Genomic DNA, 144,179 nt, shown 5'->3' on the forward strand with positions numbered 1-144,179 from the left:
CTTTGTCATCCACAATAATTTCCCTTATAAAGGAAAGTTTAATAAGAGCCTCTGGGCAAAAAAAAAAAGTGGATATAAAAGACCTTACATTACTAATTGAAATAGCTTTTTTGACCCACAGGGCATCCTAATGTGAGCTGTTATTACAGTTTGCCTATTCTACTCAGGGCGCTCTCTATGATCAATTAAGATTAACACATTTTATTGCTCCTCAGGCTAGGCCTACTTGTAAACAGTGCTGGACGTGTCTTGTCTTTTGAGGACCACTAGAAAAAGAAAAACAGTACCCCAATAGCTGAAAGTTTGCAGTATATGAAACAATGTGTTTTTAAAGAGAGCTAATCATCTGTCATGGAAAAAAGATACAGTACCATTGAATTATTTGGTGCCGGTATGATTTTTAAATTTTAAATAGAAATCTTTTGTAAGATTATAAATGTGTTTCCTGTCACTCTTGATCAATTTAATCCATCTTGATTTTTTTTTTAAATACTAACCCCAAACTTTTGAATTATATACAGTTTCAAAATGTACATTTACAATATAAAAATATTAAAACATAAAAGTACTGATCTAGCTTTATGAGTATATTCACAAAATTATATATAAAAGCATTTCCTAATAATATTAGATTAGATGTTATAATTGAGGCTGTAATAGTTGCAAAAAATGTAAAAAGGGTGATCTGTTTAGTGTGGACACCTGTTAAGAAGATGAATGCTAGAATTAATGATAAAAGTGATTATAAAACGTAGATGAACTCCATCATCAGACCCTTCAGCTGAGGCTTCAGGCTTCATCATCACACTAGTCATAAGTACAGTTTGTGACATATTGGGTGCTACACATGGAATAATGCCGAGGGAAAATGACGAATGGACTATAGTGTAAAATCACAGTGAAATTTACTGCACGAAGAGGTCGAAAAAATGATGAATGGACATAATCAATGCAACGACATTACAAATCACAGCAGCTTTAACCAATGGAGTCAAGAAGTGGTACAGTCAGACATTATTCTCATTCACTTGTGATGGGGGGGATCTAATACATTTAATTGCCACAAATGCACAACAAACAGAATGTTTGTAGAAATATGTGGCATTGATTTTAAGAAACAAATGTTTCTAAGGTACAAATGAAAATGTAAGTGGAGGAGAGCAATGCATCACATAGTATATCCCTCCACATACATCATAGTGCAAGTCATTGGGAGTGTCGGACATTAGTTTTGCAGTGTGGCAGGAAAGGAAATGAGCTTTCTCAGGGACAAACAACAGCTAGTATTTCCCTACTCATTAGTCGCAAACCACATCTAAATAAAGAATCCATAGCTTAAGTGTTTGATCTCCCAGTTGTCTTCTTAAATGCATGAGCAATGCTCAAATCAATATGCAAGGCCCACTAGGAGAAATATGATACGTTAATTCATCATTAACCCAAAGAGATTGAGGTAGGGTGAGATTGGGTTAATACGTGCCCTTGAATGGCTCTAAAATGCATTTTCGTTCTTTTTTTCTTCACTAGAGAAATCTGTCAAGCTCAATCTGTAAGACGTGAATTGCCTGATAATTCACTTCTAGACATGAAAAATAGATCACAATAATCTTTTAGTTTTCCTCATGCCACCGCTTGTAATGAACACATCTGTTCAACTCAGTCACCATTTGTTATCATACACAATAATCTTGGATTCTTGAAGAATATTTCAGTCAGTTAAGAAATTAGTTGGGGTGTATATTGTATTGGTTGAGAGATTAAAACATTATATTGAGTTCTATTTAGTAAAATACTAAAATAGTTCACTCTTTACAATAAAATGACAGGATTAATCTATAGTGTAGACATTTTTAATCAAATCCAAATAATACTACAAGGGTAAATCAGGAGATGTGACTCACACACAGACACAGGCATATATTTATATATGATATAGGAAAATGTCCAGCTACATACAATGAAACATTACCTGTTTAAAAATCAGATGAAAACACAATATTTCCTGCTGGACTAGATTTAACAGAAAAGACATCTGATATTTCCACTGTTCTTAACACAAACAGTTATCATTGTTTTAATCACATGGATATTTTTAAAATGCCTGATCTCTGGGTTATCTCCTGCCTCATTGCAGTATGATAACAATTTAAAAGTTTGTCCTTTCCAACTTATGTGCTTGTCTACAACAATGATGGTGTGCGTGTGCCAAATAGAAACTCATGAATGAACAGTATTAAATAGATAAATAATTTACACCAGCCCTTTAATGAATGTCTCAGACCAGTCTTGGCCTTTGTACACAATATTATATAACACAACAGGACAGTAAAAGACAAGCAGATAACGTTAAATCTGCTTGGTCATCCGAAGAACAGATAATACAAAAGACTTGCAGCCAACGAAGACCCGAACAGTGAGTATTCATTTCATGTTTAAAAGTTAGTCAGTAAAAAATATTTGACAGCGCCGCACAATTACTTCAGATTAGCCAATGGCCTATTTGCAAGGAAACTGCCCAGAACCGGTCTATTATATAACGATGAAGCGACAGCCTGCATTTATTTCGTCTATGTTTTAAAGACAACGACTGTTTAACTAACAGCCGTGTTTAACTGTTGCGCTCGCGCATGACACGGCGTTCTAGCAGCGCTCACGTTGACCGCGCTTCGAGACCTTGGCAGTTTCTCAATACCAAGTAGCCTACGCAAACTTCGGACATGCGTCCTTGGTAGTTCAGACTTGCCAAGTTCGACTCAGGAGAACGAACTCCCGAGGACGAGAGGACGCAAATCCGATTTTTCTGCAGATGGAACAGCTGCGTTCCTGAAAAACAAAAAAGAAGCAGGGTTGGTGTTTTATGCATACTAACCTTAGTTAAAAGTTGTACAGGAGGTTGTATATGATGAACAAGCAGTTACTCTTCAGTTGCTTTGAGGCTAAGTGCAAAGGTAGAAACTAGCTCACTACTCACTAAATAAGGAGTGAAACTATCTAAATCAAAACATTCATTTGGCATTTGATTTAAAAATAGTATAAACCAGGTGAGTTTGCAAGTTTACCTAGCATGATGGCTAATTAGTGATTAGCTTTCCTAGCGATTAGCAAGCTAATAATATAATACACATTCATTCATGAATATGAGTGCTTTTTTGTAATGTTTAATCTTCAGTGATGCTGAACTTGCTCAGCCAGCTACCCATCAAGTTGTGTGTGTCATCATCTGGCCAATATGAACGTGGCCCCGCCCATGACACAATTTTCACAGCGAAAGCAAAATCCTGGCACGAGAGCAAGAAATTGCATCGAGAGCAAAGAAAAGCGTTTTGAGAGAAACACTTTTTTTTTGAGAAAATGTTTTCACACTGATAGCAAAAAATATATATTTGAGATTTTTTTTCAAAATATTTTGAGAGATTTTTTCTCAGAAATAATTCTAAAAATGTCAAATTATATTGTTTTATGTTCTATGAGAAAATACTTTCTCTCAAAACTTTTTTTAGTCTCAAATATTAATTTTTTTTGCTATTGGTATGAAAACTTTTTTTCTCAAATATTCTTTTTCCTCTCATGAAATGCTTTTTTGCTATCAGTGTGATAACTTTTTCTCTTTTTTCTCTTTTTTTCTCTCTCAGATCATTTATTCTCTTCCCTATAGGCCTAATAAAGACACAATTCTAGCTCCATATAATGGGGAGCTCGTTGAGACAATATGCGACAACAAAAGTGAAAATCAGCGAAGAAATGGCTAGAGTTGCCTAATTCTGCCTAATTCCCCAGGCTAGGCTAGACCTACAGAAAGTGAAACATTGGTCGGTTGCTCAACGTCACCGCAGTGCTAGGACAGAGCCTTTGAAAAAGAGAGTTGTGACCATTACACTTTATAAAAAATTTTTTTTTAAATAAAAAAGGGCGTATAGTGTATGTGAAGTCACCTGTAGGTTTCTCAAGAGCATTTTTGGAGCTCAAAGGGGGCGGAGCCGGCAGGATAGACATCAGTTTCACAACATTGGGGGGTGACCAAAGTTTCTTAATTTTATTATTATTATTTTTTTTTTCAAAAGGGTTTAAATTGATTTAAGGGAATAAAGAAAAAGAAATGAGAACATAGTTATTAAGTAATCAATTTAAACTATTTACAAATAATATTTTTTTTAAAAATGTTAATACATTTACTCTTATTCGTATGTCTTATATGTAAATATGTAATATTGTCTCTTCACATTCAGTTATTAATTATGCACTAAATTTGCTGACCAGAGCAGAGCCAGTTGTGATTTTGCGCTATTAATAAAAAATAATATTAGAAGAATTAATATTTTCTTCAGAGTGTTGTAACTGTTTTCCTGCGGCTCTGGGCTAGGCAAGGACAACAACAAATAACACGCATAACAAAAATCACACATCAATATTTTATCTTGTAAGTGATTTTATTTTCGTTATTTTACCAGTATTTACCGCCCGAATGGTAAACGCCACTAAAAAATGTTTAATTTTTTTAATGAGTTAACTTTTTTTACAGTGTGCTTCTATTATAATAGGTGAAAATGTAATGTGATTAAAAATATATACCAAGCATTCAGAATCTTTATGCATTTTTCCATTCTTTTTTGATGACAGTGATGGTTGCCATAGCTTTAAGAGTGGCATTTTAATGGTGTTCATTTTAGTCATGTCGTGCTTTTGGTTAGTAGAACATATGAAAGTTGTTTCAGGTAAACCAAATGGAATTGCTCCTTTCATCTCACTGAGCCCTCACTTTAATAGAGCTTGAGTAAACATGACAGGAGCCTGAGAACCTGGTTCCTGTAAACAACCCCAGACACCCTTCTCATGGAGATGAGCTGTGAAAGTTGCATTTACCCACTCTGTCAGTGTTCATCTGAATAAATTACACAGCTCAGTAAAGTTCAAGGGCAATATATTAAAATGTTGGCTCTCAGTAATATCCTCTCTCCTGACACTACACACGTTTGTTTCCTTTGGGCTAGAGGAAGACCGAGGATGAAGACTGTGATTGTGGTGCATGGTGGCGCGTGGGCCATCCCGGATGAGTTAGCCGAAGCATCCATGGCTGGAGTCAAGAATGCTGTGCGGGCAGGGGATACTGTTCTGAAGAATGGGGGGAGTGCACTTGATGCTGTAGAAAAAGCTGTGAGGTCTTTGGAAGATGACCCAACGTTTGATGCAGGTATACACATACACACACTGTCCGGCCCAAAAAAAGTCACTGTTTTGATTTAAAGTCTATGACTGAATCATTATTGCAGTGATTATTATGTTTCTAGCATGTTATATGTGTGGCAACAGTCCTTCTGACCCTAACTGATGGAGTCTTTAGCTTTTCATTTCTTAAACAACCATGTAGGAAGACACATCACAGCCATATTCCAGGATGACAATATCAAGATTCAGCAGGCTCAAATTGTGAAAGAATGGTTGGAAGGGAATAATTTTAATAATAATAATGTGAATAATTTTCACACGTGAATATACCTCTGGGTCCAGACCTTAAATTAATTGAAAGTCTTTGGGATGTGCTGGAGTAGACTTTACAGAGAGCTGGACTCTTGGATGGTCAATACAAATTCTTGACAAAAAATTCATGCACCTCTTTATGGAAATAATATCACAACATTTATTTCCATCAAATGGTGCATCCATTTTTGGTCACATACCCAAACATTTGTAATACTAAGATCTTTTTTTTTATGTTGTTGAAAGAAGTCTCTTCTGCTCACCACCAATGCTGCATTTATTGGATAAAAAATACAGTAAAACAGTAATATAGTGAAATATTATTACAATTTAAAATGTGTTTTCTATTTTATTCAAATGTAATTATTCCTTCGATGGCAAAGCTGAATCTTCAGTATCATTACTCAAGTCTTAGTGCCACATGATCCTTCAGAAATCATTCTATATACTCATTTGGTGATATTCATATGTGTGGGATAAGTAAGATTTTAAAAAGATATTCAAAATAAATAGATAGGAAATTAATACTTTTATTCAGCAAGGATGCATTAAATTGATCAAAAGTGACATTAAAGACATTTGTAATGTTACAAAAGATTTTTCTATTTCATATAAAAGCTGTTCTTTTTCATTTTCAATTTATCAAAAAAAATCCTAAATAATGTATCTTAATACATTTAAATTGGAAAATATTAAGTGGCACAACTGTTTTCAGCATTGATAATAATAAGAAATGTTTCTTGAGCATCAAATCAGCATATTGATGCTAAAAATTCAGCTTTGATTCCACAGGAGTAAATTACAGATAGAACACCGTTTGAAATAAAAATAAAAATATTTCACAATATTTTTTACTGTATTTGTAATCAAATAAATGCAGTATTTGTGAAAATAAGAGACTTCTTTCAAAAACATTATTCCAAACTTTTGACTGGTAGTGTTTTTGATTTCTTTTTTACCTTGACTGACTTTTTCTATTGAAGACTTCGAGCAAAGGAAGTACAGATTCAGTAGTTTGTGAGAGACTTCATCCAGGCTCTGAATGGGACAGTATTTCAGCACATACCCTTGACACTTTGTTAATGATCATCTCGAGAGTAAGGTGAGAGGTTCTCCAATAATTATCAGATTACAAGGAGGAAAGCGGGGTAAAACAAGACACTTCATTAACACACCCAGCCTGTCGGTGCCAATCTCATTTGTGATGGCTAACTGCCACAATGAGTGAAATGGCTAATCCTCCTCATATCAGAGCTGCACATTCAGCGGCTCATCAGGATCATTTTATACACTGGGGTAGCCAGAGGCACAGTCTGATCAATAGATGACTAATGCAATCCTGTTTAGAGAACTGAGAGCTAGACATAAGAGTGGATAACTGTCTGGAGTATGTCAGGGTGCCATGACAGAGATATGAATGAGATATGTGTGTGAGAATGAGATCATGTTGTATTAAACAGGGGTATCCAATCCTGCTCTTGGAGGGCCACTGTCCTGCAGAGTTCAGCTCCAACCCCAATGAAACATACATAAAACAGGTAATCAAGCTCTTCCTGGGCATACTAGAATCTTCTAGGAAGTTGTATTGAAGCAAGTTGGAGCTAAACTCTGCAGGACAATGGGAAAAAACATTCACAAAGTCAAAAGGTTATTTTTTATAAAGATCATACTAAATCGATATTTTCTTTAGACATATATCCATTTTTTTAGACCAAAATGTTTTTTAATGTAGGTCAATATAATATTTTGGCTGTTAAAAAAATATTTTCACCATAAACAAATACTAAATCACCTTAAAGGGAACATATCATGAAAATCAGACTTTTTCCATGTTTAAGTGCTATAATTGGGTCCACTGTGCATCTTACCAACCCAGAAAACGTGAAAAGTGACAACCCACTGAACCCAGTAACTTTGTTTTGGTAAGCCAATCTCTGCACGCATGTCAAAAAATAAGCCGATCAGATTTTCCATTTGGTTTTTGCAAGCGACAACAGTGTAACCAGTTCTAAAGCAATGGCAAAAGTTCGAGCAAAGCATGCAAACTGTTCTGTTGTTGGCTTCACAGACAAGCACAGAACACTATTTAGAGTCGCAGACTCAGATAAGACGAGAGCAGTGGATTCATTTTATTTTCAATGGAAATCCCACAGAAACAGATGACTCAATGTAACTCTTACTCCACAACAACTACATAAATGCATCCATTAACCATTCAGAAACATCCAGGTGCGTCTAAATATTGCAACCTCTTCCTGAGTCTCCCCGTAAGGCTGCGCTCTGCTACTGGTTATTTCTGAGATTTTGGATAAGTGAGATTTGCATGTTTTGTTTTTGCCGGAGTATCCGAAACTCGTGTAAAGGCGGCCGTCTTCTGAACAGGGAGGGGAGCAGCCACTCATTTGCATTTAAAGGGACACACACAAAAACGGCGCGTTTTTGCTCACAGCCAAAAAGGAGCAAATTTGACAAGCTATAATAAATGATCTGGGGATATTTTGAGCTGAAATTTGATCTATCTATCTATCTATCTATCTATCTATCTATCTATCTATCTATCTATCTATCTATCTATCTATCTATCTATCTATCTAGGTCTATCTATCACTCTTTACGGGAAATGTGGTCTTTTCAGACACGTGGACTTCCTAATGGGTCTGTAAAATTCTTCATGTGCAGGTCATGGTGCAGTGCTGAATATTAATGGAGAGGTGGAGTTAGACAGTATCATCATGGATGGGGAAACACTTGCCGCTGGAGCTGTGGTCTGTGTTAGAAACATTGCTAATCCTGTTAGTCTTGCTCGTGCTGTGATGGAAAAGGTATGTTTTCTTCTCAAAATGCTTCGCTTCACAATTTGTCATTAACTATTACAGCAAATCTCAAATTCGAATATCACTTAATTTGATTACAATGTTCTCTCTGGTGAATATTTCTCCTCCAACCCATTTAATTCAAGCCATTTTTCTATATACAAAAGGGAATATTTTAATGAAGTGTTTATGTGTACTAAAAAGTGTAGGGGATGTGATACAAAAACTGAATTTCACACACATTTAGATACATTCAATACATTTCTATATACAGCACTGCAATACATAAATTCAAATTCAACAACCATTTCTCCATAAAGGCTTGTTTCATTTAATTTTTTCTGTCATAAAGACTTGTCCAATTCACTAATTTTCCAGTGTAAGAGAATATCAAATAATTACTATAAAATATGTCCGGTATACATCTGAAATTGGTATTCAAAATTATTAAGGTTAAGGAAATGATCTGAGAGCTAAGGAGGTCTATATGTGGATCACTTTGAAGACTGTTGTAAAACCCAGAATTGGGCGATTTGAATTGGACTCAATTTTGTATATTCTTGTGAAAGGATTTAAATGACCCAAAAAATTTTAGCCATGGTGTTGACTTCAAAGGTGAAATTATATGACACCGTAAATTCAGGATTTTCCAATGACTGCAAAGCTTTAATTTGTCATTTCATTAGCAGCTTTGTAATGACATGTAAGCTCAAAGGGAAATAAATGCTAGCTGATTTTCAGATTGATTTCAATCAGTGCTCTTTGTAATGACATAGCAGTCTTATACAATGATTTATCTCCACATGTCTAAAAGACAAAAGTCTAGCCAGTATTTTCTACTTATTTCTCAGGTTTAGAAGGTAGGTTTATTTTTAAACCTTAAAATCTTAGCTAAAAACATATATAAATATATATCCTATATTAAACATTGAACAACTATTGCCCAAATAAGGTATAGGTTATTTAACATTAGCCTACTATATGGGGCAATTTATTACATTGAAATCAACAACGATCCAACAATCCAATAAATTTCTGATGGACAAAATCAGGTCCCGTCTGCATTTTTTCTTGTTTGAGAAGCTGTTTTACACGTATCGAAATAGACGATCACAACTTCCGCCCAATGCCGAATTTAGTCCTGACCACATCAATAGGCAAACTTTACCGGCCAAAAGTCAACTACAACCTTAATACAGATATGAGCAGGATACATTTATTCACTCTGTTTTAAGATCAGCTTAAGAGAGAAAGCAAACTGCAGTAAAAAATAAATGGCGATTAGCAATGTTAGCTATTTTAGAGTTCCACCAGATTTAGCTGAATTAAGGACTATTCACATTGATAACTATAAAGATGGTGGTATATAATGATAACTATATTAGTATGCACACCAACAGATGTTAATGTTCAGTTTATTATAAGCGCACACTGATTGGATCCTGATTGGCTGTCAATATTTTTATCCTTCATCAACTAGAAAAAATTAAAATTCTGAAAGTGATTCCAACAATACCGTTCCACTGTGTGGAACTTGCTATAGCTGTATAGCTGTTAGAACATTTATTAAAACTTTATAGTAAAAAATTATTGTTAGTTATCACTCTTGGTGTTAAAGTAGGTCTTACCTATGTAACGTATTTCCGAGTAAGACGGCTTTTCCAACAAGAAAAAACGTAGGGCAGACTTGATTTTGTCCATCGGGAATTGCTTTGATCATTGGATGGTTGTGGTTTGTTATTGCTATGATCTCTTGTGAGTGACAGGTTGTTCCGGCCTTACACCAGTAAACACATCATCAGAAAAAAAGATGACTTTGCAAGAGTGGGGAAGTTATTTTGATTAAGACTACGAGGGCCTTCAGACACCCCGACTGTATGGGATCATGCAAAGGATTATTACTTGTGCCACCAAGTGGAGCAAAAGCTGCAGTAAAACTCGCTGTGAACACAAAATGTTAAGTAGAAATTGCCCCAAAAGGCCTCTGATTGGCTAAACAATAACAACAACAAAAAAATCTTTATTTAACTTAACATAGAATGAGGCTGTCACTGAGATCGGCCTGATATCTCAGGTCAGTTATTTCAGAGATATCCAGGAGATACTGTAGGATTGTTTTCTGCATACCATTACATAAAGAAATCTCTTACAGCATATTTAACTGACAGCATCAGATTTAAATAATGATCCACACAACAAAAAAAATATTAATAAACACATAGCCTTTGTCAACAAACAAATGATGGCAGAAGATATGCTATATCAAATAATTATTATGTCCAAGAGTTCCCTTTCGTAGTCACTCCGAGTTACGTCGGATGACGACGAATGGGGTTTCGCTTAGAACACCTATCGACTTCGAATATTACAAAACGAGCCAATGGCAAGGAAATGCCATGGGTCTGCGGAATTTGCATGGCGTAACTCCGCCCCACCTCGTGGGTATAAAAGGAGGACGCCGGCAACAGGCAGATATGTTTTCGCTTCGGAGCCAAGAGCATTTCTTCACTCCACAGTCATCTCTGACTTCGCTCTACAAGACGAGCTTCTCTCTCCGGTGTTGGTGTGACGGCGATCTGCAGCGAGCTCACAGTGCCTGCTGATCTGTGCAGTAATCTGCCAGTGTGTGTGTGTCTCCCTGTGCGCTTCAACATCGCGGAGTTTTTTCTCTCCTCTCATAAAAGAGCTCGCACGCGGCACGTCTTTTTAAAGACGGCTCGCCCGTGCATTTCTGGTTGCAGCGGACTGGTATCGGACTCTGATGGGCACGAGCGCTGTCTAGTGTGTTTGATCATGCTTGAACAGCGCTCGTGGGTTACTCATGTTCTCGCAAGGGAACGTGATCATCGCGTCATAAATAGGTCGAGACTCGGTGAACTCGCAAGAGTGAGAGTCCCCTCATCCACCCCCCGATCTTCGGCGGGTGGCCAGGGTGACCTGGTCTGGAACAAGGCGCCGACTATGTGTCCGTGACCCCAGCCCCCCTCTTCAATGACGGTGCCCGCTAGTGAACTGCTGATTCCCGCGAGTCTGCCCTCTGGTGGCCCGCGTGTTTCAGTTGAAGCTACAGAGGAAGATGCCATGTCTGTTGCAGCATCACTAGGTGGGCTTGAGTCTTCTGGAAGTGAGGGCTCGTCACAGCTGCCACCTTCCGGTGTGCATACGGCTGTGCCTGAGTCTGATCCGGAGATGACGGCCATGCTTTCCTGGGACGATTGGTTTTGGGTAAGGCCGCCGACTCTCGTCCGTGGCAAACCCCAATACCTCTCTTCCCGGACGTGCATGATGAGATCTCGAAGTCCTAGAAGACCCCCTTGTCTTCTCAGGACCGCTCGCTGATCTCATCCGCCTTTCCTCCCCTCGATGGGGCCGCTGCCCTTGGGTACACTGGGGTGCCCCCGGCTGAACGCTCTGTTGCGATGCTATGTGTCCTCAGAGTGCTTCTTCTCGGCGCAATCCTAAGGACCCGCCCGTGGCCTGTAGTTTTTCGTCTACGCTTGTGGCGAGATCCTATAGCGCCACGGGACTGGCAGCCGCCTCACTGCATGCCATGGTCATTCTGCTGGTCCACCTGACCCAGATGCTCATGGACCTGCACGAGGGCGGGACTGAACCAGGGCTCTTCACTGAGCTGCGCGCCGCCACTGACCTTGCTCTCTGAGCGACGAAAGTGGCCGTACGCTCCCTGGGTCAGGTGATGCTCACCAGTCTGTGGCTGAACCTGTCTGATGTGCTGGATGTCGCGCGGACCCGTCTGTCCGACATTCCCATATCCCAGGTCGGCCTCTTCGGCGGTGCGGTTGAGGGCTTGCCCAACAGCTCTCAGCCGCCCATGAGCAGAGTGAGGTTGATTCTGTTCTGACGGCCCCGCCGTCCGCTCAGATCCCTCGTCTGCCCACCGCCGAAGGCGCCCTCCCGCGGCTCCCACCCCGCCCGTTCACGGGCCGGCTCTGGGGGCCGCGGGCGGACGCCACTGCCCTCTCCAGCCCCGCCCCCCGCTATACGCCGGGTTAAGCGGCGCTCGTGAGACGGGCACCTCGGCGATGGAGCAGACTGAGGTTGATTCTGTCCCGACGGCCCCGCCGTCCGCTCAGATCCCTCGGTCTGCCCACCGCCGAAGGCGCCCTCCCGCGGCTCCCACCCCGCCCGTTCACCCGGGTCGGCTCTGGAGGCCGCGGTCGGACGCCACAGTCCTCTCCAGCCCCGCACCCCGCTACACGCCGGGTTAAGCGGCGCGCTTGAGTTGGGCTCCTCAGAGATGGGACTCAGTTCTTTCCAGGAGTTGGTAGCAGGACCACTCCTTTCCCCGGGGAGGGCCGGGGAAGAATCCTTATTCTCCAAAGAGCTGATTCTCCCGTCTCTGAGCACAGAGTTCTCGGACGTCACAGAGCGCCGCCCACAAGCCGTGCTCTCCTTGTCCCCCTCTGTCCCAGAGGTGGTTGACATGGCGTGCCGTCCACGGACCGCTTCGCCCCTGTTCCCCTCTGTCGCCAGACCCCTGGCAGAGCAGGCCCCCGCGGGACGACCAGCCTGGTCCTCCCCTGGCCCCTCTGCCAGGGCGCGGTTGCTAACTGTGCCCCCACATCGGGCCGCTATGCCGTCCACGTCTGGGCCAGTTACTCCGCTTCGCTGCCCCTCCGGGGGGACGCCTGTGGTCGCATGATCCCGCTGGTTCAGTTCCTGGGAGCCTGGTTAGAGCTTCCCCGTCTGTCCCGCTGGGTCGCGCGGACCATCAGGCTCGGCTATGCGATTCAGTTCGCACGGTCTCCTCCCCACTTGGGGAGTCCGCTCCACTTTTGTCGGTGGCTATGCCCCCATCAGGAGAGCAGAGATTGCCACCCTGCTGGCGAAGGGCGCAATCGAGACTGTCCCTCCAGCCGAGATGAGGTCCAGCCGGCTTCTCAGCCCCTACTTCATTGTCCCCAATAAAACCGGTGGGTTACGGCCAATCCTGGACTTGCGCGTGCTGAACCGCTCCCTTCACAGGATGCCGTTCAAGATGCTCAAACGCGTTTTCGAATGCATACGGCCCAGGATTGGTTTGCAGCGATCGACCTGAAGGACGCCTACTTCATGTCTCTATTCTCCTTGACACAGACCGTTCCTTCGGTTTTCTTTCAGGGGCAGGCATCCAGTACGCGGTTTTCCCTTTCGGGCTAGCCCTGTCTCCTCACATCTTCACGAAGGTCGTCGAGGCTGCCCTTGTTCCCCTTCGGGAACACGGGGTTCGCATCCTGAATTATATCGACGACTGGCTGATCATAGCTCACTCTCGAGTTCAGGTTGCGAACACAGGGACCTAGTGCTTCGGCACCTAGCTCGTCTGGGCCTTCGGGTCAACTGGGAGAAGAGCAAACTTTGCCCCGTGCAGAGGATCTCTTTTCTCATGGATATCGACTCGGTCCCCATGTCCGTGCAGCGTACGAGCTAGCGCGCGCGCAGTCACTGCTGACTTGCCTGAGACAGTTCGAGGGCAAGAGTGCGGTTCCACTGAAACAGGCTCCTGGGCATATGGCTTCTGCAGCCGCGGCAACGCCGCTCGGATTGCTTCATATGAGACCGCTTCAGCTTTGGCTTCGCGACCGAGTCCCGAGGTGGGCATGGCAACACGGCACCCTCCGAGTAACAGTTACTCCGACCTGCCGTCAGACCTTCACCCCGTGGTCGAACCTCAGTTTTCTACGGGCCGGAGTGCCCCTGGAACGAGCTTCGCAGCATGTTGTTGTAACGACAGATGCCTCCTCCACGGGCTGGGGTGCCATGTGCAATGGACGTGCTGCCGCGGGCTCCTGGACAGGACCCCGTCGCCTCTGGCATGTCAATTGCCTCGAGTTGCTGGCCGTACGTCTTGCTTTGCGCCGCTTCCGGGCCGTGCTCAAGAACCAACACGTACTAGTCCGCTCAGACAATACCGCCACTGTAGCGTACATCAACCATCAAGGTGGTCTACGCTCCCGCCGTTTGTCGCAACTCGCTCGCCACCTCCCCATATGGAGTCAGAAGCATCTGAGGTCGCTTCATGCCATTTATTTCCACCGGAGCCCTGAACTTTGCAGCCTACGAGCTCTCACGGCTTCAGCCACTCCCTGGAGAATGGCGACTCCATCCCCAGTCGGTCCAGCTGATTTGGGACCAGTTCGGGGACGCACAGATAGATCTGTTTGCCTCCCACGACTCGACCCATCGCGCCCAGTCTTATTCCCTGACCGAGGGCACGCTCGGCACGGATGCTCTGGCGCACAGCTGGCCGCAGGGCCGCAAGTATGCGTTTCCCCCAGTGAGCCTTCTTGCGCAGACCTTGCGCTAGGTCAGGGAGGACGAGGAGCAGGTCATTCTGGTCGCGCCGTACTGGCCCGCCCGGACCTGGTTCTCCGAACTAGTACTCCTCGCGACAGTACCTCCTTGGCCGATTCCCCTGACGAAGGCCTCCTTTCTCAGGGACGGGGCACCCTATGGCACCCTCGTCCCGAACTTTGGAACCTCCACGTGTGGCTCCTGGACGGGACGAAGCAGGTTTGAGTACCCTTCCACCTACGGTGGCGGCTACCATCACTTCCGCTAGAGCGTCGTCCACGAGACACGTCTACGCGTTGAAGTGGAACCTCTTCGTCAACTGGTGCTCTTCTCACCGAGAAGACCCCCGGAGATGTTCGATTAGTGTCGTGCTTTCCTTCCTTCAAGATAGGCTGGAGCGAAGGCTGTCTCCCTCCACCCTGAAAGTCTATGTTGCCGCTATTGCCGCACACCATGACCCAGTCGAAGGTAAGTCTGTTGGAAGGTACGACCTGATCATCAGGTTCCTGAGAGGAGCGAGGAGACTGAATCCTCCTCGCCCTCCTCTCGTTCCCTCTTGGGACCTCTCAGTGGTTCTAACTGCCCTGCGGAGTGCTCCCTTTGAGCCTTTGCAATCAGTGGAGCTTAAGTTCCTGTCTATGAAGACAGCGCTCCTGGTTGCATTGGCCTCCATCAAGAGGGTGGGGGACTTGCATGCATTCTCCGTTGACGAAGCGTGCCTGGAATTTGGGCCGGCTTACTCTCACGTGATCCTGAGACCCCGGCCTGGATATGTGCCCAAGGTTCCTACCACTCCCTTCCGGGACCAGGTGGTGAACCTGCAAGCGCTGCCCCCGGAGGAGGCAGACCCAGCCTTGGCACTGCTCTGTCCAGTACGCGCCCTCCGCGCCTATGTAGACAGGACGCAGTGTTTCAGGACCTCAGACCAGCTCTTTGTCTGTTATGGTGGGAAGCTGAAGGGAAAGGCTCTCTCCAAGCAAAGGTTGTCTCACTGGATAGTGGACGCCATTGCCTTGGCATACCAGCAGCAAGGTCGACCGTGCCCCCTTGGTGTGACTGCCCACTCCACCCGGAGTGTGGCATCCTCTTGGGCTCTAGCGCGTGGCGCCTCGCTAACAGACATCTGCAGAGCTGCAGGCTGGGCGACACCTAACACATTCGCCAGATTCTACAATCTCCGAGTGGAGCCAGTGTCCTCTCATGTACTCGCTTCAACCAGCTAGTACTGGACCCGCTCAGGTGTCTTCGCTTGCTCGCCATTCCACTCCACGGACTGGATACGTGCGATATTCTCCTCAGGTGAGCTTCCCCGAAAAGCCCTGAGTTCCTCCAGCACTCCTGACGTTGGAGCCAGTGTCTATTGCCTGTGTGTCGGCTAGGTGCCTCCCGTGTGCATGGTCCCTCCCCTGAGCGACCCCCACATGTGTATTCCACTGTAAGCCTCCCGAGCATGTGTCTTTCCCTTGGCAAGCCACCTTGCCACCCCTGGGGTTGAAATATTCCACCTGCGGCTGGACACCCCAGTGTTCTCCATGTCTCCTTCGGGTCACATGTGTATTCTCTAAGTCCCCCCCCTCTGGGTTGGCAGTAATTGCATATTTCCCCTGAACTTGGGATATGCTCCCCAGTGTACCTTGGTATTCCTGTGCTAAACAGGAGTCCTTCGTCCGTGCCAGTCTCACGACAGGGATCTCAGATTTACGCAGGGCACTGTAAGACAGCTGAGAAGGTGGCGTGATTAGACTGGTAACCCCATTCGTCGTCATCCGACGTAACTCGGAGTGACTACGAAAGGGAACGTCTCGGTTACGTATGTAACCCTCGTTCCCTGAGTAGGGAACGGAGACGTTACGTCTGCCTGCCACTTTCCGCTGTACCGCGGGGATCGCCTGAGCTCAGTCTTGGCTCCTCAGCGAAGAAACATATCTGCCTGTTGCCGGCGTCCTCCTTTTATACCCACGAGGTGGGGCGGAGTTACGCCATGCAAATTCCGCAGACCCATGGCATTTCCTTGCCATTGGCTCGTTTTGTAATATTCGAAGTCGATAGGTGTTCTAAGCGAAACCCCATTCGTCGTCATCCGACGTAACGTCTCCGTTCCCTACTCAGGGAACGAGGGTTACATACGTAACCGAGACGATTTTCCCTTTCACTGAGCTCACCTTGCAAGGCGTCGGACATGGAGGAAACAAAACAAAAAAGAGAATACATGATAATCGATTAGCTGTAGCACCTGTCTTAGCTGCCCCAAAAGACCTTGGCCTTACAGTGGATTGGCAGATCTCCTTAATAGCCAGTATTAAAAATTCATCAGGTCTTGATCAATGCTGCGATCAAGCTTCACTGACCTCATGCTCTTGCTTTGCAATCTAAAATGCACAGTATTTGACAAAGAAAAATTACATTAATAACGTGATAATATTTAAAAGTTTCCTAAGTCAAAGCTATGATTTAATCCATTGTGATGTTGTACAGAAAGTTACAAAAAGAAATAAAATTGTATTATTAGAGACAGCAGGGTATTGTCTCAATATATTATAGCAGTTCCACATGGAGATGTGCACAGTAAATATGGAAATAATGCAAAAGTGTACAGGTTGTAGTGTAATTGTTTTATGCTGTAAACATATCATCATATTTATCATTTTTGTTGTGGGAGATTAACACATGATGGCACACCCAAGGAAATCAGAATAAAACAGAAAGACTAGTACTGATTTAGTCAGCACAGAGAACTATGAGAAACATGTCACACCATGTCAAACAAGGCTAAACTCAATTTGTATCGTGCATTAAGGCACTGCTTGACACTTGCGATAGAGATGTTTTGTAGGTCAACCCTAAGGGTAATTTGCCTTGGGTTTCCTCTGGAATAATGAATGGATTTTTAGACTCAATTATGCCTTCTAAACATGATTTATGAGTCAAAATAAAGTGCGTGATTACATTATATGATGATAAGATTTTGACATGAAAGTTGTATTATTTGACAATGTTACTTCTTATGACTAGAAGCCCTGTTCTACAACATAAGTCATACCTCAAACATGATTTTTTTATAGAGAACCCATTAATTGAAAAAGTGAGTATGTAAGCAGGTTTCTAAGTCATGACTTATTGAATACTCTTTCGAGGTCCAAGTCGTTCTCAACTCTGGCCCTCGAGGTCCACTTTCCTGCAGAGTTTATCTCTAACCCTAATCAAACAGACATGAACAAGCTAATCAAGGTCTTCAGGATTACTAGATAGCTACAGGCAGATGAGTTCAGTCAAGGTTTGATCTAAACTCAGCAGGAAGGTGTATCTCAAGAACCCCTGCTCTACTCTCTACTCTAATAACCCAGCAGCTGTTTATGAGCAGAAGCTTTTAAAAACTGGCTTCCCCGACACCAAGATTTAAACTATTAATAAAAAATGAATCACTGTCTGAATGTCTGTCCAACTGAGATTTAAGTAAGGAGATAAAGGTTAGGATCATGATTCTTCAGTAATACAGCACATTGTGAGTGCATACAGTATTAGCACCATTTGTGTTATGCTTTTGGCATCTGATGCAGCGTTTGGACCATAAATGGTGCTGTGATGTCAGACTGAACTGGATTGGTTAAAGTACACATTTAGACTACTAATTATCTTTTTTAAACCTTTTTTGTGCTTTTTATCCAGACAGATCATGTCATGTTGACAGACAGAGGCGCGAGCATGTTTGCAGAGCGCATTGGTACTCCAGTAGCTCATGATTTGGTGACTGAGCCAGAACGTAAAGAGTGGGAACACAGCAAAAGCTATAACGACGGAGTCAAAATGCTCTTCAACAAACAATGGTGCGTAATTTCATGTTTGTTGCCAAATTGAGTCGTTTTTCCGACTCTTAATGCGCCAAAATGTTTTTAATTTCCTGATTTCTTGACATACTTGATTTCAGAGATTTTGATGACCATATAGTTAAAGAGTGGTCACATTAGTGCAATTTCAGTGAGATTGCACTGGCAATAAAAGGTCTGTTTTCAATGGTCAGTAATGTATCGATGAATGAAGCACTGCTCACACAGCAGTCACTTTCAAACCAAAGCAGCTTTCTGTTGGTAATAATGTTTAAATCTATAACATTTTTATCTCACAATTCTGACTTTTATTTCCACACAATTGCTAGTTTATATTACAAATATGAGAAAAAGTCAGAATTGCAGGATAATTTGCATAACACTTCATCACTATTTCCAAACACCAAAATGGTCTATTGATAACAGCATCTTTGGAAATAAGTGTTTTGTGTGCTTGAAGAGAAAGATAAAATGACTGTTTCTCTTGAATGATTCATCTCTTGAAAACACTGAAGTCGGCATGAAATGAAACTACTTCTCAAACAAGAAAACGTGTAGCTTGGGACTTGATTTTGTCTAACAGGAGTTGATTGGATCGTTGAGTGACAGGTTGTCCCGCCCTCGCGCCAGTAAACACATCATTGCAGAAGAGATGAGATGTTGTTGCAGGAAGGAGGGGAAGTTATTAGGATTACAAGGGCATATGAATTAAAAAAAAAGTAATGATGTGCATAGATACATAATGTATAATAAATTCTGCAATATTCCATGAAAAAAAGAATAGTAGATTTTGATTTCATGGTGATTTTCAATGATGATTCACGAGTTGACTGCCCATCCAGTCTTAATAGTTAATGGTAAACGAACTTGACTTGCTGTCCAATTTACCTAATTTTGTGACCATTTTGCATGAATATATTGTGGAATGTATACTGTGATAAATCATTATCTACCCCCTTTATTTTATTATACTGATTCTAATGATGTCTTGATATAATGTTCTTATCCGTTTAGTTTTAAAGGGACAGTGGTCCTCCTTGGCATTGAGGCCATGAGTTGATAATGGCAGCATATTCTCATGCTGGCCTGCACAGAGCTCAGGTCATTCGCTGAGACCTTCAGGCAGTGCAGATAGAGCTGTGTGGGCTCCAGCAAAGCAGCCTTACCTGCCACCTCCACTTCCCCAGGCTGTGTGTTGAGTAGTAGTGGAGTCAGGGCCATGGCGGGTGTAACCTCAGCCCCCGAGGGAGTCTGTAAAAATAGTGCTGTGGAGGTGCTAAGTGACAGTTGGCTGAGCTACTGCCTTTCATCCCACCCCGCTGTGGCTTCATTATTGATAGCCTCCCTCTGCTCACCCTGTACCACCATCACTGGGCTTTTTAACACACAGGCCCTAGAATTCAATTACCCTGGCCTCCACCTTTATTTAGGATTACATGGCATACCTCTGCCCTGCTGGTTTGACCAGGCTTTTATAAAACCACAGATGTGCCAATACTTCCCATTCACACCACGGTGATCACATGGTGGTTAAAAATGTAAAAAAAGGTGCAAATTTCTACACTTAAAGGTAGAGTAGGCACTTTCGGAGAGGCTAGTAATAGCAAGCTAGCTTTGAAAACATAAGATCCCGCCCTCCCTTCAGAGCGTTCTCCAAAGCAACACCTCCTTCAAAAAACATTAACGCAGAATTAATGGTTAACGCAGTAGGATTTACCCTTACGTTTTTGGATTATCGCTAAAAACAAGCTTTGTGATCAACAAAAGTTTATGATACTTGCCCGTTTTGTCCGTCAAGATAATGATCACAGATGAACACAACTTTTATTAATTTTGAAGCCTATGTGCAGTGGCCAGAAGTAAAAAGCTAAAGGTAGGCTATAAACGAACTACACCACGGTCCCACAACTTCAACGTCACCATCACTAAGCTTCTAATAACTCTTTCAGTTTGTATCTAAAAATATTTTCCCTGAACTTTTGAGTTAGAGTAGTTTGTAAGAGCACAATTATAAGTATAATTATATACTTTTTAAGCATAACGATGCTGTAAAAGCGGACTGAGCTTACCTTTCGGTGTGATGACCTTTTAATATCCTCTGTAGCCCCATTTAGCCACTTGTTAGCAACCACCTTTTTCAAGACACGAAACAGCTTCAAAAAAACACGAGTGGGGTAACATTGATGTATTTTATATCGTAGAATGAAACGTGAAAGTGTCTTGAGCTTGTGTTCACTACAGACCTTATTTCAGCCATTTAGACAAAACCCCGTTCAAAAAACCCTTTGACTTCAGGTCGATGGAATGGCCCTATTGTATCTCAAAAAACAATTTCAACTTGCGAATTTGTTTCTTACAATTTTATGTTTATATTTCCCAATGTGATTTTATGTTTTGCAATATATGACTTCTCGAATCTTGAAATTGTGATTTTATAACTCACAATATGACTTTTTATATCACATTGTGAATATTTTTCAACAGCGTGAAACAACTATGTCTCACGGTGTGACTTTCTTATTTCAAACATCTAACAATTACCTTTATTTTTTACACTCGGACAGAAACTAGCTTCAATATACAAATGTATTCTGTCATTTAGTTTTAGTGATAAGTAGAAAATACATTTGCAACAAAAAGTTAAGACAACCACTTTTTCTTCATAATTAGAACTCTATTGGAACTTTTGTTCCAATATCTGCACACTTCATTAAGCTGTTTATGGATGTGTGAAGATTTACTGCAAAACTCTGTGATCACTTTGAAGTGTGAAATACAGTCCACCGTCAAGCTGCTTTTAAAAGCCATTTTCACCTGAACCGATGAGCAAGATCCAGCCATTGCCGGTGATTTAAAAGAGCAATCAAGCGCCTGCCAAAAATGATTGATGCCTCAAATCTGGAGCCTGACAAGTGATTCTTTGCCAGCTGCTTCAGACAAATATTCTCCACGACGACCATGTTTGCTCTCCCATTTCTGGGGAGAACGAGATGGAGGCTGTTTTCTTTCATTTCACCTTGAAGCAAGTCCTCCATGTGACTTCAAACTCATAACACACGCTTGTTTTCCACAGCCCTGTTGCCTTAATCAGAGTTTCATGGGATATGAAGCCTGTGAAATACAAGGGTCTCTCCTCATCCCACTTTCTGCATGCTCTCTATTCTATTTCTTTTAAAGTGATCTAGCAGGAAAGACTGATGTGCACATCATAAGAATTGTGTTTTGTTTGTTTTCTTTTGTTTTGTTTTTTGAAGAAGAATGCATACTTTCTCATGTGTCTACAGAAATATCACGACTGATATAACACTTTCCCAGCAATCTCTCTGAGTGTACTTTGCTAGACTAGCGGCTGTGATTCAGAGTGGCGAAGGGCACTTATTCTCACTCTCTTCCTTTGTTGACAGGCAGATGATGATGAGTCATTTTCAGGTGTGCTGGCACTCTTAAAAGCATGTGAGAGATTGTCATTAGCACGCTCCCTTTCAGGCATCTCTCACATCACCAGAACAGAACTACATTCAGTTTTTTTTCGGGACTGAAGTTCACATAGGAAACAATAGTAATTGCACAGAGGCTAAATTTAAAAGGGAGGGAGGCTTATAAATGTGGTGTATTAAGTTGAATTCCGGGACAAAAGTCTGTCTGATGAAGAGGAGCTAATAGAGGCACATCTCTGAGTGTGATGAATAATAATGCCCTCTCTTCAAAGCACCTTTTGAAAACACTATGTCTGAAACCATAAAATTAAAGATCTGAGAAAAGAAAATCTCAGTGCTAATCTTTATTATTTAAGGTTATAGAACTTTTTTTGTATAATTGTAGGGGCCATGATACTGTTGGAGCGGTGGCTCTGGATTCTTTCGGTAATGTGGCGTGCGCTACATCCACTGGAGGAATCAGAAACAAAATGGTGGGAAGAGTTGGAGATTCTCCTATTATAGGTGAGTCCGATCAGAGATAGAGGACAGAGATAATTTCAGTGTCACACCAACATTCATTTTGAAGCAGGGCCTGGATTGAATGACCCATTTCGGTTTGAAGGTGTCAGCTCTGATCAATACTCAATTGTCAGAGTGTTTTCTCCTGAGGTAACACACATTAACGCTCTCTGCGCTGCTGTCTTTTCCTGTGCGATAAGGATCTGGTGGATATGCAGACAATAGAAATGGCGCGGTCTCCTGTACTGGTCATGGAGAGTCTATTCTCAAAGTCACCTTAGCCAGATTAATCCTCTTTCATATGGAGCAAGGTATGAGACTTTTACACTAATCCTGATGAGTGTGTGAGTGTGCATGCGTGCTCGTTTACCTTTAAGGGCTACAAAAGTGTCCATATTTGCTTAATTAATTTTGTGCCTAATCCATTTTGCAAAAGAGAAAATTCAATATGCACTACCTTTCAGAAGCTTGAGGTCAAGTGTGATTTTTTTTAAAAACAAAATTAGAACTTTAATTCAGAAAGGATGAATTACGTATAATGAAAAGTGACAAGAAGGATATGTATAATGATACAAAAAAATTATTTCCAATTAAAGAATCCTGAAAAAATTTACCACGGTTTCCAAAAACAAGAAAAGTTCTCAACATTGATAAGATACTTTTTTTTTTTGAGCACTTAATTAGCGTATTAGGATCATTTCTGAAGGATCATGTGACACTGAAGACTGGAGTAATGATGCTGAAAATGTAGCTTTGCCATCACAAGAATAAATTACATTTGTAGACAACAGTTATTTCAAATTGTAATATTACAGTATTACTGTATTTTTGGTCAAATAAAGGAAGTTTTGGTGTCCAAAAGAGACTTCAACAAATCTTACAGGCCTCAAGCTTTTGAACAGTACATTACTTTTTTTTTATATGGGTGCTAACATGTCTTTCTACCAATTTTAGGTTAATATTTTATATGAATGTATAAGGGACCGTGTATATTTTAGGTCTTAACTAATCACTGTTTCTTTACAAGTACAGTGTGTCAGTATTTGTAATCTTCACTTTTTGTCTTCACTATTTATATTTTAATTAATCCTATTTACAGTATAATCATACATCAAGAGAGAAGTCACAGAAGCTGTGTGCAAAACAATTGTAAAATAATTATAGCTATTAAAATCAAAGTAGGTGCATTTGTATTGTCACACTGATGTCCATTATAATATTTGAATACTCCAAGTCAGATGCCAGGTTAATCAATATAACTTTAATTATTACATAAAATGACATACAAATAATTATCCAACGATGGCTAAATACGGTTTAATTTTCAATATATTTTTTACTTGTATATTTTGAATGAAAAATCTTGTTTTGCCCCAGCTATATGTCATTCTCTTTTTTGTTTTTTTCTATAATGCAATTTGTTCATATTGTTTTGTCTTGCAAGGTCTCGATCATCTCTACTCCGTAACCTCACCCACATGTTGCTATTATTATCAGATTTTTGTATAACCAAGCAGAATGAATGTCAAAACACACAAAAACTGGATGCTGCTGTTGCCAGTCATTTTAATTGGTGTGTGTATGTATGTGTTTGTGAGAGCGAGACAGGAAGGATCGGATGCGCTGCCACAGTAGGCAGATGATAATGAGGTGTGTGTTTGTGTGTGGAAAGAGTGTGAAGGGGTCAGCAGGCTATTGTTCGCTTCAGCATTCTGCGTTAATGATACTGCAAGAACAGCCACTCTGTTAATATTATATCCATTATTTTATCAATTATTAGGCTTACCATTAGGGTCTTGACTTGTTGTCCAACATTTCTGTAGTTGTTTACTGAGGTTGACAAAATTATTTAGATTTTTTTTTTCATATAAAAAATATTTTTTTAATATCAATGCGTTAGAATAAATTATTGGTACATTTGGCACTCATTACTTCATTATTAATCAATATAGTGAGTATAAAAGCTTTGATATGTGGCTACAAGCCCATGAGTCCCCAGTTAAAGCAAGACATGAATTCACTGCTCTGAATTTTACATTGTAGCTAACAGTTATTTCTAGTCCATATAGTAAAAGTAACGTGCTAAATAATAATGCTAGTAAAAATGATATAATATGTTAAGACTGTTGCAGTGCTGTTGCAGTCTGGTTGCTAGACTGACATTTTCTATGTTAGACTTTTTTTACCGCATAGTTGCAACACTAAGACTGATGGAATGAGCAAACCATGAGAGAAACATATATTGTTCACTGTGTGACCCGCACAGGGTCACCAAGGACACAAACACTGTGGGTGCAGTGTTTCATTATACGGCACACAGAGATCAAGCGCTCTTGATTTTTTTTCTTTTTCTGTTCTGCTGGAAAATACCAGGAAAATAAGAGCACAATGGAAAATGTTGTATGGAAAAAGTATCTTTTGCTCATCAATGCTACATTTATTAGATTTTTTTAGTAATATTATGAAATATTATTACCATTTGAGACAACATTATTCTGTTTTAATATATTTTAAAATATAGTTTATTCCTGTAAAAAATTATAGTTGGTTTAACTTACCAAAAAAGTAAGTAATACTTTTAAGTTAATAAACAGAAACTCAAAATATTATGATATCTGAACCACATTAATGATCTAAGTTTATTTGACAAATGCAAAAAAAAATTTTTTACAGTGATGCAAAGCTGAATTTCCAGCAGCCATTATTCAAAAATCATTCTAATGTGCTGATTTGATGCTCAGAAACATTTATTTTTATTATCAATATTGAAAACAGTTAATATTGCTTAATATATTTTTGTGGAAATCACAATATATTTTATTTTTGGATTCTTTGATGAATAGAAAGTTCAAATGAACAGCGTTTATTTGAAATATAATTTATTGTAACCATGTGAAAGTCTTTACTGTGTTTTTTGAGCAATTTAATGGGCTATCAATCCTTTTTCCCCCAAAACATATTTTACTTACCCCAAACTTTAGAACAGTACTGTAAGTGTCATAGAATATAGTTCAAACATTACAAGGATGGAAAATAATACATTGTGTATGATGATAGCAGGTGTTAGATTAATAGATGTTCACAGACTTGGGTAATCTTGAAGATTTTACAGTTCATCCTATTAATGCAATTCAGATTGTACAACAACATTGACAGAATTAGCTTCTGATGAAGTACAGCAAAAATAAATGTTCAGCTGATGCCGGCTAGTTAAACTTGTTCTGCTTACTTTGCTGAAACTGCCTCATACTTGCTGTCTTTGTGTGATGCAGGGAAATCCTCCACCGCGGCCGTCACCGCCTCACTCCAGTACATGTGTGAGAGAGTGAGGGGATGTGGAGGTGCCATTGTTCTGTCCTCCACCGGGGACTGGGCCGCCAGCTTCACCACACCACGCATGGCTTGGGCCTCCATTAAAGAGGACGTCATGCACTATGGGTTGAATCCGAAAGAAGAGTTTACAGAGATGCTGCAATAATAACGCGTTTTCTTTTCTTTTTTTTCATATTCTAATTATATTTTTAATTGAATTGACATTCAGCTAGTTCATTAGTTTGTCTTGTTAGCTTTGATCAGTTAGTCCGGTTTAATTTCATTTATCCTTTATATAAACCTCAAAGTTATTTTACCTCAGTAGTAACTGTGACTATTGACGTATGAAAATATTTTACATTTTAGTACCATTTAACTCTTACTCCAAAAAATGAAAATTCTGTCATCCTTTACTCCCCCTCAAGTTCCAAGCCTGTATAAATGTCTTTGTTCTGCTGAGAATATTTGTAACCTAGCGGATCTCTGGCCCCATTGACTACTATAGTATTTTCTTCCTAATATGGAAGTCAATGGCGCCCGAGATCTTTTTGGTTACCAACATTCTTCAAAATATCTTTATTTGTGTACAGCAGACAACAATATATTTATACAGGTTTGGAACAACTTGAGGGGGTGTAAAGGATGACAGAATTTTCATTTTTGGGTGAACTATCCCTTTAATAACATTTATACAAGTCGTCGCCTACTGTTATGACAGTATGAACAAACAATAGAAATATAATATAGTGTTGAAATATTTATAGTGTAAGTGACTATTATGTAGAAATTATCTAAGTGTTCTGATAAGCTTAACCCACAATAAATGAATAATGATAAGAATGATCTAATATGTATGTATGTTTCCACAAACTAGTGCATAGACATCAGATATATCATGAAAAAAATTAACAGACAGATGTATTACAGCCAGTGTTGGGGAAAGTTACTTTTAAAAAGTAATGTGTTACAATATTGCATTACTTGAAAAGTAACTAATTGCATTTCTTAGTTACATTTTATGGAAAGTAATGCATTTACTTTTGGCTAATATAAAAGGCCATTTCCCTCCAAAAGTGAAATGAATAAGCCTCAGGCTTAAGGAAACGCACGTCTGAACAGTTAGAGGATGCAGATCAAACCAACCTTTCAGCTGTGCTCCCATTCTGGATCTCAACAGGAGAAGAAAGTTCAACACTGTTATTTCAGTAATAATATATATATATATATATATATATATATATATATATATATATATATATATATATATATATTTATAAAACACAAATGTGCATGATTGAATTGGATCATCAAATGCCAGCAGCAAAGACATTGGTTAATAAAGTAAGAATAAATACATGGCTATTTGTATTATTTGACATAATTGATTATTGCAGGTTTTCCTAATATTCTGAGTTTGCATTCACTGTTTTTATTCATTTTAAGGAATACTGAATCTGTTTTTGTGCAAGTGAGATAAGTAAGTGCATGCTCACATTACTGTAGTCTACATTAAGCACCATGTTTACACAGTGCACACAAGTAATCTGATTACATAACTCGCATTACTTGTAATGCATACCCCCAACATAGCTGTGTTTGGTTAATTTAATGTTGATTGTGCTGTTTTTACTTTATTAAAGATGAATATTAGCTACCCCTTCATGTCTTCAGTCGCTTTATTTCAGATTTTTATGTGAAGGGTAATTGGTGGATCTTGAAGATGAAAGAGGATTAATCTGGCTAAGGTGACTTTGAGAATACTCTCCATGACCAGTACAGGAGACCGCTCCATTTCTATTGTCTGCATATCCACCATTTTGTATCTTTTAAAATGTACTCCCACTGATTTGTGAATAATTTGCTTGAATTTTTGTTTGCTTCTCTGTTGTTTGTGAATAAAGTAGTGGAGATATTATGAAATGGAAATGAGGTGGAAGTTGTTAAATTACTCCATAGATACAGTATATACACCTATGAAGTTACTCCAGCCATGAGAATTGATTCATGGGTAATAAAATTAGAACAGTTTTTGCAACTGCTCCTAGTTAGTGTCTCCTTAGTTGTCATCCTTGCCTTTATACACTTATTTATTAGTACATTTTGTTTCAAATTAAGGTCTGGCTGTCTAGTCTAGTCATTATTCATACAGTATAAAGACAAAAAATATACAGATGGTATCCACCTTATTTTTCAACACGGAAGTAAGGTGTTTATTGAGAATGTGAGAGACTATTAGACGCCATGGGAACGAGAAGAATATATCAAAGTGCAGTAAACTGTTAAAACTGTTTACACTACAAAACAATGAGTTTATTATTAAGGCAATAGGCTACATTCAAATAATATTGTAGGAAATTCCAGTTCGCAATATCAAGCAGCATAAATAGCTGTTTTGTACAGCTAAAAAGAGGCGAATGAAACCGGAAGCCATTAAAGTTAAATGGTCGCGCCCGCTCTTACCTGATGAATAAGGTCAATAAGTAGAAATTTGCACACTTAACAATTTATTTTAAACACTTCCAAGATTGATGTATCCTCAAATATAATAAATTAGCCTACTGTAGTTCTTCTGGATTATAAAACAGAAAAAACCCATTGTAACAAAGCAAAGGTATGGAGGAATCTCAGGGACAGAGTTTTCTGCTTCTCCAAAAAAGTTTCTCTCCTCTTTTTATCGTAGAGGGATCTGGTTATTCCACAGTGATTCCCGAACCCCCCGCTGAGTGCAGCACCTCTACAGCAATTAACATTTTGACATGTTTGATCAATCATTCAGACTACAAAAGAAAATAATAAATAATGAAGTAAAGATTATTAGCCTGGATGCATTCTCTGTATTTGATCAGCGCAGTGCTGTTAGATCAAAGCATTGCACAAAGTGTGGAGAGACATTGCACCATAACACAAAAGTGTGCTTCCTCAACTGAAAAAGATAAACATTATGCAGAGAGCAACCCCTCTGAGGTTTAAATGAACATTTCTGACTTCAGCAGAAGTGAAGTAGGTCAGTATTTGGGATTCCTTGTTAAAACTTGACAAGTGAACATTTTTCCAAGATGCTGAGACGTAGCCTAGGCTAGGATTAACCATGTGGGCAATTGGGCAAGTGTCCAGGGGGACCACGTCCAGGAGGGCACCCCACAAATGTATTTCATGTATTTCTCGTTTAAAACAAGCGATTCATTCTCAAACGTATTTCTATCCTACAACTATATATACCCTTTCATGCAGAACGTTCTAAATTCCCTGAATGTTTTGTTGAAAGTTTATTATTTTCATTATTTTATTCGTTTTTTTTTTTTTGTGGACACGCAATATACTGCCAGATTCACACTACTGTGTGAGCATTTCATTTCCACTGGCACGGAGCAGAGCGAGTGTTTTCAATTAATTCTAATGAAAGTTGAGCTTTCGTACGTGAACGTGAAGCTAAACTTCTGAACTGAAAACGCTCGCTCTGCTCCGCGCTAAGCTAGTGGAAACGCACCATACAGATTCTGGGAGTGTGCTGTGGGGTTTTGCTTCCTTTCAATCGAAAAGAAACTATACCACACTTACTGAGTGTAAACGAGTGAGTTTTTACATTTTATTTTCAGTTCAAAACCTCACAAAACCATGTAGCAAGAGATGTTATTGAGAGATCGGTCTAAAACCTTGGCATATTTGCATTTCATTTTTCAATTGTCTAGTTCCGTTTTTGGGTTGACGTCAGAACCCAATGTCAGAGTCAGTCAACATCTAATGTCAGATTGACATCAACATCCGAAGTCAGACAGACGTTGGATTTTGGTTGGAAAAGAAAGTTAGGTTGTCAGAACCCAACGTCAGATTGACGTCAATGTACGACATTGGACAGATTTTGGATTTTGGTTGAAAATGAAAGTTGGGTTGCCCACCTTGGGTGTGTTTCTAGGTGTCAGGGCCCAGGGGGAGTCTTTGCCCACCAAAGAGTCTTAAATCGCCACTGGGATAGCCTATTCTGTAATAGGGGACCTATTATGCAAAATTCACTGTTATAAGGTGTTTGAACACAGCCCAGAGGAACGTCGGCCCAGATCCGGCCCACATCTGGTCCATGTGGATTCTACTCGGCTTTATTGCTGTCCGGGAGATATGTATAGCTATATTACACAGTGTGTGTAAATAACCAGCCTATAATGGTAAAAATCCACCCAATACTTTTTTTATAATCCCCATATATCATTATCAATCCCTCACAACAAGCTGTTTCAAATTTCCCCCTACTCCTACTTAAGAGTAGGGAAACCCCACCCACAACTGATGACGATCTGCACTAGATCCCACCCTAAGAAGAAGCAGCAGTCCGACATTATAACTGTAAACTACGATATCTGCTCTATCTCCATGCATGCAGTATATATTTTCTGGCTCTGTGTGCATCCCAATACAGTTCACACACAAGCACCTATACAGCAGTTTATAGATTAACATGATGAGATGAATAAACGTAACTCCACAACAACTACAGTGGCTAGCATAAGTGAACACACCCATTCTAAAGTTGACTAAAAAGAGGAATAAAAAATCATCTTTTGGAAATTGATCTTAATGCATTAATTTAAAAAATGAGGAAAAATCCAACCTATAAGGACACCAATTTTCTTTGTGAATGAATAATGTATCGTAAATAAATAAATGTTCTTCCTTAAAATACAGGTTGCATAAGTCAAGACACCCCTATGTTAAATTCCCATAGAGGCAGGCAGATTTTTATTTTTAAAGGCCAGTTGTTTTATGGATCCAAGATACATTATTCATTCACATACAATACATTATTCGTTCACAAAGAAAATTGGTGTCCTTAAAGGTTGGATTTTTCCTCATTTTTTAAATTATGGCATTAAGATCAAATTCCAAAAGATGATTTTTTATTCCTCTTTTTAGTCAACTTTAGCATGGGTGTGTTCACTTATGCTAGGCACTGTAAGTTACATAAATGTATCCACTAACCATTCAGAAACGTCCATGTACAGTCTAACAGTTTCAGCCTCTTCCTGAGTCTCTCCATCTATGTCTGACTCTAGTTCAAACATGTAAGGCCGCACTACGCTACAGGGTAAGTTTTTCAAAAATCGAAAAACCCAAAGATCTGTATGTTGCAAATTGCCGGACAAGCAGAAAATTATTATTTTTGAAACATATTTTGAAACCGGCATAGATAAGAGCGCGGGGGAAAAAAAGCTGTGCATAGCAGCCTCCTACAGTTCTGCAGCTGGAGACGCTGTTAGTCCAGCGCGGCGGCTACACATTTCCATGTTGTAAAATTTAAATAAGAAAGCTTGAAAATTGTACACAACTGTATATACAGTTGTATATACAGCTCTATTGCAAATGCAAACCCCTCCATAAACGCAACGTCATTGCCATATCTGAACAGTTGCGATACACAGTGGGGACATCATTTTAGATCAGATTCCAATCGGATACAAAGATAATCGGATTTGGACTGACAATGTGAATGTATTTCAATTTCAAGAAGAAAGCCAATCAAAAACAGAATATTACATGTGAAGTGTCTCGCAAAATCCTTCCAGCCAGCCTCAGCGTTTGCTGTTCACTTATAACAGAAAGATCTCTAGGGAGTCCAATAATTTTTAAGCAGACTTTAACCGAGCGCTCCAGACTATTTCTATTTTGGAGGCTTACAGAATGAAACCAGCAGACAATGGCGAATGTAATGACACTTTCAATAGGAGTAGTAGAACATAGTTAGAAAGTTCTTACTAACTCCAAAGGAATTGAGCTTCCTTAAAAAGAACTGCCGCTGCTGGCATTTCCTCAATATCTCCTCTGTATTAGAAGTAAATTATAACAGATTGTCAAAAATTGTCCCAAGGTACTTGTACTCTTTGACAATTTCTATAGGCTTTCCGTGAATAAAAGTAGGTACTGCCATGGCCACCTGCCTCTGCTTATTAAAAAAGGCCATCTCTTTAGTCTTATTCAAGTTAAGTTCCAAACAGGAGATGTCACACCACTCAACAAATCCCTGAAGGGCTGGGCCATGATGCTGTGAAGGGCCTGTAAGCTGAGACAGTAAAACGGGATCATCGGCAAACTTAATCAGATGACAATTAGGTTGAGTGGATCTACAATCGTCAGTATACAGAATGAAGAGCAGAGGTGACAGGACACATCCCTGGGGAGAGGCAGTTGAAGTATATACTGTAGGAGGTCAGAAAAAATATTGTTGACCAGCACTCTCTGAGACCTATTGGTCAAAAAATCAATTATCCAGAAAATCATTTGGTCCTCCAGATGAAAACGACTGAAAAGTTTCTCAGCAAGAATATGTGGCTGTAGGGTATTGCATGCCGAAGTAAAATCGGCAAACAAAAATCTGGCTGTGGTATTAGGAGACTCAAGATGCTTATGAACAAGGTCTGTGATAAACACCTTTGCATCATCGAACCCTCTACCTGTGCGATAGGCAAACTGAAGTGGATCCAACTGTGAGTCAGTTACTTTAGTGATATAGTTTTTAATAATCCTCTCCATTGCCTTTATCACAAGAGAGGTGAGTTCAAGGCCTCAGATCATTTAAGGATTTTATGGAACTCTTTTTAGGTATCGGAATAACTGTGGAATGTTTCCATAGTTGAGGGACTGCACCACTGGCCATGGAGTTCTGAAACAAAGTCTGAAACACCATATAGATATATGCAGAGGGAACAAAATACCACTCAAATAATCTTGTCTTTTTAACGAGTGTGTTAAATGTAGAATTGCAAAAAAGAAGAGAAAAGTCGCCTAATATGACTGATAGTTCAGTAGCTACAGTAACAGTTCGCTAGTTTATAACTAACATACAGGTTGCCTCCTACTGTTTCGACAGAATCATTCGTTAACAAACAATAGAAACACAACTGGAGTTAAATGGCTAAATTAAACTAACAGAATTTACCTCCTGTGGTTTGGGGAAATTAGTTGCTAGTGTTTCAGTGTCACATAATCTGCGTCATACTGAGTGTTTTTCCCCTCATCTCAATTTACTTTTTTCTAATTGCAAACATCTAAGACTCAGGTGATTTACAGTAGGCTATAGGCCTACTATAGCACTTCACTCGTGTCGTGTTATGGTTTATTTGGATTGATTTGCAACTTATTGTGTTATTGGTAGCCTAATGCATTATTGTTTTTTGATAGTGTTTCTATTATGTTGTAATTTTCATTAGAATGGTTTCGCTAGACCCCTAATATGACAGGTAGTCACATGAGGTTGTTTTTGCACTGCTGTGCATTTTAACTAAGGATAAAGGATTTTCCCTTACCTGTGCTGCCCCTTAGTGGTACTACGTGGTATTGCAATAAATGCATAAAATTAGGTGGCGAGTGGAGCAAGTTAGTCTGTATGTGGGCTTTGCATATTTATTCATTTTGAGAAATCTATATTGATTTAAAACCTGCGATTCAAACCTATTTAAGCTGTATACTTATTTGGGAAAAACGTTCACATACATTATAAGAAACTTTGTGACAGTGACCCGGTTAAAGTCAAAGATTTGCGTTTTTATTCCTTCCATTAATTAGATATTGTGGCAACACTTTACAATAAGATTCCATTTGTTAACAAACTAACAGTAAAAAATATTTCTAAAGCATTTATGAATCTTAGTTAATGTTAATTTCAACTTTTGTCAACTAGTACTTTATTAAAATCAAAAGTTGTATCAGTTAATATTATTAAGTGGACTTGAGCTAACATTGAACTAACAATGAACAGTTGTACTTTTATTAACTAACATTAATAAAGATGAAGTACTGTAACAAATGTATTGATCGTTCTTAGAAAATTATTGTGAAGTGTTTTGTTGTGAACTGATGAGAAGATAGGGTTAGGTAGGCCTATAACTGAAATATTAGACTATTATTTCATTAATAAATAACAGTGTCCACATGAAATTATCACGGATGGCATTTGCACAGGCAGCACATCATGACAATAAACAAACAGGGTCAGTCAAAAGCTGTAATATTGTTTATTAAATATTGCATAATGAGGCAATCACAGCAGTAAATAGTGTTTTAAATTAATTGTAATTGTAACAGCACTGCAAATAAACAAAAACAAACCAAGAAAATTGCAAAATTCGCCTCTGCATACATGAAGTAATAATTAAACATCACACATCTCAGGTGTCATCTCACACGCTTCAATCAATCATGTGATTGCAGTATAGAATTCAGTAATTGTCTTGTGTGACACACTTGGGCCAAAGTGGTACTCTTTAAACGTTCTTAAAAAGTAACATGTTTACCTCAAGTCAAAATAATAATAATAATAATAATAATAATAATAAATGAGGCACAGTTCAATGAAGCCATGAGACAGAAAGGCATTTCAATCCCAACACAGTGTCAGAATCACTCGTTCATTCATATGAGACGGCCTGTTACGCAAGTCTCTGTGCTTTCCTAATATTCTTCATTTAATATAAACTGTAATATTTATAGAGGTTGCTGTAACTTCAATCACTTTCATTCATTTATACTTTACATATTTACAACTTAGAATAGGAAAACTGTGTGAATTTCAACTTTGTTCACATCCAAGTTAAAAGTTTCTCAGAGCACTACATTCAGATATGCTACGCTATTATATAACGGTTCGAAAGGTCAAAACATATTAAAGTTCATATTCCATATAGAGATCGCATCTATTTTAATTCCTCATCGATCTTCTATGTGATTACTTCTTGACAAAAGTTTTAGCAACAGCCACTGGTTTAAAAAATGAAAAATATGTAATCTAGCTATTTTCAATTACTCATTTCTGTCCAAATGATATTTTCCTAATTCTGGTTTTGACGGAAGGCTGGTAAAGCGAGTCGCAGATGAGATGACCCTCATGCTCTCTAGCAGCACGTTCTCTGGCATTATATGGAATGGACCGTATAAAAACTAAAGGGGAGATTCAAAAAGACAATTTTCATCAGAAGAAGAAATTCAAACATATATCTTCAAATTTGCCGTTCTACTTCTCAAACGGAAGCAGTCTACAACCTTGAGTAGATGTGAACTACATTCAGTTAAGGAAGACCACAAGCTAATGAAATGAACACAACGGTCCACATGTAACGTAGCATCCTCTACTGTGAATGGCACTTTGAAAATGAGGTACAGCAATCTTATATATGGATCATCCATTCCCAACATGCAACCATTTTACCTGTCATAAATGTCACTGTCAAATGGTAGCCTACCTGGGTTAAGATGTTATCGAGGCTCATGTTAATGGAGGTAAATACTGCGCCTCAGACTCATAATACACTCTTCAGAACAACCCATTCAAAAATGGATGACTGAAAGAGAAAAATATGCATCACTCAAGCAAATAAATAGTACATTTTGAGTCACAGCATCAAAATAAGTTCTGATCCGTTTAGTGGGGTTTAGCTGTAGCCCTTCACCTCACTACGAAGCGTTCAAACAAAGCTTGTTTCTTTTTTGCTACTACCAATTAAAAAGCTTGTTAGAGCTTTATTACCATTTATTACCAATTAACAATGTTATTACCAGAAATGTTGGTAAAACACTTTACAATAAGGTATCATTTGTTAACAAATGATATGATAAACAATACTTCAGCGGAATTGATTAACCCTAGTTAATGTTCATTTCTACATTTACTAATGCATTATTAAAATCAAAAGTTGTATCTGTTAACATTAGTTAATGCAATGTGAATTAACACAAACAAACAAAGAACATTAATAAATACTGAAAAAATATATTGCTCAGTTAGTTCATGTTAAGTAATGCATTAACTGATGTTAACAAAATTAGAGCTTATTGTAAAATGTAAAAAATCTGAGAGTACAGTAAGTGCTGTAAAAGAGCCGAACACGACTAACACTAACCTTAACATTTACATCATGTTGATGTCTACAAATGGCTTTGCAAATATTAATGTTGCCGTCTCATCGTTTAAGCCCTCATTGAAATAGAAACTGAAATCATACTCTTTATAAGAGTGCTCCATAAATCAGCATTTCTTTTTAAACTTTACGGGAGTGTAAATGCTAATAGAAAATGGCTAAACCTAACTTTTAGGATCCTTTCACAGTTTCTCTGACCTGTAACCCTTAAAACAGACACCTTCGGGTGCTTTCGATAAACTGTCGTCTCTTACTGCCACACTGAAAATCCATCAAACATTTATAGCAAAAATAAATTGTAGAATCTCATGTTTTTCAGTAATGTCAGGTATGTGATGAAGTTGAAGTATTATGCGCTGTACTTCAGTACAATTCGCAGCTGTAAACTTAAACACCTTTTCCCAGTCTGATAATATATATTAATGGCTTTTAGCATTTTCAAAAACAATGTGACAAAAAAAAAATGGTAAAGAATTTAATTCTTCCTTTAAATCCTTCAGTGATTCAACAAATGCTGCCAATGTAGCACAGCTTCACTGACATGCCGCACACCTTACTGATCACATACCTGGACATTCATCTGGGAAAGACCCAATTTCGCAGGGGAGGAAAAATCTTAGTTTGACATTAACAAGTACAGTGTCCCAAACTGATCAGGCTGCTTAAGCATAGTGCTAGAATCTCTTCATATAAACCATCCTTCCTTTAACTGTATCACGTCACAAATTAACAGCTTTCACATAATTTCCTGGGAACGTGCCGAACTGTTTCGTCCTCTTAGATGTACCTGCACACAGAAACCAATACATGCATAAGAGTCTGGATACAAATAAAAGGAAAACTCCAGAACAACAGAGCTCTGTAACACCAGCTGAGAATAGACTGATTTAGTAGCGCTGTAGTTTTGTATATATGGATTTAGTATGAGAGAGATTACTTTATGGAGAATCAACAGATTGATCAATAACGCATACCCACAAACCAGCCATCATCGCATTTCTCCATGACATTGACCAGGTCTCCTTCCTGTAGCTCCAGCTCATCTTCATTCTGAGGCATATAATTGTACAGAGCCTGAAATCTACACAAGAACACAAAACATCATTACACATGGAAGAGGAAGCGACTGCACAAATCACATTGTATTGACTGAATGTAAAAAACGTATTTCAGTTCAGTTTAAATGGAAATAGAGTTAATGGCCTTAAATTAAAAGCACTACACACAATTTTGTCTGTCATAATTCTATAAGTCACACTGCACATCTGACAGAGCACCATAGTTAGGGTTCAGTGTGAGTCAGACACCCTCCACAGTAACATGAAATACAGTTATTGTGTGAACTGTATGAAAGCTTCAATTTTCAAGCTTTCTATTCCTCAAAGAATCCTGAAAAAAAATGACTACACAACTGTTTTCAACATTATTAATAATAAATGTTTCTTGAGCAGCAAATCAGTATATTAGGATGATTTCTAAAGGATCATCTGACACTGAAGACTATAAAGTAATGATGCTGAAAATTCAGCTTTGCCATCACAGGAATGAATTTGATTTAAAAAATATTTCGCAATATTATTGAAACATTTATTATTATTATTTTGCCATATTTTACATCAAAGAAATGCAGCCTTGGTGAGCAGAAGAGACTTCTTTTAAAAGCATTTTAAAAAATCGTATCGATCCAAAAATTTGAACGGTAGTATATATATATATTAAGCAAAAGTGACAGTAAATAATGCTACCGAAGACTGGAGTAATGACTGCTGCAAAAATTCAGCTTTGCCATCACAGGAATAAATGACATATAAAATATATTAAAATAGAAAACTCAGTGTTATCCATCTGTAAATATGATTTCATAGTGCAGTCATGTAAGGGATGTCCTGCCACCTGAAAAGCACAGGTGCATCCACACAGAAATACACCAAGGTACTGTAGACCATACTTACATCCCACAGCTCATGCGTCCAGGCTCAGGACTGCTGCTCTGGGACAGGGGTTGCTGGGAAATGATGAGAGAGTGTTTACTGGGAGGAGGCAGGAGTCGGTGGGCGGAGTCTATAGGGCGTGACAAAGTGCTGCAGTACCTCACTGAGGTCTCTGCAATATTCATGATCTCATTACACACTGCCTCCTATTGGTGGAAGTGGGTCGACACAAGATGTGGCCACAAACCAGGAAGTAGGGTCAGTCATTCAGATGGAAAATTGAGTTTGAGGAAGGGGCAGTGTGGTTAGAGAAGATAGTAACAGGACAGAAAGGAGGGAATGTCCATTAATACCAGGAAAGCCGGAAGGGATGGTAGTGTCCAGAGGATAAGCATGGAAGAGTGAGACAACAGAGTGAGTGCATGTGGAAGGAGTGAAACATACGCCACAATCATATAGGACAGGTTCACTCGCATGGGCACAGAGATGTCATGCATTATGTGGGTGATTTTCAGGATTAGATATCACATAAAATAAAACATTGAGGTCAGCCTAATGATTGACTGTGATGCGTCTCATAAGGGTCTGATAATCAGAATATGAAACTGCTCATATTCGCCATTCATAATCAATACAAATGACAATAAAAAAAAGTATGGAGCAGTATGTGCATCTAAGAGTAATTATAATGTCACGAAAATTAACTTACCGTAAATGAATTGGCATTCATGTTGTTGTCTTGGATGTCAAACAGCATGACAGGACTTCTTGAAGATCGACCGTAATATTCTACATCATTTCTTAATGGCTGTGGAGGAAAAGAGAACATGAATGAAATAATCTGGCTCTTTTTAAAACATGTCAGTGCACAACGCTTCATGTTCATCCCTGCGGTCTGGGTTCAAGTTTGCAATAAGTATGCACAAACAACAGTAGCCTACAGTTGGCATTTTATCAGTCCATTTCTATTTTCCTCTGTGCAGAGGACGGCAGTACAACCTTACAGTACAACAAACACATAATGAACGGGAAGGGGACTGAGTTAGTAGCAGTCACCACATTTCCTATAAAACATCAAACAATCATTAAAACAGTGTCACTTCATGCTGGGATGCTCCTTTTATAATTCTAAACATGTAACTTATACACTGGCATTCAAAAGTTTGGGGAAGTTGTAAGATTTTGTAATGTTTTTGAAAGAAGTCTCTTTTGCTACATTTATTTATTTTAAATTGTAATATATTTATATATTTTGTCACTGTAGTGATCTTTTATATATACAGTATAAATATATTACAATTTAAAATAAATATTTAAAAATGTAATTTATTCCTGGGATAACAAAGCTGAATGTTCAGCATCTTTGCTCCAGTCTTCAGTGTCACATGATTCTTCAGAAATCATTCTAATATGCTGATTTGGTGCTCAAGAAAATTTCATTATTATTATTATCAATGTTAAAAACAGCTGTGCTGATCATAATACAATCCTTGACACCTTTTTTCAGGATTTGTTGAATAGAGAATAAAATAACTGAATTTATATGAAATAGAAATCTTTCTATTGACCTTCGATCAATTTAATGTGTCCTTGCTCAATAAAAGTGTTCATTTCTTTAAAAAAAACAAAAATAAAATCTCCCCAAAATTTTGAATGGTACTTTAAACATAACTTTTTATAAGCTAACACATATTTTCACTTAAACATAGATAAAAAACTGGAATTCTTCAAGCAGTTACATAGAATTAACCAAATACTATTAATATAAATTAGGGCTGTCAATCAAAAGTTTTTTTATTTGTCTCATTAATTACATACGTTTAATCAAATAGAATCGCAATTAATCACATATATCAATATTTGCTAAGAAAAAACCTCCAAATAAATTACCAAATAGATATTATAGAAAGTGGCTTTAGAAGTTAAAGTATTATTTATTTTATTATCAATGAATATAACACTTTCACTGGCTATAGTCCACAGCAATGCATTGCATTACACTTAGAAGAGTGTAGGGAGGCACGATTAAATTCAAATTCTATTTTACTAAATTAACAAAGTTACATTGACTGTCTTAATAAATCTGTTATTTTTACATTTCTCTCTTAAATTTTAATTAATTTCAACGTGCCGTTTGGGTTTGACAGGGTGATATATTCGGTATACACACTGTTATCTCTAGTTTTGTGTCAGACATGCATCATTTGAAACAAAAAAAATATCAACAACCAAGCTTCATGCTAATCATGTTAGAGGTTCATGCGGCAGTTTCTTTTTTAACTGTGTTTCTCTCAACAGTGTAAAAGCCTCAGAAGTATAACTTGATAGAATAATCAGATGGGTCAGATATTGTCCCCGATTGCAGCCTGCTAGATCTATAACTCGTGCCAATGGAAACGGAACTTAGTCATCTTATGATGGGCACCTTGAACAAACACACCACACCATGCAGAAGATACCTCTGCTGGGCTATAGTTCCTGCTGTAAGGAGCCTTGCGGAGGCTGCCAGCCCTGTCTATTTCAGAACCATCCCCTTCCTGAAACTCCTGATCCAGCCTGTTGCCCCTAGCAAGCCAACCCTCAAGCCCAGCCCCCCCACAGGGACTCAGGCTGCGGGAGAGGCGGGGAGATGGTGGAGAAAGGAGGAAGTCCTCGCCTTGAGGTGGAGTGAAGGTGAGGAACGGGGTGGCCGAGCAGGGCCGGGGTGGATGGGGCGGGGGTAAAGGAGACGAGGAAGGAGAGGCCATGGGGGAGATGCAGTAGGGGCTGCCGCTGAAGGGAGGCACAGGACTGGCTGACATGGAAGGGGGCAGGTATTCGCCCAAGCGGTAGGAAGTGCTTGGCAGAGGGGGGAGGGGTGGAGTGGGGGCAGCTGGGGGGCTGCTGCTGGCTCCGCCCACAGTGAGAGAAATCCACTCGTTGGAGATGGCATGGACCTCGGGGGAGATCGAGCGGCGGGGAGACCGGGGGAGAGGGAGAGGGGAGGTGGTGAGCCGATTACGAATGGGCTTTTTGGAGGACAAGGCCGGGTGTCAGGAGGAATAATAGGAAACAATAAAGAGGAAGGAGGAAAGGGAGAGGTGAGATGATGAAAACAACTGTATGAGATAATCAATAAATAAAAAACAAATGGGAAAATGAAAGCGATTCACATAAGTTGGAAATAAATGATCTAAGGGACATTTTGTCAGGTCTTTACCTGTGGGGAGGCATTTGTGCTCCGATGAGGTGACTGGCTGATAGGGGGATCAGGGTAGTCCACTCCATTTTTCACTCGGGGTCTTTTGTGCACCTCTATGTAGGTGACCGGGAAGATGCCCTGCCGGTTAGTGCCAGAAACTTTGCCTTCATACCAGTTCTCATCTACTCTGCGAATTAGTGTTATTCGCTCCCCCTACAGGCAGACAAAAGATTTTGAATTAGCTCCTGCTAATTAGACAACAAACACACACACTTATTTATTTATTAAAAAATACGTTTTTTTTTCTGACAATCACTTTCATAATCTCTATTATTAATTTACATGTAATAAAATCAGCAAAGCAAAGTCTGATGCAGACATGCACATGTGAGTCCACCTGCATCTATAATAATTTTGTTGATTAATTCATTATATTCACTGCAGTTTTATCATATTTTATTCTACTGGCTGATGAATTATTTTTTTTTTATTTTCAGTGTTTAAAAACCTTTTCGGCAAACATTTCCTTAAACATTCTTTTTTCTGTTTTATTTTTATTTTCTTCTTCTGAAAGCTTTCTACTTGGCTTGTTTCATCACACTTTTAAGAGCGTTTGGCTTCACATTCAGCTCATAAGTACATAAAACAGGCTGCTGGACAATGAATGATTATTCCATATTTCTAAAATAAAAAGCTAAATAAAACATTTACTGTAAAACTAATCTCTCTATCTCTTGTCGTTTGCATATCAACAGTGTTGACTGCTGGACTTCGTAAGCGTAATCTTCATTAAATTGCTGAAACAGTGTGAATCACCTTTCTGAAAGACATTTCAACAACAGTGTCACCAGTGAAATTAAATCGAGCCATAGCCTCTCCATATTCCAACACCTGGACCGGGGCACTTTTTTGGGGCTGAGCCTTTTCTGTTGGCGGCAAGAGCTGGAAAAACAGCATCACAGAAGTATGACATGTTACTTCACACCTGAAAATCTTTTAGATACAAAATTTTTTTTTATACTAAATGATAAAAAGAATGTACCTCAACGTAGCTGCGTGGAAAAATCCCAACTCTTCCATGATGTTCTCCCTCAAACCAGTTCTGATCAACTTGCCGGTAGATGTATACAATATCTCCCTTTTGAAATGGTAGTTCCCTGATTAAAGGGAAACAGAATGTGGTTAGACTTGTATAATGTAGAACTCTACATGTCAAGAGACATGCTGATATTTACAAACACATGATGATCTCATTAGCATCTTAGAACTGAATTGTGAGACACTTACTTTAAACTTTCTGCTCTGAAGTCAAATCGCGCCAAAGCAGGAGTTCTCTGCAGACAATAAGAGGCCATTAGCATCAATTCTACAGTAATGAATCTTTTATATCACAGCAACTCTCTTTGTCACATAAAAAGACAGTCAGCATCAAACAAGATCATTTAAAGTATAACGAGAGAAAATATGTCACCTCTATGGTTTTTCTCTTCTCTTTCTCATTAATAACCAGCAGGTCGCCGAAGCGGTCATTAGTAATGAACTGCTGATGAGTCACAACCAGCCCAGCGTGTCTCCGAGCGGCTGTATCTGCCTCTTCCTGCTCTCGCTTTAACCGTCTCTGCTCTTCCAGAATTTTCTTTAAAAAGAAACAGGCTTTTAATTCACTCATTATGCCTATTACAAATTCACCACATTGTACAACAGCAAAAGAAGTCTCTAAAAAAAACATGCTTTAAAATCCACCATATGTCTGTTAAATTACTCATGACCAGAGGACCCATAGATCAGCACTTGTATGTATATTCAGAAGATTATGTTATTTTACATTATATTATTTAAATATACAAATGAATAAATATGTATCTATTTTGATAATGTTAATACATTAGGGATATACACACTTTTATTTTTTCTCTTATTCTCCAGTAAAAATATCTAAACCAAAATTGTGTAAAATAATAAGACTTGTTTTATAATGAAATATTTTGAAAAAAATTTTTTATTGTGTTATTAACAAACCTCAATAATTTAGTGTTAGACATATGCTTAAAAAACTATGTGCGCAGGGCAGAAAATGTAACTCATTTTAGATATACTCTCAGAAAACAAGTCATTTTATAATTTTTCCTTCTCAAGTAAATGTATCTTGTTTTAAGGATGTTTATATGTTGTTCCTGGAAAACAACATAAACATAGCAATTAAGAAAATGATTTGTTTGCAGTGTGAAGAAAATGTCAAAACAGATATGGCACCTCTTTATCTCCATAGCGTTTCCGGACAGTCTCGTCTGGGTTCTCTCCATGATCCCCGTGGCCTAATGGATGTGAGGAATCGGAGTCTGTTTGAAAAAACATAGGATTCACTTTCTGTTGCCAAAATTACATAAAGTAAGAGTAAGTGCAATGATTCAAGTCAGTCTTGGTTCAAGCATTCCACAACGGTTCATATCTCTGAAATTTCCATTTATAGAGCATGTCAATGGGGATGATATAGACATTCTGGAAACAACACAAATATAACAAAAGATGTTATATAAAATATATAAATAAAATTACATGAACATAAAATGGCTTACACATCTTACAGTTTGACATTAGAATAGTTTATGCATAAAGCAAGTATTTTGAGATCTGCAGGATAAGCATAAGCCATGGTCTGTCAAAGTAAAAAGTTGCATGCATCAAAACTTAACATCATGAAAAAGTATGGTAAAAATACACATTTTGACATTCCTTTCAAAAATGTCTATGTATAATGCCGATTTAAAAAAATAGAAAGTTAAGTGACAACCACATAATAATAAACAAAACAAAAAACATAATAGCCATTTGAATGCACTGGTCCTGATCCTTAGAGTAAAAACCGACTCATGTTTTCACTATTCTATGAAATTTGTCTTTTAATTTCAGATCAAATCTGTGAAAGGCTTTACAGTATGGTGAAAGTTGTACAGTATGTACATGGAACAATTTTAAATGTCTGTTTAATGTACAAGATGCATCTGTTCAATAACATTTGAGGCCTGAAATATTTTCTAAAGCTGACAAGAAGCTAAATGACAAGTCGGTGAATCCAGCGCCAAAATTCCTCTCAGTTTCCAACTCTTATCATTATTCTATGGTAGGATGAAAACAGAACTTCTGGTATGTAGATATACTTGATAATGGATTAATGGAATCTGGCTTTTACAAAAGTAACATTATAGAGAACATAAAGGGATAGTCACCCCAAAATCAAAGTTCTGTCATATTTCCTCACCCTCGTGTCATTCCAAACCTGTTTGACTTTCTTTCTTAAGTGGAACACAAAAGACACTATTTTGAAAAGTGGTAACCGTTGACTTGTATGGACAAAAAAAAGAAAAAAATTCTTCTTTTATGCTCCAAAGAAGAAATTTTAATGAGTGACATGAGGGTTTGGAAATTAATGGGTGTAGGAAGCCGGGCAGGTGCCTTTACACTTGCTTTGTTTGGTGTGGAAGGGGAAGTGATCATTTTTGGGTGAACTGAAATTTTTGAATAAACTTGTTTATACTGTATATATAAACGTGTTTTTATTTATGTCTGGTCATAGTTATCTGGACAATGTATTACAAAGGCAATAAAAGTTGATAAAAGGCTGAAGTGAAAGTGTGAGGATAAAAAAAAAAGTGAAATAACACACTTAAACACAACAGAAATATGCCAATCTGGTTACAAACCACACAAAGTTGGCCACACAGTGCACACGGAAGAAATGGAAAAAATAAAGTCACTCAGTAATGACAGAAGAGCAGACAAGAGAGAGAAAGGCTGGAGGAAGATGAGTGATCACAGACATTGTCATGCCCGGACATGAGTGTGGACAATCTGACACTCATGACACTCTCAATATAGCCACCTTCAGAGTGATCTTTACTGGCTTCTGAGCCCTCCAAATCCATGAGGTCATCCGAGTTGCACCCCTCACAGGGAGAGCTCTCTCCGTTACTGAGCCTCTCCAGCACCTCCAAAGAGGACAGGCGTTGGGGAATCACAGGCTTCGGCCTGGCCGAGAAGAGGTCTCCGGCCACCGGCTTCATGGCGGAGAGAGCACAAGTCTTTTTGGCCTGTTGACTGTGTAAGGACTTCCGTAAGGAGAAAGGGGCTGGTCCCATCAGAAGCAAGTTTCTTGGGGGAGCACATTTCTTCTCCTGCAGGGTGTTGGCCTGTTGCCGCTCGTGCCTGAGGATTGTGGTGAAACGTGTGTAGGAAGCCGGGCAGGTGCCTTTACACTTGCTTTGTTTGGTGTGGAAGGGGAAGTGATCATGGTGATGGTTACCTGTGGGTTCTGAGGTACAGCTGGAGGGCGTCTCTTTGGCAGCATCATGAATGCAACTGTTTTTTTCCTCCGATTTGCCCTCATTTTCCAAAGGTAAGTAAATTCTTGAGATGTTCAGGCACTCGTCTGACACATAAGCTTCCTCTTTGGGTGTTTGGGCCTCTGTATTTATGGTTGGACAGTCCTCAGTATGTGCAGGCTCTGGCATGACTAGAGTCTCAGCTGACAGAGCGGACTGGAGAAAGCAAGCCGGCGCAGGGCTGTGGGAGGGGCTTGGGTTACTAGGGAGTATGGGCATCGAGGCGGAGCGAGTGGGCGCACAGTTCGAACGCTGAATGATACGCTCAAACTCCATCACCCGAAAAGTGACGGCATCCCGGGGGATGAACTCAGTCCTATCCAGGGTATCGTCACCCCCCGGCTTCTCGAAAAAGGAAGCCAGGCAGCGGACACTACCGTTGGGGCTAGAGCCCAAGGAGCTCGGCCTCTGAATGTTATGCATGTTTCGATAGAGGGCAGAGAACTCAGCAGTGCTCCTCACAGATCCCACAACAGGTCCATTTTTATGAAGGTTCCTGCTCTCAGGTGAACCATTGCCCTTCCAAGCTGAATTTAACCTGTGATCGGCATTCTGCGTATCTCCATTCTGTGAGCCACAGGCCTCCGGATGCAGATTCTCGCAGCTGTGCGCTTTGGGCCGCTGTTGTGTCTGCTGGGTCCGTCTTTCCAGGCTCTCATCGGTAGAGGGCGATAACTTGGGCTTAAACTTGGAAGGAAGGATTTGAGGGATGCAGGCTTTGGTGGCTGACAAGGACTTTTTAGTCTTGTATTGAGAAGCTAGTGCATTAGTGGCAAGAACTGAGTGAGTATTTACAGAAGAGCAGGGTGAAATCATACAGCCATTCCCACCTTTATAATCCACTGGCAGGCATGCAGGGTAACAGAACAAAGAGTGCATTAGATTACACTTGCAACAAGCATGAACACAACAGTATCACAACTGGCAAATAATGTAAGAAATGTTAGATTAATTACTAAATAAATACCCCAACTTAAGTCTATTTTGTCAGTCAATTTTATCTAGAGCATTCAAGCAAGTTCAACTCTGAGTTTAACTAATCTTGAAGGCAATACATTACCTTATTTTACCCCCCAAACCAGTTAAGTGCAAACCTCACCCCGCAGCCGATTCTATATATTTCAATGGTCATGTCAATCACTGTGCAGATTGCCTTCACAACTTTGTATCAAATCACCTCTAAACACTCCACCCTAATCTTAACCTTAGAATTGATAGCACATTCTGGTAAATAGCAGCATTACTGTTTGTCATGTATCTAAAGGTACATGGTATCTATCCATGACTTTTCTGAACTCTGAACCTAATCCACAAAGTCTGAACTTGACTGCATGATGGAGTTGGCCAATGAAATTCAATCGGCCAATAAAAAAAGGTTAACCGGGGGGGGGGGGGGGGGGGGGGGATTAATCACGGCAGTACATCAAGTACTTATAAAACATCACCATTACAATGAAGCATGAAACAAAATATTTACATTAATTAGCTAGTTTCATAATTTAACAGCTAATATTGAAACTATAAAAACCAAAAATACTAAATATATCAAATATATATATATATATATATATATATATATAAATAATCAAATGAAAAATAAAAACTAAATTTAATTACTTGTACTAAAAAGAACAGCATATAAAAAAATATTATGTTTGGAATATTATATTTTGGTAATTCAGATTCAAATCTATCAGTATTAAATGGTGCAATTTTTAAACAAGTCTAGGAGACTTCAAATTAAATTCATTAATAAATCATATAACAACTAAGAGATTTTACTCCTGGCAAACTGCAAAACAAAACAAAAATATTCAATGAGTCCTGTGTGAGTAGAGTTGCAAATCCATAAATGCTAGTATAGGCCAAGTTAAAAACAAAAGGAAGAAAATGAATTATTTCTTCTTTAACTTACAACTGACAATGAATCAAAATACAGTAGCACTAAACTGCCAATTGGAACAACTCATCCAACATGCATGTGACTCCCATGGTAATTCATGTGACCTGCTCAGTAACACTTTTATGTTTAAAAACTGTTTTAAAGAGTCATATGCACTGAAAGACAATGCATCTAAAATGTAGCATTTACTTTACTTGTGTTCTGACTTCCAGTAAGTTTTTTGGTCTAACCAAATGCACCATTTGTTTCATATTGTGAAGATTTTCCAAATGTGCCGATATGCTTTTCTTTTTGACATATCGCAGACTCCCCCAAACCGCTCCAAGACTGGCACTTACTCCTGTTGTGGTCATTAACTTATGTAAGCACTACAAGTCTTGGGAATTCTCACCAAAGAAACCTCTTGTGTGCTGTGAAGTTACCAGCTGCTATCCATAGGAATTACAGGCAGAATGTTAATAGATATTTACAGTATATTGCCAAAAATGTAGCAGGAACATGGTATAGATAGTAATGACTACTTAAAAGCAGGGGGGAAATAGGGAAACTCACATAATTTGGATTAAACAAAATTTTGCAATGTGCTTTAATTCACATTTTTGTCTTTAATGATTTCTTTATACTCAATTATGCATTTAGAAACATAACTTTATGAAGGCACAACAAGATACACTGCATTGTATATTCTGTATGCAAAACATGTTGTCTTGGAAAGTCAAAGCAGACAGAAACAAGAGTTAAAAAAAGATCTACACACAATGGTCAACAAAGCCTCCGTCTAAACATGTGGGTCATATTAACTATTAACGGATACAGTCATCATCCTCAACCCTTGTGTGTTCCGCTTTCCACCCCCTGCCGACCCGGGCGGCCTATCCTCCGGGTCAAATGTGCTAGCATTCCATTCATGACCTCACTCTGACAGCTGACCCCCTCATACCTGACCACCCCTGAATGCTGCATGTTTATCTCAGTGTCCACCATCAGATCCCCCTATTAATCTCGAAGTCCACCCCCTTTCCTCACTGTCCACACCATGGCCCACTTCTAAAGCAGTTTGACACCCAACTGAGCCAAACCTCATGTGCCCATTCTGTCTAACAGGCCGGCGTCGAGTTGAATGACTAAAGGTCAAACCGGACATCTGTTATGTGTCAGTTGTGAAAAATGGCCAGCTTTAACGAAACACAGAAAGACAAATGAGCTGTGTTATTTGTGTAATATTGTGAAGGAAGGAATGTAGAAAATGCTGATGAAGAGGGCTCAAGGGGCAACAAATGGGCCAGCTTTACAATAATGTAGTATGATTTTAATCATATTTTGATTATAAATCCTTAAACCAAAATCATTTCAAACCTGAATTAAACATATAAAAACAGAGTGGAAGCCTACCTTTAGAAGAAGTGCTGGGGTGGCGCTTGTTAAGCGCTCTCAGGCCCTGCAGTGGGATGTCGCCGCCCTCCAGGACACTCTTGTAAGTGTGTCGATCACATTCTGGAGCTGCCTGCCCGCTGGCAGACAAGCTGTCCTTCTCTGCTTCACTGTCGCCTGCTTTACAGGTCGAGCTGGGCACAAATAGAAATATGAGGCTGTGACTTACATAAATCAGCATATTCACGCGACATGTCTGAGCAGAATTCTAGTGTCGTGTTTTTATGTAAATAAATGTATCTTTATTACAAGCAGATATAGAAAACATAATACTATGGAAAAACAGTACTATAGAAATAAAAATACTATAGACTTTAGAAAATACTCTGCTATGGATTACTTTTAAACACTGTAAATTGAAGATTTATTGAGCACACTAACCTGCACATACTTTTGAAATATTTGGGATTTTTTTTGTTTTCTTATTATTTTTATATGCTTTAAAGTGATATATATTTACATTATTTTACTAATGTAAAAAAAAGAAAAGAATAAATACATGATTGAAAAAAAAAGATTAAATATAATTTTAATGCTGCCAAACAATTTAAAACTTGGACATTTTCAGTCAGCCTGTGCTGACTGCTCTTTGATATAGATGGGACAGCGCCAGCTGCTCTGGCCCTTATCAGAAAATTCCTCAGAGGCCTGTGTGGCATCCTTTAAAAAAACATGCTTGAAGATTTCCACATGTAGCAGTTAGTCATATAAACCTAAAGTATATGCTTACATGAATGTAAGAAGTTTTTTAGGGATGCACACCTTTAATAAGTTGTCTTTTGGACTTACCATGGAATGAGCTGTAGTCTATGTTGGTATAGGGAAAACGAAAGTATATCATGCTTACTTATCATTATGACTCTTTGCTGTATGCAATAAAGAAATAATATTGAGTCCAGTAAGGGCCTGCTATGTTTTTAGCAGACAATTCTCTGCTGAAAAACAAAAACGCATGATGGTCTTAGTTGTTTTAAATTGGTCTTGCTGGTCTGACCAGCTTACAAGTGCCCAAAACCACATGGCCTACATGCTAAGTGATTTGAGAGGGAATTTATCCATGACAAGGATTTTAAATGCACAGACAATGGTCCTATACATCTGCAGTTCTTTTTCCGAGGGAATCATATTAACAGTTACAGTTATGAGCCGTAACAGCCAATACCCCAATAAAATCTTAAGGGCCTTAGCATACTTTCCTACGTTTTTATAGTTGGAAACAATAAAATAACCATTATTCAACAAAAATGATGTGTGCGTACAAGACACTGTTCTTGTGACTCCAGTTTTATGAATTATTCCATTGTACTGTACACTTAATAAAGTCCCCAAGAATGACATGACCCTTGGGATGCATGGGATGCTTTCCGCTGGAGAAGTGAGAAGAAGTGAGCAAACGTCATTCCAGACGCCACTGGCTCCAAACTCAGGAACCTGAGCAGCTGCCTGACAAGTGCTGGAGCGGAGATGGTCTTACCAGATTTATCTGACCATCAGTAAAGCTGAAGTATTTTCATGCTGTTCAGCTCCTTTTCAAGGATCTGTTAGCCATCATAAGGCAAAACTATGTTTCTCTCAGGATTACACTTACACAGGGTTTGTCTCTCAGACATTCCTCAAGTCATGAGAGCATATTTTTGGTTTAGTGTTTTGGCTGAACACTAGTTGGCCTCCTGGTTTATCACTAAACCATGTGGCTTTTGATAAAATAATAAACACCACATCCAAACATCACAAAGAACCTCACACCAAAGCGAAGACCGCTAGGCTGAAAGATGCCACAGATTCTTAAGAGAGATGTAAATACCTCAAAAGACTCATTCATTTGTATGTTTTATTGTTACATTTTTGGCAAAGGAAGCATGGACATTTTTTTAAACTGGTTTAACTAACTAAATAAGTTTATTTGCTGTTTAAAAAACGAGTTATGTTAAAGAATGCTTTTAAAGAAAGCTTACATGACATTAAATTGATTCTATTTTTGTTGAGCATGCTTTAGACAATACTTCAGATGTATTTCTGAATCAAAATAATACAAAATAAAATAGTGTGTGTTTTTTTTATTCTTCCCATCCTTTTACTATATCATATATTTCTCCCTGTTCTAGCTTGTACTATTCTGGACAGTGTTTGAAACTTTGTATCAGATTGGTTCCTTAAGAAGAATCGCTTGTTGTATTCATTAATATTTGCTTTGGATAAAAGTATCTGCTAAATCAATAAATGTAAGTTAATAAATGTTTTCTTTGTAAATTATATACATATTTTTAAATCATATAATTTTAAAAAAATTATCAAGTTAATAAATGAAAAAATATTTTGTCCAAATGTAAATATCTTCAAATTTAAAGACATAATATGACTGTTATGTCAGTATTGTGAAGGCATTATTACGTAAATGCCACAGTGAAAGCTGTCAGTAAAAAATGGACACTTTACAGTGTGCTTCACAAACAGCACATTCAAATTTGGGGGATTTCTGCTAACAGAATGGGTGGAAGTTCGAGGTCTCTTATCTCTCTTAGAAAGACATCCAGGCTTTATTTTCAGACACTAGTTTCAGAATGGAACAAATCATCACACCATCCGTGGTCTCTCCTCCACGAACGCACGCACACATGCTTACAAACATACATCACACGAACGCCTACACTGGACAGTCTGCATTGCAAATGGTCGTTCAGGAAACAGAAAAAGGAAACGAGGGAAATCTCCAGAGCCCCGTGACAGCTCTGCCTGAGAATAGATGGCTGGAGAGCAAGACAGGCACACAAACACACCCACATACAACAAGGCATACACCATCAGAAAATGGTGGAAAGGAACATTTGTGAGGGGAAAAAGAAGCATGGACTTACTATTGCTGGAGGTCGGAAGATGTTTCCAATGGGCTGAAAGAGGGGGCACTCTGCAACAAACCAAACAAAGAAGTCATTGATAGCTCCAAAGGCTTGACTCTCTGGCAGCTGGAAAGGGAGAAGGCGCATTAGTCAGTCAGGCTTGCGAACGTCTGCCGTGTCCAAAGCTCTGAAACTCTTAAGTCCTCTTGACGAAGCGTAGCGTGGAGAAGTAAGCAAGTGTTTTGGCCTGCATGCAAGTTAGGGGGGAAAACAAGCGACTGGGAGCGAGGGGTGGGATTAGCAGGGGCTGTGAGGGGCGCCCATTTTGGGAGGGGGCTGTCAGTGCTTCCACCAATCAGCTGCTGTCTCTCACCGAGGCTCTCTTTTGTCTTCTATTGAGTCACTCTCATTACTGGCCGGCCAGACAGGGAGACAATTAACCAGCTGGTGCGGGAAGTGGGCCAAATTACATGGGCAGACACAGACACACATACAAACACACACACACACACACACAAACGGATTTACACACATATATTAAGAATATCATGAGCGTCGGATCGGACATGCTGTACAAAATCACAGGACTGATATTATTAGTATGTCAAAGGAAGTTCACATAACGTGCGTCCAGTGCTGGGTAGTAACTGATTACATGTAATCTGGATTATGTAATCAGATTCCAAAAAGGAAGTCTTTGTAATTATAGTACATTTTAAAATGCTTTTAATCACATTAAAGTCAGCTTTTAATTAATTATATGATTAAATATTATTCACATATTATTTGAAAAATAAAATATTGAAGTCTCCCCAAGATTTTAAGGTATTATTTCATTTTAACAACACCTTCACATGTTCTCACTATGCAGGAAAACAAATGAAGTTTCTAGTGTTCAGGTATTGTTTTTTTTTTTGTAATTATTTTTTCATTAAGCTTACATTTTATTATTTAATTAATTAGATTTCCACTCAACTCGCATATCCACTGCAGTTCCTTCACAACCCCAGTTTGGGAAACCCTGACATTTAATGCACTTAATGTTTTTGATAATAAAGAATAGAATACATTTTCTTTCTTTTTGTATTTTTTTATATCAATGCGGTGCACAATAATCTAATTAAAATTGATGTGATTAATGATTTCGGTCAAAAGTAACCTAAAAGTAATAAAAAGTACTCAGATTAGATTACATAAAATGTGCAATCCAATAGATTTCGTAACTAATTACCAATTTTCATCATGTAATTTGTAATCAGTAACAGACTACAATTTGTAAGTAAATACCCAGCGCTGCATGCATTGAGTCAATAAGGAGCTGTTATTGCCAGGCAGCAACTCCCGACGGCAGATCAGAAAGAGCCATTCACTGCGACGGCTTGTACCCCCCTTGCATTTGGAATGGTTTAGAGAAGTTTAATTTTAGGCTGCTGTTTCTGTTGCTTTTCCCAAAGTGCATGTCACAGATGGTAAAAATAGCATGACAGCACACCTCCAAAGAAAAAAAAAAAGCACAAGTGGTGTTTGCAAATACGATTGCACAATCTGCCCAGCCTGCTGCTGTCCCTTTAGAGGTATGCCACATGCATGCCAGCACCCCACGGCCCCCTCTTCTGACCAACAGAAGAAAAGTTCAGCTCCTGACCGCAACATGCTCATCCCATTGGTTGCTGGGTAAAGATGATCACGAATAACCTTCGCAAATGAATACAGGCTTTGTGTGAGAATATCGCTCTATTTATACAGCGTCATGTTCTAGAAGTTTTGTTTCCTGAGGAACACCCAGTGACATAAGCTGCTATTACGTTTGCAAAGCGACCTCTAGTATTTTTGTCCCTTTTTTCCATTCATACCATTTTTTTTCTCTCAAGAAAACAGCCGGCACAGCATCCCAAGAGGCTTTCGTACGAGACTTGGCTCAAATGCGGAGAATAAGCAAACAGGAAGCATGCATGAAAGCCTTATCTGAAGTGCCACGCATCTTAATCTAAATACTTGTGACAGTCAGTACAATACCTTAGTGTGATGCAGCTGTTTAAATGAGGAGATAAGAAAGTGAAATAATGCAATGAATTTAGAACACTGTTGCTGGCATTATAAAGTACAGGAAGCTTCATGTAAAAAAATTGTGTAAACAGACTAAAAAGATGATTTTGTTGGAAATACACTTACAAAAGCCACCGCAGTAAAGTCAGGACTGTTGTAAGTGAGATTTAAGCTGGGTATTTGAGATTCTTGACATGAACCATGGAGACGGTGGGTGAAAGTGACGTGCACAGTATGTCACAGAGGATACCGTTTCAAAGCCTTACGTTATATGAAATGCCAACCAAAATAGAATTTCTCATATAAGGTGATTAACTTTAAAGGAAATGACATCTCAGTCTTAAAAGTAATAATGCTGAGAGAGTATTCCTTGAAAATTACCCATCGTCTCATCTGGTACACATCCATTTGTCACATCAGGGTATACAGGGTCTAATTTCAGCATATAGGCCTATAAATATTATGAACAATTAAAATACAAGACTAAATTTGTTGAATTTAGACTGAATCCATCCTTAAAAGGCACAGTTTTCCCGAAAATTACTATTATGTCATTAAAATGTGACTTTCTTTTATTTCTGAAACAAAAATGAAGATATGAAGAATGTTGAGGTAATAAAATAAAATAAAGTAAAATAAAAGAATCATCCAGGTTTGGAATAAGGCTGAGTAAATGATCATTTTTGGGTGAACTGTCCCTAAGATAAGTCACAATGTGCTAAAAGCTCTTCCTAAAGATGCCACAATAAAGATCAAGAGATGTTTACCTCAGTATTTCCTAGGATGTAAATTCCTTTCCCCTGATTGTTAAGGCTAGTCAGAGGAACAGTGTGTTAATAATGTTTGCTCATTTTCATGTGCTAGTTTCCAAACAGGTGCAGGAGATGACTCAAGAAAATTTACAACTTTTCTATTATATAAATAGCATACAATGTGAGTGAGGGTGCTGTGCAACACAACCACATGAGCAAATGGGGCTTATGTGCTCATTTACGAAAGTCTTATGAAAGTACTTTATATGCAGCCTTTTTCTTCTGTTCTTTGATAAACTGCTATAATCAAAGCACAGTTTCTACTGTACACAGGAACATTGTTGTGTCTAATTGAAACTAATACATAATGGATTTGGACTGCTAGGCCAGTACATATGTCTCATTCCATACACAGGATATAGGAGATGGGCTGATTGTGTTTGTCACGGTCATAGAGTTTGGCGTGTTAATCACGGAGGAAGCCATGTCACATGCAGCCTCCAATAACCTTCGGCCCACTTAGACACAGACACAGACGCAGCTTCATACTTAAAGTTGCTCCCAGATAGGAGTCAACAAGCACAACAAATCTATTACTATTAACTTTTTTGTGACCTCAGTCTCATAACTTAAGATGGTGTATATGATGGATACTGTTGTTAATATTTCTAACACTAACAAAATATCTCAACCCTTTTTGCAAGAGTGTTTACATAGCTTTAGAAATGTGTTTAATTTTACTTTTTGCATCTGACTTTTTATGGGAATCTTATTAAGCCAATGAGAATTTCACACTGGCTCCTGAAACTAGAACTCCATGAGTATTTTATCATTGCCTCATCAACACTGCGAGACGGGGCCGCATCAGCTGACTCAAGACACCCGCTTTCAAGACACTCCTCACTTTCATCTCTGAACAAGGAAATCTGGAAAGAGTCAGGAACCTTCTATTAACTTGTGCCATGACGTTGGTGTTCAGATTTATGCGTATACCCATCAGGAATGCAGCCTGTGACTCAGTGACTCATACTCAAGGGTTTGGTTTCACTGTCAGAAGAACTAATTCTAAAGACTTGTCATACACAAAAGCCATGCGTGGGCAGTAAGAGTAGGACTGGGTCATATATTGAATATTGACCATAGATTTGTGATGATTTTTCTGGTGATAATTTTATTGTGTTTTTTTTTTCCTCTAGAGAGCATGTCATGTCTATAATTGACTAGTTTTGAGAAACTTTCTTGTCCTGCAACAATGTCTTACGAGAAATTGCAATATAGTATCATAACCTCTGATATTTTACACTATATTATATATATTACACAACCTCTGATATTATACTATATATAGACTACCAGATTTTTTAATTCTTTGATGGCAAAGCTCACTCCAGTGTCACAAACCATTCTAATATGCTGATTTGCTACTCAAGAAATATTTGTTGTTATTATTATCAATGTTGAAAAGAGTTTAATATTTATGTGGAAACCATGATACAGTTTTTTCAGGATTAAAAGTAGCATTTATTTAAACATTTGTTTGTAACAATGTCTACTTTCACTTTTGATTAATTTATACCTTGCTAAACAAAAGTTTTAATTTAACAATTTTACTACTGTCACCCATGGAAGCAATCACTGTGAGTTTTGAAAAAGAAAGGGGAAACAACCCGATCACCTTTGGGTGTATCATGGTACGTGTCTCTAAGAAAATAAGTGTGAACGCATGTGCTATTTACTCACAGGTGTTGAGTTGATGACAACACTGCACAGGCTCTGTGCAACTGATAACATGACGGCCTTCCTATCCCTCACTGAACCTATTGACGGGAGGCCAGTGGTACTTTACAATGCTTTACTTGGTTAATGTGTCATGGTCAGACAAAAAAAAGTTTACACTGCAAAAATGTAATCTCTATGACTGGATAGATACCAGCAGTATGTTATGCACTTTCGCATTAGTTAAGGTGGATGTACTGTAGCAAATCTGACAACCAAGAACCGGATTATGAAAAGGTCAATTTTTCAGTCAATGTTGCCAGGCAATGCAGATTCTCAAAAAAAGACTCAAAAAAGATGAGTGCTTTCTCAAGGCACAGACTGAGTACCTGTAGTAGTTTTCTACCTCAAAGTAGTTTTTTTGTCAGACGAACCCCAACTACAAATCAGATGGTAATTCATTGTTCAATCACAGTGCAAAAGATAATATATTGAGATTCAAATTGAATTACAGTCCGAAAAAAACAAATATGAGATGGAAAAGTTGGTGAAAAAGGGCTTCAGAAGATGATCATCTTGGAAATTGAGAGGTGGTGCTTGCACCTTTTTATCTCTATGATGTGGCTTCTGAAGCACATTTAGAAGAATTCTTCCACTCACTGTAATGTTACTTTCTGTATTGCTTTTGTATTGCTATGGACTGAGCTAAAATGGCATGGATAAGGAACATACATTTGAAAGGTAAGTGCAGAAAGGAAGTTACATAACAATGGTTCTAACAGACAGACATAAAAAAAAATTAGGATGACATGCATTTTTTTAATATACTGCCAACTTACCGCTTTGCCAAAATCCATCTCAGAAAAGAACCTATACCAAGGCTCATTCACTAAATCTACATCTTCTGGACTTACGTCCTGAGTCTACAGAAATATGGCAACAAGGATCCGACAAAGAGAGAGAGAGAAAGAGAAAGAGGAAGTTTCAGAATACAAAGACAATGAGACTGAATGATGATGTTACATGAACTCTCTCATGTCATGATCTCAGACAGTAAAAAAGGCTCCAGGCTGAGACAGGAGAGGAAACATGAATTGGATTTGTTTCAAACTTGATGACTTATTACAAGAGTGTCTGGTTGATCTCAGCAAAGGAACAGGAATTAGAAAATAAAGATATCCTAAAGACAAAGTAATCATGATGGAAAGGGATTCATAGATCATAGGTCTTATACGTTAATGTATATAACAAGTGAAAAAGGAAAATAAACGCATATTCATACTCAAAATCCATAATTTCACACTTCTGATATGAATATCAATATTTTTGCATTATTGTTTGAATATAAAATCCTGCCAAATATTTTCTACATTGTTTTAAAAATCCATAACAATAATTATGCTATATTTCACACGATATTACAATATTATTCAAAAGTTGGGGTCGGTAAGAAAAAAGAAAAAAAAAGAATACTATTATTGATAAATAAATAATTTTATTCCACAAGAATTTACTAAATTGATCAAAAGTGACAATAAAGACATGTATGGTATTACAAAAGATTTCTAATAAAATCTTTTTTTCTTTTTAACCTTCGATTCTTTAAAGAATCCTGAAAAATGTATCTCCAACTGTTTTCAAAATTGATAATAAAAAGAAATGTTTCTAGAGCATCAAATCAGCATATTAGAATGATTTCTGAAGGATCATGTGACACTGAAGACTGGAGTAATGTTGTTGAAAATTCAGCTTTGCCATCACAGGAATAAATTACATTTGAAATTATATTTAATTAAAAAAACATTTAAATGGAAATAATATTTTACAATATTACTGTTTTTAACTGTATATTTGATCAAATAAATGCAGTCTTCGTAAGAAACTAAGAAACTTTTTTTTTTTAAACATTAAAAAATCTTTCCGCCCCCAAACTTTTGAACAGTAGTGTACATATCATTTAAAAAATATTTAAATATTCCACGACACAAAAGAAAGGGACAGTTACTGCAGAGCTAAATCAACGAAGAGACACAGGCAGCACATTATCTTCTGCCCTAGATAGGACCTGACCGTGAGCCATTTTAATTACTTTCCCAAACAATTAGCAGAAAATGAGAGAACCAATGCAGCTCGCACTTTTTCTGCTTCAGTTCATTCACTGACGAGGATCCAATGCTTTGCTTGGCTTCTACAATAAACCTATTTCAGCGGTATGTCATCAGAAAGACATTATGTAATACCAGCAGCTCCCAAAATGAGTCATGCTAAAAAGATTGAATCACTGAATGTCATGGTAACAAACCTCCCATGAAAATGACCAGACTGCAGACACACTCAAGCCCCAGCAGGAGTCTCTATTCTTAACTGGGTCTGGACACTGCATGTGTCACTTATTGATGATCTTTTTATAGCTGAGTAAAAGGTCCTCCTACTTTCTATATTCTATCCTTAACGTTACTGTAGTGTGTGCACTGCTATGAACACACGCTATGATCATGTCATATATGCTATGTACAGTACAGTATATCACAACATTACTAGCACAAGTCACCTACTGAGGACACTTAAGACTACCAAGCTGTGAGTGTGTTGTGTCCTATTAAGTGAAACACACAGAAACCAGCTCTTGCAGCATCAAACGGCATGCACAGCAACAGCACTCAGAAAACATGCGTGAATAAGGAGCATCATACCTTTCTCTCCTGCTTCAGCACTGAAGACTTTCCTGGCTCGTACTCAAATATGCTCTTGGGCTCAGCACGGTACTTCCTGGTGTCTACTTTCTTGTCAGGGGGCTCCCAGTCATTCCTGCAGGGATGCATGGGGGGAGAGATGGAGTGATACAGGAAGGGAGGTGGAGAGTCACCATGGCAACCAACAAGGGCAAGTTTTAGTTAAGCGTTCCCATACATACAGCTTGTGTATATATAAAATCTCATATAAAAGCACTTTAATCATCTAAGAACAATGATGTATTGGAGAAATATTCTGCAGTGTTATACATATATATTCAGTAACCTATTTTGCATAATTTTGATTTAATACATTTTTTTCATTACAAATTATTGTAACACTTTACAACTAGGCTCAAACCTTTGACTGTAATTATCCAATAAATAATACCAACGATTTTAAAACATTTTTTAATCTCCGTAAAACTATTATAATGATATTGTTATTATAATATACTATTGTTCATACTATTAATTCATGTTCATAATAAACGAATTACCTGCATTAGAGGAAATAAAAATTCACCTGGATAAATAAAACTTGTAAGTACAGAAACTTGTTAGTTCAAGATTTCTAAGTCATTGACTAATATTAATTTAAAAATGTACATTAACTTCAGTATTTCTTTATTTGTGCAGTTCCTAATATTATCTACAGAATCCTAAATATTTCTTATCATAATCGTTCTAAAACAATTTTTATCTCCAGATTAAATTTACATTTTAAATCCCTTATTTTTAGTGTGATCTCAGTCTTTTGGGCTGTATATGTAAATGTATCTTTAAAACCTAAAATGATCTACAAGGATACAAAGTAAAGGCACTAAATTGGTGAACACTGATGGCTGAAAAAAAAACAGGTCTCCATTATGATTTCTAGCAGCAAACAGCAACATCTCGAAGCCAACACATGCTTGTTAAGCAGAATGACAAATGCTAAAATACAGGGTGTCACATATTGAGCTCTTGTGAAGAAATGTCATAATCTCTATGTTGAGCAACACTAGCAATGTAAAAGAATTCACACTCTAATATGAAAGTTTCAGAATTGAGTCAATAAATGTGCTAGAATCTCCTCCATAAATCATAATTTTTGTTTCATAGTGTAATGGCTCACCTCTGAGGTTTTAGGGAAGATGTGCGTGTTGGCACAGGCAGCTGTCCTCTTGAGCTCCCCATGTCTACTGCACTCTTGGAGCGAGGGACTGGCCGCACTTCAGAATAAATGCAAATAACAGACACTAACAGAACTGAAACACAGCTTTCCTTTAAATATGAATGCATAATGTAGTTTTTATCCCTTAGCTAAATTAAAGGGATTGTTCACCCAAAAAAGAAAATTCGGTCATCATTTATTCACCCTCAAGTTGTTCCAAACCTGTATGAATTTCTTTCTTCTGCTTAACACAAAAGATGATATTTTAAAGAATGTCAGTAACCAGACAGTTGATGGGTCCCATTGACTTCCATGGTAATTTTTTTTTCAATACCATTCTTATTCTTATTCTCTTTACTGTCATACATTGCATACGCAAGTGTATCGACGGTGAAATTCTTAGGTGCAAGTCTCTGGACATGGCAGTATAACAACACAATGTATGTACAATTCACAATATATATAAATAACAATATACATATTTTAATAAAGTGTAGTGCAAGGGTAAGTGAGGTGTGTTTAATGTGATTAAACACACACTAGTGTGTTTAGTGATTAATCCTCAGATTAATCTAACCAGTACTATGGAAGTCAATGGGGCCCTGGGCCTGTTTGGTTACCCATATTCTTCAAAATATCTTCTTTTTTGTTCAGCAGACCGGTTTAGAACAACTTGAGGGTGAGTAAATGACAGAATTGTAATTTTTTTTAACGCACAAACACTTACCATCCTCACCACCATGTGCCGGCCTGTCATCTGAAATAGTCAGAAAATACTTATTAGATGCAAATAGTTCATAATAATCAGTGATGAAGCAATACAGCAGACATATTTTTGTGAAACTGTTAGAAAACAGTGGAACTAACAAAATATTGCATTTATTTCACATATCAAATGTATTCCTACGGTAGTTTGTAACCTGTTTTCTTAATGTGCCTGTGCACTAAAGCATCAACTCCACGGGGGATTCTAAACATCTAATGTGTAGAAGGTGAAAATTAAAGGGATTCGATTAGTGTGACATAGCAGTTAAGATCAACTAAATAGCAGCTCCAAGATAACTAACCAGTAGATGGCGCTATAACAACAGCAGTGTGTTCTTCTGATGCTGGAATATTCTACTAGCTGCTAAATTACAGTAGAAGTAAGACATTTTCACCACAATCTACAGAAATTAGGCATTTCGGTGGTTATAAAACAAATATAAGACGAAATAAATACTTCAGAGTCAGACCAGCCCATGGCATTGCTAACTTTGCATTCTTAAGAATCCAATGGATACACAAAAGCCCATTAGTTGTGTTGTGACTGCTTTAATAATTCAGCAGAATCGTTCTCTAAAAGCACAGCCATGAAACACATCACAGAGGTATGAAAGCTCTTAAAATGGAGGTAATCAATCTATGAGTTTTAAATACATGGTGGTGTGGTCTTGGAAATAGATCCATTGTCACAGCTCACCTTGAGTGTTATAATTTCCTCTTTAGGACAATCAATGTGTTGACACTGTGTGCATCTAAAGCAGCATCTACTGCACATTAGGATTTGTGAAAGAATTGACTGTAGATGGAGCGAACTACCCCGCATATTTAACACCTTATATTATATACACTGCGGTTATACACCCGTTAAAAGTTTGGGGTCAGTAAAATCAGATTTTCTTAAAATAAATGAATACTTTTATTCAGCAAGGATGCATTAAAATGATAAAAAGTGACAGCAAAGACATTTGTATTCTTACAAAAGATGTTATTTTGAACATTCATCAAAGAATCCTGAAAAAGCACCAGTTTCCACAAAAATATTAAGCAGCACAACTGTTTTCAACATTGATAATAATAAGAAATATTTATTGAGCAGCAAATCATCATATTAGAATGGTCATGTGATGCTGAAAACTGGAGTAATGATGCTGAAAATTCAGCTTTGCATCACATTAAAAAATTACATTTTAAAATAGAACAGTTATTTTGATCAAATAAATGCATTCTCATTGTAAAATATATTAAAATAGAACAGTTATTTTGATCAAATAAATCCTTCTCATTGGTAGTGCATATCCATTTCATTTGGTTTTCATGGACTGGATATAAAATTACCTAACACGTACAAAAGGTTAAAAGGTGTTGCTGAATGGCATAGACAGAAAAGAGTGGCATGGAGGAATGTTTAATTAAAGATCTGATTATAACTATAACCATGGTACCTCTGGCTCTCAGTGGCCTGTCATTGCTCTCTGGAAATATGTAGGTGGGACGATATGGATTTTCTTCGACAGTCTCTGAGTATAAGGTGGGTGAAAGACAAAACACACTGACAAAGATGAATACACATATATACTGTACAGAGATGTGATCTGGACATATTCAGATTTGGAATCGATACACAATAAGATGGCATGGAAAAGTGTTGAATGCATGTAATTCTCAAGCAGCCTCTTTACCTGGGATTTTGTGAATCTGTTTGAACATGTTTCTGTACCAGTCCTTAGATAGCTCTGTGTTCTAGAAAAGAAAAATATGCAGATGGTCTTTTATTTATATACGTTTTGGATTTGATTTTAGTCAAAGTAAACACAGGTGAATCTTGAGAACAACCCATTTCTTTACCCGTACTGGGACTCTGGGTACCGGGACAGCTGAATATTCAGACAGTCTCATTGTCTTTCCTTCCATGTCTGCTGGACTCTCAGAGAAAGATCTATTCTGGCTGACAACAGGGCTCCGATTAGAGCCACTGCCCTGCTCCGCAACAGCTTCTGAAACACACGACCACAAAGTCAGATCATAGAACACAAGACGAAAAACAGCTGACACTTATCTAGGACAATACCTTCAAATGGATCACTGAACGATCAAATGTTTAATGTTGCTAATCTTTGTGGTAGCAGTTGTGCTGGTTCATATTTTTGTAGAAACCGCGATACATTTTTTCAGGATTCTTTGATGAATAGAATATACTGTCACTTTTGATCAATTTATTGTGTCTTGCTGAATAAAAGTATTTATTTCTTTTAAAAATAAAATCATACTGAGGTCAAACTTTTGAATGGTAGTGTCCTTTTTATATAATTAATATACACAATGCCCATAACTATACAACAGACACTCCCACCTTAAAGTGGCCCTATAATGCAATTTTAAAGGTTCTTAATTTTGTTTTGTAGGTCTCCTACAATAGGTTTACATGCATCCAAGAGCAAAAAACACTTTAATTTTCTCATAATATACACTGCTGCCTCTTCACCTCTTTTCTCACAGTGTTTGAAACGGTTCGATAAAGTTTAATTTTTCTTGCTTTAATTTTGTGATTATTTTAATTCCTTTCTGTAAATCACTTTGAATTGCCATATTGTATGAAATGTGCTATATGAGAAAAAATTGCCTAAAAAAAGGTTTCAGTCTCTCCAAACAAAGCTAAAGCAAAGTTTTGCTCTCTAAAGTAAATTTGTATCAAACCTACATAGGTTTGTTCATGAAATAAGACTGGAATAACTGACAAATCGATTCTGGCAGTTCGGAATCGAATCTTTCTTTTTGTGGGACAATAAATGAATGTATTGTACACTATGATCTTTGAAACTTTGCAGACCTTTCACATTCCCAAACAGCTATATTACACACTACCTGAAAGGTAATACCCAAAAAAAACATAACAAGGGCACTCTAAAAATGTCTACTGAGATTCAGTCCAAATCAGTACATGAAATCATAAACGACTAATATTAATTGGAACTCAAACATAACTTTGGAAACTAATCATATGTGAAAGTAGAATACAGTTTTTCTTTCTATATCATGAAAGCTTTTTGCTTTTTAATTTAACTTGATACTCGATTCTACTTTTGATGCCACCTGAAATATTGAGAGGCTGGTATTTACCTCTGCTGTGCTGCAGCAAGACAATTGTTGGGTTCACACTGCTGGTCGGGGGATATGAAGAGGACACTTTGGCTGATGAGGTAATAGCACTCGGTTGATCAAGGCAGGATGTGAGCTGAGACTGACTCTCACTTACAGGCGAGTCCACCTGAGGAGGATACACAAAAGCACTGACACTGGTGTCACATATTGGTTGTGAAATACAGACAACTTTGAATTTCTCAGAAATTTGCATTCACTTAACATCTCTCTCAAGCAAATGATTATTGCAAAGATACTTCTAATTACTGTGTGTCTTCTGTCTTGAAGAGGCCATCTAAACCAGGAGTATTCAACCCATACTTTATAATGACTTTTATTAAGAATATTTATACAATGCTTGCAGTGTTTTAGTATTTTTATGTTTGGAATTAAATACAGTTTAAGTGTTATAATAATAATAATACTTTGTGCAATAGTTTAGTTTAGTTTTATTTAGAGTTTGACAAGGCAGGATATTGAAGAACAAAACCCTGAAATGTATCAAACATAACACATACTCAAGACAACCGTATCTACCTAATTTAAAAAAATAAAAAATAAAAATAAAACAAACAAACAGGTGGAATAAAACAGATGCACGGGAACAACCTGAAATACATCAGGCTTCATACAATAAAACCTGTGAGTTATTTATAAAACTATTTAAGGACGTATTCACACGACGTATAAACAATAAAAGAAAGTTCATGTCTTTTAGATTTACTCCTGGACACAACAAATTCCCTACACTGCCGTAGTAGATAAGTAGGTGTCTGAGCCACAGACAGGAAACAATGCAGTGGTGATGAACTCTCCTTGAGTAGTTTAGTAAAATTACGTATAGTGGCCTCGTCGTGCCTCTCACTCTGTGATGGGAGGGTAAAAGTTGGAACACCTATTACCCAACAGCAACATTTTTGGACCCTCTCTAACTCATCATAGAGACCTTTAGGTAGTCCACCTCATACTGGGCTAGCGTACTCAAGAACTGGCCGTATAAATGTCAAATATACTTTCATTAGAACATCACCGAATTTTATAGGTGGAAACTCTGCTATTTACATTTCCTGGTATTACAGGAGAGGAAGGGCAGGGAATGTTTTCGTCTTTCCTGGCGCAAATGACCATGTCCACTGTCTTACCTCCATTCATTGCCAATGAAAATTCCTGTCCCCATTCCGCCACTGAATCCAAGGCCTTCTGAGTTAACCCTGGTAAGGATCCCATTAAAAGTTCAGTGATTGTTAAATCATCTGCATATTTCACCGGAATTACTGAAGGAGGCAGACTAGAATCCAAGCTGTTTATGGAGATGACAAAAAGCAGAGGGGATAGAAGTCCCCCCAGAGGAACACCAGCTGAAATTGTATAGGAGTTAGACACACAGGATCCCCACTTCACCTTTTGCTCTCCGTTACTCAGATAGCTCCTTACACTGAGCCAAAGCGGTCGTCTGAAATTCATGTCAGCTAAAGCATAAAGCAGTTGACAATGATCAATTGTGTCAAAAGCTCAAGTAAAATCAACAAAAACAGCATGGATGTCCAATTTAGGATTGCTGTTGAGTGCTTCATGCAAGTATTGCAAAATTTGAATCAGTGCAGTGTCAGTTGATCTTTTCGCCATAAAGCCATGTTGTGATGGTTGAATTTTAGCAACTGTATCCTCCAGAATGGCATCTCTGAGGATTCCTTCATACACTTTTCCAACACAGCTGAGTAATGAAATCTGCCGATAATCTGCTGAAAAACTGGGCTTTGTTTTTTTAGGAACAGCCTTGACCATAGCCTCCTTCCATTGTTTGGGAAAATAGTCTAACCTTAACTTGTCCAATACTCAAAAGAGGTATACTACAACTGGATAACTTGCAGGTAACCTCTTCCTCAGACGGTGAAATGTGACTCGCATAATCCCACACAGAAACAAAGTGCTTTGCCAAATTGTCACACTCATATTGCCATTTTTCGGTTTATTAGCTTAAAATGATTTTATTTTATTTATTTTATTTCAGTTTCAGTAACTTTAGTACTTCAGCTTAAACTTTTTTTTAAGTTTAAGTTTTTCATCTAATATTTGTATTTTAACTTAAAAACATTTTTAATAGTTTTAGTTACCAATACAAAACTGGCTCAACAAATTACTAGTTAAAAATTAGTTAATAGTAAAAATGTCATACATTTTTACATTATCTTCTCCACTGACACCCTAGAGTACCTTTATGAATCCCTAGTTGAATACCTTGGATCTATACCATTGCAGAAGCTAATGTAAATGTAAAACAGATCGACAAATGTCATCTTGCTTGTGAAATACTGACAACATTTCAGTCGTTATTGCACAAATTTTCCTCACTGTTGTCTCCAGAGATCTTGGGATCGAGCTGTTTAATTAACACTGATATAAATCTCTAAATGATATTTTCGCAAGAAAGCAAAGCATTGCTAAAAAGTAATGAGCTTCAGGCATGGTGACTCACCTTTGTTGGTATCTCATTGACTTGAGTTGAATTTAAATCAGCTCCGGTGTTGTTTAAACTTCTCTCAGGCAGACTTGTTTCTGTGGCATCTCCATTGACCGCACCAAGCCATCCACCTGTAACAAATCCAAACAGTTTAGATTCTCAAAGGATCAGGGAATCTCCAAGGAACTTTTTGAAACCTAAAAAGGCATAAACAATGCTGCAACCAATTGGCAGCAGACCTGTTTGCTTCCAGCGCTAACCACAATTTATGCCACAACAGATTCCTTAATCCTCCATTAAACGAATCACAGCCAGAATCTGTCAGAACTGAACCCCACAGAAAGTCTTCATCCACAGAGATGGTAATTTATAACTGGAAAAAAACCATTCTCTGAACTTTGTCATGAGCACAAGGAAACCATTGAACCCACTGTAAGAAGTGTTTGTTCCAATGGCCTTTTTATTCAGGCACAACAACAATTAAGGCATCTCTCCCAAGTGTTGGCAGTTAGCCAGGATAGTTCCAACATGGAGATGGTGAAAACGTCCACGCTGAAGGTCTCCGTTTCCAGAGCTCAAAGTGGGTGTGAACAAAAGACGTCTTTGATTTCCCCCTGTAAGTATGAGCATTCACTGCTGCAAGTTATTTGAGCAATCAAGTTGACTGTCAGACAATACTGTATAAGTTCCTCACCGAAACACACTTTTTTTCTTATGATTTACTAGCAATAACCACATCATGTACATTGACGGTCTAAATAACATGTGAAGATGAAACTCAAGAACGCATTCCTGTAAACAGAGATCTTTCCAGGTAATGATCGCTCAGAAAAAGCAAGAACACTTTTTAGAGCACATTAGCAACATATATCATTAGTAACATTATTTCAGCACACAACAATTAATCTGGCACTCTGCTTGGTGCAATATATTCAGAGCACACTCCTATTGACACATCCTCCATTTCCAACTCACTTTTGGCAGAGTTCACGGATAGCTCTTGGCCTGTGCCGTCCTCATCATCGATGTGCACTAGCGTGGCCCTCAAAGTAACAGCACCCTTGCCCTTGCAAACGCGGGTAGGGTCCAACTCTGAAAAAATACAAAGAAACTAAATTGATTATCTTTTCAAAGCACTAAATAAAGTGTACATGATGCCAACAACCATATTCGTTTTACATTATTCAAACGTTAGACCCTCAAATCCTAAAAATATTGGTCTTACCAGTAGGCATGAGATCAGGTGAACTTTTCATGATCCTCAAAGGTGTTACTCGCACAGCAGATACAGTGCGCCGACAGGGTGGACGTGCTTCAAGACACATACAACCATAAGTGAGATGGGAGAACAGTCAAAAAAAACCCATTATAAATGCGTATTTGCAGTGTTTCACATCATCTGTGACATTTTGGGTTGTGACTTACCCGGTGAGAACAACTGCATACATTTTACGGAGTTATTGTTAGAAATTGAGAACAACAGCACTAATAATGGTCACATAGAGACTCGAGGGCTTTTTAAGTTCTAGGAAGATTATAAATCACAGTGTTCTCAGTTGGCTGGCACAAATATCAAGGAAAGATGGATGAACGGAAGGAAATAGGGGGCCTGGCAGTAAGAATACTGATTCAACAATGACTCAAGCCAGAGAGGAAGACAGAGGGAGTCTGTTTGTGATTGCTTACTCATGAGCCTCCTGCATCAAGACATTAGACTGCTATTATTCCTTACTACTGCCTTTTATGTAGTCCTTACTACAGTGTTTTGATTAGGCTAGGTAATTTGACAGGCTTAAACAATATCATATAGTTGTACGTTACATGAGGCTGTAAGCACAGATTTAAAACTGGCATGCTGAGAAAATGTCTTTTGCGGTTTTATCTTAATTGATGTTGTTGTCCATATCTGTGTTGCAATTGTTTTGTAATTTCCATTCATACCCATGTAACTGTAAATAAAGGCTAGCCAGGGCAGTTTAACCTCAAAAAACTTGATGGCGATAGGAGACACTGAAAGTGTGGCATGCTTACCAGGGCCTGCATCAAGTTTCCCTGTGCCCTCTGCTGGAGAGCCCTGCCAATGAGAATGGGTGAAAGGAGAGATAAACGGAGATGCTAAGACATAATGTTGCTCAGCATGTCATTAGGAAAGAGAACAAAGAATAGGCAAATGGTTGGCAATCAACACAACTCAACAACACATCCTATTCACATCTATTATATGTTCCATAGCATGTTTACAACTGGTCTTTAAAGGGGACCTATTATGCCCCTTTTCACAAGATGTAAAATAAGTCTATGATGTCCCCAGAGTGTGTATGTGAAGTTTTAGCTCAAAGGACCCAACAGATAATTTTCAACAGCATGTTTAAATTGTCACTTTTTGAGGCTCAGAAAAACACACCGTTTTAGTGTGTATCCCTTTAAATGCAAATGAGCAGCTGCTGCCGGCCCAGAGGGCTGAGCCTCACGAGCTCGCAGGAAGTATGTCAGGACAATCGAGTAGTATGAACTGAAGCCAAGGGGGTAATCCATCAGCCGGAAGTTGAAGCCTCGCGGGAGCCGCCATTGTAGCAGAACTTCACCTGCTGTTAGCATTCCATTGACTCCCATTCATTTTGGCGTCACTTTGACAGCGAATAACTTTACATCTGAGACGTCCAAAGACTTCATTTGTCCATTATTTATTTCTAAGTAAACACGACAATGTATAAAAGGCTCCATTACTTTGTATTTTACGTTATGGCCCCGTAGAAGCCGTTTTTGTTTGTTAAAAACAGGCTAACGATTGCGTCATAACCACGCGACTTTATGTCGCGCAATAGAGACATTACCGTATAGACAGGAGGAGAAGCTCGCAGGCAATCTTTTACTGTCTATGAGGCAATCGGGGGGACATAGAGGCATAAAGTCAAGGGAGAAGCCCATAGACAGAGAGTCCATAAAAACAACAGGACAAAATATTCAACAACGTTTTTGAGGAATTAGATGATTCAGATTTGTTTTGCCACAGCTACTAGAAGATGTACAACTGTCAGACTGTCGTCACGCTCAGTTTGAGCCTGCGCAGTCGCTCAGCCATCAGACAGGAAGTGCAATAATCAGGCTTCAATCTTCTCCGTTGAAATCAAATAGGGTCGCTGTGTCCATTTCTTTTAATGTCTATGTATGAAGCTGCAGACTCGGAGCCTGCAGCTACAGTCCCCCACCCAGAGTCCCGCATTCTCAGACCCCTCGTTTTTCGAGACAGCGCCTCCTTTCAAATTGGATCAGATAAACATGAAGAACTTAAAGGTGCTCAAAGCGATGTCACACGTTTTTTAGGCCAAAACATTTTTTGTCACATACAACAAACATCTCCTCACTATCCGCTAGCTGCCTGTCCCCTGAACACACCGTAAAAAAAAAAACACGGTCTCTGCAGACACCCCAGGCTGCACAAACGGCAACAAAAACAAACTGGGCTTACCCGCACCACGAAACATAACAAACTGTTCCTGCCAATAACCGATAAGAAGGGTTTGGGGGTGGGATTTGGGAGGTTAGTGCGCGGATGAGGAGGAGGGAGGGTCTAGCTAGCCTTCGTTTTGTTTGACAATACTTTAAACGTCAACAAGAAGTGATGTCACCCGACATCGCTTGGAGCACCTTTAAGCCAAAACGTGAGTATCGTCAATTTTAAGTTCTAAACATGTGACGAACTTAAGCCAAAACGTGAGTATTGTCAATTTTTGAAATCAAACTACTTTATAGCTCATCGCTACACCAACATATGAATAGTCCATTTAATATTTGTAAAGATAGTTTGTAACAAAATTTGAGCCGTTAATGTATGTTTTTTCGCCTTTTTCCCCCGAAAATATTTTGATAGCTAATGTTAGCCTTTAACCTTAGACTTTTTGTAGACAAGCCATTGTAAAAATTTGATTAAAATTAGTTGACAGTAAAGTAGACCAATTAAATACATTAAGTGTGTTAATATCAAAGAATGTCATCATTAATTATTTAATCAGATTTACGTTTGACCTTTTTTAATTACCGGACCTTTTCTCCTAAAACTATAAATACACAATATTTTTGACAATGGCATTCATCTTTTATTTTAGTGACGTTGAGGAATTTGACAGAGCGATTGCAAAAAGAAGGAAAAAAGAAGGAACATTCGCCTACCAGAAAGTAATTATTTTACCTTATGCAAGGTATTTACATTACATTTTACATTTATTCATTTAGCAGACGCTTTTATCCAAAGCGACTTATAAATGAGGAGGTTTTTTTAATGCAATTGAAGACGAAAAGTAAAGTCAATAACACAATTCTTTCTTCCTTTTTTCTTCGCTTAGTCCTGTTTACAGCAAGATGATGTGAAGGTGATCGTTAAATAAAATACAGAATTATTTATTATTGGTGTTTTGTCTATTCTTATTTGATTTTTGCTTCGCATTCAAAATATAAAAAAAAATGATTCTGTAATGTTAGCATGGTATAATGTTAATTAGACCATTATAGGTTGAACTGAAAGAAAAATTGGAATTTCAATAAAAAAAAACATTGTAGCAATATAATATCACATAATATTTTTCAGAAGATAGTTCTATCTGTAATTGTATCCCTTCCATCAGTAATTTTCTTTCAATTACACCCATGCACGCTCAAAAAATAACTACTGGGTAATTAGTTAGTCAGAGAACACAATGAGTTTTTTTGGCACATGCATTAAGCAGGGAACGCACATATTTATTTGGATAACTTTAAATAAAACGACACCGTAATATTGCATCCTATTGTTTTCAATGGCATTTTGATAAGGATGTTATACGATCTTCCGAACAGCAGGAGGCGCTGTCTCGAAAAACGAGGGGTCTGAGAATGCGGGACTCTGGGTGGGGGACTGTAACTGCAGGCTACGAGTCTGCAGCTTCATAATATTGGGACAATCTCTCATCTCACGGAATGATAATATCAAAACATAAACTCTCAGTAGTAGCCGTGTTCATTTCGACCCGGAGTCGGACAATAATGCCAACAGAGCCAGATAATATATTCCTTTCATTAATATCAACATACACAGCGAAGTACAAAAAACACTCGTTACAACTAACAGTAAATAAATATTATACACACCTTTTCAGGGGGTGCTTAATAAACTGGTAAACTGTATATCCGTAAAACAACTCCTATGAACTGTAATAAAGTGCGCGCTCTCACTTTCATTACTGCCATGATCAATAATGTTAGGCCTATCGCTCCAGTAAATAAACAGAGCTATGTGGATTAATACATCCAGCTACACGACAACACTTGGGAGACATTCTCATCAGTGCCGCAATGGCGGATGTGTACAACTATAGTATCAACTCGCTGTGACCTCGATCAGGGCGGTTTTATGTTAGAACGGCAGTGTCTGTCAGCACTCGTGGGCGGGGCCTGTGGCTTTAGTGACGTCACTAAAACCGCATTCTGAAAACAGGTCGTTGGGAGACACTGCTTATGATTTATTGGGATTTAAAAAAAAAAAAGGAGTGGGTGGATTTTTATCTCTGCTGGGTGGTTGTGTACACACACTGCCATCACACATTTATGTCCAAACACCATGCAAAAGTGAATTTTGCATAATAGGTCCCCTTTAAATTGCAAAAAAGCTGATGCAGAAAGTAGGGACTAGGGATGCGATAGATACAGTTACTGTGTATAGGAAATCAGTACCAGCTGATTAAATTTAGATAGTATAATAGAGCCTATATGTGAATAAATCCTACCATCCAACCTTAGTCACCAACATAAAAGAAAAAGAAAACTGGCCTATTTGTTTATTTGCATGCTTGGCTTGGCATTGGTATAAGCATATTTAGACCTGATCTCATATTTAAGATCTGATTAACTGGTTTGTGAAATTTTGACTGGAATAATGTTACAAACAATCCTTCTAATATGGTAAGAAGGGTGCTGATGCATGAGGAGACTGAATACCCCTCTAACTAACGTGTCACACCTTTGGCTGTGGTTCACACTGAAACAAGATACAAAGTGAGCTGTTACAGAACATTGACTAAGTAAGAAAATATGGGTCAATGAAAATGTATATGTTTCAGTAGCTGCCAATGGATATCTCCCTTGAACAGATGTTTCTGCCCAGTAATAGGTAAGTCACTTTAGAAAAAAGTATCTGCCAAATAAATAATTTGATACTGATTACCCAGCAAGCAGGGGTGTGAAGTAACGAATTACAAATACTCACGTTACTGTAATTAAGTCGTTTTTTTCAGAAAATGTACTTTTTAGAGTAGTTTAAAAATTGTGTAATTTTACTTTTACTTTTGAGTACATTTTAAGTGATGTATCGGTACTTTTTCTCCGCTATTTTCCTTCTGTTTGTGGTCGTTACTCATTACATGCTTGTTTTAATTTTATTTTATTTTTATCCATCAACGTGATTGGATCGAGTAATCGGTCTCGTGACTGTCATCAAATCAAATAAAGCATAGAAAACTTTAACCGCCTATTCCTGCTGTTACTCGTGACTGCTGTGGAAGTGCATTCTTCACGCATCAATTCAATCCAGATATCAGCGTCTTCCTCTAATATGCTAAGGTACATTTCACATTTTTGCTTAATATGATATTTATATAGGTTGGCCTGTCTACAGGGCCTAACATTTGGTCTGAGGTTGGGGGTATTGCGTGACGAGTTCATAATGCAGTGAATTCCCGCTCTCACTTCACAATCACATTATAGAGAGACGTGCGTCACGATCTGTATTTTTTAATCTCTCTATTTAACCCATCTCATGGTGTGTGATGCTGAACTATCATATGAGTTTCTAAAGGTTTTTGAATTCTTTGCACAGTTATGAATATTGATATTTTATGTGCAACAATAGCATGCCCAGTGGCTTTCCGCCATAATTTTAAATGCTTTCCCCCCCCCAAATAATATGATTTAAATGATGATGAGTGTACTGATTTGATGCATTTTAAAAAGATGGATGATAGATATTCTTCAATCTTTCTGACAAAGAACAAAATATAATGTGAATTACAGTATGTGCAATTTTTTTTAATTTATAAATTGTAGTGCACAGGGTTTATTATAAGGGGTAGAATCCGCAGCTCAGTACTCACTACTCATGAGTACTTTTAAATAAGCTACTTTTTTACTCTTACTCAAGTAGTTTTTTGGACAAGTACTTTTTACTCTACTCACACTACATTTTTTGGAATGTAATGGTACTTTTACTTGAGTATGTTTTTTCAGTACTCTTTCCACCACTGCCAGCAAGCAATAGCAGTAATTTCACCATCTAGGTTTACTATAGACCCAATATAGTCCGGCTACGAATAACCCACTTCTATCCAAAATAGCCTTGAATTTGGTTACGTTTGTTGGTTTGGTTTAATTTCTTTGACATGTTCTATGCGTAGCCTGTGAGTCTATTCTTGGGCTAGTTAGATGTCTATTATATTTTCACTGACAGCCCAAATTTTGCCTTGTTTTAGCCTAGACGTTGGGGCTGTGTTTGGATGCCTATTATACATCTTTTAAATGCAAAATTGCTTGCTGGGTAGTATTTTAAATGCTAATTACTATTTGCTAAGTGAGGGACTTTAAAGCAGAGTTTTCTTTAGAGATACAAAATAGCATCAAAGTCCTGGATAATTACAGATATTTCTGTTGCATTTCTAATGGATCTCAATGTAAACATTAACCATCTGTCTCTATGCAATGGCTCCTGTCTCATTGACTTATTTTAGCCAACAGTTAGTCAACACAAATCAGAACCCGCTAATTAGCCATCTAAGTAAACTTGGAACATTTAATAGAGCCTATATCTGAATTAAAGTATGTGATCTATAAATAATATTGATAGAGTACTGAAACATATACAGAAACATAACTGTTAGCATTGATTTATCCCCTTGAAAATGGATATCCTTCTAAATTTAGAAGACTTGTGCAGTTGTGTAATGGCAATTTTGTAATTCTATAATACACGAATATGCTGTTTATAATAAACATTTATATCACACACTGAATTAGATAAGTGGGAATCATTTTCCATTGTAAAATTAAAAACAGGTCCAGCAATAACAGCTGCACGCATCAAATACATCAGTCAAGAGTCACACGGTTTGAGGATCCTTAATACTCTGGATTGCTCCACAGTCCACATGTAACCTGTGTTGAAGTTATGCTGCTAATCCTGATTTAGCTAGAGCTTTGTGGCGTTTTAGTAAATGCATCCAAAGCCAAATTAGTAAATAAACATTTGCAGCCAATTTATTTCTGCATATTAATCTTAATAATATTATACGACTCAAATTTTGCAGCTTACCTTGTGAGGACCTTCAGCTGAACTTAACTTGGTTTAAAGTCCTAACAAACACCCAAACAGGGAGGGTGCCCTTTTAAAATATCCCTTGTTGTGGCCTATCATACAAATCCAGACTATCATGTCCTGTTCTCTTCAAAGAACTGACCCTTAACCATGCTTTACCTCTTTTCAACTACAAAGATGGACCTGTCAGCACCAGCAACCTGGGAATGTTGCACCCACTTAGCATTGTGATGAACGAATTACAGCATCCTGCTTTCCATCCACCTCTCCATCCCTGTCTGGCATGACAAGCACCTCATGAGGTTATAAACTATATTAAGATAACTAAGATAATAGACAAAATCTGTTATAAATCTGGTGTCATACAAATTTGACAGACTATTGATTGTGGTTTATTTTAAGAAGTCAAAACAGGGCATGGGCAATATGGGTTGGACCAGACACATTTTTCTCACAGTAAACAGTCACCTGAGTGGTCTTATCATGGTCAAGGGCATGAGCACTGACAGTTCGGGCCACTCTAGTGGATTAGAGACGCTTATAAACTGAGCGATTACAGTCTTCTTCATCATGCTAAAAATAAAATACTTCTAACAAAGTAATTCAGAAGATTTAAATGGCATACTAGAAATGTCCTAAGAAATAACCACGAACTTTTAAAGTTCATCAAAATTCAGCCTCAAATAGACAAAAAAAAATCTAATTCTTATTATTTGACCAAGCCAGCCATGACCACATTATTAGTCCAAAAAACAACATCAAAAAACAGGCAAATTGTGTGAACAAATAAAATTGCTGGAATCTTGTTGCATTGTGCCTAGTAACTGTTGCACTCAGTCCAGCAGGCCTTCTCCAGGCAAAGCTGTAAAACTGCAACAGTGGAAAGGCTCATGTCAGACATGGGTCCAAATCTTTGTTTCAAAATAAAAACACTGGCTTAAACCTCAGTCAAGTCCAGGCTATAAATCTCAGGTCTACAACTTTGGCTCATGTAGTGAGAAAAGGGGCGTCCTGCAGGGGCACTTGATAGCTCAATAAATCAATTCATCCATGGAGTCTCTTAGATTTCTGAACAATTTAGCTCACTGAAAGCCCAATATACATGCTACGGCAGGGCTCTCAAGGTTTATCAAAAGTTTAGAGTGAGATTTAGGGGAGGAGCCACCCAAATATTTGCAGCAGCGGTCCCTCGACCCAACCAAATTCGCTTCAATTTTTGCTAGCAGTTCAATTTTGCCTATTGTTCATAATTGACCAGCACAAATGGAAATTATAACAATTGTTAAATCTGATAAAAAAGACAAATTCATCCAAATAAAATAAATAGTTATATTTAAAAAATACAAATTTATTGAAAAATAAAAATAAATTTGACCCCAAACAAGCCAGCTGAACATCAGTGCTCAATGTACATAACATTGTGTCATAACAACTTGCCCTGAGCATGTATGTCAATACCCAAACCGGTCACCTTTACAGGGGTCATCGGATGCCCATTTTCCACAAGTTGGTATGATTCTTTTGGGTCTTCATGTAAAGTTTGTAACATACTTTGGTTAAAATTTCTCAATGGTTGTGTAAAACAACACCCTTTTAACCTCTTCAAAAACAGCTCTGTTCACAGTGACCCGTTTCGGTGCATGTCTCTTTAAATGATAATGAGCAACAACTTTTTGGCTTTTTGAGGATAAAAAAAAGTGAGTGGATTTTTTTTCATTGCATGGTCAAGTCAAGTCAAGTCACCTTTATTTATATAGCGCTTTTACAATACAAATTGTTTCAAAGCAGCTTTACAGAGATCACAGGAAAGTAAAGTTGTAATAGTATTGTTAAATTCAAAATTAAATGTTAAATGTCCCCAAATGTCCCCAACTAACATTGTGGTGATTGTGTCCACACACTGCAAAGACACATTTATTTGCAAATACCATATAAAAGTGTATTTGGCATCCGATGACCCCTTTAAAAGCAGTTGGAGAGTTTTTGAATGTATCAAAAATAATTTAGCACGAATTTGGCTATACTCCTCAACATCAGCTCTCACTGTCTTTGATCACAGGCAAGAGATATCGTCCAGGAATCATAAAATCAAAATGCTAAAAAAAAAATTAAATAAATGAAGATGTCCGCAAACCGCATTCATCAGATCGTGCTCTTTCAACTTCCACTCCGTGTGTGCGCTTGTTGTCTAGTAACGAAAGTGCTTGCAGCGGGAACACATAATTTACCCGGAAACAACTAATTCTAATTTCTGATTGGCTGGTAGCTAGCATTCAACTCTGTATAACTCGAGACAGATGCTATGAACTCGGCAGAGAACTTCCCTCCGTTTGCCTGCGCCTCGTCCATTAATTGTATAGCGGGACAAGTTCCCTTACTCCTCAGCGTGAAAAATACAAGGTGTGGCGTGTGAACGGGTTGAAATGCGTGTGTCTCACGCCCAATGCGTGAGACTTGAGAGCCCTGCTACGGTAAAAACATTTAACCCTTTCACACGTAAGTTTAAAATATTCTAACATTCTTACACAATGTGTATCTGATATGAATAAAACGTGTCGTCTTATTATAATGTAAAGGATTATTATTGCCGCTTCCATAGACATCATCAGTGTGTATTTTACAAACTCAAAATCATTGTGTTGCTAGTACTTGTGTGTATTTAAATATCTGAAACCTAAAATAAACATTATGTGGTTGAAAACACTCAAAACACGCAGAGCACGTTTGAATTTAGCAGTTGATCACGTGACGCACTGACCGTTCTAATCACACAGGTGTGACCGGTCCGGGGACCAGCCAAGACTGATCACACCGGTGTGATCGTACGTGTGCAGTAAAATTAAATACTGTTAAATATAGCTTCTTAAAGTGAAAAACAAGTTCTCAAATTACAGAGAAAAGCCAAAAATTTACATATCCAGAATCCTCTATAACACTTAACATTTGATGATTTTCATTTAAATAATGTTTCTTCATCTTCTTTGTTATCAGTTATGTACATTAGGGTGTTATGCAATCACAGCTTCTGTTTACAGTGTAAAATGATTTAATGAAATCCCTCATGCTGTATATTATCTATAACACACTTTATTTTAATATTATATACTGTATATCCAGGGGCGGATTAAGGTTGTCAGGGCCCCCTAGGCTGCTCTTTGTGTGAGGTCTAACAAACTAGGTCTAGGCCTAATAGCATATCATTGTGCAAATTTACTTAATTTATACCTAGTCCCAAGTCAGACTCAGAGGTCATGAGGGCCAGAATACAACCAGCATCATCATCAAGAATGAAGAGGTGAACATAAAGATTGCGTCATTCACGTGCATATTAAATAGCCACATAATTGGTTTGTTTTGGTCTTGTACATCCATAAATGTTCCAGCAGATGATGGATGGTTTAGCCAGCAGTTGATGATATTAATCATTGCTATATAAAACTAAATAAGCTATGTATTAATATTAATAATTAAAAAAAAATTCTCACCATCGGCGTGCTCCACCTCTTTAGGTGACGGCTTACAAAATAAATCTGTCAGCGTTCGTTTCATCTTATGGAGACGATCTCACGCATTGTTCAGGTTCGATAACACAGAACGAGCAGTGCGCTGCGTTTTTTGTGTTGCTAGGCAACCACCGAAACAGCTGTCCTGTCAGTCAAGTAAATGTCAAATCAGCCTTTTAAATTTGGCGTAGTAGTCAGCACCCAAATATATTTTTAGGTTGCACAGATTAAATTTCAGGAGCATATGCGACCAAAATTGTTTTGATTTCGAGCATTGTTGTTAATTTCGAGCCTTGATGTTTCTTGTAATGTTAGCAATAGTTATTTATTTCTTGATTTTGGTGTCTGCGTTTTTTAAAGCCATCTCCCGTGGACGCAGTGACGTTTTTAAGCGCGAACCCGAATCGCCGTTGCTAGGAGGGCGCCAGCGCCTCTGCCTCGCGAGTGGATGATAGCCCTGAAGACGCCTAGCACCCGAATCGTCCTGCGAGCTGTTCGTTTAATAGTCGACTCGGAAGAAAGCGAACATTTTGACAAAAATAAAAAGCGAGGCGGAAGAAATTTTGCCATTGCGCACCCCCACAATAAAATAAACAGAGGAAACACTGCATTGTGGAATAACTCCCCAAATTCCCTGAAATATTACCGGTAACATGATGAGCTAGCTGCAGGCGTTTCAGCTAGCTCCGTTCCAGCAGTCTGCGGTGGATCTTGTCTTCGACTGGATGAAGATTCAGCAGCTTTGAAATATCCAGTCAATTTAGGATTGGATAACCAATTCACGTCCACGGAGAGCGATCGCGGATAGGTCTGTCCTATGCACCGAAACCTTTTTACAATGCAACAAAATATTTAAAGAGCATCAAGCTATTGAAATCTATATTATGTATATTAGTCACAGATAATTTAACAGTATATTAGTCAGTAATTTTTATTAGGTTAAACAGTGATTAGATAACGTTTTTAATTTAACGTTCACAATTGGTCTGGGCGTCTGGCCCATCCAAACTGGAATCCCGGCGCCGTGCCGTGCCTGGTTCGCGCTTAAGTAAAAAAATAAAATAAATGTCTGGCCAATCCGAGGCCCCCTGAACACGTGGGGCCCCTAGGCTGATGCCTATGTAAGCCTGTGCATTAATCCGCGCCAGTGTATATCAAACTGTAATAAGTGTCAACCTATTACTTTTTCTAACCAAGCCAACCCTTAAATTTGTGTTTTGTAATGCATTTAGGTTAATTCAGCAAAGTTAAATTATATATTATTAAATATAACATTACATATATATATATATATATGACAACACAAAGTAATTTCAATAAAATCAGAATAGCCTTTATAATATATAATTATTTTATTAATAAAATGTTTACATAAAAACTGTATAAAAAGTAATGTGGTAAATTGTAACTTGTTGCTGGTCGAGTCAGCAGTGTGTGTGTGAGTGTGTGTGTGTGTGTGTGTGTGTGTGTGTGTGTTGGTGTTGGGTCCTTAACAGCAGCAACAACAATCAACAGCAGCAACAATAATCAACAGCAGCAACAATAATCAACAGCAGCAACAATAATCAACAGCAGCAACAATAATCAACTGCAGCAGCAATAATCAACTGCAGCAACAATAATCAACTGCAGCAGCAATAATCAACTGCAGCAACAATAATCAACAGCAGCAGCAATAATCAACTGCAGCAGCGTAGCAGATCTATTCCTCCAAGACCAAATACATTAACATGGTCATTTCAATTACGTGATATATATATTTTTATCACGACAACGATATTTCTAAGACATTCCCACATTAAGCACATTTTTAGTTTTTTTTTTTGTGTGTGTGTAGAAAACAACCTAACCTTTGGTAGGCATTGTTCACGGACTTCCCTTCCACGGTTTTCACCACAATTTTCTGCATGACAGCAATGATTTTAGAACTTGGCAAAACTGAACTTGGCTACTGTGGATTTTGATGGCAGATAAATATTGGCACATAAAAGACATGACATCTCAAATAAAATCTGTGAGAACTCTCCAACCATCAAAATATCCAGAAAAGTTAAAGAGTCACAGCATTAGATTCTGAAGCACAGCAGAAGGTCATCATGTACATCCTTTGGTGCTTTCCATTCCATTATGCCAGCCCCATTAAAATAATAAAGGGGGGGGTGACATAAGAAAAAGTACCATGATATTCCACCCAAGAATCTCTGGGGATTGGCTCATTCTATTTCCATGACAGCTTTTAAAGAGTGCAGCTTTAATACACAAAGGAGATCTACAAGGGGCCTGCTGTAGCCGGAGTGAGGGGGCTGGAGGGAGGGGGGCCGTTACATAACACAGTTTGACTTCTGCTTTGTCAACAAATGGCAGAGGGGGGCACAGAGAGAGAGCTCACCAGGATCACCGCAAACAGCTCCAAACATGGCTCGAGAGCAGCGCTGTAGAAGAGCAACCGTGGGTGTTTAATAGAGAATATCCCATCAGTACCGTAAACATCTTCAGCAGACATACTGGACGGAGGCCTAGACTGTCATACTCTCAACACATTTAAACAATGGCATCATAAAAGGAAATGTGTGCAACTGTGGTACTTGCCTCAACCACTATAGCCTATGTTTTATTTCAGAGCATGATATCACTAGCGGTTTCCATCCAAAGTTGCGAATTTAACTAGCGCACTAAAATCGGAATATTGTATGAAAAATATTTGCAAATAAAGCAGTGGTTCCATCCCTGGGAATTTGCAACAAAATATCTTTAATAAAAAAGGAAGTTGTTGGAATCTTTATCCTATATCATAAATGTCTCAAGAGCGCACAGACTAAACACAAAAAACGCTGTCCTGTTATCTTATGGTTAGATGCCTGGTGTTTGTAAATGCAATTTTTTTTTGCATTTAAAAAAAAAAAACATTTTAACCATGCCATTAAAAAAATATATATTTTTAAATGCTCATTTTTACAATGTATGCACATCTTGGCGTTTCCATCCAGCATTTTTATTTTTTTGATATCCCAAAATGCGCACAGAAGTAGGTGGATGGAAAAATAGCTACTGTCAGTGAAACCTCTCAGTTATATTCTGGGAAAGATGCCGAACAACTGAAAAGAGCATGCAATGCAGACAGGGAAATAACTCACAAAAAAATAAATATGGCACAAAGGGAGACTGTGTATGATTTACACAGTGTCTATTGGTTTCACTGTAAAATGATGCATAAATTAAGTAAATAATGCTAAAAATAGCCAAAGATTTGTGGACTTCTTTCGTTTTACTTACTATTTTGAACTTCAATTAACTTTTAGGAACATAAGTAATGCACCTCATATCATCTTTTCAATTATGAAATACTTTGATTTTTGAAGTTTGACCAACAAGCATAGCTGTTGAGTTGGATTAATGCATTTCAAATAGACCTACATAGAACAAATAGTTTTGTGGTTTACTCCCATTTGCCCTTTTCCCAGCATACACAGAAGTATGAAGAATTATGGTTGCCTTGTTTGACCATTTGCCAGTTTTATTTACGTAAATTCTGTTCCAATATTATTAACTTGTTGTCTTGCAGCATCCGAAGTTCGTTCCTCTATTAAAATGATCAGTTAGTTAATTATCGAGTGTTTTTTCCCCCCTCAAGAGTGTTTATATAAGTACATTAATTGCTAAATAAAAGAGCATGACACTAATAAAAACATAAATAAGGGGAAACATTCAACTTTGCATAATTTTATATTTTTATCTTGCATACTCTACAGTTGAATATATATGCAAATTATATTATACACAAGTTATAAACACGGTCTTTTAAAAGTTTGGGGTCAGTACATTTTTAAAAGAATGCAATACTCTAATTTAGAAAGGATGCATTAAATTGATCAAAAACAAACAATAAAGACTAAAAACATACTTTTTTGAAATTTCCATTCACCACAAACCTTATCACAGATTTCACAAAAATATTAAGCAGCACAACTGGTTTCAACATTGATAATAATAGATCATTTTCAATTTCTAATCATATTTTACAATATTTTTATTACTGCATTTTTTACCAAATAAATGCAGCCTTGGTGAGCATGAGAGACTTTTTTCAAAAAGATCTCAAACATTCAAAAAGAAAATCTTACCGACCTTTTGAACGGTTAGTTCTTCAGTCACATTCATAAATGGATATCTGTTATAATGACAGCAAATTGTGTTCTGGCATCTAGACCATCTAGATTAACATCATCAGGTAATTTACTTAATAATAATAATAATAATAATAATAATTAGTTAATGATTATAAGTAAAATAAAGCTGCAAGAAGCATTTATCGGTGTTCAAGCAGTTAAGGCATTTAAGATTTTTAACCACACAAGCATCAAAAGACATTAAGTTTTATGTAGCAAGCATTTAACCACTGACATCATAGATGGAATAGACCATGTTTTAGCATGATTTACCATGATATACCACATTTTAGAGTGATTTTCCATGATTTACCATGTTCCAGTATGATTTACCATGAATCTAGCATGATTTACCACGTTCTAGTATGATTTACTACGTTCTAGGATGATTTACCATAGAGAAGTGGTTCCCAAACCTGTCCTGAAGGACCCGTTTTCTCTGTCTCTCTAATCAATCACACCTGATTCAACTCATCAGCTCATTAACATATGTGATTATGAGCTGATGAGTTGAATCAGGTGTGTTTGATTAGGGTTCCCAACACTGCCATAGAGTATCGTGATTGTAGCATGATTTACCATAGTTTATCATGATTTACCACATTGCTAGCATTGATGTGAAGTGTCAGTACAAATTAAGTGAAAAACTCTGACAAAATATGATTGCGTTATAATAGTAATTGTTATTCAAGTGATTTTATAGTGTCTAAATATGAATGCACCTGTTAAAAGACTTCATTAATAAGTAGAATGAGCCAATAAGTGGTCTTCTACTACCCTCTGCTGGCCACTTTCATTTTGACAGGCTTGATTTTCACCAGTATTCTGCACTAAAGCAAACCAGTTTTTCCATTTTAACTCCTTTATGCAAGCTTACACACACACACACACACACAATCATTATGAAAATATATTTGAATGGTATTTCATACATGTCTTTGCAAACTATTAATCAGATTATTCAGAATTTATTCAGAAACAGGACTACACACACATTCTGTTGATACAGACATTTGAACTATGTCTCATTCAGGATTCACATTTGTCAATGTGACAATTGTCAATAGTGATACTTCAATAGATGAAATTTGACTTAATGTGATTGTAAATGTTAAAATAGTAATTTAATAAAGTCTAAATAGTAATTTTGTCACACTACTAGTATAATTCATATTTTAAACAGCAGGGGGCAGTAAAATACTACTTGTTGTCTTAATATGCCATTATATTCATTTAATTTTCTCCTTTTTAACTGTTATAGAGGCAAATTTTGTCCGACCTGTCTGAAATTTTTCATGATTGTTTGGAGTCATATGGCACATGTTCTGACTTGTTTTTAAGAAGATCTGAGCGTTCATTGAAGAGATATAGGCTTTCGGGGACACTTGGTCAAGTCCACATTTTGAAGTGACCCTATTAAAGTCATCCAAATGCAGAAGTTCAACTTTTTCTGATAATTATTGATCTAGAGAGTCCAGAGTATTGTACTGCACTGGTTTTGAACATTCTGATATGAACATTAAATGATCATAGATGGAATAGACCATTTACAGAGAATACAGGCAATTTACCATAGGAAAAACATTGTTTCAAAGCTTTTTAACAGTTATAGCGCCACCTATGGCCCGAGCTCCATAGAATTTGACATGCTTTTTAAGGATTTTCTGTCACATATGCTCACAAATTTTTGTGAAGTTCTGAGTTTTCGTATAGATATACATACGAAATATACGGATATACATTTGTCTGTCTTGAGCCAAGGATCACAGTGGTGTAAAAAGCTTGAGGCTAGGACCAACGGTCAATGAGTTATGAGCAATTTAGTACTTTTGGTTGCTGTAGCGCCACCTATGGGCCAATCGGGGTCATACTCTGATAGGTTGTCCCCAAACGTGTGGCCTACCATCTGGCCGAGTTTCAAGTCTCTGGGCCTTACGGTTTGAGCTGCACGATGCGTTTTAGGGGAATTTTTTTTTCAAATAGCAATTACAATAGGTTTTCAGCACTTCGTGTTTGAACACCTAATAATAAGTAAATTAGTAAATAAGCACCTCAACTGAAAACAATATAATATATAAACAAGTAATTTAACATATTCTATGACATCATAACAGTAATAACTATTTTTTTGATTAACAAAACTTTCTTAAAAAATTAAGAAAATATTTCTGTACCACTACCAACCCGAGCACTCATAACACACTATTAGCATGGCTACTGAGAGCTATCACCACAAACATACCGTTAAAACAGAGGTCATGCCATCTAAAATAGAGTAATCCTTAAACAAACATCTGACATTACGTCACGGAATACAGAAGCCTATTTTGTCTGGAAGATGTTCTAGTGCACAGCTGTGTATAAATGAGTCAAAGTCTCCTGGCCTGGCCCTCACAGGCTCTGGCATCTGCTGACCAGGACAACAGGCGGCCACAGAGGGAGGCGCACACGGCGCATGCACAGCATCAACTGCAGCTCAAGCAGAAAAAAAAAAAGCTTTGTGCGCAGCATGGATGTTCTAGAAGGACAGATGGGGCAAATGATAATGAGTTTCACACTTGGGATACAAAGCAGTGCGTAATGGGGCGGCTTTTGATATCAAATGACTTACAAAGCTCATAAGGCATGAGGGATTTATTTTGTAGGTAATAAAAATAAAAATGGACCAGACTGAGATTTGGAATACTGAATTTTGGCGCCTAAGTGAACAGCTCAGGATGTGACATTTAAGGGTCAATGACATACATCTAATGAGGCTTTATACAGTTGTATCACCATGACATTTTTTACTTTATGCACAGAAGAAAAAAACCCATACATTTCAATTCAGAAGTTGTGGGCTGTGTCCAAAATGTGGGCTGTGTCCAAAATCGCATACTCTTTTGAGTAAGTACTTATTTTGAATAAGTAATTACGTCATTGTTGCTAAAAAGTATGTTCTATATAGTATGAGTGTGTGTACAATGTTAAAATAATGGCCTCATGGGATAGTAAAGTGTTCATCATATGCACACTTAAGAATCTCACCGGTAGTATTAGTTCATCCGGGTACTTTTTGCCAACTCTTTAATGAGTACTGTGAATTTCGGACATGCTTCTTTTGTCACATACTGTTCTTGCCGACTATGCGATTTCGGATGCTGCCGTGGTCATCATAGAAGAGGATCAATTGTATTTTTGGGTTTAAAAATAAAATAAAATAAACATGACAAAAAAGCAGCAAGTGTCATTGTCCCTTAAATGCATGTACAGTAGCCATAACTCTACATTAGCTGCTTTATGTTATGCACAAACTGTTTTCACAATGTACAATGCAAAATGCTCTAAGAAAAGACTGTTAAAATATGGTAAAAAAAAAAGTTAAGTAAATGTTAATATTAAAAAACTTTCTGTACTGATATTTTAACAGGCGTTTTACCCATATTTTGACTTACATTATGTTGTGCGCAAGGGTTGAAGAAAATGTCCGTATAGATTAACGACAATACTGGTAATATTCTAAAAAGGAACAAAAAATATTTCTACAGTGAACATATTAAGCACTAAGAAAATCTCACTGGCCAACAACTCGTGAATATTATTCCAACCAACAGAGATTTTAGGCATCCCACTTGCAATGCAGACAGAGACAACTGTTTCAGACCTCTCAGTTATGTGGCTGGTGCCTGATAATTTTGTCAGGGTGATGTAGACTATTTAACCACACCTAAAAACAGCTCTATGATAATCCAGACATTTCAAGTGCTTCCCTAATGATGGAGGACCCCAAATCTCAGTGTTGAGCAACACCACCAGGCACGAGCCAAGCCATGCACATTCACACACACACTTGGATTTCACACTCTATTGAAAGGTGAACAGTTCACAGCAATCTAAAAAACACAATATAATTACATTATCTAAAGGTCCAACATGTTCCAGCTATGTGTTACACATGGCAAATGAATGAAAATAGCATTTAAGCTCTGACATATCATTGTCACATTCTGTCAAAATAACTCTCATCAGACAAACATCTCAACACTGACCTCAAGCCAGCTGGTCTACAATCTGTCAAAGCAGCAAGAGGTGAAAAGAAAAATCTGTCAGCATAACACAATCTGCTCCGTTCAACTTGTTTGCAATAACGTGCTGCTTTGTGCACACAGACCTTGAAATTTGTAGCGCTAACAAAACATACAGACTAGCACACACTTTAAGTGCCACTCAAATCCACACTGCAGTCAATGGGGTAGAAGGAAAGTATGGGCTAAGATAAAGGTTGCTAAGCACCATGGCGAAACATTAAAACAATTTGGATGGGAATGGATGTTATGTGACATCTGTCGAAGATGCCTCAATCATTTTCAATCATAACCACAAACATGCTGACATTCACACCAACACCACAATTGCAAGTGTAATATTGCTTTTATTCAATATTAAATAAATAAAATGTTAATATTTACAAACATTTTAAACAGTAATGCCACAGCTACTTTTGTGCATTTTGTGTGCACAAAAATAGTGTTGCTTCGTTCTTGGAAGAATCTGTGTTTTTGAACAAATCAGCAGAGTCAATGATTCAATGATTCACTCGCATGTTTCATTCATGAATTATTCCGAATTTTCGAACAAATCAAATCTGTTTAGTGAAATCTATTTAGTCACTTGTCGCCACCTAGCACATAATGTAACTTGCAGAAAGGGTTACTTGACTTTACCAAATAAATATTTAATTTTCATGATTTTAAATAATTTTCCTTTTAAACGAAAGGAGGTTACAATTTATAATAACTTTCATTAATAAATCATTCATAGACATAATGCTTAACAGATTATTAGATAATATATATTCAAATAGCTAGAAATATGAAAACGTGCTTTTTAATGTTTACTAAAACGTACTAAGGTGCTAATAGTACTTAAAGGTACTAAATGATTAATAGTAAACATTAATAAACATTTACAAATAATATATGTGAATATATATTAACTATTGATCTGTTAATCATTATTTAATGTTTGCCAATGATTTATTAAAGCTATTACAAAGTGTTACCATGCCATTAAGACTGTATCTATATGCGAAATGTGAACAGTGAAAAATACAGTAAAAGGTACCAGCGCTGTTGGACTGTATCTTCTGAAATGCTGCTCAACCAATCAAGTTATGGGCCGGACGAATTGTTGTATATTGCAAAATAGATGCTGTTGTTAATGGCAACTCAATCAAAAGCTTTATCTGGACACTGTACATGAATATGTTTTGAAGTATTTGTAATCGTACATGTACATGACTACCAGTTGTAAAATCCCATTTGCTTGGGATTTTCAACACCATTACATTTCATATGTGTCGCTGACAAAGACAACATAACAGATGACTTCATAATGGCCAAAGTACTTATAACCACTTGTTAAAAAAAATAGGGGATGCTATTAATATGGTAATCCCCTCAATCCTATGGATGTGGGTGACTCAGGGCCTCCGTGAATGAATGGGAAGCCTGCGATTTTAATCCCCCTCAGAGCACTTCCTCTCTCCACTACCAGAGAGCCCAGTGCTTCATTCCATCGGCTGTCTTACGCCTGCTCTCTCTTGACTGTTTGTATCCAATTTGAGTGATATGAAAAATTAAGAACGTGCCTTGAAAGCATACAATGAGAAAAATAAAGGCTTAATTTTTGGTTATCAAGTGTTTGAAACAGCAGGGAAATGTGAAGTGGCAGCAAATGACACTGAGAAATGGAATAATGGCATGTTATTAGCAGGCAGAGCATGCCTGGGCATAATTGCAGTGCTACCAAAAGGCATTGACTAATGGTCAAAAAAACAACACATTTTATGCCATTATCAGTGCTTACAGAGCTACTTCAAAAAATCCTGAGGTATCATTGCTTATAGATCTATTCTGAAATATGTATAATGTAACAACCTGAGGATCCTATTTAAAATCAGCCATGTCAAAAGTGTTATAGTTTGTCTATTCATTTGTCAATTCAAATGAGAACTAATTTAAACAGTGTTTCACCGCCAATCTCAGGTGCCTGTTCACCACACTAGACAGTAACATGATTCTACGCAAAGCTTATAAAATATTAAGCACCCAACACAAATTATTCATTATCTTTGTAAGGAGACGGCTTCCAAAGATGCTGGCAGGAACTTCACCCAAATGTTGCAGTCTCTCACCTACTTAAGATTTTAATGTTGTTCACTTCCTCTTTGCTGAAGTATATACCTCCTGTGCCAGAATACAATGATAACATCATGTATATGTATGGCAAATGTATTGAGCTGAAACATTTATAAACACAGATCCAACTTTTTCACAGAGTGTGAGATTGAGTGAGGTGTCAGTATGCTTCAATCGGATTACAGCTACAATATAACAATAATTAAGGAATATAACAGAACTTATAGTTATCACATTTTGGCTTGTTAACAATTGCAGTAAAAGCTGCTGGTTATTTATTTAACATTTATCAATACTAGAAGGGAAATATGTTGACATTATAGCAGCCCATATCACTTTAGTCTCTAATGCCAATAAACTATAGTTTTAAATCAGGAAAAATAATTAAGTTTAAAAGTTTAAGATTATGCACCTGGACAGCCTTCCAAAGGTCACAAGACAGCTCATACACCAAACAAAGTTTGCATTAGGACTAAAAAGAAATTCATAAATTAATTTGAGATTAAGTGTAGTGCTCCACTTCAATATTAGTCTTAGAATAATATTGTAAAACAGGGTTTTTAACCCCTTTGAAAAATACAGTATTTGCACAGATCTCTTTTTTGGCTTTTAACCAAATCTCTAAAAACAAATCCTATAAGCTAATTTAACTGGGTTAACTAATAAAGGAATGACACTACATTTTTGTTGTTGAAGAATTCTTAATTTTAGGAATGCTTAAATCTTCAATTTAAATAATTATAATTTCTTAAGAATTCTTCCAGGGAATATAAAATGGCGGTTACTGTAATGGTGCACGGTTTATTATGGCAAGTTAGGGTTAGTTACGTAAGCAAATATGGGACAAACAAATGTCACAATTGAACAACTGAGAACGCTCTTCTTAAACATAAGCCATAAGAAATCATCTTCATTATACTTTTACTGGGATTTTTAAAATGCTATTTGGAAGGTCAGTTACCAACAAATTATATTACTGAAAAACTGTCTGTTTTAAAGCTGGACGATGCTGGCCTGCATTTCTTAAAAGTATTGTGACCTAAGTTGATAGTATACCATTGGTACCATGCGATCTACTTAGGCTTACAATGCTTTTTCTAGAAACACAGCCCTTGTCATTTATGGTCCAGAGATGATGACTACCAGCTGGTGAGATCGAGGTTAACCTGGTAGACCTTGATAAAGCCAGTTAGAAGTGTAGTTCACCTTAGACAAGTTCCAAAAAATATCTTAGGCTGATATAATATGCATGGTTTGCCAAGCCACTTTGCCCTTTGACACTTTTCATAAAATAAAACTCTAAATGCATCATTGTATTATTTAAACTGCAGCAAAAACATTTGCTATACAATCATAAGCATATAAAATCACTATACTTGCTGATATGTCCTAACTTACCTGAGGGGAAAAAAGTTAAAGCAGTAGGCTACCTGTGTTCTAAAGTCTTTAATATCAAAATAATGTTTAATGCAATTTCTAAAGACTTTTATATAGGCTACAAAATGCACTTTTGCATAGTTCAAACATATTATAGCCTACGCCTGCCGCGTAACCGCACTGCATTAGAACAACTCATCCTAACATTCATCTTTGCAAATTCAGGCTGTTAGATCATTGCACCCAGGGACTAAAATCTGGATAAACTGTCTTATGCGTCCCGTTTAATATTTCAAGCCATCTATAATGCTGTGGATTGAAGTGAAGTATCGTTTCACTGTCCTGTTCCCTCCGCATATCCAGTCAATCCTATTCCTTATTTGGATGTCAAGTGTAGTCGAAGTCAGGAGGGCTCTTTTCCTGCGGAAAACAAATTATCTCCATCCCGTCTCCTTCATCTGACATCTTATAAACGCCTGAGCTCTTCAATAGGAATGAAATTTATAGTTTTACACTTTTACAATACAGCCATAAATTCAAAACTAGACTATATAATATCAATAGTGCTTTAGTAAATAAAACACTAACACACGTTGCCGCACTTCTGCACTGCACATTTGTCTGCAATGGATGGCCGCTGCGGTTTATTGTAATAAACCCTGAGCCAAATAATAGCCTCCATACGAAGTAAACCCGCAAACTTTACTTTAGCTTGATGTGAAATATCACTGAGGTATTCAAATAATGTGGATATGACGGAGAATGTAGTATGCGTTGAGTAATACTCACCTTTCTAAGGAAGCAGTCCAGGTTTCCGTATTGATAAGGCTGCTGCACGCTGCACAATTCAGTGACGGTCACCGCACGCGCTCGCCCGTGCGTCGAGCCTCTCACGCTCTCATCACAATCTCACTGGAGTGGGTGGAGAGAGAGAGAGAGAGAGAGAGAGGGGCGTTCCGTGGAGCCACAGACGTTTAATAAAACTCATATTCGAATTTAATAAAAGCGCATTTTCTTTCCACATTTGAATGAATAGTAGTACATTTAAATAAAACATATTACATTCCGTTAATTATTTCCTCACTTAAATTGCAACAGCAAATTATACTAGTCTATACCAGACATCTTCATTTTACTCCAGTTTCTGAACTTTAATTAAGTTATATAATTTTAATATAACTTATTTTAAATAATTTTAAGCCTTTGGAAGTTTGCTGAGGCCCCCTAGCGGTACGACGAACCCCTTGTTAAAAACACAGAGGAGCTAAAAATCAAAAACGAATTGACAGAAAATATAGATTCAATTTAAAGTAAAAGGGTCATACTTCAGTTTATTAATTACAACCATATTCCAAACAAATATGTTTTTGTGAGAAACAGGCATTGTTAACGTAACACTTATATGAGCCAAGTAGGGCTGGACGATATGGCCAAATTTTATATCACGATATATTTCTTAATTTCGGTCGATACGATATAATTCCGATATCGATATGAACAATATAAAAGCCTCAGAAAAACTGCCAAGAACGCCCACAACAGATGTCTGTACCTACAATCTTTTGAAAAATGAATTGGCCAAGTCTATGAAACCTGCTGGAGTATTTCGGTACTGCACCATAACAAACTACATGAAGCAATGAAATAATCCATCAGAACAATAATATTCTCATCTCAATACCTGCTACAAGACTATGAAAGCATTTGGGTAGCAATATTCAATTTGAAATGTAATATGCAAAATGACAATGCAATATGTAAAATGGCAATGCATTTCTGTTTTTAAATTTACATTTGCCATTACATTTATGCAACGTTTGGTGCAAAATTAAAATTCAATAATCTAATTTAAATTTGCCATTTCATACACTAGTTTTAATATGTAAATTGAATATATATTTTAACGCTTTATAAGTTGTAAAATTAAAATGTATTACAGATATGATTAGATATGTTTAACATTTATTTTCAAGCAAAAACTATAGCAAAATGATCATTTAAATGTTATTTTTCTTAATTGCATTTACACTCACAGTTAGACTCTTGCGATTGCATTTTCATTAAATGCCCCGCAATGAATGTAGCAAAATTCAATGTGCAAATTGAAAATACATTCCGAGCCGATCACGTCCCGGCCTGTCAATCACTGCGTGAAGTTTCGGTTAGATATTAAAATCATATGTAACGTTATTGGCCATTGTGAGGTCACTCAGCATCCCCACATGCTCCAAATTAACGCAAAAAAGTCTCGTTTGTTGATGCCGGTTAAAGTGTTGTTTGTGGTGTGTTTATCGGGTGGAACAGTTTTGATGTGTCCCCGCTGCTAGTCGGCACCACTCTCCGTCTCATTTTGCAGCGCGCTGAAACCTGGAGTTTTGCGATCTCAGCCGAAACACCACCGAATTTATACCACTGAATTAGTCTTTCCTCTCTTATCAACTATTTCGTCTGCTTTCTCCTCACTTGTGGAAGCAAGTTAAGTCACATTTGTATTTTGCGTTCAGGGACGCTCATTCTTTAGCTGAAACTTGCCGCGTTGGATATCAGCCTACTACTGCTGAGCACTGGCTGCGTCTGTGGTGTACGTCATCACGAAAGTAGCCAATTGTGTTCAGCTCTTTCTGACGGCTGCGCGCCTAACGTCAGTCAGTGACAAATGCTGTATATCGAAATATCGAAAATGTGTTTTAAAATCATATCACCGTTATCGGAAGAAAAAAAAATCGCGATATATATTGATATTGAATTATTGTCCAGCCCTAGAGCCAAGTAGCAAATACCTATAGGCCTAATGTAACTGGAGTAGCCTAGGTATTAAATAATTTTGCGACTGGAATTTTCAGCATATTATCAAAACAAAAAAATTAACCACGTTTCATGTGCATTAGGTAGGCTAAATACTAGAATATTTGGGTACACTAGACAGCAAATTGATTCGATTCACAGGTTTTCGATTTGATTCAGGGAGATTTTTGCTAATTCGACTCGATAACGATGTGATTCTGCATTTTTGTAAGAGCACTCATAGGATTATTTAAATGCGTCCCCTAGCCTGGGTGCGAATTACACTGCGACTTTCAGGGTCAGAGATAATTGTGTAGTAGGACCTTATAGTTATTAGTGTTCCATATGTGCATTAAACATACAATGCTTCGGATAGACCTACCCTAGAATATCATCCACTTTCCCAGGAAGAAATGCCCTCTTTGTTCTCTTTATACCGAACATTTTACAAACACCGAGTGACGTGTCTACAAACAAGTTTGATGCGCATATGATTAACAGAAAAAACGCGAGGGATTTATTAAACTAATCAGGTAGGCCTACGATGTGACCCATTTCCGTAAACGTCAGTATTTATATTTTTTCTCATAGAAAATAACTTCGACCTTTCCACGCAATGAGAGATCAAACAAGGGCTACTCAAAACATGTGTGAGCTACAGATAGAGCGCGAGCGCAATACAGTGAGAAAACGCGGTAAAGGAGCAGCACATCAGAGCTGTGAAGGCGCGAAAAACGCCGCACAACGTCTCCAATAATTTGATGTTTATATAGATTATTTCACATATTTGTATGGCTATCAATTTGACTCTTAACTTTTTTAAACGATAATTGACTGAAATCATCGTCAGAATTTGTAATCGATGTATCGAGAAAACGAGTGAATCGTTACACCCTAAATACTTATTCTCAGCAGGTATAATGTGCACTGCAGGTAATATGTGAACTTACCAAAAATATCCGCTAGAGGCCAATGTTTACACACAGAACTTTGCATATTGAGCTACAGCAGAGCTTCTCAACTCTGGCCGTCAAGATCCACTTTCCTGGAGATTTTAGCTTCAAGTGGCGGCTGATGGAAAATATTAGATGGGGTGTTGCCATTTTCAGTCAGTTTCAATAGTCTGGTAAACTTGGAGCCAGGTCTTTTTGTGTTGTCGCTCACATGTTGTGGAATACTCTTCCTCAAGACATCCGTCAAGCATCCACCCTTCTCTCATTCAAAAACCTCTTAAATCAAATTTTTTTTATCTGAATATTATTATAATATAATGTCTTCAGCTCACAGTCTGTAAATTCTATCTTTTTATAATCCCTCTTTGTTTGTATCTTTAACCTAACTTTGTAATGTGGCCTCTGTATATTACTTTCTGCACTTGGTATGTGTAGGCTATTGTGCTTTGATGTTGATGTTTATTTTGTTCTATTCCTTAACCCAGTGGTTCTCAAACTTTTTAAAAAGTGTTGTACCCCCTGAGGCTTTTAACATCCTTCTGCGTCCGTCTATGTTAAAAGGTTGAGGTAGTCTTAAACAAAAACAAACATATTGCACAAACTATCCATTTGCATTTGAAATTGAACTCAAACTATTTAGTTACTTTCTCAGACAGGTGCTTCATATCCCTCACTCCGGTAACTGCCCATGCTGGATCTGTCCCAGTTGTTTTTTTTAAAAAATGGAAAGCAAAATAAGGCATTAGCATGACCGCATCCAGCTAGCTAAGCATTTCTAGACTAGTGTACCAGCTCAAGGAGAGAAGCCTCGTCGACCGCAATGCTTCCCTTTAGCTAGCTTCACCTGCTGCTGTCTGATCGAGATGGGCGCGGGCGCGCGGTTGGGGCCCTAAAAGAATCGCCCATTGCGGACTAGATTTGAGCTCGCTGATTGGCTAACAGTTTATGTCAAACATTTATTTATTTAATCAGCAATTGGCTAAGCTGCTCCACAGACCCGCCTCCCTGGGGCGATTTCTCCAGCGCCACAGAGCTGATGCACACAGGTGGAGGAGACATGTAGAAAAAGCAGACATTTTGAATTTCTACCATATTTTTCACATATACTGGGTGCATTTAATATCTCAAACACACAAATATTGCCAATGTGTATACATGATTTATGCATGGATGTATTTACCAAAGACAGTAAAATAATTAACTTTTTTATTTATTGCTACTGTGGTCTGGCTCATGGGGGGCGGCGCCCTAGCTCCCTCTATTGGCCAGCCGCCCCGTATGGAGCTAGAAATGTGACTATTACATGCGAGAAAATAAATGATCTGAGAGAAAAAAAATTTTTTGAGAGAGAAAAGGTTATCACACTGATAGCAAAAAAGCATTTCATGAGAGAAAAAAGAATATTTGAGAGAAAAAGTTTTCATACCAATAGCAAAAAATAATATTTGAGACTAAAAAAAGTTTTGAGAGAAAGTATTTTCTCATAGAACATAAAAAAAATATAAATTTGAAATTTTTTAAATTATTTCTGAGGAAAAAAATCTCTCTCAAAATACTTTGAAAAAAATCTCAAATATATATATTTTGCTGTCAGTGTGCAAACATTTTCTCTAAAAAAAGTATTTCTGTCAAAACGCTTTTCTTTGCTCTCCATGCAATTTTTTGCTCTCATGTCAGGATTTTGATTTAGCTGTGAAATTGTGTCATGGGCGGGGCCACGTTCTTTTTTTTCCTATTGGAACGTTCCTATTGGTCAGTCGGGTGAGCATCGTCTTGTCTTGGGAGTCGAACTGATTCATTACACCATTGTTCGCGTTCGGTTCACCTATATAGATGCCGTCTCTAAGATGCCTTAGTTGAGCAGAGCACGGACACTCCAATGTTTGGGTAAGATGATGACACACACAAAACTGACGGGTAGCTGGCTGAGCAAGTTCAGCATCACTGAAGATTAAACATTAAAAAATAGCCCTCGTGCAAGTTTACCTAGCATGATAGCCGATTAATAATTAGCTGTACTAGCGATTAGCAAGCTAATAATATAATACACATTCATTCATGAATATGAGTGCTATTTTTAATGTCTGTGAAGCTGCTTTGATGATGGGCTGAACTTTGACAAACATCAATGCAGTGGTCAAATCATGTTTCTTTCAGCTTCGACTTCTAGCTAAAGTAAGACCTATTCTGTCAAGAAAACTTTTTGAACAATTAATTCATGCTTTTATTACTTCGAGATTGGATCTCACTATATTTTGGAATTAACCAGTCAGCTTTTTCGCGGTTACAGAGAGTTCAAAATGCAAGGACTAAAAAACGAGACCACATTACGCCAGTTTTACGTACTCTGCACTGGTTGTCCGTGCGTTACCGAGTGAATTTTAAAATTCTTCTTTTGGTGTTTAAATCATTAAACGGTCTGGCCCCTCCTTACCTCTCCGAATTACTAACTGAATATCGTCCAGTTCTGTCTCTCCGGTCTTCTAACCAGAGATTGTTATGTGTTCCAAAGTCGAAGCTGAGGTGTAGGGGTGACCGGGCTTTTTCAGTAGCTGCCCCCAGACTGTGGAATGCTCTACCTTTGTGTATTCGCTCTGCATCATCTTTTTCTGTTTTTAAATCTAAGCTAAAAACGCATCTTTTTGAACTGGCTTATATTCAATGAGGAAGTTGTATTGTACGTTTTTATTTATTTATATATATATATATATATATATATATAAATTGTATATTTTGTTGTATATTTTATATATATATACGTTTTTTATGGTATTTTGTTTTAATTGATTTGCATTGTCTTATGTCTACTACAATATGTGCAGCACATAATGTTTCTTCAGTGATGCTGAACTTGCTCAGCCAGCTAACATCGAGTTGTGTCATCATCTTACCCAAACATTGGAGTGTCCGTCCTCAACTTAGAGCTTAGATCGAATGATGACATAAAGAATGGCATGAGCAGGGTAAGATTTGTGAAAGAGTACATAAGATTGCAAGCGTAAAATAAATTTGCATGCGCAAGAGAAGATTTGTAAAGGTGTAAATCGCCCTTCAAGTGTAAGAAAAAAAATATTTGCAGCTTCATGCTAACGCAAAATAAATAGGATCTGTATTCTTCAGACTTTCATTTTTCCACGCTTACACTTTTGGCACGCTTTTTGCCCACAAATGCGGCCAAAATCATTGCAAGCCTGTGAACAGCAATTTGCAACCGAAAACAACAGAGGCAGGAACTGCAAAACAGATGAATTGCGTAAAATCAAACTTTGTGTAAAAAAATAAACTGTTGCAAATGTCTAAATGACTTCTTGTGTGCATGGAGTAAAAAGGTTCCCGAAATAACCCAATTTGTACAGTTGCGTCTTTCTTTTTCCTGAGCTTACCGTTTTGGCACGATTCACTGAGTTTTGCAAGCGCGAAGAGGAGGGCGGATCCACTTTCTTCATGTAGCCAATCAGATGAGCTTCTCGCCGACACTCGATTTACTCTGATCTGATTGGTTCAATAAACACGCCAGTCACCAGAGCACATCTTTATTTGGCTCAGAAATGTTCTCATTGCCGAAATGGTAGTTTTAATGCACACATACATGATGAATAAATACATATTTTTAGAGGAGGCTATAAGGCAGAGGAGGCATCTATCTAGGTGAACCGAACACGAACAATGTAATGATTCAGTTCGACTCCCAAGACGATGCTGGCCAATAGGAACGTTCCAATAGGAAAAACAGAACGTGGCCCCGCCCATGACACAATTTTCACAGCTAAAGCAAAATCCTGACACGAGAGCAAAAAATTGCATCGAGAGCAAAGAGCAGCGTTTGAGAGAAACACTTTTTTTTTTTAGAGAAAATGTTTTCACACTAAAAAATATATATTTGAGATTTTTTTTCAAAGTATTTTGAGAGAGATTTTTTTTCTCAGAAATAATTTTAAAAATTTCAAATTTATATTTTTTATGTTCTATGAGAAAATACTTTCTCTCAACTTTTTTTAGTCTTAAATATTATTTTTTGCTATTGGTATGAAAACTTTTTCTCAAATATTCTTTTTTCTCTCATGAAATGCTTTTTTGCTATCAGTGTGATAACCTTTTCTCTCAAACTTTTTTTTTCTCTCAGATCATTTATTTTCTCACATGTAATAAAGTCACATTTCTAGCTCCATACCCCTGGCTCCAACCCTGATAACTCTCCTCCCTTTAAAACCTTAAAAGCGCATGCATGCACACGACAGGAAGTAAGTGCGCAAGACTGCCCCATGTCTAAAGAAATGCCGAAGCACAGTGCCATGAACGCACACTAAAAGCATCGGAGCGGTATTCGAGGTTAAGCGTATCCCATCATGCATTAGGGAAATCTTGAGATAGCTAGGAAAACTTTCCACTGTAAGTTAAATTAATTAGATTTTATATGTAATTTGGTAGTAAAACAAATTGTTCAAGTGTCATTTTATTGGTGCAAAGATGAGTAGGCTGTGTGTATTTTGTACAACATTTGAAAGAAGAAAAAAAAGCTGTGAACACCATAGACTGTAAAAAATAAAATAAAAATAGACTAAACACATTACATTTTATTTTATTTCTTTGCAACACTATAAGCGTGCCCCATGGGGTAATTAAAAGTTCTACACACACTTGCAGTCTTCACGCCTTCTTGAACACTTCGGCCAAATACAGGAAATACATCATGCAAGTAGACATGTGGTCAAGTGCAAAGACCGCAAGTGCAGGTATTTGGAAAGGCAAAAATTTCAAGTGTGTTTGACTAGCGTTGGAGTTAAACTCTGCAGGAAAGTGGAACTTGACGGCCATGAATTGAGAACCAAATTACAGTATTATCAACATTTTATTTATTTGTTTTATCAATCTATAAAAAGTTTAAGTTTATACATTCTCCACTCCAGACATTCCTGAAAATTCCTTTGAGTGGCATATGCAGGAGTTCTCCAATCATAATCATCTTCAAAACCACCTATAGGTGTTTTTACACTGTTGTAATTACCATAATTATTCGTTATCTAACTTTCACATCCTCGTTGAACTCGTAATTACAACTTGTAAACTGAATTTTTGGAGAGCTCCAACTTAAAGCTGCAGTAGGGAGTTTTGAGAAAATGTTGACTTAGCCTGAAAATTTGAACAAGCACAACTTACAGGTCCAACCCCCTTGCTCTCTGCTGCACTACAGCCCTCCCTCCACAGCTCCTCCCCCACAGCAGAGCCTGCCATGAACGCGCAGGCTAGTAAGCAGGACCACCGATGACGGCGGATTATAAACAGTTATGGAACATTCACTAAGAGGGACGAAACATCAACAATATGCTTTACATTGACTATGGCCTGCCCATACTTTGACTACAAACTTGGTCCTCAAATCATTATGTATTTTGCAATACATGTAACTTTATAAGGTTGCACTCTTTCTATAAGTTATAGCTACTAAGATAACGTTAAAGGATTAGTTCACTTTAAAAAAAAAAATTGCTGAAAATATACTCACCCCCATGTCATCCAAGATGTCCATGTCTTTCTTCAGTCCAAAAGAAATCAAGTTTTTTGATGAAAACATTCCAGGCTTTTTCTCCATATAATGGACTTCAATAGGACACAAACGTTTCGAGGATCAAATGACAGTTTCAGCGCAGCTTCAAAGGGTTTTAAACGATACTGAGGGACGATGAATAAGGGTCTTATCTAGTGAAACGATCGGTCATTTAAAAAATAAATAAAAAACTTTAAGTTTTATAAGCACAAATGCTCACCTTGCTCTGTTCTGTGATGCATGTTCGTGATCCTGTTCGAACTCATTCATCCAAATGAACAAATCTTTTTTCGAGTCATTGCGTTCGTTGAATGAACGAAAAGACTCGTTCAAAATGAAAAAATATTTTTTCGAGTCATTTCGTTCGTTGAATGAACGAAATGATTCGAAAAATGATTAGTTCATTTGGATGAACGAGTTCGAACAGGAGAGTCACGAACGACGGTACGCGCTCGCGCTGTGCAAGAGAGGGGTGATCAGCGCGTACACGAGCGTGATTGACACTGCTAAGACATTCCTCCTGGCTCTGATTGGTTGTTTCTGACCGGGAGCGGTGTATTTCTGCAAATGGCAGTAGGACCACAGGGAGGAGCCAGAGGAGCTTGATTTTTTTTCACAGATTATCTGTCTCATATTCTACTTTCAGGACAGAGTGACAGTTTTAACAAATATTTGTTTACAAAAGCTACCTACTGGAGGTTTAAGTACCATAATGACTGCTGCAGATTCATACTGCTGTTGAAGTTTTCATAGAAAGCATAAGCAAGCATAAGTAGCATATGCAAGCATTTGCTCATCTGCCTTCACTTTTGACTGCAAAATCCAGTCTCCAGACCTACATTTTTTCTTTTTCGATACCCCTTTACACTCAGATGTATGACACAATAAGGAAGAAAATATATCTCAATACTTCTGTTTCATTGGGACTTTAATCAGTTGTCATCATGGTTGAGAAAACAAACATGAACACACACACACACACACAAAACGCATATCTGCCATTGTCACACTGTACTTTCACACTTAAATACACCGTTTCCATTTTCTCTGCTTTTCTTTGGGTGATATATATCGTAGCCAGCAGTGAAAAGTGAATAAATATTTTTAAAATACAGACAAATATGCTACTTTAAATCTCAAGTGCACTGATCACAGCCAACACAAGCTACACTTTATTGCAGTTTTGAACAGAAAAAAGTTCTAATTAAAAAAGTAGGAATGTTCTTGAGCTAGCTATTTGCTATAACTAACGGCACTCAGAGTGTACAAACCAAATAGCTAAATTGCAAACAAGTGACTATTTGAGAAGATCCTTCAAACATATTGCATATCTTCAGCTGAAGATTTATCATTTAAAACCTATAAATTAAGGTGATAAGTTTGCATTGCAAGTTGAGTCTAGATCAATTCAAATCACTGATACTGGCTGTAACACAAACCTAAAAAATACCGTATTCACAGGCAGTATATGAAAGGTAAGATAGCTTCAAGACTTCTGAATCTGATGTTTGCATATTATCCTGTGTGCTAACTGGATAGTTTTTGAGCATATATATATTTTTGCTGCACAATTCTGTGCAGACTTGGCAGTTGGTAAAAATAATATAGATGGCAAACCAGAATCCTTAAGAGACGCCTTCATACGAACCTCTGTAAGATCACTGACTGACAGTACATCCAAGCAGATGTCTTCTGATTCAGACACAGACAGTATCTTTTCCTCCATCTTGAAGAGACTTACAAATCTCAAAGGCTCAACAAGAAAAGTGCACAGTCAAACAGAACGAAAGCCAGCCATGTTTAAGCAGGCCATCACCATGTCCGTCTTGGTATAGGTGGAGGTGGAATAGACCTCTGTGCAGGCGTCTGAGGAACCGGACGGATTGGACTCGATACGTATCGCTCGTTTAGTACCTCAGGAACTCTAAGAGACAGCAGGTTCAATTTGAAATGTATTCATGTGATGGCAAAGCTGAATTGTAATAAACAATTACAGAATTATCTTTTTTGTTTTTCACTTTTTAAGAAATTTTCGATTAAAAATTTGCTCCCATTGACTTATACTGATAGAATGTTTAGCATTCAAAATGTAACTGCACCGTTCGAATACTGAATTGTGATCGGTTTTGTTTTCCTTGCATACTGTTGTATACTATACATTTCACCATTTAAAGCCACCTCTAACGCCACAATGACTATGTGCTGAAATTAAGCAGAAATTGTGTTAAAATGAAGAAATTACACTAAACTGAAGCATAAACTTTTTTGTTGCTGATTTGCAAATACTAGTATTTTGTTCCAGAGAAATGCAAATCTTGTTCTTGAGTTGGGTTGGATGTGCACACCTCTATTAAATAGTAGCCATAAGGTGAGAATTAGAAGAGGTTATCTGGAGCCCACATCAGAGGGCAGATGTTCTTCACCCACTCTCTGACGCCATACTAATGCATTGGTGTTTGTGTATATCAACTGGTGAAGAAGTAGTGCATTCTTAACCCACACTCCAGATTTAAAAGTTGATACATACTTCTTCTTTCGATAAAGTTACAGATGGAAAGTTAAGCTTCACAAACTCCGGCATTGTGGTTAAGAGTGTTTTGCGATTGATGCTGTGGTTTGTCACATGGGGAGGCGTAGAGTTTCATACATGAACCACCTTAGCCTCATCTACAAACTTTTATCCAGTCATCTGGTACATTCTTGCAGTGAAACTTTTCGAAAATAAAACTAGCTGAAGCCACAAACCTAATATGTACATGCTTTCTCTGTACACCTTCTATTCTCGCTGTGTAAAATAACTCCTGGTTAAATGTATTTTTTATTTAGAGTTAGAAATGTATTTCGCAATAGAGCTATGATAGAAAACATGCCCGTCTTTACGGTTTCACTTTATTTTGATGGTCCCTTTAACACATTCTGTTGACTATAAGTAACGTTGCACCTACATGTCTACTAACTCTCACTAGAAGAGCATCAGTAGACTGGTAGGGTTAGAGTAAGTTGACATGCAGTTGCAAAGTTACTTCTAGTCAACAGAATGTTCAAAAGGGACCATAACAGTTGGTTTTACCTGGTATTGTGTAAGGCATTTTAAACACGTACCTCTCCGTTACACGTGGCGGGAGCCGGGGTGGAGGGAGTACTGGTGGAGTGTTCACTGCAGGCCGGAAAGGCCGTGGAGGAAGCGGAATGTCTGGAGGCTCCTGAACCATGAAAGTAAAGACATATGAACATTAAAAAATAAAGGCGTAATCATTTCTTACATGGTTTTATTATTTGCCTTTAAATAAAATATTCTGATGCAAAATCTCTACTATGGCACACACTCTACTAGTCTCTACTATGACACAATCTAAACACTTTTTCAATTTTAAACCAGTTAATTTTAACCCTACAACCATACATTAAAATTCAAATGTTTGGGGTCTGTTTTTGAAAGTCTCTTAGACATAAAGATATTACGCTCACCAAGTCTGCATTTATTGGATCAAAAATACAGTTAAATACTTACTAATATCAATACAGTTTAAAATAGTTTTCTATTTTAATATATTTAAAAATTGTATTTATTTCAGAAGCCATTACATTCGTCTTCAGTGTCACATTATCCTTCAGAATGAATTCTAATATTCTGATTTTGGTGTTTAAGAAACATTTCTTATTTTAATCAATGTTGAAAACATGAGCTGCTTAATGTTTTTATAGAAACAGTGTCACTTTTTTCAGGGTTCTTTGATGAATAGAAAGTTATAAAGAACAGCATTTATTTAAATTATAAATATTTTGTAGCATTACAAATGTCATTACTGTCACTTTTGATTAATTTTTTATTAATACAGATAAAAGTATTAATTTCTTTAAAACAAGTAATAATCCCACATTTGTATACATTATAAGCAACGAACAAGATTCAGAACAAGTGTTGTTAATGACAGGATGGAGCCGATAATGATCATTATAACCCAAATTAAAAAACGATTAAAGGGAAAAACTGACCTCACATTCACCGTCCATCCCACTGCTGTTGCTAACGGTGCTCTGAATGCTCAATCTGTGACTGCTACTACCTGCACAAGTCAAACCTTTACAATTTCATTGTTGAAATGCAACCATACTTGTAAACATAGTTCAGTGACTTCATCAGTTCAAGTGTACATTTGTGTGGGATCACCCCAAAAGGCTTTAGTTTTAAGAAGACCTCATATGCTAACATTCCCCAAAACATCCTTTGGAAGTTCCATATTAAAATGAATGTCTGAGATGGTAATGCAATAAAATTTTCAAATACACAATGGTACTGAAATGAATGTACCATGGTATCACAGTCCAAGGCATTTTATTGCATGAGATTAAAGAAGTTATTTTTTTTAACATACTAGAAGTGCTGGAGGAGCTTCCTGTCTGCCAGCTTCCTCTCTGCAGCGGTCTACTAACAGGAGGGGGTTGGGCAATCGAATGAGGTGTGGGTTCGTACACGGAGCAGTTCACGTTCATTTGAGAACCCCACTGAACGTTTGTTTGCATCGGTGCTGTAATCATAAGCTCTAATGAAAAAAATAATGGCAAAAAAAAGTTTAGTTACATGCTAAATTCTTGCTGAATCACAAAATGTAACATTCATTTTAATTAGCCCTACCTATGTGCCAGAAACAAAAATATATTATTTTTTAAAATATATATTTTTGTAAGTTAAAAAGCACAAAAATAACTTTCTTTTGCATTATTATTTGCAATAATAGGTGGAAACTATACAGTTAAGTAACTTCATGACAGTTATAAATTCATAATTTTTATACAACAATGGACTGATGGGACCTGAAACTCTTTTACACTTTCCACAGACCATTGGTTTATTATTTTTCATTGAGTCCTAAGAGTTTATATTATAACTTTTCTTGCACACTTTAATAGTACCGCATGTTAACCACTTAGAAGTATATTGTGGAATTACCAGTTGCCCCTTTGCCTCTACAGCGTCGTGTGATGCTGTCTCTTAATCTTTGTAAGTTTTCCTAGAAGCAAATGTAGAGATGGTTACAGAAACCTCAGAGACACCCATTTCATTTGTTAACGTTCTGTTTTGACAATTATCATGGATTTACTTGTTACCTGCTGAAAGCGGAGAGAGCGCCATCTTTTATCTTGATCAAACTGCCAAGCCTTGAACTCCTGCACTGCCTCTTCCACAGTCAGCTCTCCCACCTTCACCCTCTCCTGCAGAGAGATGAGCTGCCTCTGTCCAGGGGTCTTCATGCCAGCAAAGGGGTCATGGTCACTGCTCATGTATCTGTCTCTCACCAGCCGTACAGGCGCTGTAAAAATAGATCATTCCAGCAAGAAAATACTTTCAATTTAATGCATTCATTATCTCTTCATTTGCACCAAAGGTTTGCAATTAGGCTCAAGAAAGACACTGTCACTCAGTACCTAGAGAGGAATCACTTTCTGGCCTTTGGCTGACTGAGTATACAGGTTCCTTGAAGCAAAACACTGTAAAACAGGTCAAATTAAACTGACTGTTAAGATTTGCAATTAAGGCATAGTTCACCCAAAAATGAAAAATGTGTCATCGTTTATTCATCCTCATGCATTCTAAACCCGTATGCATTTGTTTCTTCAGCTGAACACAAAAGAAGATATTGTGAAGAATGTTCATAACCGTAATGAAACTTTGGTTCGCACCTTTGGAAATGTAGGTTGTGTTCTCTTCAGGCTCTGGCAGTTTGGCTGGCCGGGGAATCGGTGCAGGTGGGCGATTGATCACTTCAGGGTTGGAATGTGCCTCCACCGTGTCATAAATTTGATCAGGGCAGCACGGATTATACGGGTCCTCCTCTTCTATATCACCATAGATTTCCGCATGAATGCCCATGTCATGATAATCCTCATTATCCATTTCAGGGAATCCACCATTGGTTGAATTATGTTGCAAGGATTGTAAATGCTTTTCAGGTTGCGCTAAACGAAATTCAAGGATTCAGATTATTTGACAACTGCAAAATATGCATTGTTTGCATACTAGCTTACATTTTTCATATATTAGCAAGCTGCTCTGTTTTCACAGTATGAAACATGCTACATCCTCTAGCAGAGATCGCAGGTTAAATACACATACTAGCAGAATAAGATAAGATGGCATAGCTAATGTATCTATTTCCGGGCATTTTGCATTACAAATATGAGGACAATATTGTAAACTTTTACAGAACTGTTGTACATTTAATGAAAGGTAAAGACAGCTTTGGCATAAATGCATAAAGACAGATAGCTGAAGGGTGTTGTTATCACATGGGGAAAAGTGACAAAAAAAAGTCACAGCCACTCAAAAAACTGTTATTTTCTGTCTGTCATTTCTTATTGATGTACCTTCAAAAAACTTTCTCAGCATTGTCTCCGTGTTGGAGCCCTCCAAAGCGCCTTCCAAATCATCATCTGTAGAAACAGAGATTTTGTTTACATATTTTACAGTACGTATCTTCAACATCTGGAAACAGGCCAATAAAACATGTCTTTAAATGCTTATAATTGTAACTTCATTCTCATATATTTATAGGATAGCCCTAGTAAAGAAATACCTCTAAAAAAACAATAGAAATGCTTCAACTTTATTCATTAATAACGAATGTTTTGTGTAAGAAGAAATACACTCGAGTTTTGAAAGAAAGTGCCATGTACAAACCCATCTCAGGATTCAGTTTCACCATACACTCGTAAATGTCCTCATTATCGAAATTTGAGATGAAATTTTGGGAAGCTGTCAACATATCCTCGTAGATATCCTCATTGTCAGGGTTGTTCTGAGATTCCTCCATGTGGGTCTTCACTATATCTACGGTCTCCTGTTTGGTTTTAAGAAAGACAGAAAGTTTACATAAATAATTAGCATCATCACTGCTATTTTGAAATGAAGGCAATACAGTTGTACAAATGTATGCTGATCACTAAATAATGATGCCTAAATAACAAAACTACATCATTTAATTTCCATTAACAATTGTCTGTTATATGTGCCCACAGGATTTTAGGAAATGATGGCTGGCTCGGTTTACTACATTTTGTAGCCAGTTACAAAAATCATCAAGAATATTTACGCAATGAACTCACAACATAGTTATCCATGAAGTGTCTTAAATCAGAGAAGCCACTCTTCTCAGCCAGGTTGTTAGGGTAATCCCCATCTTTGTTCATCACACTGTAGGCCTGCACGGCTCCGGGGCACCGCATTAACAAGGACGTTAATTTTTTTAAGCCATATTTGGCCGAGAAGTGAAGCAGTGTTGGGAGTTCCACATTACGGCTATCTGAAAACAAAGATCTCTTCTTATTGTCGTTCAATAGATTGTTAATGTTTCCTGGCTTTGAAAAACACTGGTGTTAAGTAATCTACCACCATAAAAGATATTAATGATAAGCTAGACTTTTTATAAACTATATACAGTATATGAAACCACGTACTTGCTTCTGTGCTATCTGCAATCTGACTAATTCCAAATACTTGTAATCCATTTAGAGGCATATGTTCTTCCAGAGAGTCTGCGAGCAAATTATCCAATGACTCGGGCACCTTTGATGTGATATCAAATGCCTGAAAATTGAATTAAAGAAAAAAATCAGCATAATATTTGTCTTTAAATTCAAAGGTCCTTTTCTGTAACTAAACTTTTAAAAAGGCGAACATTGTAGTCCACTTGTTTGTAATTTGTGAATGATAATAAAATGTTTATGTTGATCTGAAAAGTTTACTGCTCCTGTTGCCTCACACAAACTAAAATGTCTATAATGTACTTATTGTTATCGACTAATCAACAAATTACATAAAGAATCTTGCATCTTGCATCAGTTCAGGCTTGTGGGCTGCCATTCAGACATCTGTACGCTATCAGGCCACTTGTGGGACTGTCACAGATATTTGACATTTTTTAAATGACTGCATATTTTAATATATCTTATATTAAATAATATAATATAATATTAAATAATTATGAGATATTACATTTTTCACAATACCATAATGTATCCTAAAGGAATTTAAAATATCAAGTGAAGTCATGTTTATTGGTATAGTGCTTTTCTCTATACTTTATCCTTTTTATATATGATCATAAATGTTACCCTGGACCACAAAACCAGTCACAAGGGTCAATTTCTTGAAATTTGGCTGAGATACAACTATTTGAAATTCTGGAATCTGAGGGTGCAAAGAAATCGAAACATTTAGAAAATCCCCTTTAAAGTTGTCCATTTATGTTCACGACTGTGCTGCATTCACTCACAAAAATAAATGTTTTATATATTTATGGTAAGAAATGTACAAGATATCTTCATGGAACATGATCTTTACTTAATATCCTAATGATTTTTGGCATAAAAGAAAAATTGATAATTTTGACCCATACAATTATTGTTGGCTATTGCCACAGATATACCCGTGCTACTTGTGACTGGTTTTGTGATCCATGCAGGGTCATATATGAGATGTACATTTCTATGAAGCTACTTTGAATGATACATATTGTGAAAAGCACTAAAGAAATAAACATGACATGACTTAACTCCGTTATCACGTTCATTCACAAGTTATTTCACTGTACGTGATCTCTTTTATTGGTATGAAGCTTTTTTCTGTTTTAACCGATTGTTTTTTTCATTACCTGACACATGAACTGCATTGGATCCGTTGCTTTCTCTAGATACCTGCAGATTTCCTCCATTTCTGTGAAATATGTTACTGTTGTTGAATAGACCACAGACTCATTATTATAAAGAGTCAATGAGACTTTCCCAGAAGGCATTTCTAAGAGAGAAAAAAAGTTAATAAAACAACTTTTGACAAAGCCTCAAAGACAAAGCTTCTCTTATAATAAATGGGCACATTAACAGGAAACAATATGCAAATTCAGTTGAAAGTGAAAAAGCATAGAGGAACTGATATGAAAAGTTCCTCTTTCTGGGTTTTTGTCTTACCAGGTGACTGTACAGTAACAATACACTCGTTTACAAGAGTCCCAGGCACTCGCTGCGGTGTTGAGCGCTGAGAGTGAAACTCCACCTCCAGGCTGCCCTCATCCACAAATTTCTTTGCCATGATTATATAAATATTCACACGATTCTTTATGGGAACAAACAAATGGTGAGAAAGTCATGACACCATGTTAAATACTGTAAATGACACTGAGTAACGCTAGCTGATGATTGGTGTTGATTTAGCAAATGTCAGCAAATGCTTTTGAATCAAAGGCTGAAACTATAGTTTTTAACAATGTAAACGGATTTCACAAATTTCAAAAGTAACAATAGTTTACAATGTAGAGGGTAGTGAGTCAAAACATAGTTTTAAAAATATGAACAACACTGACAGTATATCTGTCAAGCCATGAATACACTAAAATGTTGAAATGTCCACACCATGAGGCATACTGCATAAAATGTCTCTTCAGCCATTAAATTAAATTAGTCATAATTTGATTCATTATGTTCTCACATAATCAAATTGATTGATTTAAAAATACAAAATGACTGAACGGAGTATTTAAGTGTTTAGTAAAAACACCCTACGGGCAGGATCAAACTTTGTAGGCTTCAAAAGAAGAACTTCATTCACTGGAAAATAATATACGATTTAAAAAGAACAGCATTGGCAGTAATTGTTTTAGTCATATCTCTCATGGCTGTTACATCATCCTTATTTCATCATGTCACTGAACTAAAAATGGCTTAAATAATCTAAATCAAGCTTCTTAGATAGGGGCCCATACAGAACGGACTTCCTGACTCACTTAAAAACACAAAAAAGTGTGATCTCAAACCATGTGAGCTTCATGCTGAGATTAACAACTAAATATTCTTGGAAAAGGTTAATATTTAGGCTCTGCATGCATCACATGCCGTGCACTTACCCCACATGGTATTCTGTCCGGTTGGACGGTGAGGCAGATCTGGTCGTCTTGTGGCTCAGTGGCATTTGAACAAGTCTGCTCAATGGGACAAAGATCATTCCCGTTCATCTGATGATGTTCAGTCTCATCGGGTAAAGTTAAGGTGTCAGGAATATCAGATATTGTGAACTCATCCATGCGTTCTTCAAGTTCAATTTCATATGTATTCTGGCTATGATGTTCACTAATGGATTCTAAAATGAAAAATTATATATTTAAACTTTACTTCAGTTCAACCTCTTTACGTTTAGCAAGATTAATAATGAACCACCATGCAAAAATATTTATGGACAAAATAAAAAATGAAATAAACCACAGGCCTATGGAAGCTTGTTTCTGCAACGGAATAGAAAATAAAAAAAGTTAATTGCGATTTTTTTATCTTACAATTATGACTTCTACCTCTTGAAATTGGGATTTAGAGATAAAAAGTCACAAATGCATTTTCTATATTTTATTCTGTGGCGGAAACAGGCTTCCATACTGACCACAGAGTAAACGTTAATTAAGCCAACCTCTCTATGTTAAGTAAGATTTTGCATGGTGGATCATCTTAAAATATAAATTTATTAGAAATAAATAAAGCTATTAAAATATAAATAAACCATAATATGTAAATACACAAATATCAATCTTATATTTAAAAATTACAGTTGAATACAACACAATGTGCACTTCTTTTTCAGTTATGTTAATGTTCAAATATAAAAATCTTTTTAGGCCATCTTTGTATCGTTGTTGTAGGTGAACAAAAGTGGAAGTATTAATATGTTCTGATGCTGAATGAGACATATATTATAAAAAATACATACCATCATCTATGCACTCAAGGACAGTAGACACATATACTGATGGTTCATCTTCTGAGTTGAGCTTTCTCCAATGTTCCCAGTGTTCAAAATAGTGTGCTGACACTTGCCTTTCTGATACACCACACAAAAAAGCGACAACTTTGTGAGGAGGCTGAAGAAGATCCCGGAAAGTGTCCTGAAAGTCTGGGTCATGCTGCATGTCCAAGAAAACAGTAGACACCAAAAGCATGATACACTTGCTGGAGCCAAACAGCTCATAATTGTTCGGGCAAATCTGTTCTTTTACATCATACAGAATGACGGAGCCCTCCAAAAAGTTACATGATGTGGCCAAGATTTGCTGTAGATACTCGGCCCATTCGCTGGCCTCACTGGTATGAACAACTAACACCTCACACATCGTGGAGTATCCAGGTTTTTCTGCAAAACAATGGATAATAAATGCACATAAATGCTTTTAATTTTAATAAAAGAAAAATTCACAAGAATTCTTCATAATTTAAAACAATTTAATGGTTAATCAACTACAAATAAATGTGAAAGGAACTCATTTAAAACTGTTTCCTTTCAATGAAATGTTTGCATTCAAATCTAAACCAGTGGTATGTCACCAAAACTGATTAATTTTTTTAAATGATAAAATATAACAAGTTAGAAGAGTGAAACAAAGCACACTCCAAACAACTATAATTTGCTTATTAATGAAGAACTGAACTCCTGGCATGTTGCAGAGGCTACATTGTTAAGCCAGACACTTTTTGTCATATGATGATTAAGAAATAAGTTGGTTTTGTCAACCAAAATGACATCAACATTGAAATTATCTTTTGTCTCCTACAAATGCTCTATAAATAACTCTATAAGTGTCTGTGTACAAATAATGTGGAATTTAAAAGACATGATATGAATGCAGAATTTCCCAGTGGAATTCTATAAATTAGAGCAAAGTAAGAAGGACCATCCACTATGACCCACATCAACACTACTGAGCCAATCAAATGATCAACATAAATAGCATAAAATTGTGAAACTATCTACATATCTGTGTGTCTGTCTTGCTTTTAATGTAATCTGAGATCAATTCACTTCCATAGGCTTTCTCAGGAAACTTCTTAAGGTTTTCCACATCAATAGTTACAGTACAGCACTGCTCTGAATATAGTCGACTTTGCATTGGGTTAGAGCACACACTTCACATCAAAATATGCAGAAAAGGAAATGCGATTATATATCTTTATATAGGCCTATTTATTTATTTTTCCCCCCACAAAGCTGATTGGTTTAACATTTAATGTTAAAGCACAACTACAGGAATATTTATTATTCAACTTCCTTATTGCTTTTACCAAAACTATTATTTTGCATCAAAATTGCTTACATGTCATCTTTAACATTTTCAAACAAGATATTAAGAAACCTTCTGATCTCAATCTATTCAAATAACCAATTCAAATTCCAAAAAATTACTTCAAAACTACAATTTGATTTCTTCTTAGTTTGGTCTTTAGGTTATTTGTTCCGGTGGAACATTTTAATGTCAATAAAATGAGATTTTGATTTGAAAATGACGTACCTTGCTTCTTGTGATGAGACTGCAGGGTTGTAATAAACAGTGCCTTGTTTTAGGGACCGTACAGTGGCTGCACCTTCCGACAGCGGCTTTCCACTTATATACACACTCTCTGTCTATGCCTTCTGATCAAAATACGTTTCGTATTTGACTGTTATACATGACTGTTTTGCCTTCAGCCCATGACTTACATCTACTAAAAGAAACAGTCCATTTCCTGATGGTGGGCGGTGGCGTCACTTCCTAAAATACTCTGCAACTGCCTAAAGCATCACAGACAGAGCTACTGTAGGCTGTTGTGACTCTATAAAACGGTAAGAAAATTTCCCAGACAAGTTAAATGCAGAAGTTAAGTAAATCTTCCCTGTAACATCTATATTTAAAAGAGCCAGACCATTCATAAAACTTGCACAGCATCTATACAGATTACACTTTTAAGTTGCCACTTGAGTTTCTCAAAGACATGCATGCAAAATATCATGATTACATTTCAATAATGTTTCATTTTAGCATATTTTTTCTTCTGTCTGAAATTTACACCAGTTTAAACCACCTGTTTTATTTTAATATTTCAGTAACACTTTACAATAAGGTCTCATTTGTTCACATTAGTAAAGGTAGGCTTTTAGCTAATGCGTCTTGGCGCAGAGGCCTTCATCGGGGCTTCTTCAGGCATTTTTAGCCCTGATGAAGGCTTGTGCGCCGAAACGCATCAGCAAAATAAAGATCAATATCTTTTAGATCTATCTTCTGACTATTTTGATCTCTCTATTTCACAAGTGTTGCTGATATTGTCCCAAAATTCAAAGATTAATAAATGTTGTAGAAGAACTTTTAATTCTTAATTCATGTTAAACTAATGTTAACAAATTAAACATTATTGTAAAGTGTTTCCTTATTTTATGATTCGGAGCCCTAGCTGTTAATGATATTGGAAGTCTGCAATTCTACTGTAACTGGCATTTAATTGTTTGACTATGTATGCAAATACAGAAGCAATGCAAAACCACTCTAAAGTTCCTATTAAAAGCTTGCTAATGTTATTATTCAGCCTATTATTGACTAAAAGGAGGAAATAAAACACTGCAGTTTCTGCTGTTCCAGGTACATTTGAGTCAGGTTACAGCCAAATGTTGAAGTGAAACATACATTGTGATACTAAAGTGGAGATAAATTAAGACACAAGCAGTAACCACACTTTCATGGAATGAAGATTCCCAAGTAGGCAATATAAGCAACATTTCTATAATTTATATGTCTACAGTCAGGCAACATGAGTTCTGATAGGTCAATGACCAGAAACCTTTGCAAGTGTCACCGACCCCATGAGAGGTTTCATCAGGATGTCTTCTCTGCTCTTTTGTATTCTCAGAATTTTGAACTTGTTTAGTTTAGTGACATAAAACAAGAATAGTAGGTGTTAGAAGAAAGTTCCACCTTGTAGTGAAGGATGTTCTTATGGCACATTTGAATTAACATAAACTTCAGCAACTTTAGAGACTTAACTGACAAATATTAGAGGCTTGTTAAATTATAAAGAATATCTATAAATGAAACATGTTAATAGTATAACAGACACAAACGCTACCTATTAAAAAATGTCTAGCTCATCTTGTTGTTTAAACTTATAATATTGGCTGTTTGGATTTATAAGTTTGGGAAACATGAGTGTCATTTTGATGTTAATTGCTGTTAACATCAACAAGATAGACTCGGCAATTTAACAAAACCCAACAGCTGCTGCGCTTTGCTGTTTGTTGATTGACCAGCCAAATATTAAAAAAGTAGCAACCACATGGTTGCTATGTACATACTATATACATACTATGTAATCTCTATCAATTTTAGAAAGGGATAGTTCACCCAAAAAAGAAAATGCAGTCGTTATTTACTCACCCTCATAGTGTCCCAAACCTGTGTGAGTTTATTTCTTCTGTTGAACACAAAATAGATATTTTAAAGTCCCCCTGTGGTCAATAATTTTATCCCTTAAAACGACTCGGTTACTAACGTAACCTCGGTTCCCTGAGAGGAGGGAACGAGTATTGCGTAAGTAGCTTACGCTATGGGAAAACTCCTTTTCTCGAGAATATTGAAGTCTTTATGTAAAACGCATTGCAGCTGCACAGCTGACAGCAATGAACGAAGGAAGCTCGGTCATTGGCTGTGCTGCGGCAACTTGCTCGAACCAATGACGGGGCGACTCTGAATGCGCGACCAATGAGCGAGCTTCGCGCCCGCGTGCGTCAGAGCCCGCCAAGATGGGCGTGGCCAAGAGCTATTTATTGGGCGCCCCGTCATGAGAGTTCTTTAGGTTAAAACGACTGAAGCGAACTAACCAAGCACAAGCACGGCAGCTTACGCAATACTCGTTCCCTCCTCTCAGGGAACCGAGGTTACGTTAGTAACCGAGTCGTTCCCTTTCGAGAGGTCTCTCCTATTGCGTAAGTAGCTTACGCTATGGGAACACCATGCAAAACGCCGTGCGTGCTGAACTTCGCCTTATGATAGCCAGAGGCAGGTGCCTGAGCTGAAAAGCAAAGTTATCATCCAACTAGCTGGCAGAGGCGAGCTTTATATGTGGGAAAAATACAGAGCGGCTAGAAGGCGCTCAGTGTGACACAAGCACATACATAATCTAGATACGAACTCGTAGTTCAACTAGTATCATGCTGATAGTACATTGGAATGCAATGTCGGGACCTGTAGGTTGTAGAACCTGATAAATGTGGACGGTGAGGCCCAGCCTGCCGCCGCACAAATATCCTCGATCGGTATCCCGCTCGACCATGCCCAGGAAGAAGCCACACTCCTGGTGGAGTGTGCTTTGACTCCCCAGGGGCATTGAAGTCCCTTAGCTTCATAAGCCAGCGCTATAGCCTCAACTATCCAGTGAGAGATTCTCTGCTTTGAAACGGCGGAACCTTTCGTACGGCCGCCAAAGCATACAAACAGTTGTTCTGTCTGTCTGAATAGGGCAGAACGCTCCAAATACACTCTGAGAGCCCTAACGGGGCAGAGTAGATTAGCGTCGTGTTCGTCTGCTGGAGACGATAGCGCAGTTAGGGAGATAACCTGTGCTCTGAAGGGAGTGGTGAGCACTTTAGGAATAAACCCATGTTTCGGTCTAAGGCCGACCCTGCAGTCGTTAGGTCCGAATTCTAGGCAGGCAGCGCTTGTCGAAAGCGCGTGCAGGTCGCCCACTCTCTTGACCGAGGCGAGTGCCAGCAAGAGCGCAGTCTTGAGCGAGAGCTGTTTAAGGTGCACGGTTCGGAGTGGTTAGAACGGGGGCCCTTTAAGAGCGTCTAGGACAGTAGCTAGGTCCCAGATCGGCACTGAGGGGGGGCGTGAAGGGTTCATCCTCCTAGCGCCCCTTAGGAAACGAATAATTAGGTCGTTTCTTCCCAATGGACGTTCCATTACAGGGTTGTGTGACGCTGTGATGGCCGCCACATATACTTTGAGCGTGGAGGGGGTGCGGCCCGCCTCCAGAAGCCCTTGTAGAAAAGCGAGTACGTTCGTAATCTCGCATGTTTCAGGGTTCAGGCCCTTGGCATTACACCAGTCACTGAACACTTTCCATTTCTGAGCATATAAGCGTCTCGTGGAGGGCGCCCGCGCCTCAGCGATGGTTTTTAGTGCTCCGCTCGTGAGGTTCCTGGGAACCCGTTGAGGGGCCATCCATGAAGGGCCCACAGATCGGGCGGGGATGAAATATCATCCCGCTGGCCTGACTGAGGAGGTCTGGCCTCAGTGGAATCGGCCGTGGTGCAGATTGCATTTGCATCAGATCTGGAAACCATGTTTGGTTCTTCCAGAGTGGGGCTATCAGAAGCACTGCGTTTTGCTCCTCTCTGACCCGACTGATGACCTGTGGCAGCATCGCGATCGGGGGAAAGGCATATAAGGGGCGGCTCGGCCAGCTCTGGGCGAGTGCGTCCGTGCTTTTCGTGAAGAAAAGAGAGCAGTGCGCGTTCTCCTTGGAGGCGAAGAGGTCGATCTCCGCTTTGCCAAAGGTTTTCCATAACCACTGAATCGTCAGCGGGTTGAGAGCCCATTCTCCTGGGAGAATCTTGTCTCTGGATAGCATGTCTGCCCCCTGGTTCAGGGCGCCTGGCACATGCGCTGCTCTCAGCGAGCGCAAGTTGTGCTGGGACCATAAAATGAGTCTCCTGGCCATTGAATGCATGGAGCTCGACCTGAGTCCACCCTGGCGATTTATGTACGACACTACCGTCATGTTGTCCGTTCGGACCAGGACGTGTTCGTTTTTTAGATGTGGAAGCAGGGCTCTGAGAGCCGAAGCGACCACTTTCATCTCCAGACAGTTTATGTGTAGGCGCTTTTCCGGGTTTGACCAAAAGCCGGAGACAGGCCAGCCCTCGTAAAGGGCCCCCCAACCTATTTTGGAGGCATCTGTCGTTATCATCTTTCTCCTTGTGTTCACACCCAGACTCACGCCTGACTGGTACCAGTCGGCGGCTTTCCAGTGCGTCAGGGCTTTTATACAGCCGTGGTTCGCTCTGATTAAAAGGTGGCCCGAACGCCACGCGTGAGTAGGGACGCGGCTCTTGAGCCAGCGTTGGAGAGGGCGCATATGCAACAATCCTAAATGGAGTACGGCCGATGCTGAGGCCATGAGACCGAGCATCCTCTGAAACCGCTTGACGGGGGCGCGCGCGCCCGCCCTGAATGATGTTGCAAGGCGCCGGATGGTGAGCGCGCGCTCTGATGAGAGACGCGCTGTCATTTGCATCCAGTCTAGAACTATTCCCAGGAAAGAAATCCTCTGGCTGGGAGATAGTATGCTTTTTGCAAAATTGATTCTTAGACCAGGCATTCTAAATGGCTGATAATCCAAGATCTGTGTGTTATTAACTGACTCTCTGATTGTGCTAGGACCAGCCAATCGTCGAGATAATTCAGTATTCGCACTCCCCTTCGTCTCAAGGGGGAAAGTGCTGCATCCATACATTTCGTGAATGTACGGGGAGCCAGGGACAGGCCGAACGGAAGTACTGTGTACTGGTAAGACTGTCCCTCGAAAGCGAATCTCAGAAACGGCCTGTGATGAGGCGCTATTGGAATGTGAAAGTAAGCATCTTTCAGATCCACTGAGAGAAACCAATCTCCTGGGCGTACTTGCGCGAGGATATGCTTGGTTGTTAACATTCTGAACGAGCGAATCATTAGTGCTTTGTTCAGGTGTCTGAGATCTAGGATGGGGCGGAGACCGCCATCCTTTTTCGGGACGAGAAAATAGCGGCTGTAAAAACCTTCCTCGCTCATAGAGGGGGGAACAGTTTCCACAGCGCCCTTTTCTATTAGTTTGCGCACCTCGGTGCGTAGAACATGTGAAAACTCCTTTCTCACTTTCGTCTCGACCACAGTCGTAAAACGTGGTGGTCTGCGAGCGAACTGGAGCGAGTATCCGTGCTTTACTATATCCAATACCCATTTCGGCATATCTGGAATGTTTTCCCGTGCCGCTGCGTGTACAGATATGGGCTGAATACAGGCTAGGGGCGGGCCGCTGTGACGTAGGGACCCGGCCAGCGAATCGCCTGAGCTCGTGGCTCTCCGAGGCGCGGGCGCGCGCTGAGCAGCTGAGTGAATGGGCGCGTGTGTGATTACAACAGCGCGCGCTGTGTCTGTAAAACTCGCAGCCTGAGCTGGGGTTGTGTTTGACACTGTAAGGACAGTGTTTATAAGTGGGGGTGCATAAACAGTGGCAGGCACACTCGTCACTTTTATAATGTTTCCCGCTTTTACTGGGGGTGAATTTATAACTGTGTGAACAGTGCTTGTGTGTAGTGGTGCGTACATGACCGTAGGCACGTGATCTACATTCATGGGGCGCGCAGCCTGAGCTGGGAATGAATTTGGCACTGTTTTGACAGTATCTGGGAATGCACACTTTGTGGACATGTGAACCCTTAGTGACACAGGCAGAAAAAGACTCTTTTTGTGTTTTCTGTGCGTCGCCGTAAAAACGGCGTTTGTTTGCAGGTGAGCGAGCTCTTTGACTGGCCCATTGACTGCTGTATGGACATATCCAGCCGCCTGTAAGGGGACTGGGTAATGTTTGAGCTTTTGCAGAGAGAGTGGTCCGGCTTTTGCGAGACACGCACTCTCTCTTCTCATTCCTGTGGCTTGGACGGCTTTCGAGGCTCAGGGTTCAGCACAATCTTGGGCAGAGGACCCCGTCGCTCAGACGGCGGCTTGCGGTTGTGAGAGCGCGAGCGGCGTCGAGTGTCAGCCTGAGGCGCGGGCTGAGAGGCGGTGGGAGCTGTTCTAGCCCGCTGCGGCTGTAGCGGTCTCTGTCTGCTCTGCGATGAGCTGGAGCGCTTGGGCAGGAAATGGCGCATAGCTTGTGAAGCGCTCTGGGCCTCAGTGAAGCGTTCGGCGAAACCCTTAACCGCCGGTCCAAACAGCCCGCTGGTGGAGATAGGCGCGTTCGAGAAATGGCGCCTTATCCGCGTCCTTCATCTCCGTCAGAGTTAACAACAGATGGCGCTCGAGAACAGTCAAATTAGCCATGGCACGGCCAATAGACTAGGCGGTGGCCTTCGTGGCTCGCAGAGCTATATCAGTTGCGCTGCGTAGGTCCCTGAAGGCTTCGGGTTCGGGGTCAGACTCGTCCATAGAGCGGAGAAGAAAAAGAAGGCTTTAAGCGCGCAGAGTGGGGGGCTTTCCACGACTTGGTGAGTTCGTCGTGAACTTCCTGGAAGAAGGGAGAAGGCCTTTGCCGAGGGGCCTGCTGGCACCCCTGCAGAAACCACTCATCCAATCGGCTCCGGGTTGATTCTTCGGGAGAAGACCAATCGAGCCCGAGGTCTTCCACGGCCTTAGAGAGGACACGGATAATCTCGGTATCCATGGTGGAGCCCCCGCTCGTGCTAGCTAGCGTCGACGGGGCGGGGTCAAGAGTGGAGCCCGGCCAGTCGTCCGATGCAGCGTCAATGGACAAGCTGTCATCTATTCCCCCATCGTCCTCGGACGCGCCGAAAGTCACAAGGCCCACCGCTCTGCTAGAGGGGTGTAGGTCCGGCTGGGTGAACTGAACCGGCGGTGGGGAAGGCAAGAGCGGCGGTGAAGCACGCGGAGACTGGCTCGGCGTGACGTCACTGAGCTCAGGTTCAGGAAGCCTCTGTGAGCGGCGCTTTTTCTTGCGCGGCTCAAACAGAGGGGTGGCGGCGATGGGCTCGCTCACGGCGAAAGCGGCGAGGCGAGCCCGCAGTGCGGAGAGACCCAGGTCATCACAATCCGGGCATCCGCCCTTGGTCAAAGCAGCTACTGCGTGGTCCCGGCCCAGGCAGCGAGCGCAGATGATGTGACGATCCCGTCCGGGAGAAGGTCTCTGCACGACGCGCAGGAAGGCATTTGAAACAACGCCTCAGAAATTAGCTCTTTTAAAAGTGTCGCGGGGCGAACAGATGTAAAGATACTTGCGTGTGTGGCACGCCGTAGGATGGCGTTCGAAGGCGGCTGAAGGTGCCGACGTCCTCGTAGCAATCCCGCTGGTATGCTTTTCGACGGCGGCAAAGGCTTCAATAATCCGGAGGATCCAGCGAAGAAGGTGTTCACTGAAGGAGATTAAGGGCCTGTCCCAATACCTCCCCTTACCCTAGATTTCTGCCCTAACCCTTGTTTTTGCGCGTTCTCGTGTAGGGGTAGGGTGTCCCAATACTCTAAAGAGCATGGGGGAGTGCTATTTTCCCCTTAAAATCAACCCTCAAACCATAGTGCGGTCTGATGCAGGCTTAAAACGAAGTGGAAGATGAAATTACCCAGGATACCTTGCGGACTCAGCAAGCTAAATGTTTTTAAACAAGATGGCGGACACCGCTGGAAAGGAAGAATTGAAGTATATTTTCAAAAATAAGCATGTTAAAATTTCTAAATATGTTGGAATATGTTAGTTTGATGCACATCCAATGGACTGTTAAGTTTTGAACACTAATGTTAGAAAATATTTCACAAAGCTATCTATCCGACGATGTTCATCTGCCGAGTGCTTCGAGAGGTCTGCCCATCAAATATACATCTGATCTGGTTCATCTAATTTTATTTTCGATTTTGGATTCCAAGGATTATAAAAAGAAGATGTGAGGTAAAACTATTAAAAACTAGCCGCGTTCGTCTAACGTTAGTGCTTCATCTTTTTCTTCACAGCACGCTGAGAAATGACAGCGCGCTGTGAAGAAAAAAGATGAAGCTCTCCCTAACGTTAAACCCAAACTGCACTGAGCACAATCAATCAGTGATTGTTGTAAAATTGCTAATTCTAAATTGCGGGAGGTGTTTGACTGTAAAAAGTGCTATTATAAGCACAATGATCTGCGAACGTTGACCCTGTTCCCATGGCGGCGAGCGCTCGGAAACGGACTGCAACTAGACAAGCGAACTATATTTTGGGTTTCATGTGCGCGTCTAAACGATTAAATACAGACAAAAATATGGCGAATGCGTCTTCTATGTTCCACACGTCTCTGCTGATTCATCAGACGTAGATAAACGAACACAGGCCACACAACAGCTGGAACCGGCATTTTCTGAATGAAAATAGTATTAGACACGTTGACGCTGCGCGTGACGTAGTGAGGTTTGCTGCGCGTGACCTAGTGAGGTTTACCGCGCTAATTTGCATATAGTGGTGTCCCATTTCATAGAGAAAGATCTTCAACTCCACTCTCCTTGTTGAGGGGACTTTAATTTCGAGGGCACTCAAACCCAAGTGGAAGTTTTAAGGGGGGAGAAATGGGACAGGGCCCTAAATCTAAAGAACTCTCATAACGGGGCGCCCAATAAATAGCTCTTGGCCACGCCCATCTCGTCGGGCTCTGACGCGCGCGGGCGCGAAGCGCACTCATTGGTCGCGCTTCCTTCGTTCATTGCTGTCAGCCGTGCAGCTGCAATGCGTTTTACATAAAAGGCTTGTTCGACTTGAACCAGGGCTGCAAAGTCCGATCGGTTTATGACATCAAAGTACCGCGAGAGCGATTAGAGAGCAGACGGCTCCTTATGCTTTTGAATCGCTCTCGCGGTACTTTGATGTCATCAACCGATCGGTCTTTGCAGCGCCGGTTCAAGTCGAACAAGCCTAGCGACTTCAGTATTCTCGAGAAAAGGAGTTTTCCCATAGCGTAAGCTACTTACGCAATAGGGGAGACCTCTCGAAAGGGAACGTGAATCCAGGATCGCTGTCGTCAGAGAACCTAAGAGAACCGTTTAAGAGATTGTATTCAACACCCTTAAGTTATTATCTTAGGTAAGGGGAAATCGCCCCTTAAGTATCATACTTGAAGGGAAAACTTAAGGTGCTTTATGCAACCGGGCACTGTATTTTAGTTGTGTTGTGTTTTGTTTTTGTATTTGTATTTTATTTTAGCCAGCAGTCGGCGCGCGGGGCTGCTGACGGTATTTTGGTTTGTTTATTTTATTTTAAATAAAGTAGGCTATATTTTGATTGTTTGCCGGTTCCCGCCTCCTTCTTCCCTGAACATTGCTACAGAAACCAATCAGGAGGGAACAGGTGGATGAACTCAAACAATAATCAGATAACAAGGGGGAGGGATCAGACAATGACACGAGCACATGGCCCAAAATAACAAAACACCCGTGCAGCACAAGACAGGGGCATGTGACATCAATGGGTGCCGTCAACTATCTGGTAAATTTTGACAGTCAAAAAAATAAAAACATTTAAGTATTCATGTTATTACGCTTTATCCATTTTCATTTGTAGATTTCAATTACAAAACATATCTTTAAAGGCTGTTTTCTCAGAATGAGTTTTTTTCCCCTCATGTAACCCAAAAATCTCCAGTTCAGTAGCTCTTATACACCAAACTTTTATTAACTAGGATTATTCCTATCTATAGACTATTCTTAAAGTTTTAGAGGGGTTTGTTATCTGATTTGTAAAATATTTTATGCCTATAAACATGATGATTTTTTCTGGCGTTTGACAGTATTACCTGATTTATAGAGTGATAATTAGAGATATCCAATCCCCTTTGTAGAAAAAAATGGAACTCTAAAATGTCAACAAAATGAAATCGATTTTGAACCTGGCTTTATCCAATGTTATGATTTCTGATCTGGAAATGTATGCAAAGTAGTGCATATGTAATTAGATATTGCATCTTTAAACATAACTTTTCAGACAACTTGTATTAAAGGACAATTGTCCTAATGTACTGTGATAATGTACTGTGACACACTAAATCCACACTTTCTCTAATACTACCTCCGAAGATGAGTATGTACATTTTGTAAAACGTTTGCAACTACTTTTTATCACTTAATTAGAAGCACCACAATTAAATTGTGTCGTCTGTTACATGGGGATTACTAATCAGATACTTATAAGATTATTTTATTGTGCAAAGTATTGACAATCAAAATGTATAAATAAAGCTCTGTAAAAACATTACTTGCAGAGTGTCCCATTGGTTAATCAGAAGTTCTACACACACTCGCATTCTTCATGTCTAATTGAACACTTCACTTGGGCTAAATACAGGAAACGTTTCATGTAAATAAATAGGCAAGAGGTAAAGTAAAAAGACCACAAGTATGGGTATTGGGAAAGGCCACATGTATAAATAATTAAATTCACGTGAAATTTCCACCAACTCACAGGAAGTACAAGAGGCCTGCGTGTCTGTGACATACACTGAACTGTAGATAGCGCCAGAGTGTCTGGAAGAGAGAGAGCAACAGTGACTGAACCAAGGCGTGTACATCAAGAGTTGATGATAACAATAAAATAGAGAGGACAACACAATAGAAATAAGTTAGCACTTCTGGTTCTATAAAATACATCAGTAATACCCTCTTGTGATTTTTTTTTAAAGCTTTACTTGTCTTGTAAAAGGCAGTTGCTAACAAGTGGCTAAATGGGACTACAGATGTTGTCAGAGATATTAAACGGCATCACACTTTTGCAAATTATAACTAAAATTTTCAGGGAAAAGACTGAAAGAGTTGTCGGAAGCTGAGTGATGGTGACGTTGAAGTCATGCGATCATACATTTACGTTCCGCTTTTAACTTCTGCCGACTGTATTGAAGCTTCAAAATGCATAAAAGTTGTATTCATTTGTAAAGATTATCACGATGAACAAAATGTGTAAGAATCGTAAGCTTTTGTTTGTCACATACAGTACGCCTAGCTTATTTTCTCCAATAATGCAAAAGCCAATGGAAAAATCTAATTGTTTTTTTTTTTGGTCAAAATATGAAAATTTAATTAATCAAAATTTTTAATTAATAAAATTAATCTAAAATATAAATCGTTAGTCACCATCTAATCAAAACGCATAAGGTATTGACATGTGGAAGCGCAGAGGATAAAGCAAAACAAAACACCAGTCACGAATTGGAAGTCTAAGTCAAGACGAGAATTTTTAAAGAGAAATGTTCGAAGGATTTCCTTTTAAAAGAAGAGGAGCTTTTTGCCCTGCCCTATTTGTTTGAACTGTGAGAGGCGTCTAGTCTACTCTCACCTAAGCGTACACTATTCCTACATCGGGTCAGAGTTCACTCTTCCGCCGGAATTTGACTTGCATAGGCCGTTACTGTCCAGAAGAAAGTTATTATACATTTATAAATATGGTTATTTTTCTTTAAAAAACGCATGCTTCTGTTTGGCTGAAAGAAAAAAGTAATATAGGTATACCTAGGATGGCTTGAGCGTGAGTAAATTAAGGAATACTTTTCTTTTTTGAGTGAAATAACCCTTTTTAAAAAAAGAATTGTTCACTTATGATTTCATGGTGACGACTACTAGAACCAGTGCGTTGTATCAGCTTCATCGCTGACCTCTACTGGTGAACACTTGTCATAGCTCGGGGGAAACATGGCTGACAACCAAAGCGCTGAGTGGAGGGCGGTGTGCGAGAAATTTCGCCTGGCCCATGAACTCTCCGAAATAGAGTCGAAAAAAGACCCTGAGAATAACCCTTTCCGATCAAAATACAAAGCTAGAGATCTGTTGAAGGAAATCCACTGTTCTTTGAAAAAAAATCAAATCGAGGAGGAGGGCGAGTTTGACAATGGAGCGGATAACGTTAGTGAGTCCAGTCAGACGGTGGATGCTGGAGAACCGGGGAATGGTTATGGGAAAGCGTATGCCGGAGACTCTCCAGCCGGTCTGCGAGTAGCGAGGCTCGCGGTGGTGCAGTACCATCTCGGCGTAAACCACATAGAGACTGAGGAGCTCTCAGCTGGAGAGGAGCATCTGATGACCTGCATGAAACTCATTGACAAGTGCACAACAACACGAGAGAACGTCTCGCTGTTTATACAGGCCCGGGTAAATATACACTGCGTATCCGAGTATTTCCTTCTATAAGTTTCATATAGTTGACTAAATGTGCAGTGTAGCTTACTCTTTGACTTCTGCGCAATGGTGTATTCTGATGCGTAACGTTATTATGTTTTTTTGACAGAATCAGCTCGGCATTTTGTGGGCGGGAAGAGATGAGATTGAAAAGGCTCAAGGATTTCTGGAGATTGCTGAATCAATGTATTTGCTCTACATGAAAGAGGTGTGTGTGGTACCGTACGGATTTGGCTGGCAAAAACAACTCTCTTTGGGCATAATGTGCGAGTTCCGGGTGACGTCATTGTGACGTGTCCTTTTTGCATGGTCTGATAGTTTGCTTTTTAATTAAAAAACACGTGAGTTTTGTCCTAAAGGACATGATGTGTACTACTCAACCGTGTAGTGTTTGAATTTTATAACATTATTTTTTTCATCTAATATCAGAGTCTGATGGTCCCTCCCCCTCCATAAACGTAAAAAAGGGGGCAACAACATTACACTATTCTTTTCTTTTTTTTTCCGTTTAATTAATGCATATTTCAGTTTTTGGAATTTTCAGTATGAACACTACTCACACTATATTACAAAATGGCATGGTATAGAGTCACTCCCATGCCTGTAGCTTATTACAAGTAATCCTGAAGACATTTTCTGCTTATTACAGTACTTTTACAGTACTTTTTTTGAGTGTTGATTATTATATCTAAAAATAAACCGCAACTCAATTTGATAATTTGGGCTCTGTTGGTAACTGTAACTTTTAATATTATAGTAATGTGTAATTAAGGGCTCCTCATATAGTTTACAGCATTTGCAAAGATTTTTTAAATTATAATAGAATCTATTTAAACTCTGTCTCTCTTTCTTGAAGTCTCGACAAACTACTAATAAAACACGATGATGTTTTGGGCTGACATTTGTTCCCTTTATGCATATTAGGATGGTCAGCCACCACTGGATCTTCAAGACTTTTTTGTGCCAGAGGGAGAAGAATTATCCCAACAAGAGAAGACAAGAAGGTAATATCCCTACCCCGCTTTATAAAATATTATTGTGGTTCCAGAAATGTTTTAGCTCCACTCTATCCCCTTATGTGCCAACAGGTTTGAAATGGCTTATACGCACACACTGTATTACTTGGCTCAAGTGTACAAGAATCTGCAGCAGTATGAGAGAGCTGGACAGTACTGTCACAGTACACTACAGAGGCAGCTGGAGTACAAGCATTTTGTGCCGCTCGAGTGGGCCATTAATGCAGCCACGCTGTCACAGTACTATATCACCAAGGTAAAGTAACCATTGCAGTGATTAACAAGTACAAGATAGAGTGTGTAGTCCATTGAGTTTATGATCAAGCTCAGAGGATTTCTTTCATTGTTTGTCCTTCAACCATAAGTTATTTTCACTTTTTTTGGTGCATTATCTTGACTGTGGTTAAGGCCAGAGGAATTCACTGTATATATGTGGTATGTCTCTCTTGTCTCTTTATTACAGACACGGTACATGGAGGCTCGTCACTGTTTGGCTGCGGCTAGTGTCATTGCTACCCTTGCTGGAGAAATCCCCTCAGAGGCAGCTGCCAAAGAAAGTGGGTTTCTGCATGGTGTTTGACTGTTCAATCTTGTATATTGTTGGATATTGTGTATTTCTCTGCATTTCCATTTAGGGATGCACTAAAATTTCGGCCGCCGAAAATTATCATGTGAAAATGGCATTTTCGGGGTTTTGGCCGAAAGAGACAAACAGCTGAAAATATAAGCTGCCCCCCCCTTCAGTGTTCAGCGCTCAGTGTTCGCACTCTCTCGCTCTAGCCGTTATCACTGCACAGTGTGACGCTCCGCTCAATATTGCGCTCTATGCACATGCGGAGCTCAGTTGCTCACACCCCATGCGAACGCTCCACTCAAATCATAGGAGAAAAAAAAAACCAAATAGCACTCCGACAAGAAATTTCTATGTGGTAGTATAATTGTTTCTGTTTGCAATAGCCTTGCTGTGCTAAAAATTACGCTACTGATCCGCTCCCCACTAAACTGATCTCACATGCCCTGATAAATAGCTTTTTACGATTATACATTATTTGGATAATTGGTCAAAAATAAATTCTGTTACATAGAACTGAAGAAAGAATAATACATTGATATTTAATATTAATATATTTCCTGTTCAATTTTACAGTGTGGTTATTTTATTTTATTGGCTTATTGAATTCCATTCAAAAGTCTAATATTAATACACTTATACAAAAAAGCTCTTTTAAAATAATAAATAAATAATTTTTAAAAAGCTTTTTCAGCCAAGTGCATCTTGAATTTTCGGTTTTGTCTTCGGCCCAGAATTTCAATTTGCCAATCATAATACAACCGAAACAATGGTATTTATCACAATCTGTCTGTTAATGTAACATTCATGCTTGTCAGTTGTTTTACATTGCATGAGATCCGGAGGTTGTACAAACCTACACACTGTGATATTTAGCAAGAGAGTCTTTGAGCAACTACACAGAAACTCTAACTTAAAGTTAACTCTTAATTTTGTTCAGAGACAAAAAAGGTTATATCTACTAAACATCTTTGAAAGTTGAAGATGTATAAAAGTGTTAAAAATGCTGCATTTGAAGCATGAGACTAATGGTGTGCACAAACACTGAGCCAATGAATTATGTAAACTACCATTCAATAGTTTGGGGTCAGTACTTTTTTTTTTTTTAAGAAAAAAAAAATTTAGTAAAGATGGATTCAATTAATTAAATGTGACAAATTTGTTACAAAATATTTATATTTGATAAATTCTGTTCTTTTCAACTTTCTATCCTTTAGACAATCCCGAAAAAAAAAGTTTCATGGTTTGGGTTTCCTCTAAGCGGCACAACTGTTTTCAACATTGATGGTTATAAGAAATGTTTCCAACATTGATGGTTATAAGAAATGTTTCTTGAGCAACAAATCAGCATATCAGAATGAGACCATGAAGACTGGAGTAATGATGCTGAAAATTCAGCTTTGCCATCACAGGAATAAATTACATTTTAAAATATATTAAATTTTAAATTGTAATAGTATTTCACAATACTACTGTTTTTACTGTATTTTTGATCAAATAAATGCACCCTAGGTGAGCATAAGAAACGACTCCAAATAAAGTATTTTTCTGCTGTAATTATTTCTTACAACACTTTAGTTCTGTCATGACAACTCTCGGAGTGTTTGGTATGGTAATGGGTATGACAATGTTGATTTGTTTGGTCTTGGCGAGTACAGGCTACTGCCAATGCATACACGACACACTGCTGTGAGCAGTAAGACATGCTGCTACTGTACAATATAGCGTACATGAATAACCTGTAGCAAATCTATACAGGTGGAGCTGGGGAAGATGAAGGGTTTCTGAAAGAATGCTGCACTGCTAAGGCAATGCTACCCAAGTATTTGAAGGTTGAGCTGCAAGCTCATTGGCTACTGATAGGAACTAATCAGCTGTGCCCTATAGAAAAAGAAGTGATTGCAAGCAATTGAGTTAAGGACCTATCAACCTGCTCCATCTAGAGTTTCATGACAGAACTTTGAATTTTATTTAAAATGTTTACACATTGGTCTGAATTAAAGTATATGATAATTTACAATAAATTATTATTAATTTTCCCAAAGGTGAGGCTGAATTTGAAAAACGTGAAGAGCTGCTGCAGAAGCGAGCCGAAATTGCTAGATGTTGGATCAAATATTGCCTTAATCTGCTGCAAGATGCGAAAAAACTTCTTGAGGTAGCCATCCTTTTTCTTTTTACATTTCAAGAGCTTATGTACACAAATTGACTTATCTGAGAAATTTCCATTGCTGCACAGGATAATGTCGGCGAACTAGACTCAGATCGCCAGGAAGAACTGAAAAGAGCACGTCGGAATGAAGAGGAAGAGAAAGAGAAGGGAAGAAAGAGTGCCATCCTTTTTGGTTCAAGCGATACTTTCGACTCTATTTGCAGCCTGGAAGAGAAAGTAAGCAGCATGCTTCCGCTGGACTTTGAAGAAGCACGTGGCATCTTCCTGGTGGGTCAAGGCTACGTAGCTCAAGCCAAAGAGTATTTTGAAATGGATGGTCACGTGACAGATCACATTGAGATCTTGCAGGACCATAGCGCTCTCTTCAAGGTCCTGGCCTTCTTTGAAGAGGACCTGGAACGGCGCTGTAAGATGCACAAACGTCGCGTCGACATGCTGGAGCCAATCTGCAAGGATTTGAATGCTCAGTACTATTTGTTAATCTGCCGGCAGCTGCAGTTTGAACTTGCAGAAACCTATTATGAGATGATGGACCTGAAGCTAGCTGTGGCCGACAAGCAGGATCAGCCAGACGTGCACACCATAAAGAAGTTTAACCTCTTGTGTTCCTCCTCTACTAAGTATTATCAGATGTTCCTCGACTCCGTCCGCTCACCAGAGGGAAAGTTTCCTCAAAAGCTCGAGGATGACCTGCTGAGGCCGGTGTTGGTGGCCAAATTCCGTGTCGCCAGATTACAGTCCAAGCTTATTTCCAGTAACCCGGCTTCTCAACTGGAGAATCTCAGCCTCTCGCTGGAGTCGTACAAGTTCGTAGTGCAATACTGCGAGGAGAATCCAGAAGCCAAGAATGCAGTTGAAACCGAGCTAGAGCTGAGTGTGGAGATGGCCTCCCTGCTTCCTCTGAAGATCAACAGAATCAAATCCACAATGGCCTCCTCCAACTAACACGCTGTTGAAAACACGCTATTCGTGGCACCTCGCATAAATATAAACAACTGACTACTACACACTACTTCTTGTTCCATGCCACACATAAATGTATCTAATGAGCCTTCACAGGACCGCCTTTGCAAACGTTGATGTGAACTGATGTAACTGCATGATTTACAGACATTAATTTATTTTCAAAGTACTACGTAAAATTTTATTTCATTCTGTGAATTTTTTTTTTTTTTTTAAATATTGTGATTGGTATGTTTAGCAAGCCCAATATGAAAGATATAACTGTACTAATATTAAAGCATTTTATGCCAATAAACAAGCCAAAAAAAGTTCTTTAGTTTGTCTTATTCTGTCACAAAAATACACAAAAATTGGCTTAGTTCAGTTGAAGCCAAGGTTGTGCAATTTATATCTGGCAAATTATCTAGCTGAATGCAAAGAGGAAAGTACCTGAAAGTACAGGGCCATTTAACATTTAATTGAGTTTGTGCAGCAAAATTAGGATGGTGAGAATTTCTTTGCAGTCAAGTTAGATGTACATCTAATTCGTTCATTTTTTTTTAATCAAGGATGTGGTTCTTGTTTGGGGATAATCATACTGTGAAAGAGTCAGTTGTGTAATTAACGGTTGTTTTCAACAGAAAGTTGAACTTGTTGAATATGTAACCAACGGTTGACCCGCAAAGTATAACCCAAACTTATTGCATTTCCTTCTCAAAATATTTCAGTTTTCAGTCAAATATTTCCCTTTTTTTGTATTCTATTTATTTTATATTCAAAACAAATAACCAATATCAAATAAATACCCAAATAGTTGGTGCACATATATAACTGACTATGGGTGTGTGCCAAGTTTTACTCTGAGATGCAATTTGATACCAACAGTTAAAGTGTAGCTACTCGGATTTTTAAAAAAAAAGTTTATTGAAGTTATTTTCTGTTTTTTTAATTGGATATCCAATGTTTTGGTGTCTATAATAATAATTTAGTTAGTGATCAATTAAAAGAAAAGTTTGATTTGAGTTAAATCAAAGAAACTTGCTAGCTTGCTATGTCAATCAAGAAGAAGAAATACACGAAATGGTGTCATAGTTTCATCTTGAGTAACTATAAAGAAGAGCAAATGCCAAGAGTGCAGGTTTTTCCCAAAGGCAATAAGATGTAACCATCATCATTACATGTTTTAGTCAAGTCTCTGCGAGGAGAAAATATTGCACAATCCGCAAAAAGCACTACCAAGCCAAAATTATACACTCTTGTGCTTGAGGTATTGCATCTGATCATTATACTTGAAATATGAGTAAATGTCCTGTGACTTGTGTGTTTGGGACAGTCTCTCCGTCATCTTCAGTCTGAGAGACAAACAAACTTCAGACCCTGAACTTAGTCAAGTATTTTACTGACACCAAACAATGTAATCCATCTTAGTGCCGTTTAAAATTTGGAGGTTGTTGTGAAACACTTTCATCTATAACTGCATCTCTGATGTTTTACATGGTACTTTCTATATTTTCTGAATCCGATGTCAAGTAACTTCCATATATTAGATGGAACATTATTAATTAGTTAGTCGTCAAGCCTTGAATTACTAATCAGTGTTCTTAAAATAATCATCCTTAAGAATGTACCAAAAAACAAACATCTAAAAATCTAACAAACTTCCCAGTATTCAGCACTTAGAATATTCTTTGTAATAATACCAAATTTCCCACACTTTCCTTTTGCTTATGCATGCAATGGAAAACTCCTCTCTGTCTTGCCATATTGTATGCTAAAAGGAGAAACCCTTGTCATTTCCTGCATGAGCAAAACCGCTTCCTGCAAGCTATGACAGCTTTGTATCAACATGTTGACACATTCAGGCTGAGCACAAAACTGCTCCACATACAGTCTTTTCACTGTATCACATTATTGTACTAAGATGTACGTATTTATAATAACATATCCATCCCCCTTTTTATCAAAAAGGGAATTTGTTTTTGTTAGATAGCAGTTTAAATTGGTTCATTTGTCACCATGTGGATAGCAATACACATTATTAAAAATATATTACAATAGAATGATATCATCCAAAAACATGTATGTCTCCATCAAGTAACTCTTTACTTTTTCATCTGTCTTTTTTAATGTTGTCATTGTGTTTTATTTGTGGCTATTGTATCATTTAACATTCATGTTATTTTAATGAATCTATTGGAAATGACTTCACCAACCCATTCCCAGAAAAGTTAGGTCTTAGTTGGAAATATTATGGGTGATGGTGCAGAATTTAACCTTAACCTTGTTAATAATATTCTGTGAGTTAATATTGCTCAAAATCCACTCCCAGACATGTTGCAACAACAACAAAAATGTATATATATAAATATATAAAGCCTATATATTTTAATTACAGAAACTGACAGTGTCCATGATATGAGACAGTGACTTCCAGGATGTTAGATGATTTCTAGATTAAGTCTAGGCCTGACACTTAACTATCAGAATAGTGATTTATAATGGAGCACAGTTATGTAGCCTGGATTTCACTTGAAATAATTTATTTATTTACATAGGAAGTAAGGTTTTTTTTACAAATAGTAAGTGTGACAGCAGTTTTATTCAAGTGTTTTTTCCCTACTTCAGCTGATGTCCCACTTGCTGAACACAAATATAGATAGGCTACTGTATGTTTAGCTATTGTTAAATGAACATCCCCTGACAGCAGTTCAGTTATAAAACTTAAAAAACAAAATGTAATTGTCTAGTGGCCCACTAGCCTATTTTTGTCACCCACTGGAGTTTACCAATAGACTACCATGTATGATGGACACATAACAAGTTCTAAAACATTTTTCTTTCGGCTGTAAATCAAAAACAGTGAGTTTATTGTTGTTCTCTCATTGGAACTGACGTTTTCATATTTTTGTTTAGTTTTAATCTGACTTGTTTTGACATTCCTATTGTGTATATTTAAAACGACGGTTGGATACGGTTTGTAGATTAGTAATAGTTAAAATTGAGAAACCTTGCCAAAGCGAGTTGTGGGCTGATTTAAGGAAACAATGACGCAGACAGGGGCAGGGTCTTTTACATAGCATATTGAACTGGGAGAAGTTTTTGTCTGAAGTTCATTTGAAGACATTTTCTTTCGCATCTTCTGTTTTGCAGGAACAATAGGATGAGGTTTTACCACAAAATAACTTTGGCACTGGCAATAATATGCCTTTTTGGGGACAGTGGACAAGGTAAGTTGATCATTTAAGCATTCTAAGATCAGGTCTTAAAGTAGCCTAACGTTAGATGATAGTAAACTCATCACGGAAGGTGTTTCTGGGTTAGCCTACAAACTGCGTATCTTCATGAAAAGTTCGCAAGATATTGTTATGAAAAATAAAATATAAAAAAAGAGTCACTTCTCAGCCACGATTGTCAAATCATCCATGGTTATACTGAAAAATAAACCCATCTCTTACACAATTAGGGGTTACTTGTTTTACTGCTATTCCTGCGTAGGGTTTTACATTAGGAAATGTGTCAATTTAATTTAATTTAATTTAATTTAATTTAATTAATTCACTAGCCTATAAGTAAGTTAACGTTAGAGTTTTCACGCTAATACTGAATTTGTCCATATAACGTTACCATTAAATAGTAGGCTAGCCTAATTATAAAATATTTTATATAGGCCTGCTACTAATAATGAATTTACTTAGTCTTCGATTCCGAATCGAGTTTAACGGTTCTATCAATTAATCTTTTAGTAGTTTTATTAAGAAATGTTTGGAAAAACAATCCTGTTGCTTACAATGAACTCAGCAACCCGTTGCCGATGGTCGCAATCTATGATTTTGATTCACTGAAAAGAACCGGCTCATTAGAATTATGCGTTCGGAGAACTGACTACATTGTAACGCGAAGCTTGGTTTTGATTCACTAAAAAGAACCGGCACATTAGAATCATTCGTTCAGCAAACTGGCTGCATTGTAACGCGCGGCTTGATTTTGATTCACTAAAAAGAGTAGGAAATAGTTTTATTTTGTGAAATTGTGCCATATTGTGCAATAGGCTGTTTTTCAGGGGGATTTATTTATTATACACAATAAAAACACATAATAAACAAATACATAGGCTAATAATAATAAAATAGGTAGGCTACATAAATTAATACATAAAAAATAAAATAAGCTTCTTAAAACACATATAGTAAACACATAATAAATAAATAAATACAATTTGTGTTCACAAATTAATGACAAAATACATAAATAAAACACACTGGTCAGTTCATTATTACAATATCATGCCCGAGGAGTTTGTGAATGTCTGACAAGCCCCTCATCTGCCATTCTGTATTATCCCTGAACACAGGAGCCCCCGCCAGAGGCAGGCATATGTGGGTGAAATGCAACCCGGATGAAAAGAACGCAAACTGTATCACACAGAAGGGTCCTTGGGTGCCCCTGTTAGGGCTAAGAACTCGACTTCCACCTTCTGATGCCAAACTCATGTAAGTTGCCTGTTTATTCTGTTCGCTTACTTTGACATGTTTATTTAAGTCTAGATTAATGAAAACTAAAGGGTTTAGGAAATGTATTGTATTGCAACATTATGCATTTCACTACTGCAAACTGTAGAAATTTGATTAGATTTAGTTTGTTTAGTTTGCAGAAAATCTATCACCCACTATCCCTCCTGTCATACCTGAATCCCAGATATTTTCTTGGAAAAATGATGTATAGCATTTTCACAACCAATATTCATGATCATGAATGGGACCGCTGGAGTCATCTTACTGCTTAATCATTCATCAATAATTTCAATACTATCTGCAGTGGAAGCTAAAGTGTTATGAGAGGCATTTTGCAACCTACAGGAAGTACTGACTGCTGGTTAAGAAATGAAAGAAATCAATAAGTTTTACTGAATTTTGTTTCTTGGAAACATTTTCACCAAAATATGCTGATGTTGTTCAACGTCAGGGGCATTTCCAGAGTGGCTTATATTGCTTGAATGTGACGCTTCACCACATGATTCAAATCTATGTTATCGTTTACCTGGCAGTGCTAGGAAAGTAGTAGACTGTGTCTTTTCACTGAAATATATATATTCATAAGGATGAGATATTTTCTGTAAGGTTTTGTCACTGTCAAATACACCTTTTAGTGCTCTTTATGCTAGAACTACAATTTTTGTGTTATATAACTGGAAAAGGCACTTGCTAAAGTGTGTCAAATGTTTTTGTGTGTTCTGATTTTGCTAGTTACACAATATGAGAATATGGTCTAATTGAAATCAATGTTACATCAGTGTTTTTTATTTAATTATTTAGATCAAATTTGTTCCTAAATTGTATCTTTTTCTACTCAGCATTTCTCATGCTGAATCACTTCCTTCCACGAGTCAATCATTCTGATGTCACGGAAGCTGTATCTCCTCACAATTTTTCACAATCTTCACCTGAAAACATGATATCTTACAGATCAACGAGATAAATAGAATGTTGAAAAAGTAAAATAATGTTCCTGTTATTCACTCACTGTTTGGTTGAATTGTAAGTTCACAATATCTTCGTTACACATACTTAGAAACACAATGTCCACATATAAATGTTTCACATATAAAAAGACGACAAAAAATAAATTTTGAGACATTTTGAAAGTCACCATGAAATAAAAATGGGCAAATCTTTTTTTTTTTACTTTTTTTTTTACATTTTATCTGAGCACATTATAGTTTCTAAAACATTCATATGCCCACATAATCTGTAATCAAAATTAAGTCACTGCCTACATTCGGTTCAAAAAGCCATTTCACATGAATGTATGTCACAATCTGGAAGGCAATTCTATTGCAACTTCTGTTTTATGTTGACCAAGTCTAGTGTGGAGGTGAGCGGGATGATTAAAGAGGCTAGAATATGCCCTGCCCTTTTACAAAGTCATGATTTTGTTTTTGGGGTCTAGTAGAATTTTTTGTATGCTATAATGTTCAAAACACATTATTTTTCCACATATTTCACTTTGTTGCAGCACCTCCAGTGTTGCCAGATGTACGATAATTATCGTATTTGTACGATAATTTTGACCTCTGTACTATGTATGATCAATAATGAAAACAATCCCATAATGTACGATATTTCAGAGTTTTCAGTCGTTCGTCCAAACACACATCCTACCGCTTCTGTCTCTGACCCAGAATCATTTCGCAGGCTCACGTGCCTGCACGCAAGCACGGATACATACACACACACATGGGGTAGCCCGGACCGCACGTCAACACTACCCTGATGCCCACCAATGTGCTCTGATTGTTGTGATTGGTCAACTGCTTCAAGTGTGTTTCAGAAATGTCCCACCCTTTACTGTAACCGCAGCTTTCAACATACTCCTGAGGCAACTCAATCAGCCACCCTTCCCCCTTTTGCATATTTCAAGGAAATTATTTGAATGAGGAAAATGTGAAAGATGTTCCTGGAGGAAAACTTAAATGAATGACAGCTAGTGGTTGAAATAGGTACTGCAGTCCAAATTCAAAATATCGCAGATTGTTGTTTTACCCACCCCCACCTCCTGACTCAACACTTGGGTTTACAGTTTGAGGACACGCAACAGGAACGAGCACAATTGACAATGAAAGCCGAGGAGTGCTACACACTGTAAGATGATGAGTTGATTTATCCGGATTTTAATATGCTCTCGTTCATAGAGATTTTTAGATGGATACCGAGGATTTTTGGGTTGGGTAGAATCTGCAATTTCTGACCCAGTTTGTTTGCTGGCTGCAATACACTGTGTTTCCTGCCAACTGGCATCCCAGGGTGTTGAAATACTATTGGGTGAACTGGCAGTGGGCGAGATCACACAGACCAAAACAAAAACAGACATTACAACAAGGAACACACATTTCAAAGTAAATACTGGCTGTAGAAGTGTTTTTCAGAGAACCGAGTATGTGAACACTGCATGTTTTCATACCTGCAAACATTTTATGGTATTTTTATGCTTTAGTAGAGTGAAAATGTTACATATAGCACCTTTAAGACTACAAGCGAAGCATTTCAGGGAGTTCAGAAACAGGGCCTACTTATATAGAGAATAACTCTTTTGAGTAGATGTTTTTCATTGCTCAAACTGCAACATTATTCACTGAAAGCTGAAAATGTAAAAAAAAAATCTGTAATGAACTTAATTTCTCAACAAAATGGCAGGAAGGGCTGAGAGGATGTTGGAGCGCTCTTGAATGACTTTGAGCTTTTGTATTCAACAGTGTCCCAGTAGAGGAAGCCACTCCTGAGATCGAGGAGCAGTCAGGAGAGGGTTCAGGTAACTCAGACACCTTGGCCCCTTTTCTCAACATGGATCAGCAGTGGATGGGAGATGGTCCAGAGCAGGAAGTCAACACGAATGAAGTGGAAGCATCGACTTGGATGGAGTCCAGTGGAGACATTGATTACACCGATTATGTCTCACCTCAGAAAATAGATTGGCTTTCTTCACAGGATTTGAAAGAGGACAACATTATTGCGTAGAGCGCTGCATAACATCTCATGTGCTTTTTTTTTTTTTTTTTTTTACAATGTGAAACATACGGGATGCTGCTTTTTTGGTCACATATGTAATTAATATATATTCATAAACTGTGCCATGCTCTGCAAAAGTTAATTATATTCAGTTTTGCATTGTAAGGAACTATTTCATTTGCTCTTCATTTTTGAAACTTATAATTTTATTTACTCTTAATGGCCATAGTGTGACCCATGATCTGACTTAACTATTAAAACAATAATTTGGAATGGAAAAATTATTAAATGCAACAGAGACAATTTAAGTAAAGTGTTTGGATATCAAGGAGTATATTTTGTAAACATTTAAATGTTTTATTAAATGTCTTTTTTTGCCACTATTTTATAATATTTAGAATTTCAAAAAACAACTTGAATAAAAAATTATACAAAAAACAACTTAACTATATGAAGCATCTGTGTCTTATTTTGAACTCTTCAAACCAGCAAAAGGAGTAATTCAACAAATTCTCTAGATATGAGATGAGGTCAGCCATTTAGGCTTCCTGTTTTACCAGAAGTCTATTATCACACTTGGGCTGACTATAGTATGTTTCCGGACTCACTTCTCATGACCTGTTTCGCAGTGTCAAGTGCACAGATATACAGTTAATTCTGTATTTAGAGTAACATTGAAAAGACGGAGACAAAGAAAAATGAGACGATGCTAAAGGTGCAAATGTGCAAATACAAAAGTGCGGTTAAGATGACACACACACACACAAACACACACACACACACACACACACACACACACACACACACACACACACACACACACACACACACACACACACACACACACACACACACACACACACACACACACACACACACACTCCTTTCAGAAACATTACACCCACATTTGTTCCTGTTACACCTCCACAGTTCAGCACATTGAAATGTTCAACACTAAATAATAGTTTTTCAAGGGCATTAATGACGCCAAAATGGGTACGTTTTGTTTTTTCTTGTAAAAAAGCATTTACACCCATAGATTTAGCAGCAAATCTGATTGAGGATGTGTATGTGAGATTTTCAATTTGAGTCAAGGCTTGACTTAAAAAGGGGTCATCGGATGCACATTTTCCACAAGTTGGTATGATTCTTTAGGGTGTTCATGTAAAGTTTGTAACATTGTAAGATCGTTTTTTTTGCTTTATTTTATATAAAGTTTGCCATGTCAAAAGATAGTTTATAACCCTGATTTTGGGGATTTAAAAAAAGCAATTCTAGCTTTTTAATATTCTAACAATACATTTCTTAACTAAATGTACAACGTAAGTTAAATGTAATAATAATAATCATCATAATAATAATAGGCCTATAGGAAAAATACTCAACTTTGTTTTTAAAATCTAAGTTTAAAATCTGATCAACATAACAGTGAAATTTAGTTTTTAAAAAAAATTAGTTAAAACTTTTATTTTGAAATTCGATAGCCGTGTTCTCTTAATGTTTCAGCGCTCATTCGCTTTCTATTCCTGTCAGTCCTAGTCCCTTCAGCTCCGAGAAACAGGGATCCAGCGGAAGTTGTACTGAGGAGGACTAAAGCTACGGAGCTGAAATGGTGAGCGTTCAATCAGACTGCATTTAATGGGTGATATTCTTGAACTCACGGAACACTTGCCTCATTCCCTCTGGATTAAAAGCCCCCAATCCCGGCAAACATGTTTGCAGTTTATCCAGCCTTAAGTAGGCCATGGAAGTCGTGAAGAATTGGGTGGGGAGGCTGGTCATTATCAATAAGCGATTAAACATTGATAAAACACAACAAATGTATTCCTGTGTCCTTACAAGTTGGTTCTCATGGAGAATCTGTACGTGTTGGGCTTGCGTATGCAAATCCTACAGGACCTTTAAAAACAGCTGTGAAGCTGAAGGTTGTATTCAAATTAGATACGTTACCGAGTTTATTCTGGTTTCCACTAAAATTAAGATGGTCGTAAGGTTTACATTTTACACTCGTTGTTAAAAGTTTCTGCAGTCCTTCCCGTATCCGTAGGGATATTGAGCAATGCAATGCACATGATAGTTAAATGTTTCGCACTGCGTCAGCATTTCCTTGCATTGGGAGTGATGTTTTAAACGACAAACATTTTTGAATGTGGAAAACAGATTAACTTGGAATGCCGCTTTAGGTGTAATTCTTTAAGATTAAAGTATGATGTCGTCTTCACCCATTTGATAAAGTAGTAGCACCATCAATTATATCAAATTGTTCATGTGAGGGATGATAATTTGACTGTTTCTTATCATACTATTGCTGATAAGCTGGTTTCTTCCTTACACTTCGGACAAATTAGGTACAAATGCCTGCAATTCATTTATTTATTTTTTGCAAACTGCAAAAATTGAGACATGTCAAAAGACAGTTTAAAACATTGGTTTAGGAATTAAGTTTTAGCATTTTATTTTTATAACATTAAACAAAGTATGTGAAATGTATTAAAATTGACATGAAATTAAAATGCAAGAATTGTTAATTGACTCCCCATCTTTTTAATTATTATTATTTATTTTTTATAATTTGTTTAACATGGCTGAATGTCACAATACAGAAGAATAGATCTGAAACTAGCTGGATAATGGTGAATTGGAAAAAAATAAATAAAACAATATTATGTAATACTTTCAGAGTTTCCTTGGAGGTCTTTTTGGTCCTGTGTGTGAAATCGATGTCATTCTGAACGATGCTGAAAGCAGGAAAACAGCAGAGCTGAAGACAGAGGAGGGGAAATTGGAGAAGCATTATATGTTTTATGATGGAGAATCGGTTTCAGGAAAGGTGAGTGAGTAAACATCACCGGTTATTTCTTCAAATCTCTGGATTTGAAAGGCAATTGACGCATGTTGTCTTCTGTCACCCCAAGGTAAATATCAATGTGAAACAAACAAGCAAAAGGCTTGAACATCTGGGAATCCGCATTGAGTTTGTTGGACAAATCGGTAAGTTAACACAATTCATTCAGTTATTCTCTTTCAAGGCATTCATGAGTAAACTGGCTTCAGTATTGCTGTTCTAGTATGCTGAGAGCTTAGGAGAGCATGTGGTTGTCACATGGAAAGCTAGACTGCTATACACATTTTCTGTAAGGGAGGTGATCCGTTATGGTGCCCTAGTTCTTAATTTTTAAGTATTATTAGTGATTCTGATGGTCTCAATGATCACAAGATTGCTGCTTGCAATGTAAAAAAAAAAAAAAGTCTATCCACTACATAAGAGCGTGTCATTTCTTTTCCACCTCATGCAGAGCTCTTCAGTGATAAAAGCAGTACTCATGAGTTTGTAAACCTTGTGAAGGAGCTCGCTCTGCCTGGGGAGTTGACACAGAACCGCAGCTATGACTTTGAGTTCATGCAAGTGGAAAAACCATACGAGTCCTATGTCGGAGCGAATGTGCGACTGAGGTTAGTAAACGCTTTGTGGAGTTGTTTTTTTTGTAGCATCGAGACAAAGCCAAACACTGAGATGTTAAAAATGCCAATACTTGTCATATGACTGCTGCTTTAAGACACGTTATTCTTTTCAAATTGCCCTGACAATCAATTTCAACTTTCACGTCATGTGCTTTTCATGTCTATGCAGGTATTTCCTTAAAGTTACAATTGTAAGGAGGCTGTCTGATTTGGTAAAGGAGTATGACCTCATTGTCCATCAGCTGGCCACCTACCCTGACGTTAACAACTCTATCAAAATGGAAGTGGGCATTGAAGACTGCCTGCATATAGAGTTTGAATACAATAAGTCCAAGTAAGTGCACTTAAATTGGCCACTAATTCAATCCTAGTTTCTAAGCTGCTGATTAATTCAAAGTATGTATCGATTCAGTGGCTTAAACATGTTTGTCAGTCGAACTGATTTTGAGCTTACAGAAGTCTTGTCTTCAGGTATCACCTCAAAGACGTAATTGTCGGTAAAATCTACTTCTTACTTGTACGAATTAAAATCCAACACATGGAGCTTCAGTTGATCAAGAAAGAAATGACGGGAATTGGTAAGATCTCTTTGTTAGATTTTATACTCTTGTATGATTCATGAATAATTGTTTTGAAAGGATATAATGTGTAAGTCACAAAAACCAAAGTTATTAATCTTTAAAGAACATTTTACCATAGTCCAGCTTGATTTGCATTTTATTTATTTATTATGAAGTGCATCATGTGACATGTCTCTCTAGGGCCGAGCACAACAACTGAGACAGAGACTGTGGCCAAATATGAGATTATGGATGGAGCACCAGTCAAGGGTGAGCAGCTACTCCACATAATTTTCTGTATATATTTGTTATGATATGAGTGTAGATGAGTCTTAAAAAAGAAAAAAAGAATACTACTGAAGACAAAAGTGTACTTATGTCAGGTAGAACATAAAAAATGGGCCTCAATCATGAAACACAAGCAGAACAAATTTCTGTTAACCATTCATTCAAACTTTCATGCATTGCAACTAAAAAAATGACACGCACAAAAAACCCAGAAATTACTAAAACACCCACGCAATCTCATTCCTAAATGACAACGATTTGGCTGTGTCTATTAGAACCGACAAAAATCACTCACACCGGAACATACAAATCTGGGTCGGCGCTGCCGCTGAGCCAGAGAGAGCAGTTGTCATATACAAGTGTGAAACAGCTTTTCAACCTCATATCATTATTTCTTAGTTACAAATATTCTTATCACAGAAGTACTGGGATAAAAGTTTATAGTTTGGATAGAAACATTGATTTCTATGGATGCGATATTAGAGCAAATCACCTTTTGAAAGTAGCATGGATGGCGCTTCAAATAAGGATAGCATTTCAGTGCTACAGTTTACTTTGATTTATAATTGATTTGTATAGACTTCACTACTTCACACTATAAAGCCCCTCCTTCTGAATAGCACAAAGTGCTCTTTTGTGTTGTGATTGGTCAACTGCTTAAGCCCAAAGTGTTTCTGAGAAAGTTGATTTGATGTGCTATAAGCATTTAGAGTAGTTAATATTGTGGTGCTGGTCGCATTGAACATATTATGATATCGCCAGTTTCATTTAGGGCTGCAGCTATCGATTCTTTTTGTAATCGATTAATCTAGCACTTAATCGATCGATTACTCGAGTAATCAGATAAAAAAAATTTGTGTGTGTTTTTGAACAACCAAAACAAATTATGCATAACAAAAATTATGTGACTGTAAAATGATCAAGCATTTGGCTTTTTATTTCTCAACAGAGGTATTTATTTCCAAGTCCAAAAGTTTGGCTCCAAAAGTTAAATGCCAAGTTGGCATTGCCAACAATTATATAACAACATACAGTTTAGTGAACTTACTGTAACATGTATGAATACAAGCTTAATATGAATATAAACATAGTTTTTTTGTCTTCTTAATACACAACATTACAAAAAAGGATTGCACCTTCTGCAAATTTAGTTTAGTTAACCTAAGAACAAAAAACGTGTGTGTGTGTGTGTGTGTGTGTGTGTGTGTGTGTGTGTGTGTGTGTGTGTGTGTGTGTGTGTGTGTGTGTGTGTGTGTGTGTGTGTGTGTGTGTGAAGGGGTTCTTTTTTTAGGCTATACTCTCTTGCATTTGAATGTGATAGTTACGTTTACTACTTAAAATGTCATCAAAGCAAAAAATCATATTTAATCAAACCGCATCACGACATCGCAACAAATACAGTATGGGATTAAAATCAGCGAACATCAATAGGCTTAATAAGGCCCGTTTACACCAAGCACGATAACTATAAAGATAACGATAAAGATATAATTCTAAAAATCGTTCTTCATATTAAAGAATAACAGAGTAAACAAGTCAAACCCCCTTTTCAAGGATACGTTAAAAAAAGATTGATATATGGAAAGCAATCGGTCGTATCCTGGGAATAAATGGTGAGAAGTATTAACGATGAGATACTATGCAGTAACAAAATTACCTCAGGTAGGCTATCCAGCGCTAGTTTTGACAACATTGCTGAAGTTGCAGTGAAAAAGGCGTTGTATTCATAAAGGTGTTGACTAGTCGGTGTTTTTATCCCATCATTGACTTCGTCAGCTAAATTCACTGTTAGATTAGATCGATTACACTAGACTTGCTAGATTCACTGTTTAGATGCGCTCGGAACATAGCATGCTGGCTGAGGAAATCTGCTGGCAAAGACGTGTAAAGGCTATAAGAACAGCAAAAACATATTCAATGACATGTTGTAAACAACAATTATAATAAAATTCGGATTCTCCCAACTCCTCTCGTCTTTTAAGGATATCGTGTACCAAAAAGTGCCTGTTTTTCTTTTGATATTTTTTTGTAACGTAAAGCAGCAGCAGGTCATCCATTTTCGCTACTTTGAAACCGCAGCGCGGGCGCGCGCGTGCTTAGAATAAAAAGACCGTTATCGGTCGTTGGTGTGGACGCATATATAGTTATCTTTATCGTTATCTTTAGTTATCGTGCTTGGTGTGAACGGGCGCTCACGTTTCAGCGATGCTTGGTGAAACAGCATGGAATGGATGTCTCCTGTTCAGATGCTGAATCATGGAAGGTGTGCTGTTGTGGTAACTTATGCCAGCTTTATTTTGCAGTAGAGACACTGCACCTTGTTGTCTTCTTTATTAAGTGTGTAATGATCCCACACTTGAGACAATTTCTGCCGTTTATTTACATATTTATTCTCCGCCATCGCGCCAACTAAATTCAAAATATATGCTTCCTGAACAGGTCTGTGTGAATAAACGGTCCGTGTGCAACAATCAAATCCCTGCGCCGCGCGTATAGTGCGCGTCATAGGAATTTAACGAGGCTTCGAGGCAGAGTTTTTGCCTCGAGGAATTTTTGTAATCGAGTAAGGCCCTGTCCACACGGACACGGGTATTTTTATAACCGTGACTTTTTTTACGCGGTTCGGCCGTTCGTCCACACAAAAACGCACTGAAACCGAACATTTTTGAAAACCCCTGCCAGGGTGAGGATTTTCAGAAACGCCGGTTACAGTGTTGTCGTGTAGACAGTGAAACCGGGGTTTTTGCCTTGCGGCGTCAGAGTGTGCGCCGTTATCAGCTGTGTTTGACATCAGATTTGCGCTTCTGATTGGCCAACGTGGCTTTAGGGTTAAGGTTTATATCGCCGCCTGCTGGCGTGGCATGCTCTTGACCGCGCTTGATTGTGTGTTTTTACGTTTTCATGTAGACGGAGACCGAGCATGTGTGGACGGGATTTTTTTTTAAAACGCTGTAGGAAAAACTCCGGTTATAAAAATACCCGTGTCCGTGTGGACATGGCCTAACTCGAGGAATCGTTTCAGCCCTAGTTTCATTATTCCTAAACTGAACTGAACTGACAATATATTTCCAGGTGAATCCATTCCTATTCGCCTTTTCCTGGCTGGTTATGACCTTACACCCACAATGAGAGATGTAAACAAGAAGTTCTCTGTGAGGTACTTTTTGAACTTGGTGCTTGTAGATGAAGAAGATAGGAGATACTTCAAACAGCAGGTACAGTGTGTATGAAAATGCAGTTGTAATAAAATATACAGTTATAAATAATGATGTTCCTTTTTGAATGTCCCAAGTAACAATGCTTGTTATATAACATTTTTACTCTCAGTGTCTCATTTGTCATGCAAGATAGAATAATAAAGTAAACAAGCAGTATGACTTGATTATTTGTCCCTTTTTTTTGTAGGAAATAGTTTTGTGGAGGAAAGCACCAGAGAAAATGCGGAAACGGAACTTCCATCAGCGCTACGAGTCACCCGAGCCTCGGCCGAGTCTCTCTGCTGAGCAGCCGGAAATGTGAGCGGGGTTCGGAGAGCAACCAGCCAGGGACACACGTGCCTCTCAGTGACCTGTCGCAGGAGAGGAGAACAAATTCCACTGAACATACATGCAGATTGCTGTTCACATGGTCACCCCTCACAGCTTATGGTGATGAACTGTGCCTGAATTGGTTCTGCCCTCCCTGTTGTCCACAGCAAGCAATCTGTTATTACACAAGGACACTTTTTAGAAAGCACTGGAAACGGTCATTTAAGTCATATAGCACATCTTTAAGGTTGCACGCATCCCTAGATGAAGAAATGTTTTTAAAAGTGCACTCACTGGTATCCTTTATGTTCCAAGTAATAGAGCAGAAACCCATTTTAAAGAGCTTCATCATGCATGCTAGCTGGTGAATTGGAGTTCATTGTAACTGTTAATAAAGGCTATGGGGTCATTTTAAAAAAAGGTCAAGAAATGGAATGGCACCCAGGCCACACTGTATTTGCAATCCACTTAAACATTTCTATTTAACTTATTTAGCATCTTCTCTTTTTTGTTTGTTTGTTTCTTAAATATTCCTTGAAATAAAAGTATATGTCTATATATAAAATATTTAAAGAGGCTATGGACTAGAAGCTTTATAAAACTAGGGCAGTTTGTGTAATTATATTGGGCACATGTATTCAACTTGTT

General features: G+C 38.2%; 6 protein-coding genes across 9 annotated transcripts in view; 4 read left to right on the top strand and 2 right to left on the bottom strand.

The window, feature by feature from the left end:
* The first annotated feature begins 2,270 nt into the window (after positions 1-2,270).
* Positions 2,271-26,493, top strand: LOC143745189 (isoaspartyl peptidase/L-asparaginase). The gene is made up of 7 exons (XM_077237134.1): positions 2,271-2,413; positions 4,989-5,188; positions 8,155-8,297; positions 18,249-18,406; positions 22,229-22,347; positions 22,545-22,655; positions 25,617-26,493. Exons 1-7 carry the CDS (start codon positions 2,271-2,273, stop codon positions 25,820-25,822), a joined length of 1,080 nt encoding a protein of 359 aa, XP_077093249.1. The 3' UTR covers positions 25,823-26,493.
* Positions 26,494-35,706: 9,213 nt separating this feature from the next.
* sorbs1 (sorbin and SH3 domain containing 1) lies at positions 35,707-90,440 on the bottom strand. Its single transcript, XM_077237133.1, has 27 exons — positions 90,333-90,440; positions 68,015-68,057; positions 67,209-67,295; positions 66,959-67,075; positions 65,999-66,114; positions 63,502-63,649; positions 62,230-62,378; positions 62,064-62,124; positions 61,827-61,901; positions 60,347-60,376; positions 59,581-59,677; positions 58,425-58,539; positions 56,571-56,654; positions 51,236-51,285; positions 48,342-48,514; positions 44,548-45,888; positions 42,921-43,006; positions 42,139-42,303; positions 41,955-42,001; positions 41,710-41,824; positions 41,484-41,609; positions 40,686-40,880; positions 39,946-40,494; positions 38,196-38,294; positions 37,508-37,692; positions 36,530-36,636; positions 35,707-36,342 (listed from the first exon to the last, which is right to left on the bottom strand). Exons 3-27 carry the CDS (start codon positions 67,237-67,239, stop codon positions 36,275-36,277), a joined length of 4,329 nt encoding a protein of 1,442 aa, XP_077093248.1. The 5' UTR covers positions 67,240-67,295; positions 68,015-68,057; positions 90,333-90,440; the 3' UTR covers positions 35,707-36,274.
* Positions 90,441-99,735: 9,295 nt separating this feature from the next.
* The window catches only part of pik3ap1 (phosphoinositide-3-kinase adaptor protein 1), a 64,239-nt gene continuing 19,795 nt past the window's right edge, over positions 99,736-144,179 (bottom strand). Inside the window, exons 1-18 of one of the 4 annotated variants that reach the window (XM_077237147.1) lie at positions 111,146-111,281; positions 109,859-109,992; positions 109,573-109,765; positions 108,722-108,954; positions 107,790-107,934; positions 107,477-107,619; positions 106,281-106,410; positions 105,930-106,126; positions 105,505-105,664; positions 105,192-105,257; positions 104,508-104,783; positions 104,253-104,315; positions 103,935-104,137; positions 103,777-103,837; positions 103,202-103,369; positions 102,822-102,907; positions 101,928-102,028; positions 99,736-100,749 (exon numbers count right to left, since the gene is read on the bottom strand). In XM_077237147.1, the coding sequence (XP_077093262.1) occupies positions 100,638-100,749; positions 101,928-102,028; positions 102,822-102,907; positions 103,202-103,369; positions 103,777-103,837; positions 103,935-104,137; positions 104,253-104,315; positions 104,508-104,783; positions 105,192-105,257; positions 105,505-105,664; positions 105,930-106,126; positions 106,281-106,410; positions 107,477-107,619; positions 107,790-107,934; positions 108,722-108,954; positions 109,573-109,765; positions 109,859-109,972 (2,451 nt within the window). In that variant the 5' untranslated portion in view covers positions 109,973-109,992; positions 111,146-111,281 and the 3' untranslated portion in view covers positions 99,736-100,637. Of the gene's footprint in view, positions 100,750-101,927; positions 102,029-102,821; positions 102,908-103,201; positions 103,370-103,776; positions 103,838-103,934; positions 104,138-104,252; positions 104,316-104,507; positions 104,784-105,191; positions 105,258-105,504; positions 105,665-105,929; positions 106,127-106,280; positions 106,411-107,476; positions 107,620-107,789; positions 107,935-108,721; positions 108,955-109,572; positions 109,993-111,145; positions 111,431-144,179 lie in introns of those variants that run through there. The other 3 variants (XM_077237144.1, XM_077237146.1, XM_077237145.1) reach the window with 3 other exon arrangements.
* On the top strand, positions 122,951-128,467 carry kifbp (kinesin family binding protein). Its single transcript, XM_077237138.1, has 7 exons — positions 122,951-123,463; positions 123,600-123,698; positions 124,415-124,494; positions 124,579-124,762; positions 124,970-125,063; positions 127,123-127,235; positions 127,317-128,467. Exons 1-7 carry the CDS (start codon positions 123,008-123,010, stop codon positions 128,193-128,195), a joined length of 1,905 nt encoding a protein of 634 aa, XP_077093253.1. The 5' UTR covers positions 122,951-123,007; the 3' UTR covers positions 128,196-128,467.
* srgn (serglycin) lies at positions 131,249-136,140 on the top strand. Its single transcript, XM_077237139.1, has 3 exons — positions 131,249-131,419; positions 132,544-132,682; positions 135,442-136,140. The coding sequence occupies exons 1-3, from the start codon at positions 131,353-131,355 to the stop codon at positions 135,701-135,703; spliced, it is 468 nt and encodes a 155-aa protein (XP_077093254.1). The 5' UTR covers positions 131,249-131,352; the 3' UTR covers positions 135,704-136,140.
* Positions 137,199-144,179, top strand: part of vps26a (VPS26, retromer complex component A) — a 7,548-nt gene continuing 567 nt past the window's right edge. Inside the window, exons 1-9 of the mRNA XM_077237140.1 lie at positions 137,199-137,306; positions 138,375-138,524; positions 138,610-138,685; positions 138,991-139,147; positions 139,326-139,490; positions 139,628-139,734; positions 139,918-139,986; positions 143,077-143,219; positions 143,410-144,179. The exon at positions 143,410-144,179 is cut by the window's right edge and continues 567 nt beyond it. Of these exons, the coding sequence (XP_077093255.1) occupies positions 137,304-137,306; positions 138,375-138,524; positions 138,610-138,685; positions 138,991-139,147; positions 139,326-139,490; positions 139,628-139,734; positions 139,918-139,986; positions 143,077-143,219; positions 143,410-143,523 (984 nt within the window). The 5' untranslated portion in view covers positions 137,199-137,303 and the 3' untranslated portion in view covers positions 143,524-144,179. The remainder of the gene's footprint in view (positions 137,307-138,374; positions 138,525-138,609; positions 138,686-138,990; positions 139,148-139,325; positions 139,491-139,627; positions 139,735-139,917; positions 139,987-143,076; positions 143,220-143,409) is intronic.

This window comes from Siphateles boraxobius, unplaced genomic scaffold (genome assembly GCF_051911475.1).
Source record: "Siphateles boraxobius isolate OS27281-9 unplaced genomic scaffold, OSU_SipBor_1 20, whole genome shotgun sequence".
In the NCBI taxonomy this organism is placed as follows: Eukaryota; Metazoa; Chordata; class Actinopteri; order Cypriniformes; family Leuciscidae; genus Siphateles; species Siphateles boraxobius.

Coding starts and splice junctions, on each gene's coding strand:
- LOC143745189 (XM_077237134.1), top strand. CDS start 2,271: ATGTCTCAGACCAGTCTTGGCCTTTGTACACAATATTATATAACACAA. Junction 2,414..4,988: donor AGCCAACGAAGACCCGAACA/GTGAGTATTCAT, acceptor CCTTTGGGCTAG/AGGAAGACCGAGGATGAAGA. Junction 8,298..18,248: donor CTCGTGCTGTGATGGAAAAG/GTATGTTTTCTT, acceptor CTTTTTATCCAG/ACAGATCATGTCATGTTGAC.
- sorbs1 (XM_077237133.1), bottom strand. CDS start 67,239: ATGAAAAGTTCACCTGATCTCATGCCTACTG. Junction 56,655..58,424: donor TGCTGAAGCAGGAGAGAAAG/GTATGATGCTCC, acceptor ATATTTCTGTAG/ACTCAGGACGTAAGTCCAGA. Junction 42,304..42,920: donor AACGCTATGGAGATAAAGAG/GTGCCATATCTG, acceptor TTCTTTTTAAAG/AAAATTCTGGAAGAGCAGAG.
- kifbp (XM_077237138.1), top strand. CDS start 123,008: ATGGCTGACAACCAAAGCGCTGAGTGGAGGGCGGTGTGCGAGAAATTT. Junction 124,763..124,969: donor CACAGTACTATATCACCAAG/GTAAAGTAACCA, acceptor TCTTTATTACAG/ACACGGTACATGGAGGCTCG. Junction 125,064..127,122: donor AGAGGCAGCTGCCAAAGAAA/GTGGGTTTCTGC, acceptor ATTTTCCCAAAG/GTGAGGCTGAATTTGAAAAA.
- srgn (XM_077237139.1), top strand. CDS start 131,353: ATGAGGTTTTACCACAAAATAACTTTGGCACTGGCAATAATATGCCTT. Junction 131,420..132,543: donor TTTTGGGGACAGTGGACAAG/GTAAGTTGATCA, acceptor CCCTGAACACAG/GAGCCCCCGCCAGAGGCAGG. Junction 132,683..135,441: donor CCTTCTGATGCCAAACTCAT/GTAAGTTGCCTG, acceptor TGTATTCAACAG/TGTCCCAGTAGAGGAAGCCA.